The sequence below is a fragment of the Sycon ciliatum genome, chromosome 2, assembly GCF_964019385.1.
Source record: "Sycon ciliatum chromosome 2, ocSycCili1.1, whole genome shotgun sequence".
Lineage (NCBI taxonomy): Eukaryota > Metazoa > Porifera > Calcarea > Leucosolenida > Sycettidae > Sycon > Sycon ciliatum.
In genome coordinates, this window is record NC_088644.1 from 49,460,698 (window position 1) to 49,604,876 (window position 144,179).

General features: G+C 46.1%; 6 protein-coding genes and 1 long non-coding RNA gene across 7 annotated transcripts; 3 read left to right on the forward strand and 4 right to left on the reverse strand.

The window, feature by feature from the left end:
• The first annotated feature begins 3,135 nt into the window (after positions 1-3,135).
• Positions 3,136-4,858, forward strand: LOC135810344 (uncharacterized). Its single transcript, XM_065323834.1, has one exon. It carries the CDS (start codon positions 3,385-3,387, stop codon positions 4,372-4,374), a length of 990 nt encoding a protein of 329 aa, XP_065179906.1. The 5' UTR covers positions 3,136-3,384; the 3' UTR covers positions 4,375-4,858.
• Positions 4,859-5,639: 781 nt separating this feature from the next.
• Positions 5,640-52,462, reverse strand: LOC135810343 (uncharacterized). The gene is made up of 38 exons (XM_065323833.1): positions 51,872-52,462; positions 49,802-50,044; positions 48,911-48,970; positions 47,120-47,185; positions 45,721-45,994; positions 44,818-45,105; positions 44,325-44,501; positions 43,273-43,434; positions 42,705-42,986; positions 41,985-42,287; positions 40,619-40,757; positions 39,782-39,972; positions 37,680-38,909; positions 36,143-36,249; positions 35,230-35,446; positions 31,257-31,407; positions 30,676-30,914; positions 30,238-30,356; positions 29,023-29,074; positions 28,388-28,505; positions 28,110-28,193; positions 27,024-27,196; positions 26,438-26,538; positions 25,386-25,476; positions 24,956-25,032; positions 24,500-24,536; positions 23,999-24,096; positions 23,423-23,542; positions 22,924-23,105; positions 17,096-17,231; positions 16,437-16,583; positions 13,459-13,540; positions 12,729-12,805; positions 11,730-11,858; positions 10,693-10,851; positions 9,844-10,004; positions 7,161-7,296; positions 5,640-6,238 (listed from the first exon to the last, which is right to left on the reverse strand). The coding sequence occupies exons 1-38, from the start codon at positions 52,241-52,243 to the stop codon at positions 6,188-6,190; spliced, it is 6,831 nt and encodes a 2,276-aa protein (XP_065179905.1). The 5' UTR covers positions 52,244-52,462; the 3' UTR covers positions 5,640-6,187.
• Positions 32,111-33,415, forward strand: LOC135810934 (uncharacterized). Its single transcript, XR_010552470.1, has 2 exons — positions 32,111-32,217; positions 32,900-33,415. It is a non-coding gene; the product is annotated as an uncharacterized LOC135810934 (long non-coding RNA).
• Positions 52,463-66,591: 14,129 nt separating the features above from the next.
• On the reverse strand, positions 66,592-80,314 carry LOC135810935 (zinc finger CCCH domain-containing protein 11A-like). The gene is made up of 7 exons (XM_065324314.1): positions 80,085-80,314; positions 78,329-78,502; positions 77,107-77,266; positions 76,440-76,735; positions 71,190-71,490; positions 67,645-67,750; positions 66,592-67,171 (listed from the first exon to the last, which is right to left on the reverse strand). The coding sequence occupies exons 2-7, from the start codon at positions 78,500-78,502 to the stop codon at positions 67,018-67,020; spliced, it is 1,191 nt and encodes a 396-aa protein (XP_065180386.1). The 5' UTR covers positions 80,085-80,314; the 3' UTR covers positions 66,592-67,017.
• Positions 80,315-87,713: 7,399 nt separating this feature from the next.
• On the forward strand, positions 87,714-97,435 carry LOC135810682 (zinc finger CCCH domain-containing protein 11A-like). Its single transcript, XM_065324174.1, has 7 exons — positions 87,714-87,902; positions 92,998-93,157; positions 93,636-93,994; positions 95,137-95,376; positions 95,860-96,196; positions 96,635-96,746; positions 97,220-97,435. Exons 1-7 carry the CDS (start codon positions 87,714-87,716, stop codon positions 97,371-97,373), a joined length of 1,551 nt encoding a protein of 516 aa, XP_065180246.1. The 3' UTR covers positions 97,374-97,435.
• An 8,799-nt stretch (positions 97,436-106,234) lies between these two features.
• Positions 106,235-112,831, reverse strand: LOC135810936 (uncharacterized). The gene is made up of 7 exons (XM_065324315.1): positions 112,602-112,831; positions 110,747-110,920; positions 109,523-109,682; positions 108,802-109,160; positions 108,013-108,313; positions 107,464-107,575; positions 106,235-106,990 (listed from the first exon to the last, which is right to left on the reverse strand). Exons 2-7 carry the CDS (start codon positions 110,918-110,920, stop codon positions 106,837-106,839), a joined length of 1,260 nt encoding a protein of 419 aa, XP_065180387.1. The 5' UTR covers positions 112,602-112,831; the 3' UTR covers positions 106,235-106,836.
• A 15,252-nt stretch (positions 112,832-128,083) lies between these two features.
• On the reverse strand, positions 128,084-135,140 carry LOC135810937 (uncharacterized). Its single transcript, XM_065324316.1, has 7 exons — positions 134,913-135,140; positions 132,528-132,701; positions 131,310-131,469; positions 130,595-130,953; positions 129,713-130,013; positions 129,167-129,278; positions 128,084-128,690 (listed from the first exon to the last, which is right to left on the reverse strand). Exons 4-7 carry the CDS (start codon positions 130,910-130,912, stop codon positions 128,537-128,539), a joined length of 885 nt encoding a protein of 294 aa, XP_065180388.1. The 5' UTR covers positions 130,913-130,953; positions 131,310-131,469; positions 132,528-132,701; positions 134,913-135,140; the 3' UTR covers positions 128,084-128,536.
• Positions 135,141-144,179: the final 9,039 nt, after the last annotated feature.

Sequence of the window (144,179 nt, forward strand, 5' to 3'; positions counted from 1 at the left end):
GTCTCAAACTTGTCCAAACTGAGGCCTTGTGACATATTGGCATTCACTGGCCGGACAGGATTTCATTCAGCACCACTAATAATCGACATGCACTAGTGCCTAAATAGCTTTATTATCTACAGCATTGGGTATGCCCTAATGTAGTACAAATACAAAGGACATAATTATTCATGTCCACGACAGTAGTAATCTTCACTCAGTGCCTGGCTTCTTCATCTGCTGCAGCCGGATTTGCAAGAGACAGGTTGCTGCCAGACGCAGCCAAAGCTCATGCCAAACAACCTAGCCCGCACCCTGGATATGACGTGAGAATTGTACTAATACGGACATGACAGCGGAGATTGCACCGTCAACGTTCTGGTTCAGCATCAAGGCTACCTACAATGTAGCCACCCCGAAGGACAATGCTCTTCCTTCTTCTGCTCTACTGCACTGCACAGGGGCTTGCCAATTATTTTGCATCCACCAGAACGGACGCCGCATCCAGCTGCATATCATTTCCGTGAGTGTGTTGTGTGTATGTCTGCGCGCGTGCGTGTGTGCGTGTGCTTGATGTTATGCAAACAATCTACAACTGACGGCTATGCATGATTTCCATGTACATACCTGCACATTTGTACAATGTAGGTTCTCAATGGAGCCGGGGCGAAAAATAGAACTGCACCTGGAATGAGGTCACGTGATTGTTATCATGCTAAATACATGTAATACTATGTTGGTGAGCGTTATGTTTTTGCTCATCTGGGCTGGTGAACGTAAAATAATTATAATGAATCTATCAAATCGAAAACTTCAAGCACAGCGAACACTGGTTTGTAAGTGCATTTCGTCGTATTTTACTTTTCCCGGCTGTACTTTCAGTGACTCTGCCTGTGGCGTCGAGTACAAAGTACATGACCTATAATAATATTGGCCGCCTGGTATGCCTGGTATGCCTGGTATGCCTGGTATGGTGCAAACAATTATTTCATGGCTACTATAAAGCCTCTTGTGCGGGCAAAAGGAACACAATGGATGAAAATCCAATACAAATGCAGACCCAGAAAACCAGAAAAAGGAACTCCTTCATACTTTTCTTCTCCAGTGTATGATTTATGATTTATTCCATTTTTAAACCATTGTGTTAATTTGCCCGTAAAAGAGGCCGAAACAAATTCATTCATACTTTTCATCATTTACATGTATTATCCCAGTTCTGCGCGCTTACAATATGCTCAAGCGCAGAGCTTTGCCCTAGACTATGTCTTTTTCTCTTTCTTTGCTCATCTATTGCTCATCACTTCTTTTACAGACTTGGTATTATGGAAAGTTGGGAAACCCCCTGGATAGGCGAAAGCCTTTGGGGAATCCTTAAACAATAAAAATACTCTTTGTCTTCACACCCATGGACCCAGCTACATTGCATACTTTGCATTCTATTCTCCATGTCACTAACACATATTCACACTTACAGACACAGCTCTCCACTTGTCTCCTTCGCTCCTTCCCATTCTACCAACACACTTCACCATTGCTGCTGGTAACCACACTTCTCGTGCTTTCCCTTCACGTCGCACTAACACATATTCACACTTACAGACACAGCTCTCCACTGGTCTCTTTCGCTCCTTCCCTTTCTACCAACACACTTCACCATTGCTGCTACCCTCCACACATACAAACATTTCCATCACTCCCGCACCACACAGTATATATACTCGTTTCAGTTTTTGTTGGCTTTAGTTGAATGGTTTTTCACCCTGAAGATGGGCCATGCCCGAAAATTTGGTGCATTCCATTTGTATCTAATATATATATATTTTTTGGAAGTGAAGTGAACTTATGCAGCGAAGAGACCGTAGTTGGAGAGTTTGAAGTGACGTACCCTGTAATAAAAATACACAATAATAAACAATAAAAATTGCATACCATTCATACGAAAAGCCTTCTACCTCAAATGGTCCTTTACAATGGACCTGTAGCAGGGTTTATCGGGTGTTAGCGGCCGTCGTGAGTTCCCTTCGGGAACGGATACGATAATTTACTTCTTTTTTTTTTTTTTTTGTAGCAGAGTTTGTGACGGTTCATCAATAGAGGTCTTGCCTATGGCGTCGAGCGCTACATGCCATGGTGCAGTACTGATATCACTGTCCCTGTCTGGTACTCAAACTCAAGCTTCAGCAGTGGGTGTCTGTAGGTGGCCCCAGTGCTTCGCCAACTTTTGCCATCGCAAACTAGTTGGTTCCAAGAAATCGCGACGATTTAGTGACGCGAATATTGGGCGGTTTACAGTATCCTGTTGCTAGCCCTGTGTTTTAGCCTTGATTCTGAGAAAACGTCACAGTGAACACCTGGACGACTGGTAGGCAGTCGCCATGTGCTATCCGGACTCAGAGCTTCTTGAAAACGGAACCTACATGGAGTCCTCGCGCTGTACAAACCGTGCCGGCCTACAACTCTACGTACAGAGCTCAGAGGAAAATTTCGAGAACTCAAGCCAAGCTAAGCCCAACACTACTTGACAGCAGCGTGAATACTCACTCGCTTCGTTTGCGCAATCAAGCACATGTCTTTGTAGAGGGGCCTTCCGGTTCAATATCCACTTACTATGCAAGTTGGGATAGTCTGGCATTTTCAGCCGCCTTTTTAGTCGCTAAAGAATGAATAGCAACTAATTATAGAGGCTGTCAGTTGACAAACCCCCTTTTATTTACAATGCAGTTGCGTGATGTCCACCACTATTTTTGTTGTTTTATGGTAAAACAATGATCTGCAAGTAGTGACAGCGATTCAGTAATAATTGCCTGTGAGCATGCTTTGATTTTGGATTTTTCCATTCATATTTCCGGATAATCATGGATTTTTGAATCTAGCACGTGACTATGTACTTGTAGGTACATGTAGTTGGTCACGGAAAGCCTGGCCCATCACAGCTGTGCATTGTGCATTTGATGCGCAGCCTACCATGCAGCGTACAGTACAGGATGCCGCTACACAACTCCACAGCCTGGCACCGTACAGTTATCGTAGTACAGTACAAGACTGCACTGTGCGCAGTCACACCCATCGCGGACCTGACTTGCAAGCTTGGAGCCGAGTTGTCCAGCTCCATGCTAACATAGCATGTATGACGCTACGGGCGGGGGAGCCATTCAATCGGAAGAAATTTTTATAGCCGCTCCCCTTGCGCTTCCCACCGAACTGGGCACACTAAGGAACTTGCACTGCTGCTAGTGGTAGGGTGTAGTGCACGAACACCACCGGCCTGTGTTGGTTCTGCTGAAGACCTCCACTCCATGTACCAGATCGCAGGCTGCATCTACCAACATTGTGCACGGAGGTGAATCACCACAGGACAGTTAGTTAGCCGTTAGCCAGCGTGGCAACCTCAGGCCCGCGGTCGCCATGAACTTCAAAGTGCTGCTCGTTACCCTGCTAGTCATTGCCCTACTCGCTGACTCCAGTGACGCCTGGAGTCGGAGACGCAGACGGCGTCGCACTTCGCGACGCAGACGAAGCTTCTTCAGGCGTCTGGGTAGCGCCATCGTGAGAGTATTCCGCCCGTGCCCTGTTGGCAGCAACTCGTACCCGTACGACAGACATCTAGCCAAGAAGATGATATGGTACAGCGCTATTGCCTATCACACGAGGACACCGCTCACGGGATGGCGTTGCCAGGCCTGCCAAAATGTTCTGGTCAAAGGCTTCAAGCTGCTTGAAAGAATCTACTTCAAACCCCTGCATCTGGTCGCATATGTTGGCTTCGACCCCAAGCTAAGCGCTCTTGTGGTTGCGTTCCGCGGCACAGATGGCCCGAATGCCAAAAACTGGTTCAAGGTTAATCTGAAGATCGGGAAACGGACGCCCACTGGCTTGTTTACGAGCGCTGGTAAGGTTCACCGTGGCTTCTACAATGCTTACATGGCGTTGCGCAGCCGTGTCTGGGATCTGGTACGCCGTGGTCGCGCCATGTACCGCACAAGCCGTGTATACGTCACAGGCCACTCCATGGGAGGCGCGCTGGCCGTGTTGGCGGCACTGGATCTAAAAGTCAACAGACGCATGGACGTCCGCATGATCAACTTCGGAGCGCCGCGCGTTGGCTCGCCATGCTTCGCAAGGTATTACAGCCAACGGCTCACAAACAGTCTGCGCATTGCTCACAAATGGGATCCGGTCACGCTGGTGCCGCTCGTACTCCAAGGATACCACCACGTACCCCGGTACCACAACGACCGCTCTTCCCTTGCCAACCACCTCAAGTATGAGAACGTCGTCCTTGCCAAAATCAGCTCGCGCAGGAAGCGCAAACGCCGTGACGTCACCATCACCATCACCGATCTCGCCCCGCACGAGAACCACCACAATAAGTACGCACATCATGACATCGTGTGATGACGTCATTACGAGGTAAAGTTAGTTCTAGCCGCCTCGCAGGCTGGCACTACCAGATCCGCCGAGTGCGTGTTTTTCTTTTACGATAATTATAATAATTATGGTGTATCCCGGGTGTGACAATTCGTGCGTCTGTCATTTCAGCAGTGAGCTGTGAAGTAGGTTTCTGTATCTGTGAATGGAGAACGGTTATATTTTACTGGTTAATTGTAACAAGAAAACTGTTCTGAACGAATCCTCAAGTTCCTTTTTGTTGTGTGCCCTGCAATCACCGTTTACTCAGGCATGTCGACATACTAGGAAAATTTCTTACAACTAGTCTTCCTTGTTGCTACATTCTAGGCTGCTGTCTCGGAAACGTTTAGTTAAATAAGCATCTGAGACTACTAGGCTTTGTCATAATCTTGTTCCAAACCGTTTTTTTTTGTTTCTTTCCGTGGATCTTACTTTTGCCCGTAGTCAACACTATGCTGATCAACCTGTTCGCTCATCGTGCCAAGGTCATTTGGAACGCATGACTGGATGTCTGCAACGCTATACATGTGACATGCCGCTGACTGCATGTACATTGTGTACTTTTATAATGAAGATCTGATGTTACAGTCAACTTCGCTTATAACGACACTCGGCAGGGTATCAAAAAAGTGTCCTTATTCGCAAAGTGTTGTTATACCCGAAGTCTCATTATAATTTGTATTATGTATTACAGTTGTATGGGACTTCGCTCTGGGCATGGACATTCTGTCGTTATTCGCGAATTGTCGTTATATCCGCAGTCGTTATTAGCCAAGTTGACTCTAATCAAACATTGTGCACTGTTGCTGGCATACGTGCTTTGACTTCTCCATTTGGCGCGACCTTGACTGATGAGCATCCATGATGCGCTATTTGAGGTGCCGCTTCTCGTTCCACTACCTTCCTATGGTGATTCTACAATGTATTATAAGTGTTTGGAAATCATTTACGAGTTCATGACGTCATGCACACCCAATCGTGTCTGGCAAATGACTTTGTGTGGAGTGCACGGACACATCTTACATACCGGGTAGCCCACTTTAAAACAGAATCACCAAAAGAAGGTAGTACACACACTGACATCCCCTCCCCAGCATCCCCCATGCAAACAACCCACCCCCAACACACACACACACACACACACACACACACACACACACACACACACACACACACACACACACACACACACACACACACACACACACACACACACACACACATCCTCTTCCACAGCACATAACACATAATTGATCGAACACTTCTGTATTGCTGAAACTGGAAGACCTGTCAACTCAATGGCACAGGTGATACATAACACGTGGCTGGTAAAGTAAAAAAAGTAAATTATCGTGTCCGTACCCGAAGGGAACTCACTGTGGCTGGTGGCCGTCGGCTGGTCGGCTGGTGGTCGTCGAAAATGCCTTGAGCAAAGCGATGGTAAATGTAGGAATTCTTTGAGGGGTTTGAGGTGGCTGGCAAGCCAATTGAATAACTTAACGTGTTTGGGGTTATTATGTGTGCAACGAGAGATGCATTCTCTCAGCAGCATATTAGTAACAGTTCAACTTCAACAACTGGCGAGTCCATGTATTGGGAGATTCCGGGCAGCATCTTATGCGTGGGAGTAAGTTCAGAAAAGGCGGAACGAGTGGGGTGGATTTGCCTCGTAATCATGCGCGTGCAAAGCCGCAAAGTGGAGTCTTCAAAGCTATCTTGAATTGTCTGATCTGCAAATTCTTATCCTCCTTTGAAACTTGGCACATCCTTGCAAGGTTCAGCAGGCAACGGAGCGGAATCAAGGCATAAGCCGTACTCGCAGGCACTCGTAGATATATCTGTAGAGCTCCTGAAATGAACACATAAAGTCGAAAGGACCACAAACATCCAAAGTCAATGCAATATTCAAAGTTGCAAAAGGAATAAGCAGACAAAAACAGTTTTTTTCCTTTTATTTTCATGAATTAAAGCGATCAGCAGTTAACAGCTGTTTTCTGATGATCTGTTTTCTGATAACTATTTTCTGATGATCACTCAGTGCGTGAAACTCGGAGTTAAATCAACTTTTTCATCTGCTTATTCTTGTTGAAATTAGCTCTGCCTTCCGGCGCTCAGTACTTTATTGGAGAGCCTGGAACCTCTCTATTTTACAATATTCAAATCATTAAGTCGTGTGCTCGTCTTTCCCTTGGCCGTGTTCGATTTGTTGAATGCTGGCCAAGATCCATAAGATTTGTCGTATTAGTGCAAGTTCGATGTATCGAGTGAAGATCAGGATTAGTTCGATGTATCGAATGAAGATCAGGATAAGTTCGATGTATCGAATGAAGATCAGGATTAGTGTGATGCATCAAACACAGATCAGGATTCAATGGGTTCGAATCTAAGCACTGGTAAAAATGATTTCAGCTGACCTAGGTCAGTTCACATCATTTTTACCTTTCTTTATTCGGACAATGTGTGTTCAAGAGGTCTCGGAATGCCTCCAGGATTGCGTTTCTAAACCCTCTAAGTTGCATCTAGGTGGAATCCGTCAGGAGAACTACCATCTAAAGGATTGTTTGATAATGGGCACATTTAGGGTGTTAACGTCACAAGAGGGATAGCATCCAGAGGCCGCTTGAGTTCCAAAAAGCGAAGCGTTTGGAATATCTTTGGTGAAATGCAGAACGATTTGTCTTTGCACATTTGGCTTAGACTACTGGTAGAGAATTTTGGACTCAGCTAGTTTAATCCTTTCCATGAAGAATGGAGCCATCAAGTGTACATACCTTGCTTGGTACGGTACCCATGCGCTGGGCTCTCAGGTTGAGGACAGCTTGGAGAACGTCAATCTGCTGAACATCCCGGTAATGCTCCAGGCACACAGCCACACTGACCAGCGTTCCACACAATGAGCTACCATCCCTGTAAGGAACAGTGCACACACGGAACAGGAGCGGTGGAAGCAGTTCTTCACTGGTCCAGCCATACACTAACTTTTCATACTGTATGGCAGGAAATTTTGGGACGGACTTATTTTCGGACAAAGCCAAAACTCGACCTTTCAGACGGATTTTATTCCCGTAGCTATGCAGAAGACGTTACTTCAGTAACGTCTGGCGCTAGCCAGGGTCCACAAAGCTTTAATTTGGTATTTGTGTGTTTGTTTGTGTGTTTGTTTGTGTGTTTGTTTGTTTGTTTGTGTCACGCCTGGCGCTATCCGTATCTGACGGCAAAAAAAGCATAGGATGTTATAAATTTTTCAATTCTCCTTTTTTTCAGGCATATCCTGGGATTCGAACCCGCACTATCGCCCTACATGCATTCCCCCATACACTTCGCATTCATACCCATTCTTCCAAGTTGCTTCACGTTATTATCTTACGTTTGAAAGCCCTATTTGAATATTGCGGGCAGCTGTATGTGGCCAGCTGTGTTGGATGGTACGGTACGGTACGGGAGACGGTGTCGTATTACCCTCAATCGTACCTGTCCCGTACCTATCCCCTACCGTACCGTGCCATCAAAGACGGCTGGCCACAATGCATATTCAAATAGGGCTTTCAAATGCGAGATCACAATGTGAAACAACTTGGAAGAATTAGTATGTATGCGAAGTGTATCGGGGGATGCATGCAGGGCGCGCGATAGTGCGGGTTCGAATCCCAGGTTATGTCTAAAAAAAAGGATTTTTTTAAAGAATTTATAACATCCCTATTAGGGGTGAAACGAGTATCTATTTTGACCAATCGATCACTCGTTCATAATATTCGATTGAGTATCCGATTATTTCGAGTATTTATCAAAATCCAAAAGCGCTAGATGTGTGAGTTCTCGACCAATTCGGGAGAAATTATCTGTGAACATAGAGCAAAAGTTGCTAACGTCTTGTACAGAGTGTAAAGTAAAGATTTTCATAAGTACTTTCATATCTCAGATCCTTACTTGCTGTGGTGATCGAATCGTCCAAGTCATAAAATACTGACTCAAAGGCATGCATAAGGCATGCATACCATGTACAGTGGACGAGCGGTATAACAACAGTTTTTGAAAAATAGAATGCCAATACGAAAAAAACAAAAACAAAAACAAAAAAACGATCGAGTGCAAAATTTCGAATACTCGCTCGTTCGAAATTTTCGAACGAATACTCGAATATTCGAACTAATCGTTTCACCCCTAATCCCTATGCTTTTTTTTGTCTAGGTCATCAAGGCAAAAAGCATAGCGTAGGGCCCTGAGCTTCCAAGCTCTCTCGTTTCCGGACAGTGCTGCGTGCTAACTGCACGTGTTCGCAAGCCGTACGCATGTACAGTGTACATAGTTTCACATGAACAAATTTTAGTATGGAATTAATTTTAGTACAAAAGAGGCCGTGTACGAAATCGTACGAAAATAAATTCTGTCGGAAAATGTCCTGCTATACAGTACTTTGTGCATACCGGTGACCTCCTCACCAGTAAACAAGGGGCGTCGGAAGCAGTTTAACATTGGTGCGGCCAAAGTGTGAGAGGGGGTCCGGGGGTTGTCCTCCGTGATTTTTTTTGAAAATGCCTAAAAGGCCATATTTTGGTGCTACTTCAAAAATTGAAATGTATCATTGTGTTAGTTCTGCCCATGCAAGAGGCCGGTTCCCGTCGAAAAAAGAAGAAAAAAAACTTCGAAAATTATTGGTGCGTGTTTGGCCACACCTGGCGCACCGGTTCCGACGCCCCTGTAAACACACGTTGGTGGCCAAAACGTTGGTTTGGCCATGGGCTGACCACCCGGATCGGTTTCGGCGGACCTGATGAATAACCTTCAATACTGGTCAGGGTGAGAGAGAGAGAGAGAGAGAGAGAGAGCTCCTGAAACATCTAAGTTTTGAACCTGCTTCTCGATATATTATTTTGCTGTGGTCTGCATGTCCTAATTTTATAAAACCATCCTGAATTTCAAATTCCCAATCCTTGGATCTTTCTCGGCGGCTCGAATGCGGCAAAGAAATGATAGCGCAGGTCACACAATGTAGGATTTAGTACTGATGTTTTCGCCGTATCTACAACTATACATGGGTGACACCAGAATTTTGAGACGCCAGTTTTCTATGACTGTACTGTAGGTACAATCATACCTCGGTTTTCAGGACCTGAAGTTACGGGCACTTCGGTCTACCGGACACCCTTTGGGAGAGTTTCAATGGAAACATTACGTGAAATATTACTTTTTGTCACTTTTTGTGTGTCACATGCCATATCTATAGCCTTTCCCCGACAAAATGTATTTGCTTTGGAGTTACGTGCATATCAAAGTTACGGGGCAGGGCCCGGTGCCGGACCGCCCGGATAAACGAGGCATTAATTTAGTTAATTTGACTTAGCAGGGCTAATCGGAACAAGAAAGCGGAACTGGAGAGCTCGAGCAGTTGTGTGGCAGTCCACTGCAAGCGTAAGAGGTAAGATTATCCCCAGATGTTCTAGCACACCAGCTTACCGACAGTGGAGAAGCACGGGAGCAGCCGACTCCGCCTCGGCCACATCACTCTGCACAGCACTGAGCATCATCAGCACATCTGCCGGGTTCGGGTAGGTCTGGACGTCAGTAGCTGTCCAGTGTGGCACGTGATAGATGATCAGGTTACGTTCTTCTTCAAACTGTCAAAAGTATTATGACCAAGACACGCAAACATCACAGAATACAAAAAGAGCGAGAATTCCCAGATTGGCTAGAGTGCTCCACACCAAAAGAATGCAGCAATACCACAAAAGCAGAAGAGAACAGAGAGTCTCTGTTCTCTTCTGCCTTTGTTCAAATATCACAGAATATGTTGCTGAACTCGACTCTTCCTTGATCGACATAAAATATCACACCAGCAGGCAGGCATGGGCCCGATTCCGAAGCTTATTGTCCATTGCTGCATAAGGTGCTAAACTATTTGGGTAATGTTGCGGTGATTTACTGCTTCACCCTGGCTGCTTGGCTCTGCTACTGTATGTGCCACTGCGCTATCTTGGTAAATTGATGGTCTGACACAAAACCCGCTTCCTAAGGGCTGGTTGTGTGCCTCAACACAATTGTATAGGCGGCTGGGTGTGGCTGAGTTCAGTAAAGAAAGCAATTCACCAATGTAACGGAGGGCATCCCAATAACTTTATGTACTCGTATGGAATATTGTCATATTTCCTGCAAACATTCATAAAAGAGATGAGAGTGAAGCCAGAGCAGTTCTCTTGCAATGTATAGAAGAATGGTACCATGACAACCATTGCCTTCCACTTAACAACTTGTATGGAGTGCAATGATGTCACACGGAACCAAAACTGCATTGACACTTACTCATACCTGCTCATGAGACAACTGGAGTGTGAGCCGTTGTACTGCTGCAGTTTTCGATGTATCACTGCCACACAGGACAGCTTCAGAGGACACCAGGTTCACAGAGTACGTCTCCAGTAGCAATGACTTCTGCACCACCTTGGGCCAGTACACTGCGCAGTCATCCTACACCGGATTGAAAGAGAGACACATGGAAGATACAGTGGGGAAACACATGGAAGATACAGTTGGGAACGTGCCGGAATGTGAAAGCCATTGTACGCTTTGTACAGCTATTTACTTTTTTTAATTTGAAGTATTTATACATTTTCTGCAAAACAAAAGAACACTGGTAAAGCTTTGGTGTCATAACTTTCAGCTCGTTAGATTTTATTCAGCATTCTATGGCATGACAGAGCCATTTTAAATAGGAAGGTAGATGAAAACAGTGCCATGACCTCTGGTCGAGAGTTTCCCACTGAAATGATTCTTCCATGCACTTATTCATCTGATTGCTATTACAGTCAACTTCGCTAATAACAACTGCGGATTTAACGACAATTCGCGAATAGCGACAGCATTTCCATGCCCAGAGCAAAGCCCCTTCCAACTGTAATGCAAATAATGAGACTTCGGGTATAATGACACTTCGCGAATAAGGACACTTTTTGATGCCCTGCCGAGTGTCGTTATAAGCGATGTTGACTGGACAGTGAACCCTCTCTAAGATGACCACTCAAAGCACCTACAAAACATGGTCTTTGTTACCAGGTGGTCTCCTTATCCAGGGTGATTTGGTTTTGAAATAGCGTCACTTGATCCTAATTGGAGTGGTCTTCCGGCACAGGTGGTTGCTTCGTCCGATATACCAACTGCGGTCGCCTTGACAGGTTTTAGTGTACATTCTGATCATACAATATCATCCTTGATTTTAGCTGTTTTTTATTTGCACTGTTCTAGCTCCTCTCTGCTTTAGGTAAACTAATTTCTCTTGCTCCTTCTCTCGATCTCCATATATCATAGAGATTTGAAAAGAACCCAACCACCAAAGGCACAAAACATACCTTCTTGTCTCCCGTCTCCATAGCAACAATGATGCATACACGCTCGCGCCAGATCATGTTCCAGAAAATAGCACTGGTCTTCTTGGTCGGTGTTTCAGCAGTGATGAAACCCTGTCTGGTGTTCCAAGACTGACAAAGTACAGACCAATACACACATACATGTAGAGTCAGTCATGACATCTGGAAACTGTCCGTGTACAATCATGGCCAGAGACTTCCGGCCTACGAGCTGAACACAGTGACAAGACTCATGCAGCCACTGCGGCCCTCTAATGGTTTCTTGGGATCTTAAATGGAAGGCTGCGCTACTTTTGACTCGTGGGTCTTTCATTTGGCCAACACAGTACAATTGAATTCCCTATATGGGTGTTGGAAGAGTATGTAGGCATCATCATTAAGGACAATGTTGGCTGTGTTGCTTGCACTGGTTCAACTGTGAGTGCATCAACATACAGCACATTGACATCTCTATGCGTTATAGTGTGACCCTCTAGCCCAGACTGGACGCCAATGGTTCTAACGGTCTTTTCGGCACAGTTCGCGACATACTGAATAGCAGGAAATGTTCGGATGGAATCAATTTTCGTACGATTTCGTACACGGCCTCTTTTGTACTAAAATGAATTCCGTACTAAAATTTGTTCATGTGAAATTATGTACCCTACACGTGATGTACATCATGAACCGGCTCCCGTTCAGGACTAGTGGGTACGCGTAGTGTATGTGGCGCAGTGCAGTTCATAGTACAGCTTGCTAGCCATAACATGCATGCACTATGCGCCTTGGCATGCGCGTACTGCATGCGAAGCACGTGCATTAAACACGCAGCACTGTACGAAAATAGAATCCGTACGAAAGGTTGAAATTCGGCTTTGTCCGGAAATAGTCCCGTCCGAAAATGTCCTGCTATACAGTAATGGTTGTCTAGTAAATGATGTTGTTATTCATCATCAACTGTACTTATATGGAAACAGATGAGGTCATACTGTTTGCACTTACATCAATATAGGATGCATTGATGTAGTCGGAACCGTCGACTCCCGGTATTGGTTGCAGCCGCACTCTGTTATGGTTGTCTGCAGTAGGAACAGTGCGGGGAAAGCCAATTCACTGTAAGCAATGAACGCTGAAGAGCAAGAACGTTCGCCTAGCAATCACAGCCAGGCTCACTCCACATACCGGTATCCTTATCCTAGCACCTGCATGTAATGACTGATGAGTGTTGGATAACAAGTTTCCAGATTTTTTGTATTGTATTGTATTTTATTATTTTACTTGGGCATTCCCAACAGACCCTAAGATCTTCTTACAGGGTGGCCAAGATGAATGATGTGTTTCCTCTTCTGCCAAATCTTGGATGGTGAGATTGTTCCATAGATACATAACTTCTTTCAGAAAACTCAATGTGCATATAGTGAGTGGTATAGTGTTATGTCAACAGGGACCACCTTGCTTTATCTTGGAATACCGCCATCGCAGCATGTTTGCAAGGATCTTATTATCATTGAACATGTTTCTCTACATCCTGTGCGTCACCAAGCTTGTATCTGGCAATATGTTATGCACTTTGACACCAGCATCGTCCATTGGTGAAATATCTTGGGCCCCGAATGAAAATTGAGACAAGAAAATTAACATTCTCCAAACAATGCGATCCAGGCACAATCAAATTGATATCCGCGAATGCTCTTCTTTTTCTTTCTTTTTTACTAATAAACACAGCCCTTACATGGAATGTTGCTGGTTCTTGTGCGGTCCTTGATCAACGTACCCTGCTTCAGTGGTAGCTTGAAATCAGATGATTGCAGTAGCTGGAGAAAACGCACACACCATTAAACAGTACGAGTACGTTCTGAAGAGTAAAACTGATAGAACAGTTTCGTCTGTCAGTTATACTGTTGACAGAGTTTTAACCCATTCACCGCTAAGGACGTATATTTGCGTCCTTGAGAATGACGCCCAGCCACTAAGAACGTATATTAGAGAGATTGTGCACAACGAAAATTCATAGCGCCGTAACGAATATTTAACGAAAGAAGCTAACGAATATTCGTAAACCGTGAGGTTGTGCACAACTCGTGAAGTTTTTCGTAGTGGGTCGACGCGGCGGCCGCGAGGGTGTGAAGAGTCAAGACAGGGAGTTGTAAAACATCAGTATTTTAGTACTCCAGGTGAAGAAAAATATTTTCGTAGATCTGCTCTGTTTCGGTCGTGTTTGGACGGATCTTCGTAGCAACTTTCGTTTGGCCGCGGTCACACAAAACAAGCTCAATTCAGCTTGTGCTGAAAGTGGCTTGTGCTGAATAAAGCGGTTGGTCACATCGGCCCATGAGATCCGCTGAATTGTAGAGGTTTTTTCTTCGCGTTCGTTTTTGAATTTGAAATGGGCAGAAGCTTAGGATACTGTGTGATTTGTTCTTAGTGTTTTGTATTTGTTGAGGTATCTGGGCTAAAATGGACAACATCCCAACAGTTTCTCCATTCAGTGCAAATGCTGGCATACAACAGGATATGCCTGAAAATCCTACACCATATGACTATGCCAAGCTATTTCTTACCGAAGAGTTCTTCCAGCTGCTTGTCATAGAAACAAATCGGTTCGCAAATCAGTACCTGACCAAAGCATCGTGATAATCTCCCAGAGCACACACGCCAGAAGATGGATTCCAGTCACCGCTCCGGAAATGAGGGTATTTCTCGCACTCTACTTGAACTTGGGATTGATAGTGAAGCCAGAGATCGACTTGTATTGGACAGAAGATCCTTTGCTCTCAACTCGTATTTACAGTCAGTCCCTGGCACGAGACAGATAGCTTATGATTCTACAATGTCTTCATTTTGCTGGCAATGAACATCTAGATGTGCAAGACAAGCTCGCTAAGCTTCGTCCGCTGATTGACCCAATGGTGTCCAGATTCGTAGATGCATATAGTCCCCATGAACATATTTCCATTGATGAGGAGCTGTTAGCCTGGCTCGGGAGACTTCAATTCCGTCAGTATGTTCCTTCCAAGCGTGCGCGCTTTGGCGTAAAAGTAATCGCTCTGTGTGAGTCTACTGGCTACATGGTCTGCTTCATCATTTACGTTGGACATGACGACACCTTTCCAGCTGATATAGTTCGCAAACTAAGGAAGTCTGGGGCGGTTGTCGCCAAACTTATGGAATCAATGGAGAATACGGGCTACTAGCTATTTATTGATATCTGCTATTCAAGTATTGAACTTCCCCAATATCGGGCTGAGCTTGGCACATCTGCGTGTGGAACCGTTCGCAAAAACCGGCGGAGCTTGCTGAAGAGAGCAATTACAAGCTGGCCAAGGGTGAGTTTATTCACAGCAGCAGCAGCAATCGTCTGATGTTCGTTAAGCTTAAGGATACGAAATCAGTTCATTTCCTCACCACCATTCATGGACCGATCATCACCGACACCAGGAAACGCGACCGAGGTGGCAAGTCTATCAAAAAGCTAACAGGTGTTCACGACTACAACCTGAACATGGGCGGAGTGGACAGAAACGGTGGTATGATATCATTTTACACCGCCACCAGGAAAACCCAGAAGCGATATAAAAAGTTGCAACCCATATTATGGAAGAAGGCCCAACGTACCGTCGCGAAAAGCACACTGACTTTCTCTGGTCTGTCTACAACTCACTACTTGGTGAAGGCAAACGTCAGCTAGCAGCACAGGCCCATCAGAACCCTGCCACACCTGTACCAGCTCACTATGCATTAGCCCAGCACCAGCCAGAGAAAATTCCTGGGACACCGTGCAGGTCGAATTCGCAGAAAGAATGCTGCGCGTGCGCCAAGTCTGGCCCCGGTCCCGATGCGCGGTTTCAGTGTCCGGCCTGTCCCGGGAAACCAGTGCTTCGCATAGTGCGATGCTTTGTCAAGCACCACAGGCTGTGAACATATACAGCAAACCTCAATGGGTAGCCATTTCCATATTGCAAGCAAACCCTTGATCCAACGGAAAATCCTCACGGACATGGAAGATTTTATATGTTGTTGTCACATGGATGGTTTTAACTCTATCTATTATACATGTTGGTGCGCAGGCACTAATATGACATAACCTGTGGCATAATTATCTTTGCTAAGCCCATGCGAAACTGTTTGCTTAGCCTCGCTTACAACTGTGGAAGGCAATGTAAGTGTCAAAGGGAATTATACTAAATTCCGCAAAACATTGATAAACAAACAAACCCTGTCGACAACTGTCTAGTGTGTTTGGGGGTGAATTTTTTTTCCGACAGCTTAGTGGCACTCTGAGTTGAAAACAGAGCAATATCTGTCAAATTCAGAATTTTCGTTTTTGGCCAAAATGCCCTAGTGGACGGGCGTCGAGGTCTGGCAGTGGTAAAAGGACTAAAAGAGCGGACAGGGCGAATTTTCAAGTGCAAGACAGACGAGACATCAATCTCTTGCTGTATTCATTTCATCTACATCTCGCAGGACACATAACCCAAATCTCCGACCTAAAATAATAAAGGTTTCAGCTTGACAATGAGCTCAAAGATATCAAGATTGAAAAAGTCACGTAACTCGCACCCATGTGTTTTTTTTATATTTTTTGCATTTTTAGCTTCACCAGCAAAGGTCCCTGGTTCGAGTCCTGTTGGTGATAGTCAATTTTTTGTTCAGACTTTCACTCAGACTAATGAATATTTTAGCTTGTGGCTGCGCTGTCAAGTGACTTACCTCGAACTCGGAAAATGCATTGCACGATGTGCCGCTATCCATCGTAAGGCAATCTTCAATATCCATCGCAATGCCGTCGCCGCCAACCGCAGTACTGCCGTAGTGTACTGCATCTTGTATAGCACAGTGCAGGAAGAAATATTGCTCCTGGATAGGGTAGAAACACAAATAGACCGATTATTGTAACATGGAAATTGTGGGCACAAGTTATACGATCGAGTCCACCAACTAAACCAGATTTTGAACAGTCAGACGTGCACAATCTAGCACAAAACTGACAAGGAGTACCGAGACATTCTACGGCATGAAAGTCAACTTGATATACTGATTATTGTGTCTTACAATACTGTAGTGCTGGTCAATAAAGTCCGATCGTGTGAGGCAAGTACGTCCCAAGCACTGTGCAGCTCTAGCCGTGCAACCATTGGGATTTTCACCACAACAGGGTGCAGAGCTGACTACCTTGATCAGGTTTCATTGAGCAGTAATGTTAGAGAAAGATGTTGGACTTGGAAAACATTACTGGTGAAATGGCAGTAAAACATGCACATGCAAACACAACGCTTTCATCATGGCAATACATGCGGAAGTGATGAAGAGAAGAGCCCAACACGTATGTGTAAACGCTGTGTCTCAATGATTGAGTCTGCATCACTAACCTTGGTCTGCACCATGGTAGATCTCTGTCCTCTCATTCCCAGTACATAGGTATAGGGATCCAGTGCACCCGTAGCATGTGCTTGTCGTAGCTGTGAGTCTATGGCAATCAGTGTGCCTGTTCGTCCAATACCAGCACTAAATAAAAAGTACACACACACACGTCCACACAAGCATACAAGCATGCATGTATGCATGTACACGCATAGGCCACAAACACACATACAGATATTGACACACATGGACATACACACACACACACACACACACACACACACACACACACACACACACACACAAACACACACACACACACACACACACAAACACACACACACACAAACACACACACACACACACACACACACACACACACACACACACACACACACACATATATACACCAACCTTAACCCTTTCAGTGCCAAGCACGAGATAACTCGTCCTACAGACCCCCACGCGAGTGGCCAAGGACGAGTTATCTCGTCCTCGTAGTGCGCACTACTATATCTCACCGGCCATGCGCTACGATCTAGCTAGACCGAGTGTGGCTCTTCGAGGGGAAACTAGGGAGTTTCCCCGACTGAATGAGACCTCACTCGCCGTGTCTGAGTAAGTATGGGCGCGGGAGCATACATTCAGAGCGCGTGCTAAAAACATATTTCGATTCAGAAACAATAGACCGATCCCCTTATTGTACTGGGTTCGAGCACGGGGGCAACCTCACTCGCGATCGAGCTAGTTTTTGAACGTGACAGCATCTTTGACAGTGTGTTTCAGGTTTGTTTTGGAATGTCTTCTGCTTAGTTCAAGTGGTTTGCGATGGCTTCGAGCGGTGCTGAACCTCCTGCTGGTAGGAGCAGAGTCTTCGAGAGAGACATGGACTGTGATGCAGCTGCAGGATTTTTTCAAGGCGCGGGAGAGAACGATCTCGGGCCACAAACAGGAGTTACTCCAGAGGTGAGTTTTTTTGTTGTTGGTATTTATATTCGAATCGCGAATCGTGTTGTGAGATTTATTTTGTGCCTAGGCTACAGCAGACCGTATTTCTTTCTCCTTGAGATCGGTGCTGAAGATAATAGTAACCTTTTTCTGGTCTGCCTTTTCCTCTCCAGAGCTTCTATGAAGGTAACCGTGGTGCTGCGAAGTCACCAAGTCGCGATCGCGATCAGCAGCCCTGAAGTGGAAAAATCGATTTTCCAACGATCTGGTTGGAAATCAGCCACTAAAGTACTTCTGATTTGCCTGTAGTGACAACAGCAGCCATCCTTGGACACCTTGCAAAGACAGGAAAAGCCACTGGTGGAAGCGACTGCTATGAGGTGACGATAGCAGTGGTGATCGCTGTTTTGTCAAGTCGAAGGGCTAGCCAACCCAGAGGAAGCATAAAAAAAAAACGATGAGCAGTGCGTGGTATTTGTTGAGCGTGAAGAGCTAGATTATAGAGGAGGACAGTGCAAACACATGGAAGGAGTGGATGGTGTTTGAAGTGCTGTGTGCCGGCTGGTGGTGATGGTGGTCTTTGTAAGCATGTATTCGTGCTGCTTCTTGTGCTGGAACACTTCTCGCCCAGGAAGGCAGATTGCGTGCTCCCTGGCCCGCAGTCGGCAATGGGGCATTTGTTCCAGGAACATTACCCCAGAGCCAGTGATGAGTCGTACCTTTGAAAGATCGAAGCTTGCTGTTAATCGCAAGCGTAGCGCAGTGGATTGCTCCCTCTTCGAAGTACGATGGCCAAAGCTTGCCGCTGTCTGCAACAAAGTGTGTGTTCGGTTCTTTCGAACAAGTATGAGTATGAATATACCCCCCCCCCCCTCTCTCTCTCTCTTAGGAAGACTGCATGTTCAGAGTGAACTATTTTCTAGTATATTTAATGTGAGACGGGCTGTTTACGCCCAAGATCAAGATACAGTTTTTTTCTGTTTCTATACCTTCCTAATAAAATACATTGTGACAGAGCTTTCAGTCATACTCCGCTGTACTACATCCTCAACCCGCCACCACCATGCGCTCTTGGCCGAACTAATGCACGAAGCATAAACACACCAGCACAGCAAGGACACTTCCGTTGACAGATATTGTTTACGCCTCAAGACAGCTGTTTCGTTTCTTCGAGCTCATCGTTAGAGGAGGATAGTAGCAGGATATTAATGATGATATAATATAAGATGATAGACGGTTTATGGTCCGATATTGATGATTGGAGATCTAAGAAAGCAATGACAGTGATTGCGAAATGGATAATATTATCATGATTATATGCCAGTCTGGTAATGCGTTGTACTGGTGGACAGTATTGAAATCATCACTGCATTCAATGCAAATATTGGTATACCTTGGTTTCAGTATTGGAAAAAAAGAGTAAGAGAACCTGGTTGATTTGGTTGCATCTGCGACTGGCTACTGGGTGTTGTGATCAGCAATGTTACCATGGGAGAAAATACGAGCGCAAGGATCTGTTGGGTCTTGTTGTGCCGTGCCGGTGCGAGAACCCTAAGTGCATGGCAAAATAGAACTGTTTCATCCACAATGCAGAATGTCTTGCGGTGCATGGCATCGATGACTGAACATCTCGCCAGCTCGCCCAAATGGGGATCATGCCCAAACGGAGGAACAAGACATCTTTCCAGCTCAGCTAGCTATATACCGTGAAACGGATGATTAACTTGTGCCACGCATGCCAGCTTCTGTTCCATTCGGCCCAGGCTTCGACAGATCAATGCCAATAGCAGCTGATCCTCCATTACATGCTCATTGGCGATTTACGGCCACCTCCAACTGTATCCGCCGTCCCTCAGTTTCCGTCTTCGCAGATCTGGCGCGGCGCAGTACATTTTCTCGGCTAGGCTCAAAGAAGTCCCACAGAGCAGTCCAAACACCTGAAGGCAAACCAGTCAGAAACTGGAGCGGCTCAGAGTCTTTCTTTATGTTACTGTACGTAAGCTGTTTTTCGGCTTTCTTCACCCCAGTCCTCACATCGTCCAACTGCTCCACGAGACTCTGTACACGAGCTCTACTTGCTGCCAGCTCCTGATGCAGATGCTGCACTTCCATTACAGGACCAAACTGCACTAAGCCAGCTTCCTTTCCAACTCAAAGTACCGTTGCCTCTCAGCAAAATACTGGTTTGGGAGCATGGGGAGCTCGTGATGCAGACGCTGCACTTCCATGACCGAACTGCACTAGGCTCAGCAAATACTGTTTTGCGAGCATGGGGAGCAGGGCGTCCAGACTCCACTCTCTTGCGAAAAGCAAACCTGGTACCGTAGGACAGCTGTTCGGGTTCCTGGACTCATCCTGCCCTTGTAGAGCTGGGCAAAACGATTTCGATTTCGGGATCGAAATGATCGCTGCAACTATTCAGAGTGACCCTAAAACTACGCCCTTCCTCACGGGGCATAGCCTGGATCCGCTGCTCCAGGCCGCTGTGGCTCCACACGAGGAAAGGAGTGAAATGACTTGTTTGCATCGTCCTCCTGTTCTGACAGTGAGGAACGCAGCAATGATCCTGAGAAGGCATCCTGAAGTCGTAAAAAGGAAGACGTCTGAACAAAAACAAAACAGCTCAAAGTCCTTGTGACATTTTTGTAGACAGGCTTGCACTGCATGTAGATTTCACGTGCTCTGCACTTCGCATGCGAGAAGTCGCGCACGGCCGAGGTGAGGTTGGTCGCGTGTGTGCAGCAGGATCCCACGCGACTGCGGAGTTGCCCCCTTGCTCGAACCCAGACAATAATAAGGGGATCGGTCTATTTGATTGACGGAACGTACTTCAGGTCTTTCTAGCTGTCAGTCAGACATGGCGAGTCGCCGCATGTCGGCTGAGGAGGTGCTCCAGTCCATCATGGACTCTGACAGTGATGACTGGAGCTGCAATAGTGAAGGCGATGACTCGGATGCGGACATAGCCGTTCGCGATCGTGACGGAACTAATTCTGCGGATGAGTCCGCCGTGGTCGATGTCGCACCCGCTGCCGTTGTCGCCTTGGACGGCCCTGAGGATGTCGGAGATGTCAATGTCGAGCTTCAGCAGGGCGCAGCGACACAAGCTACGCCAGCGCAGGTCGCAGACACGAACGCTGGTCATGAAGATATATTTGTCGATGCACAAACTTGTGTACACGGACCAGACAATTCTCCTGCAGCACGTGACGATGCAGCTTGGAGGAAAAGAAATGACAAACCGACTATTCCTGAATTCTCTGCACGGCCTGGCATCACAGTACAGCCACCAGAAGATGCCACACCATACTGGTTTGTGAACCTTTATTTTGTACTGGAATTCTGGCAACTGCTCGTCACCGAAACGAACCGGTATGCGGCGCAGTGCATAGCCCGTTCCATTGCCGGGCCATTTTCCAGGCTGCGCTCCTGGGTGCCAGTGACAGTGCCAGAGATGAAGATATTTATTGCCCTGTACTTACTGAGTGGTCTGGTGTACAAGTCCCAAATGAACCTATTATTGGAGCTCTGATGCTACGATCGGCACACCTGGATTTCCGGCCCTCATGACGCGCAACCGTTTCCAACTCATAATGCAATGCCTGCACTTCTGGAACAATGAAGCCGATAACCAGGATGGCCGTCTGAGAAAGGTAAAGCCATTATTCGATTTACTTGTGGGCCGCTTCAAGCACGTGTACATACCAAAACGCCAGATATGTGTTGATGAAGAACTGATTTTGTTCAAAGGGCGATTGGGTATCAAACAATATAATACCGAACAAGCGGTCCCATTTCGGTATCAAGATTTTTGCCCTGTGCTGCACATCAGGTTATTGCTGGAATGCATCCATCTATGATGGGAAGCTGACTGTGCCACTACCTATGACAGACGATTGTCAATGAGGCACTGTTTATATTATGGTATGGACACTATCAGACAGCTATATACAATATGCGATGAGATGCAATAAAATTATATGTAACACATTTTAGCGCAATTAGCTAAAAAGTGCTGTTTTAGTTTTGCTCAGAAACACACCTTTTATATGCTGTAGAGCCTTCAAAATTTGTGGAATCTCTCAAAACATGTCCCTTTCCATGAAACAAGTCGGTTTGAGTTGCTACGACTAATTTGAAAAAAATCAGATTTTTCATGAAAATGGCCCGGCCAACCACGTGCATCTGGCCTGCTGGCACTGAAAGGGTTAAAAACCTATGACAACAAGACTTGTCATCCGGTTTTTTCTCATCACCCTCCTCTCCTGTCCTGCCCATTGCGAACCCCAAAGTCCAATCCCACAAAACCCACACAGGTGATGATTATACTGGTCTCATTGAATCCTCGCCTGACATAAGATCTGGTGGACTTTAAACTATGGTATTCCTGACATAAATGAGCAATCCCTTCTCTTATCGATTATTGCAGTTCAACAAATATTCGCCGCATATATATTTTCAGCTATTTTCGGCCTGATCATATTAGGCCGAAAATTTGTTGCAGCCGAAATTTGGTTTTGCAAGATTTAGTGTGACAGTGTATACAGGCCGCAGCAGTACAGGCCGAAAATTCGATCTGGCTGAAATGGGTTTTAGCCCTGAGAGGCCGAAGTTTGAATGGGCCGAACATTAGTAGTCTTACAGTACAGCCATGCCCATGCTGTAAGAACGGCAATGCCGTTTATGCATAAAACATGGCCGCCACCTTCCTGAGGGCGACTTGTCCTATATTTGGCAGGTACAGCAAGTTGTAGTACATTTGTGGGTATGAACGTACACAGTTTATGACCTTTGATGCAGTATTGGTATCACAGTGTGTACCGTTATAGTGGACTTGCCCCTGAAGACCACATGGCGGGCAGTATTCTGCATAAGCACCATTGCTCACCTGCAGTGCATCACAATCGGACAACCAGGGCAGGAGTTGTGAGGCTGGTGATGACGCACACGCCGCAGGAATGACAGCAGTGGCGCCGTCAGCAGTGGCACACCGTAGTCGGGCCACGACGTGAAGTGGAACTGGGTGACTATGCGCTCAGTGCCGACCAATTCCGATTCCGGTAGATCACTCTAGGAATAGAACAGAATACACCAGATCAAGGCATTTTCGCGGATAACCCTACTAAGAAAGTGAAGATTGTTTTTGCTCAGTTTGTCAGCACAATCTGTAAAAACCAGAGCGCTTCCGAAAATCAAGTGGCAGCCCTGATGTTGGCCGTTCAGACATCCAGCTCAGGAGATTGCCCAATTAAAAGTGACAAGCTAGAATCAGAATGATCATTAGAGATTTCCTGTTCTGCATTACAGGAAAGGATCACACGGTCACTATTTTCGTTCCCATAACATATGTTATTTATGAACGTTCCACATGTTTGCATGTCACTTACCTTCACAAGCTTGAATGTTCGGATTGTGTAATCACTCGTCTCCTTCACGCCGGAGGCTGTCACGGAGATATCGCCGTAGCAACGCGTACCAGTATTGGGCCAATACTGGTTGCACTTCACCTGCGGCGAATTCCAACGCAAGACAGAAAGCAATCCCTTACATTAGAGTTACCTACACAGGATTACAATAACTTGCCTTAGAGAAAGTCCAACCCTTTCTTACACCAGATTCTATATTTTGCAATCATGTAACCGAGTTCAAGTATGCCTAGCCGTGGCAAGAAAGAGGTGTGTTATTACAGAGTCTAGAAAAAATGTAATAATGCGCCGTTCACTTTAGACTGGGAAAGAGGTCGCTCTTTCCACATCTCCTACCACCCTCAGTGATCAAGATGCAGAAGCAGCTCCTAAGGCGATACGGGGGTAGGGGGCAGAGTCTAGAATATGCAGTATAATTGAAACGTAGCATGTACTTCACAATGAACCATTTTGCCTTCCCACACACCCCTCCCCTCCGGCCCGCAACTGCACTCAACATGGAATCAAGATATTCTGAGTTGTGCGGAGTCAATGTACCTTTGCCCTCTCCTCTAGCCTGGTCAGCATTGTGATGGTTTTCACGTTGTCTTTCCAGACCATGCACCAGAAATCATCACACGTGTTGCCTTGAGGGCCTAGAAAATGCGGCAGAAGAAACCCAGGGAGAGACATGTACATGCATGTTCATGAATTCCAATGAAAATTAAATAGAGTGGAATGCGATCGAGTACAAGCATGCTGTGGAGGGTTAGGGGCGGGGGGAGGCCTCTTTCCCTGTTGTGTATGGGAAGTGACTTGGTGTCTGCTGTGCCATCAAAACACAATCAAAACCATCGTCTGAGTTCTGAAAAAACATCATCAGGTAGATTATTTGTACGCTGGCCCAACGCTGGCCCGCAAACAAAAGGCGTACTGGAAACCTTTACAATCTACACCAGATTGGCATCAGACGTTGGGAAAATACACTGGTGAAGAATCCAGGCTATATATACGTATTTGGAATGCCAAGCAGAACATGTATTATTGGTCAGCTCTCACCTTGGGTGGCAATGTACTCGCGCTTGCATTCAAATCCCTGGAAGGACAGAGGAGCATGGTATCAGTTAGATACACGGAGGTCATGAAATTGTCAAGAGTAGTATCATCGTTCGGAATGAAGACAGAAGTACATTATGTTAAGAGGTCCATATTACAGCTCTGTGTTGGTCATGAGTTCTTATAAAGCCAGAACTGTGAGAGAATGATTTGGCCACCAGGACAGCAAAAAATGGTAGTGCATGCAGAGTCTGTTCCTCTTATAAATAAATTCTTCAGTAGAGAATCATATATTGGGTCAGCACATATCCCAAACCAACACACTTGGCGAACATCATAATTACATGCTTTGCAACCCAGGTACTTTGAAGTATAACAACAGTGCAGCGAGTAAATCAGGTAAGGATGGTACACTGTGGCGATGCAGGGCAAGGACATGTATCGGCACGTCCAGCTTACATCAATGTAGTTGGCATTGATGTAGTCCGAGCCTGGTTTGTCATCAACCCTGGGCAGGACTACGCGAGTGTCGTCAGCTATGCACCCAGTAAAAACACAGCACAGCACAGCATGATGCGGGCAAATCTTGGCACAAAGAGTTGCCCCAGTCATGCACAGTGCTAACACTAAAAGTAGCTTGGCACTGATGGCTTGGGGACATATAAAGGCCATACACGTATCTCATAATCAACTATCGCTCGCCGTTCCCCCTTTTTAAACTTTTGCATTCTATGCTATCTATTGTGTATTGACTTGGATCGACAAGCATGGCATGAAACACCCTAAATGCCCTGCTATCTGTGGAAGTATCAGTATATGCATCGAAGAACGGTTTTGACCAGCTAAATAGAACAAATAAAATTCTTTACTCCTCAGGTTTAGCACTTACCAGCGAACACATTGGCGTAGCGGTTCTTATCCTCCACTTCTGGCCGTTGCGAATAGACAGCATCCAGCAGTGGGGATCTCTTTGTGAGGATCTTGAAAGAAAATAGAGAAGCACGAAGCAAGCCATTCATGAGTTAAGTTTAAATCGAAAGGAGGAAAGATTGACTGCTACCATCTGCAATCCAACCAGGGATCCCTGCAACCGGCCAGTAATGCTTTACCACTAGATTTTGGTGTGGTGGTCTTCCCAGCAGTGACCAATCGAAATTCTCTTCAGACTTTATAGCTCATGGATCCTGTGAATCCAGACCGGTCATCCGTCATGGTCATACAGTCATTTCAACTTTGCGTATAACGACGCTCCGCGGGGCGTCAGAAAAGTGTCCTCGTTCACAAAGTGTCCTTTGACCCGAAGTATATGATGAGTGTTTTTTGAAACACGAATTGTCGTTATATCCGCAGTCGTTATTAGCGAAGTTGACTGTATACAGAAAAGATAGGAGGGTAGGCACACCCGGTTGGCCTTCCGAGTGTACTGAGCATAAATATTACAAGCCACAGCACCCACTCCTATGTCAAGCATGCCAATGTTACGAATCCCTCACACTGGAAGGAAGAGAAAGACTTGACATGTTCACAGCATTGCAGCATTGCTCATGCATGATGTTCACATCCACATTACTAGCGGATAGAGTCGTGTACTATTGCAGTTACCACGATGAACGCCATTTTGTCTGTTCAACGGTGATTTGTGAAGGCGCAATGATGCATTTCACATCGGCACCGCCATGCTGATCATTAGCAAAGAGACACTGGAAACCGCCTAATATTCGCGTCACCAAATCATTGCGATCTCTCAGAACCAGCGAGTTTACGATGGCAAATGTTTGCGGATCACTGTGGCCACACACATACACAAACTGTTCAATTGCACGATGGTTGATATTCGCGTTACACTCTGCTCGCAACATTAGCAAACATTAAATAATACGCCGCAAACATTAGGCTGTTTAAAGTATACTAGGCTCTGTGCTGGACTTCCATCATCCATACCTCATACTCCCGCTCGAATCGGAAACACTCATTCTTCCGCTGTCTTTCCACGTAACGAGAAAAGTGCTCTACTGCGATCGGCTTCCTTCTCTTGTATTCACCTGCTCATATTCACATGCAATCACGCACCCACACACCGACAGAAGAACATGCACACAGACAGGTGCACAAACACACATGCACACGCACACACACACACACACCACACACACACCACCCACCACACACACACCACCCAGCACACACACCACACACACACAGCACCCACCACACACAGCACCCAGCACACACACACACACCACCCAGCACACACAGCACCCAGCACACACACACACACACCACCCAGCACACACACCACCCAGCACACACACACACCACACACACACACACACCCCCCAGCACACACACACGCACGCACGCACACCTACTAGTACCAGCTGATGATTAATATATTGTCACATATGCTTAACTCTGGTTGAACATTTGTAAGATAGAGGATACTTTGATATGATGTGTATAATTCGTCCCTTCCCCGCCCTCTAAACTGCCCCTCTCCCCCCCCCCCCCGCGGCAAATTCAAGCTTACTTTCGAAATCCGTGGACGAAAAGCGCTTCATTCGATCGAGCTCGGATTCCTGGTGGCTAGCTGATGATTGGCTGGTGGTAACCGTGGAGGTATCCATGGAGTCCTCCATGAACTTCTGATTGAGAGGGTTTACCATTACTAAGGCTGCGGGGGTGCTAGGTGTACGGGCTTTGCTCTGCAAAACAAAAAAACAAATGTGGAGTGATGAAAAGGTATGCAAGAATGGAGAGCCAAGGATAAATTTATAGTAAAGGAAAAAGGACCAAGAAACAGCAAGTTACGCTCTAATGTCCACTAACACCACCAGTTACTAGAGGATCATGATGTGCTAGAGCTGTTAGCCAGTTAGTTGTAGAATTCAGTACCGTCGGTCAGTGTCATGCAGTGTTATCGCATGACTTGATTGTTTAGTAACTGGTGGTGTTAGTGGACATTAGAACGTACCTTGCAGTTTCTTGGTCCTTTTTTCTTTACTATGAAATTGAAAAAAAATGCTGCAATGACTTAGTTGGGGATATGAATACGAGGCTTGTCCAATTTTATGCTTTGCTTATAATAAAAACAACTAATCAAAGTCAAGCAGATTGACTTCTGCAGGAATGCCACCGTCTCATGAATCGATTGCAAAAGTTGTAGCATCCTTGAGTGCTTCTGTAGAATGTTGTTCTCCATGCAAGTAGCCTGTTAGGCCAGCAGTGCTATAAAAATGCACAGGACAGCGGTAACACTTAGTCACCCCACTACCCAGACACATCTACTGCCTGTCTGAATATCATATCTCTGCTCAAGAGAATATAAGGGAAATATTGCTCCACATAGTGCGCAGACAGGGGCAAAACCAAACATGTATAACAAATTTACTGTAAAACCGGAATATTTCGGTGGAGATATATTTTCGGTAACTTCGGTACCTACCATAAAACGTGACCTAAATTCAACCATGCCATGTCACACAGTGTGCAAAAATGCATGTTTGGATCTAGAAAACTGGTTTCCCTAAATTTTCGCGCTACTGAACCGATGATTTTTGGAAACTGAAAAATTTTACACCACAGAAAATTCCCGGTTTTACAGTAACTCATTTACCCCTTTGTAGGACTGGCAAGGTCATGTGATGACGCACGGCGCTTGATGCTGATCTGGTAACGCAGCTTTTGTCCGCGCTCAAAGCTGGAGAAGAGAGCGTAAAACAGACATCACAGACACTACGCATTACAGCAACCATGAGACAGCGGCATTCACAGACGTGTTACTTTTCGCGCATTTTCCTATGGGCACGTCAAAGAACATGATGCATGCACGTGGCTTTGTACGGTGCGTGAATGCAGCCTTACTGACACCATCTACATGTATCTTCTGCTTACTTTTTCAAGAAAATAACACCAATGACCACGATGATGATTGCTAGGATGGCAAACACACCGCCAATAATCGCTCCAACCGTGCTCGACTCGGACGATGAGGATGGAGCGGAATATGGCTCTGCACAGCCCAAGCACACAAGGTAATGGATTGGGTCCGCCAACAAGCATTACACTCACACGTATGCCACTGATAGTCAACATCGAAATTCAATTTCGTCGAACATCCAGAGAATTTCAAAATCAGTTATGTGTGTTTCGTGGTACACCCAAAGCTTCTAAAGGTATTTTCACTCATTGCAGAAGAACCAGCAAGAAATGCTATTCATCCCTAGGCCACCTTCACTGCTACCCAGGAATGAATATGCAAACTAGTTGTCTCAACATGTTATACTTGATGTCTCAGTTACTGGGGCTATTACACATCTTCATCAATAATGAGTAGACGCTATTTCAGATACTTCAAACTCGGATGGGGAGCAAAGGATTTTTTGATAGTAAACAAAATGAGCAAGGAACTAAACTTTCAGCTTGTGCCTGTCTTGTTTGCGTTCACTTAGGACCTTCCAAGATGGTGTAACTTTCACCCCAGTATTGCTCCGACCCCCGGCCATTCTACAGTGTGCGATAGTGTTTACCTTCGCTAGTCTGCTGCTCGAACAGAAATGGTCCAGTGACGACATCGAAGTCCTGAAACACAGCAATGCCACAGAGAACACACTGGCTGCGTTCGATTATGCACTTGAATCGATTCATGCATCCATTCGCATTCATTCAAGTCGTTCGATTTTCATGTCATGAGCCCTGGAATCGATTCGGAATCCATTCACTCTATTCACATGGGGTGATGTGAATAGTGCGAATCGATGTGTGAATCGATTCATGAATCGGTTCGCAAATCGATTCATGAATCGATTCGCGTGCATAATCGATCGCTCTCACTGATACAGAAAGGAGTGCACTGTGCTTCACTTCACTCATTATGGACTTTATGAGATTATACCATCACTACTGCAACGATTCATGTTGTGCGTACTTCCCTAGCTGCAGCTCATGCTTGGCATTTAACCCTTTGGAGTCCATGGTTCGATTTCGAACCATGGACGTTTTGTATGCATGTGGGCGCAGTCAAACTTTCGGTTCTCGGCCAAATCTATTCAACAATCGAAGGGTCTAGGTGGTAGTGAAAACTCTCAGCTATCGCCTCGAACAGGTCCGAAGTCTCTCTGATGAAGTTCGAGTGAGCGGCGAGCGATCGAACATTTTGAATTTTCTGCGCTGCGTGCTGCGAGTCAGTAGTGCGTGAAAAAAAGGGATTTTCCCAGCTTCAGGACAGGCGGCACGTGCCAGGACCGGCACGGCGCGAAGTCACGGCAAAGTAAGCTGCTACTCGAAAAAATGTGAACAGTTCCGAGCTAGATTCAGTGAAATGGCCGCAAGAGACCGATTTCGTCTCAGATCTGGAGCTGGACTCACGTTTGGAGCGCGTTGTGGCGGACAATGAGTAGTACTCTTGGCGACTTTGGGCTCATTGTATGTCTCTCATCAAGAGCTTTCCAACGAGCCCAAGATCTTCAAAATCGGTGAAGTAGAATCAAAGTTATGTTGAAAATTGAGTGCGCATTTTCGTGACGGCCACAAATACTGAGGAAGCAAAAAAGTTATGGACTCCAAAGGGTCAAGTGGTCTTTGTAAAAAAAATGTTGATTTCATCACTGGTGCTGGTTATGATGGTTGCCTTGGAGGCGGGTGTCTAGTAAAATATACGCAATCCAAGAGCACACATAGAACTCAAACACAGAGTTAGACTGTGAAGCTGCTGTTGCGGCCAAACCCAGCTGGAAAGGACGTACCTCAAGTCGAGACAGCTGCTGGCGTTTGCCGCGAGTACTCTGCGATCGCCGTACGAAGGCCCGTACAAATGCATTGTAAGTGGTCCCAGCTTCCAAAGGTCCGTTGTGCACGAATGAGCCTGTAGCAAAAAAATGGAGAGCAATAAAAATGCTTTACGAGACAAAAAATTGAGAGACAATAATCGTGTTGCGAATTTACCTCGTACAAGTGAGTTGACATCTACAGTACATTCTGGTTCCGAAGAACAGGGGGAGGGGGGGGGGGGGGGAGGGGTGAAGAGGACGGAGCGGAGCGCGAGAGGGGATCAAAGCACTCTTATTTTTTTTTAATGAAAATGTACTGTCTACACATATTTGAGCCATGTCCGTTCACTGACACAAAGCAACTCACAACGTGTGCGCATTTATCCAATCTCTCAAACTATACACAAATCCCACCTTCTAGAAATAGGGAGCTTGTCCGATTTGCCACTCCACCGCTGAAATACGCAATGCCGCCCAGAAAGTCATCAGTCTGCAGCTCACCAGCAATGTACGCTAGTAACTCTCCAGGCTGGGAGTTCTGTACCTCATCGTAATTACGAATGTTTGCACTGCCGATAGGGAAACTACTCTCTGCGGTCTCACTGAATATGGCTATGTTGTTTGGTTTCTTCACCACCAGGATCTGATAAAAGCTGACAAAAACACAACAAAACAGAGCACTCTTTCTTGAGGAGCGTACCCTCAGGCACCAGCCAAGTAAAGCACCATCAATGGCAAATTTATGCTGATTCAATCCTGCTACTACGGCACCGCAACAGACTAGATATCGCTTCAAAATCAAGCTTTGACTCGCTTAGAAAAAGAGCAGGGGATACCAGTTGCTCATTATAATCCATGCTATGACGATTAAGGTGTTGCAATTTGTGACAATCTCTGTCTCACTACTGACAGGAAGTATCAAACGACAATTTACATGTGTGGTTAGACGTTTGGAGATTCAGCGTAGATCAAGTTGGTGACATTCATTGACTTACTGAACAGTGCGATCAGTCTGCTGAAACTCGTCCACATGCCAAGTCAGCATAGACTGGCCAAACAGTCTGAAACGCTCCGGTATCAAGCTTCGATATTGCTCTGGATCCAAAGATCTCACGTTGGTTGGTATTGTGGGTGGTAAAACAGCACCTACAAGGACAAATACAACAGGACCCAAACAGAAACTAATCAGAAACCGAAACTTTGAGGACGGGTTGACAAAAGCTTTCAGCGGTGATAGTACGAGGCGATGTGCCGTATTTTTGCAAGCATAAGCCGCACTTGAGTGTAAGCCATACTGGGATTTCTTTGCCATGAAATACCGACATCTCCCCTGTTTATCACTATTAAAGGGGCACTCCGGCTTCATTTTCGACGCCGAGTTTTCGATGCCAAGACGAAGGTCGGTGAAAGAGAAGACCCCTCGAACAAGAACGAGTCTCCAGAAGCGATCGAGTCGAGCAGGAGGACGACTTTTGAATTTCGGCCGAGCGAGCGCTGATGACGTAATGAGGGATTAGCTTGCCAGTGGAAATGCATCTGCGCACATACATTTCACACACTTTTTGGCCAATTTTCAATCGAAGAAGAGGTTGTTTGCTATGTTCTCCCAACGCCGTGAGCGATCCCGTCTTCTATACCCTTCCAGGTACCCTGAAGGTCCTCCAGAGGAGAATTTATCTCCATCAAAGCGTTGTTGATCCGCTAAATTCGTCTCGAGACATATTCACCCAGTGCAGTGCTGATAAATGTAGAATGTTGAATCTGTGATAATTGTCGACGATGGAGAGAGAGGCTGATAGCTGCTGTTGCAGGGAGAGTGAAGCTGCTGGAAGTAACAACAGGGAGCCCGTGTGTATCACCTGAACAACCAGACTTCAAAGCAGCTTGACCAAATCGGAGGGTGCCTCGTTGCTTATCGTGAATATTACACCGACATGAATTACTACAAGTATACTGGTGAGTTTTTATCTTGTTTTGTTCGTATGCTAGTACCCTGGCCTGGAGTTCTCGTTAGCAAATTCCTATTCCCTGGCGTTTTCTAAACATTCCGTGTAGGACTGAATACATGATCAAGTATTCCGATTTGGGTAGATGTGGAATTTGGACATGTATTTTATTAAAAAAATTATTTTCCAAATAGAGCGTTTGTAGAGAAATGGTTGCCCAAATACAACAAAATTTATTCTGCAGTTCTACAACTAACTTGTACTGAAATCCAGTCGAAGTAAAAATGATTCTTCATGACAGTTGGGGTCAATGAAATCTGATCCAGGCATAACGAATGGTGACGTCTGCCATCCCGGGAACGAATGCCCATTTGGTGGGGGATACCAAAGTACTCGAAAGTAGTGCGTGTTTCAATGTGGCATGGAAGTTTTATATGATCTCTGGTCAATGCAACATACGATAGCCAGCATGAATTGCAGGCCTCGAACGCAACTCCGACCAGAATTGGCAGTTCCCTAAGTTAGATGCTTTATAATTCCATGGCCCCAGCTGTAGTTATAGAGGGTTTTTTGCACATTATTCTTATAGTCGATAGGTTTATACTGATGGCCACAAACAACGGCAGTTCAAACTTCACTGATGTGTTCATGAGCTGAGAGATTTCTCTCCACTATTTCTGTTGTGCACACAGGTTTGTCCAATATGCATTGACCGTATTGGGTATGGTACCTGCTCTGAGAAGGGAATCGCTGGAGCCACAGTCCAACTATACAGGCTTTCAAGAAACAGAGAGGAGCCATCTTTGCAAGCTGATACCTGATGTGTACCGACAGAATTCTCACGAGATAGCTTACAGACTACGCCTGGTGTATACTTCATAGTACTCCTTCGACTACTGTCTAGAATCAAGTCGACTGAAGCAAGTTCAAACAACTCTGGCTTCAAACGAGCCGTCGATTAGACAAACAAAACATTCTCTCATATACTAGAGCACTCTGACAACTCACGACCTATTCCTAACGATTGCCACCGCTTATAAATATGTAGAGTACTGATTGGAATGTGCTCACAATCTCAACAATCCAGTGCTATAATTATTTGAACTATGTGTTCCTTCCATAAATGTTGTATCCACATATAATCCACAGTGCTGCAAAGTTTCAGAGTTCTCAGGGTATCAAACAAAATTACTTCAAATACAGTGAAATAGTTCGTGGACATTATAGCGTAACTTGTAGTTCCCTGGTCCTTTTCTTTGCTATATATTAATCCTTTGCTCTCTAGCCACCGGCGAGTCCGACAGTCAAATTGTTAGTTCATATTTATGTGGGTATGTGGGGGGGGGGGGGGGTGAACATATTTCTATATAAGGGACCTGCAACTGTAATACCACAGTACAGTAGATAGCAAATATGTAGAACACAGAAATGCATGTTCCCATCATTGTACATGGACGGGCGCAGCAGGCCGAAGCTATCAGCCAGAACAGGATTTACAATCGCCTAGAGATACTCGAGCTATTCCAGTATTCTCCGTGAGCTGTCCCATTCCACAATGGTTCATGCCACCATTATTTCTGGTAGTATCCATGTGCATAATTCCAAGAACATCTCGGATTCTTCAGCAATTTGTGCCACGGCAAAAGACAACGCTTGACTCGGTCACTGGGGCTGTCAAACTTCGCATCACAAATGAACTTCAATTTATCATCTGGTTCAAGTATATGTACTGCCATGACTTGACCGTGCTTCATCCACAGCTGGGCGAAGATTGTGGCGTTGAATTCCATAGCGCACCTTCTTGCTGTCATGCAGGAATATGTTGAGAGAAGTGAACATATTTTTACTAAAAAAACAACAGCCACTGAAGAGGATAGCATTAGCAATAGCCTTGGGTGAATTTCCTGCAGGTACACGTTGTTGGTAGGTCTACTGGTCGGTCTCCATATCGTCAAGTTCAGAAATCACCTGTACTACGCATCTTGTAGAAGGGATCCTGATCGAAAATTTTTCTGATCATAAAATTCACTAAACTGAGGGCGAGACAAATAGTCAGTACTCCTCGATTCCGTCTAGCTGCTTTGATCAAGTGATGCTAACAAGCTCCCCGTTGTTACTTCCAGCAGCTTCACTTTCCCTGCGACAGCGGCTATCAACCTTTCTGTCCATCGTCGACAATTATCACAGATTCAACATTCTACATTTGTCAGCACTGCACTGGGTGAATATGTCTCGAGACGAATTTAGCGGATCAGCAACGCTTTGCTGGAGATAAATTCTCCTCTGGAGGACCTTCAGGGTATCTGGAAGGGTATAGAAGACGGGATCGCTCACGACGTTGGGAGAACATAGAAAACAACCTCTTCTTCGATTGAAAATTGGCCAAAAAGTATGTGAAATGTATGTGCGCAGATGCATTTCCACTGGCAAGCTAATCCCTCATTACGTCATCAGCGCTCGCTCGGCCGAAATTCAAAAGTCGTCTTCCTGCTCGACTCGATCGCTTCTGGAGACTCGTTCTTGTTCGAGGGGTCTTCTCTTTCACCTACCTTCGTCTTGGCATCGAAAACTCGGCGTCGAAAATGAAGCCGGAGTGCCCCTTTAATTTGGCCATCTTAGTATAAGCTGGACGGACCTCTTTTTTGGGTGAATTACGGTTTAAATTGCGGTTTATACCTCGGAAAATACGGTCATAATCCCTATGCAAAGGCTGGGTAGCAGCGCCATATTGTTATGGAAAAACCCAACAGTAACATGTATAATGCTGCAGATACGTATTATGCGCTGGCGAGTTTGTTATCGGTTCTTTGTAGATGAGCAGTTCATTCAGTTTTCTAGTCGTGCATAGTTCATGACCTGCATCTTGGGATACTCTCTTGCAGAACTGCTATAGCCCGATGAGCGAGGAGGTAGATATGAGAAAATGGGGCGTGGAGGAAAGTGCACTCATAGCGTTTAGGATAGCATGATGCAGATCGCCCTGCAGTTGGTACGGATATTCAATACAGCACACACTACCCACCTGGTGTATTTGCAGATACCTTGGCACTATCACCAGGCCCGGCCGCAGTGCTAGGTGTTACGGTGATTGTCAGCCGCAGAGACGGGAACAGACCGGTGTAGTTCAGGTACACAGGTTCACGTTGCTGTGCTGGTGGTACGGATGCGTTGAACGGCGGTGCTTGGACTGTACGAGATAGCTGCGTTGGCAGCACACGGAACACTCCAGACAAGCTGACCTGTAGATTAAACCGCACGAAATCACGAGATCACAGAAAAACCCTTTTGCACCAAACTAGTCATTGAATAGAGAGTATGTCATTTCATCATCACCAGAGTACTTGCCCATGGAAGTATTATTGCAAGATCCTATATGCCGCGATTATATGGAACTGGTTCTAAAGGCCACCTGCTTAAACGATCACTTTGGCTTGCACAGCAGGGTGGTCGCTTAAACCAGGTTGCACTGTAGGTTGTGATCGCGGACACTTGCATACCTGCCCACCATACCGATTTGGCCGGGACCGTCCCGATATCGAGGGTGGTAATAGGCACTGAAAAGTGCATTAGTTGCAAGATTCTCAAGGTTTGGAGACGCCACTGTAGCCAATACTTGAATCCATACATCCTGTACACACACCTTGTACACACTCTCTCTAACGGTCTCTAGGCTACACTGCAATTGATATACATTAGATCAAATTTTCGGGCAAGGCCCATCATCAGGAATAAGTCAACTGTAGACAAAACAAGATGCAAGATTGACAGCTAAATTTGTATACATGTTCATACCTAGGTATGTCATTGTCCCGATATCATGGTTGCAACTTAGTGGCAGGTATGTACTTGGTACATGTTGCTTGACCCTTTGAGAGTACACCTCATCAGAATTCCCCTCTAGTGTTGGGTGCAATGGAGCAATGTAGAAGCCTTACCGTATAGTTTAGGATAGGGCCGACAAACCTAGTCGGTGGCAGCCAGCGAAGGTATACGTGAAAAGCCCCCACTTCAACAACAGTCAGATCTTCCGGCGGATATGGCCCTGCAGCACATGTTTGAGTTATGCAAGAATAAGATGATTGCATATCTTTCTTTGTGAAAAGTCGGCATGCATCTGACAAGAAAGAGTCAAGAAAGAGTCAAGAAAGAGTCAAGAAAGAGTCGCATACTCTTGCAGTAAGGTCTGTATGTCTATTGCGATACACAGATGTGCTTTCATGCTATGCATCAAGTGCAATTCAGTTCTCCACGGAGAAGAACTGAAGCTGAATGACATAATCTTGCGAAGAAACAACTTTTTAAAGATTTTGAATGGGCCTCTCAGGGTGTTTTAGGTGCACATTCGAAAGAAACTGAGCACAAGAACGCAGTAACAGGGCCATACTGTAAAAAAATGAGCACAAGAACGCAGTAACTGGGCTATACTGTAAAAAAATGAGCACAAGAACGCAGTAACTGGGCTATACTATAAGTCAACGAATATCAGGCGCAATTTGTTTTCGGCTATTTTCGGCCTGATCATATTTGGCTGAAATTTGGTTGCAGCCGGAATTTTGTTTTGCAAGGTTCAGTGTGACAGTGTATACAGGCCGAACGTTTGTCCGCAGCCGAAATGTGTTTAGCCCTGGCAGGCGGAAATTTGAATGGGCTGAAAATTTGCCAACTTACAGTACTGCATAATATTGATTTGCTACCGTATGACTGAGTTTCCCCGTGGCTTGCTTCTATTTACATTGTACAGTCAGTGGATCAACGGCATACTACTACTAGTTCCTGCATGCAGGCCACAAGGGATTTCAAGTAAATGCTAGTTATAATTCTTATCAACTTGAAGGAAATCGCATCCATAAACATAGCGTCTACGTCTCGAGAGGAACCTTGGCTATCACGTCGAAGTTATCCGAAGTCTCTACGAGGTACGATGCCGCCGTGGTGAGAGTTGAGATCGGAGGAAAACTGAAAAGTTTACTCCGATCGAAAAATTCAAATTTTCACACTGCGCTTGGCAGGGGTTTCCCCGGAGTGCTACGGCATACTCAAGCATGCTGCACACCACAATTTTGCGCTTGAAACGAGCTTTCCACTGTAGTTTATTTGAAGTCGATGTGATGAAGGAGAATGGAATGGCGGCTGTTTGAACTTTGCTGGAGCTGTTCGCGCACGGCTGCTGTTTTGAGCTGCATTCTAGGCCACGCAGAGCAGAGGCCGTGCAGGTAGCTGGCTTGAGTGTGGTATTGGTCGCTTCGTCTTGGAAATACCTTTCCAGCGGTGGCAAGTTTGTAAAAATCGTCGAATGTTTGGCAGTGTTACAAGCGAAAGCGCATGTTATTTGGAGGTGAGTAAATTGTCGTACTTTCAGTGGGGTCTCAAAGGGGTTAACAGTGGTTTCCAACATTCGTGTTTGGAGAATAGCAGTTAGGAAAAGAACACAAACGTATGCAATTGGAATACCTATGCATTGTTTTCACTCACTTGAAGGTGGTGTAGTAATGTAGTAGGTTTCAGACAGCGGTCCGTATGAAGGTTCGGCTATGGCTAGGGCGGCAAATGCGTACGTTGAATAGCCCACCAGGCCTCGTAGAAGTGCACCGAACAACATGTTCTCGTTATTGACCGTCAGCAATGTGGGCTGGTGTATAAATACACACTGCTGTTCGTCCTCTGGCCCATCGCTAGAGGGAAGCGAGAACATAGGACCGAGTCGGTCAACGTTGGTGTTGGGCGAAGGTGATGGAGTTGATGGCTGCGTCGTCTGAATGGGCAAAAAGGCACCTCCGGGCAGCGGGTCGGCTGTTTGGCGATCCGGCTGCGTGTGACTCGGAGCCACAGTACGAAATACCAGTGAATGATCAGTCACTTCCTGCGTTGACTGCTGACCGGGCTCGGTTTCGATGTTCATTGACGCATCCGGTATGTGAGTGTGAACATCTTCTTCCTCTTCTTCTTCATCTTCGGAGTGGCGTTTCCCTCTGGTGGGTGGTGGTCGGGTCAATGGCTGCTTTGTAGCAGGGCTTTCCTCCTCTCCTTCCCCCTCTTCTTCAGCAGGCGTTTGAATTGGCAAACTCTCAGGTCTGCTAACTGGCAAAGTAGGAATGATTTCTTCACCCTTTTCCTCACCATCACCTGGGCCTGGACTTGGGCGGACCGGAACGAGAGTTTCCAGACCCTCTTCTTCAGCAGGCGTTTGAATGGGCAAACTCTCAGAAACTCTGGTTACTGGCAAAGTAGGAATGATTTCCTCACCCTCTTCCTCGCCATCATCTGGGCCTGGCCTGGGCATAGTTGGCTGCACTGGAACAGGAGGAGGGTTGCTGACAGAAAGGGTCAAAGGATGTGAGGTGCTGCCCTCTTCTTCGCCATCACCTGGGCCTGGCCTTGCCGTGGGTAGCTGTATCGGAACCGGAGTAGGGGTTCTACCGGACAGCGTGGAAGGCTGCGCGGTACTGCCGGTGAGCAGAGTCAACTGTCTCTCGGTGGTTACTAATCCACTAATGCCAGGCCTCCCGGGGTTTGCCGCTGGCTCCGTAATGCGCACAGTCGGGTTGGCCGCGACGCCCGTTGAGATCCGTCGGTAGCACAGCTGATGCGTTACGTTCGCGAAGGTCGTCTCGGCGGCGCGCCAGTTCAACGCCATTGTAAACCGGTGACGCTCGGCCTGTGGTAGAATCAGCGCGGATTGAATGTCCCCTGGTGCACCGAGAACTGCAGAGAAGGATAAACAAAACGATATTGTACATTATGCGTGAGTGAACATGACTATGCATTATTGGACCTGCTGAATGACTTGTCTACACGCTCATTCATAGAGGAAAAGCCACGTTTTGGATAAACAGCATAAAAACTCAAACTACATCAGAGAGACTTCGGACCTGTTCGAGGCGATAGCTGAGAGTGTTCTCCACCACCTAGAGCCTTCGATTGTTGAATTTGGTCAAGATTCAGCCGAGAACTGAAAGTTTGACTGCGCCCACATGCATACAAAATGCCCATGGTTCGAAATCGAACCATGGACGCCAAAGAGATAAAGCAAAATTCAATCAGACTACCCTACATGGTACTCCACATGTTATTCACAACAGATATATTTGTGTGCCATAATAGCTGGCTATAAAGTACAGATTTTCATGGAGATTCAGTGCAACATCAAGATGCACGTGGTCCATTTGCGTGTTCACCGTGGACAGCAATGTTTTGTTGAAAACTTTGCTTCCTTATTGTGTGTCAGGGGTGTAGCATGTGTAGAGTCAGCGTAGTGCGGTCATCACACCAGCAAATGTCTGTCGTCGGTAGTACATAGTCAAAATAGGTAAAATGAAGGCCATGAGGTTGCGGGGAGGGGGGGGGGGGGGGGCTGGTCACCACATCACAGACGTGCTCTGACACACTGTCACAACACCACAGACGTGCTCTGATACATTGTCACCATACCACAGACGTGCTCTGTTACATTGTCACCACACCACAGAAGTGCTCTGAAGCCTGGGCACCACACCACAGACGTGCGCTGATACCACAGATGTGCGACCTATGCCCCTGCCTGTACAGTAAGCAATGCAACATCAGGAGACAATTACCTCTCAGCGGTGAGACTATAGTCGCCCTCGCCGACCCAGCCTCAGACTGTGCCAGACAGAACAGCCGCTCCTGGTCCAACGCCATTGCATCGGGATTGTAGTAAGTCAGACGAACACCAAATTCCCCAGTCACGAGCTGCGCAGTCATTCGGGATATGATGATTCCATTCCGATTCAGACCCAACTGAAAACTGCATGGAGCAAGGAGGGCAAACGCAATAATTCTTTACGATTCATCAAGCACCCCACACATCTTCTAGTGAAAATGCAGGCGTGCAAGCACTTTGATGCCGGGCATAGACTGCCTCCATTAATATTCACGAAGTATGGCTTTGCGGCATGTGTGAACCGGATCCATGTTGTTACATGTATCATGATAAAGAATAATTAAGTATTCGACTGGAGACCAAGAATAGTACCACATGCGGAGTCATCATAGGCACACAACATGTGTGTGTGTGTGTGTGTGTGTGTGTGTGTGTGTGTGTGTGTGTGTGTGTGTGTGAGTGTGTGTGAGTGTGCGTGTGTGTGTGTGTGTGGGGGGGGGGGGGTGGGGGGTGGTAGTGCATACATATTAATATATAACCCGATACTAGTTCAAAACTAGTTTTAGATAAACCTTGTAATAATTATCATGCCGTCTATCTAACAATAGTGCATACATGCGTGCTGGCGTGCGTGTGTATGTGCATGGATTACAAGGGGAGAAGAGACAACGACACATATAAATAATAGCGTGAAAATGAAGAACACAGGCAACACAGATGTCTGTCACAGAGTACTCAGCGTGAATTACAACATCACCACTGAACGGTGGGATTCCAGCTCAACCCTTACATCTGATCCGTGGTTCTGATGATGAGATCCGGGAGGGGAATTCCCATTGCTTCGCAGGTGATGTTCAGAGGGACAGACTCTGTTAGGGTCGGCAGTACTGTGCCACCTAGCTGCTGAAATCCTAGAAACGTTGGTGGAACTGAGGGAGAAGAACACAACGAAAAGCAATTGTTAGTTCATTGCTACTCCACTCTATAATGTATACCATGAACAGTGATCATTCATTGCTCAATATGCTCAACCTCCACTGTCATGCAGTTTCTCGCAAACCTGACATTTTTGGCCACAGTGCTCGGATTTTGCCACACAAATACTATCTGTTTGGTTTTGATTGATTGATTGATTTTTATTTCACGGATCCTCCAGAGGCAAATAGATGCCTATCGAAGGGAGTCTCCTATATAAGTATGGAAAATGAGAAAGTATGTTCGTAAGGGAGAAGAGGTAGAAGATACATTAGAATATAGAGTACAGAAGAAGTAAATTCAGTACTTCGGGTAGTACATTGCATGCTAATCATAATGAGAATTAGAAAAGCAGCATTGCGGACTACTATAACTGACATATACACAAACTATTGAAACTATCATAGATATGGTTAGCCTAGACACAAAAGTCAGGAATACCTTTCAAAGAAAACATAGATTGCGAATGATACCGACGAACAGCAATACTAAATTTCGCTGTTGTAGAGAGTGAACGAATATCTTCAGGAAGTTTATTCCAGGCAACACTCAAAGAAAAAAGGGTTGATTTACGAAAGAAGGTGCCAGCTTTAGGAAGAATTATGGATGAAGGGTGACGACTGCTTTGGGAAGAGGGTAGCTGGAAGTGAGACAACAAGGAGGGGTATTGGTAGAATACATGGTGGAAATAGACAAGGCCAAGAATCTGCCGTCGCCATGCTAACGATTCCCAAGAGGACAGAACATTGAGGTCTTCTTTGGAAGTCGTCCAGTGGTCTCACACAGTGACTTCATCTCTGAAGAGCCCTTGCTCCATACAAGAAAACTCTCCTTATCCCCGATGCCGGAAATGTTTGTGCGACCTTTCTTTCGTAGAATATTAAGTTCCACAATGTTTGGGGAGAGAACCGCGGTGCTGCTCAACGGAATCCGATCACAAGAGTTAATGTAACGACGGGCGCTATGCAGCTCAGACCTGTGAATACTGGGTTTTGCATTGTGTCTCTAGCATACCCTTGAGTTGCACAATTGGATTTCTCTGAGCAACGCCGTTCATGCGTGGACAAAAAATGGGATAATTTGCTGTGTCCGTTCCCGAGAGAACTCACCATGAACTCAAGATGGTCACTAACACCAGTCAAAGCCCAACGAAAAAAACACACGAGTAGACAGTCGCTTACTATAGACATCCAGAGTGTAGGAGAGTGAATCCTCTCCAAGACGGTTACCCACGGTGACAGTGTAGATACCGGCGTGCAGCAGCAGTGGCTTGATGATCAGCAGAGTGCCCGATGCAAACTCTTCGTAGTTGGACCCGCCGTTCATCAAGCTGCCGCCGTTGTGCGTCCATATGGCCGAGTAGTACTGCTCCAATGGAGTGAGAGCTGGCTCAACGATTGCGAATGCAAGCGTGATCAACCCAGGTCTACCTCCCGTTATGGCTGTAATTCGCTCTCGACCAATGCGTCTCAATACTGGTGAACCTGCAAAGAGAGAGAGAAACAGGGGGGGGGGGGGGGGGCGAACACGAGAGAGAGATAGATAGATAGATAGATAGATAGATAGATAGATAGATAGAGAGAGAGATAGATAGATAGATAGATAGAGAGAGAGAGAGAGAGAGAGAGAGAGAGAGAGAGAGAGAGAGAGATAGGCATAGCGAAAGAAACAACAAAAAACATGAATGCAGCCGGAGAGGCCGATTAACTGTGCTGTTCACAATTTACGCCATTTATGCAGCACTGACCCCGAATATGAACACACAGTTAGCCAACGTATGCCTACTGTAAACAATAGAAATCACGAGCCTCCAGATCCGAAAAGGGGGCTTATGTAGTTTTGGGCAATGTTAGGAAAACACTGTAAGTTGCAATATCACATGTAGCTCAAGCTTGCCTTACCAGCTACTGTGATTGTCATATTGATATGCTGCACCACAGTGTCATCAGCGGACAGCAGTTTGAACGTGGCATTGTACACGCCAATCGGCAGGTCAGGAAGGCGAGCGCTGAAATTGCTGCCAGCCGTGCTAAACGACACGTTAGAAGGATCTAGGAGAGTGGTGGAGAAACTCCACTGAACCGAGGTACCAACAGGCGGTTTCGGGCAGCCGATGAGTGCCACCCACAGTATAATGGGTTGCGACTTGAAGAAATTCCATCTAGTGATGGGGTCAGACATCCCTACAAAGGAGGAAAGAATTCAAGCCACAAATGATCCAAAATAGAAGTAAGTAGTGCATGAAGGTGATAGTAGTTTCTAGCGACGTATGACAGTTTTACGAGTATCACACCTGCTGGCATTTCTTGATTGTGGAAGAGATTTGAAGGTTGTCCGAGGTGCCCCCGGCAGAGTTGGCATGGTATTGCCAGGAGTGTCCGCATGCTGTAGTGTATTTAGAAACCCATGACTGCAGTCATAACTAAGAGCATAGCAACACCAGGCAAGCACACCAAACTTCAATCTTACTGCAGATGAAGACGTCGATGCCCACGGACGTTTCAAAAACGCTTTCCATGCACTCCGTGAGAAGTATGGATGCCCTGCACAGATACACTCCGGAATCCTCTATACGCACTCCGCTTCTTGTCAGCGTTGAGTGATATACACGTTGCTGGCCATTGTCAATCACTGCAGCACAATACACATACCGCAGTGCCTTGCATTAAAGCCCATTTCAATTCGAACCCTGTTCTGAATACAAGCCTGATTTGCAAGATACACTGTCGGCACATAAGCGTGGTTTTAGCGTTGACACACATAGAAATGCCTGGTTTGAATAGAAGCCTGGTGTGAACAGAAGCCTAGTCCTTACATCGGCTTCTACAGGAATACGCCCGGATTTAATACGCGACATTGCAGTTGGCAGAATTCTGCGCTCCAAGATGTCGTTCGATTTCTTTGACACTATGTATTACAACATTATGCCACATGGACAAGACTCTGTGCTCTGACAAGACTCTGTGCTCTGACAAGACTCTGTGCTCTGACAAGACTCTGTGCTCTGACAAGACTCTGTGCTCTGACAAGACTCTGTGCTCTGACAAGACTCTGTGCTCTGACAAGACTCTGTGCTCTGACAAGACTCTGTGCTCTGACAAAGCATTCAATCTGCAAAAAACTGTACATAACAACATCATCACTGGAGGCTTTCAGAACTGCTCATGTTCGGAAGACCACCACTCATCCATTGTATTGATCGAATGTATACAGATCATTAAGGTACTATATTTCCCGGACATCACACACACACACCGTTAGACAGTATGGTTATTGAGTACGAAAAGAAGGAATGATACTTGGCCAGTATTGAGGCACATGTCATAGGGATCAACTAAATGGGAGATTGGCGGAAAATAATAATATCCCTCTCGCAGGGAATGTGCAAAATGCAAGACATGCACTGTTATTGCAAACAGTGTGGACATCACTGGTTCACATTTATATGAAGCTATGAATTTGTAACACTGTGTCTTTCAGTGTAAATACAAAGTTTCGTGGCAACAAAGAACGCAACTTACACTGATCCGTTTGGTTGATGGTTACTCCCGGCATTTCAGACGTTATCGGTCCTAGAAAGGTGGTGCTCCAGGTCACATCTGTGTCCGGTGACGATACGACACGGCATTGCAATGTCACAGTGCCTCCGACGTACACCACTCTCATGTTACCCCGTGGCAGGGTGATCTCGGGCAATCCTGTAGAAAGCAGGCCGAGTTACACATGACATGTTCCAGGGGATCGGATGTACTGTAAAAATGATGGCAAACACATGGGGACTGCAGAAGAATGCATGTTCCCGAAAAGCAATATAAAATTGATAACATACACCTGTTCTGCCCTATCGAGAGACGCATACACACAAATATACAGACATACATGGACACACGCACACACGCACGCATGCACCCCCCCCTCCACACACACACATATGCACACACATATGCACAAACATTCACACACATTCACACACACGCACACACAATTACATGTATAATCCTGCTAAGAACTCACGCTGAGACTGAATACAGACCACTGCTCCGAACACTTCCGTGACTCCGCCATCATTCACCAATCTACCTTCATAGTAGCCGGCATCCACTGGAACTACATCTATCACCCTGAGAGCGCCGGGGAGAATTTGAAAACGGTCACTGGCAGTGATGGGAACAGCATCTTTGTACCAGGATATCTCGGGAGGAATGCCGGTGCTGAGGGCTGGCCGGATCTCGAACTCCCGCCCGAGCTGAGTGACTATTGAGATATTGCTTAGACCTCCCGTTAACAATATTGTCGATATACCTGAATGGAGAAAAACAAGAAAAAAGACATCAGGCAACAACAAGAGTTCAAGCCCAAGAGTGTTCAAATGCTATCTTGCGTTGTAATTGACACGCCACTGTGGGATTTTGGACTGCATCATGATTCGGAGAAAGTATGTTCAAGCACAGAGAGGCCTACCCTGTCCTTGCAATACCAGTTGATCCGACCCATGATGCCAAGATATCTGCTGTCTGTTTTCCCGCTCTGACACCCGTGATTGTGGTGTACAACCTCTTTGCACAATTTGTGCCGGGCAATATTGTATTCATTTGTGTGTGTGTGTGTGTGGGGGGGGGGGGTGTTTATGTGTGTGTGTGTGTGCGCGTGCGTGCGTGTGTGTGTGTGAGGGGGGGGGGTGGGGGGGGGGGGGGGAGGGTGGGGGTGTTTATGTGTGTGTGGGGGGAGAGGGGGGGTTGTGGTGTTTATAAGTGTGTGTGTGTGTGTGTGTGTGTGTGTGTGTGTGTGTGTGTGTGTGTGTGTGTGTGTGTGTGTGTGTGTGTGTGTGTGTGTGTGTGTGTGTGTGTGTGCATAAGTATCTGTGTGTGTACGTGTTTACATGTGTTTCTTTAGCAATGCGATTGTACGTATCCTTACAGAGCTGGGCTCTGCTGAAGTTGCGTGCTGTGAACCCAGTGGAGCAGCGGTCACACTGCACACCCGTAGTTTGGTGAAGGCATGGCTCACACACGTAGTAGTCGGTCGAGTTCCCAAGCGTAGTGACGGTGGATCGGCGACCACGCCGGGGTCCCGGTTCTTCTTCCGGCTCGAACGGCAATGGTGGTGTTAGAGTTGTCGGCGAGCATTCGGCTGCGTGTCCGCTGCATTGGCATCTGCCACGCAGTTGCAAGTCAGACACTGCCAGAAATGTCTACAAAGCAGAGAAGCATAGCAAACTAAGGTTGTATGCAGACAGTAAGTAGCAATAACATAACCTCATATTATCTCATCAATAGAAGAAACTTGTCGACGATGATTGTTCAGTATATGGACGCGGTGTAGCGTCTCGTAGCCAATCACATCAATTTTAAAACAAAGCGTACCCGAATAGAGCAACAGTCAGTAGCACTAGAATAGATCTCATCGAAGGAACAGGCTTGAAAATTGCTGTGTTGTGTCTTGCATCCCAATCACACAATAGGTGTGTTTATACTACGACCGTATAATACTCACTATTCGTATTTCCCGCTCCTTCACCATAGCAATGAGAGCCAATCAAGTATAGAAGAGCGCATTCTCCAGTGGTTCTCTATCCGTCGAACTCTTGTCTACTCTCTTATCTAATTACTTATTCCATATTCCATATTCAATACTATGAAACCCCTGTGTTCTGGAAGTGTGAGGGCACTGCGTTTAGCCGGGAGCTAACATTATGAAAAATGTACCCGAATCCACGAGACATGAGCCCAGGGCTGCCTCTTGCTCCGATTTTTGATCGCCTGTCGGACAAACCGACCGGTTTTGTTCCCAAAGAGGGACAACCGATTATTTTAATTTTTAGCACTTTTTAGTCCAGTTGGCCATTCAGCACTTCCAGGTCGCATTTGGCCAGTCATTGTACATGTACATGTACATGTGGCTGTAAAATGCATGCGTGCTTGCATGTGTGTGGACAGTTAAAAATGTGTTCTGGGGCCCCAACAGCAAGCTATTTTCCTAAAAATTTCCCCGGGGGACACCCCGACCTCCGTCAGATTTTTCTCCCTCCAACTGTATACTATTATTGTAATGCAACACTCTAAACACTGGGACTATATAAGACTGCATGTATTTCTATGCTGTTTGTTGCTTTCTTCATTTTGAATGCGACAACCAAACAGACAGAATTGTCCAATGATAAAGAAGCGACTGTTGAGCGAATTAAACGACCAAGGATCCGTCCGGACATTGTACCAGACGACCAATAGTAAACTTTCGTCAACTTGTGGTGCCATAATGTAAGCTGTCATGATCCACACAAGTTAAGATTCCTAGGATTTTCAGTTGTGTTGCATACCGAGTTAGTGGTATTTCCGGGTATGCCTAGTATGTCGATGACAACTTCTTGGAACGTCAAGGATTCCTGCAAACAAAGCGGTATGTGTCCAAGAACACAATGATTAGAGAGCAGTTATTTTGCATTTTGAACAACAGGATAGTGGGTGCGTGTGCGTGTACGTGTGTCTTTGTGTACATGTGGGTTTATGTGTGTACATGTGTGTGCGTGCGGGTGCATGTATGTGCGTATGTATGTATGTGTACGTCTGTGGTTGTGGTTGTGTGTGTGGGGGGGGGGGGCACATACAAGGTTGTGTGTGAGCCTGTGTATGTGTGTGTGTGTGTGTGTGTGTGTGTGTGTGTGTGTGTGTGTGTGTGTGTGTGTGTGTGTGTGTGTGTGTGCGTTCATGCGTGCGTGCATGTCTGTGTGTGTGTGGTAGTGGATATGTGGGTGTTTGTCCCGGCCCCCCTGTGCAAAGCGTATAGACGGTATAAAGCAATCACAGTGCCATATACAATAAGAAAACAACGAACGCAAAGAGATGCAACTTGTGACCTTGAGAACCACGGTGCACGAGAGTGATAATACACTAACTGGTCAGAGACAAAAAAAGTATTCAAATGCTTATGGTATTGGAGACCGTACAGGCTAATGTGTTGAATCTCTGTACCAGGCGCGTACGCAGGCGGGTTTCCCGTTGCCCGGAAACCCCCCAAATGTTCCAAACGAGCAACGGTTTTGGGCATTTTTGGTAGGGCGCATGATCGATCTGGCCAGAATGCAAAACTTCAAAAGATCGTAACTCAGTCCAATCTCGCTCAAATCCAACGATTCAAATATCCAGGTCGAATAGAAAACTCTCAGCTGTCGGTTGAAACAATTTGCAAAGCGCTGCGAGCAATGTATCGTGAGATAAATCATTCGTAAGTTGAGCTGCGATCTCGGCAATTAAAAAAGCGCTCAGTGCGACTTGAGTATCGAGAATTTGAGATTTTCGTCGCGCTGATTTGCTCAAATTTGCACGGGCTTTACTTGTGATATTTTCACGAGTACACAGCAAAAAATCGAAACTCTGCGATCAAGAAAAACGAAATCGATGGAGCAGGATGCGTTTGGGCTTGTTTGGGGCATTTTTCGCACCGTCGCTGCACTCTACCGCGCTGGATATGTACATGACTGTACTGTGTCCTAGCTATCGGGGTCAACCTCATTCTCTCCCTGGTACCTTTCCACTTCCAGGCAGCCCAAGATAATGAAGATTGAGTGAGTAAAACTGAAGTTATGATCCAAACAACACGAAAAATGCATAATTTTGAAATTTTCCTAGGGCTCTTTAGAAAGGGTTAATTAAAACTCATTGTTTGGGAATCGGTTGGAAACCCCCCTAGAGGTGACCCTGCGTACGCGCCTGTGTACATACCGTAGAATCCCGCGGATAAGCCCACCCACGTATACGCCCATGCCCGCGCATAAGCCCAGGGCTTGTTCGAACATCACACAGCTTCATCGTACAAGCCCATGGGCCTAGGTCACACCGAGAGTCCATAAATTATGGACTCTTGTCATGCACATTATAGTTTTTTCGTACATTTCAGCACAATCATTGGTTGTTTTTTGTTTGCGCAGTGGTTTTCAGCAATATACTTCACACTTCCTGGATACTTTTCAATACCAAAACTCGGTGTCGGCGTAAAAGCCCATGCCCGCGTATAAGCCCATGTTCTCGTATAAGCCCACCGAAATGTCCTTGTGAAACAGATAAGCCCATGGGCTTATCCGCGGCATTCTACGGTATGCAATCCTACTCACAAGGTAAGATGCATTGACAGCATCTGCTCTGTTGGGCATGATCACCACTGGCAGGTCAATCTAGACACAGGAAACAATGAAAAGAGAGAGATAGAGAGAGAGATTGAGAGAGAGAGAAAGAGAGAGAGAGAGAGAGAGAGAGAGAGAGAGAGAGAGAGAGAGAGAGAGAGAGAGAGAGAGAGAGAGAGAGAGAGAGAGATAGAGAGATAGAGAGATAGAGAGATAGATAGATAGATAGATAGATAGAGAGAGAGAGAGAGAGAGAGAGAGAGAGAGAGTGATGTATGGATGCTGTTATGTGCTGATAAAATAAACTGTCCAGCACAGTCAACATACATGTAAATTTTGTTGTCAGAGCATGAACCCGATATAAATACTGTGCAAGCACAGTAGCATTTCAGATGATTTGCATGGCGTGGTCCAGCAGATGGCCATTTACTCACACATCGTATATTCCTGGCTTGCAGCTCAAAACTAGCATAGCAAAGTCTGCATGACATGCCACTCAACTCCAATTTGCAATTTAAATTTGCTATTCAAATTTGATTAACGCTGTTTGCCAGTCAATTATTCAAAACTAGCACTGGTTTCTACCCAATGCACTCCATGCCAAGCATACGCGATGACCTCATGTGCTCCATACAAGATAAATTCAATGACCTCAAGCACTCCATAAAGGACTATGTCACTATGTGCGGTCCATTCAAATCATATGCGATGACCTCATGCACACCATACAAAACATATGCGATGGCATCATTGACTCAGTACAGAGCAGACACATATGTGTTGACCTAATGCACTCAGTACAAAGCCCTACATGATATGCTGGGGGGGGGGGGGGGGGGGGGCTTCATGCACTCCTCTCCCAGTATCTGATGAAAGTCTTACGTGGATCGGGTAGATGGTATCCTCGTTCTCATCTAGTAACCCACTCAGCCAGTAGCACTGCGGATACGCATTCGACGTCACGTCATCGCGCGGCACGTTGAAGACTCGCTCGCAGTCGTCCCTGTCCCGTACGGCCACGAGCAGGACCTGCGATTGTTCGGCGTCCTCTCTGATGCCTCGCATCACAATGGCCTCTGGTACTGGCGTATGAAGAGCGAAATGAACTGCCACAACTGACAGGCTCTGTAGAACAAGCAAACAGTTGGAGCATGCAGCGGCGGGGGGCTACAGGCATTAGCAAACACAATCCCTACAGTCTATTCATTGGAAACTGGCACCTTAACTGTTGGTGTCTCCCACACATAGTCCTAGATATCGTGAAAACGACAGTACATCCTGCATTGTGTGACCCATGCAATTACTCCTTGCCACATTTGAGGCCAGAAAAGTCCAAGAACAGGGAAATAGAAATTCAGCCCTACACCAGTGCTGAAACTACAGCTCACATAGTACATATTTTGAGCAGATATACTCTTGCTTAGTACGGACATTGTCCGTATCGCCCATACCGTAAGTCCACAAATATTCAGCGCATGTCTATTTTCCCCTACTTTCATGTTTGGCCGAAAATTTGTTGCGGCCAAATTTTGTTTCGCAAGGTTAAGTAGGACAGTGTATACAGGCGGCAGCAGTATACGCCGAAAATTTGAGGCGGCTGAACTGTGTTTTAGCCTTAGGAGGTCGAAATTAGAATGGTTCGAAAATCCGTTGACTAAAGTATATAAACCTCTTTAGAGCGAGGGTCGTACTAATACGACGCACACAAGTTGCGTGTCCCCCGCCCGTCGTAATAGTACGACACGCGCTGTACACTGTACACTGAACCTGCATGCCACAGTCGTGGGGTCCGTGTTGAGCACATACTGACTTGTTCCAACTATCGTAACTCACTCAATACTTGGTCAATTCTCACAATCGAAACATCTATCTGCAAGAGAACACTCTCAGCTGGCGACAGAAACAATCACCGAAGCGATACGACTACCGGTTGTTGAGATATGCGACTCGACAAGGCAAATTTCAACTTGATTTTTTGCGCAGTCTGCAGAACGCGTGTATTCCATTTTGGATCATTCAAGTTGCGCTACCTGCTGCCATGGAAACGAGATTCAAATAATGGTAGTGGATCCCGTGAGTCGTCAAAAAACATTTGAGCTCGATATGAGCAAGGAGACCCAAATGACAGCTGAATATTTGAGCTATTTTAGTCTTGGCCGTGTTTTAGTCTGTTGAGCCCGTGGATGAAGTTTGCCAGACTGTAGGACGGGGTTTAGGTTTCACTCTGAGCTCGGTTTGACATCAGTTTGTCCCTCGTCTCAAGACCTTTCTGGGAAGCTCAAGATCGTGGAATTCGTCCAAGGGAAGGTAAAGTTATCTATCCTTGAACAGCTAGTACTTTCATGGGAAAATGCGACTTTTACAGGTGTTGACGTGGGGCGCGTTCAGGTAGCGTCGTTTCGAAGAAGTTAAACCATACTGAAGTTTGTAAGGATAAGAATTACCCCTGATTCCAAGACTAAGATTTTTAGTAAGAACACTTTTTCGGTCCTTTGGGGTATGGCTGATCTGGAATCACACTCTAATGTACTCTCTCTCTCTCTCTCTCTCTCTCTCTCTCTCTCTCTCTCTCTCTCTCTCTCTCTCTCTCTCTCTCTCTCTCTCTCTCTCTCTCTCTCTCTCTCTCTCTCTCTCTCTCTCTCTCTCTCTCTCTCTTTCTCTCTCTCTCTCTCTCTTAGTAGGTGGTGTGCATTTATTCCCTGGCCTCTCAAGTGATGGAGGCCCCTGTGAAAATCACTGTTGGACATGACATCTCTACAACAGCATAGACTCTTGACAGATTCACCACTGGGGCGATGACCCCCTAGGCCAGTGGCAAGCCAAGAAACATGCACATACTGTAAATCAGAGAACGCCATAATTACTGCACCTGCGGGTGCCATGCAGGCGTCGTCACGTACAAGGAGAATAATTCAATGATGAATTATGGTCCCACATCTGCACTGCCCTCACCTGGGACAAAGCCAGACTCAAACTGGCATTTTGGTCACCGCTTACGGTCTTCCACGCACGCTCCGGATTGGTGGAATACATACTCTCCCATAGCGCATTCCCTGCATTGTAGAACTCTGAACCTGGGATGCACCGGCGCGGGATCCCCGAGGTTTCCGGAAACGAAAACATTTCCGTCACACCACTCCCATTGTGCGTTGCGGAGCAGTCGGACGATGCGGAAACGGCAATTGCACGCTCGGGCACAGATAGCACGAGTAAGGGCCCTGACACAGGCGGAGCTTCCACAACATCCGCCCCAGCTCTAGACAAACCCGTCAAAATGCTGAGTAAAGCCAAGGCAGTTGGCCACCCTTGCCTTGCCCACGCCATAGTAGCACCACCTAGTACCTGCAACGCAAGCGGCAATCTAGTCGAGCCTTCCACAATGGTCGCTGTTCTCCTTGTTCAAGAAGACTACTCGTGTTCTGGCCTGCAGAGAACATCGCCGAAAAGGGCCGCTGCTTCCAGCACGGTGTTCAGTTGGGGCCCGATGCATCACAAAGAAACTATTCGGTTTGTGGCTACTCTCCTTCTCCAGAACGTCATGTAGCGGCATGCCGTACATGTGCGCTCTGTTCGAAGCGCAGGTATTTCTCGAGTGGCTTTTTTGTAATATCTTCCGAGATGAGAGGTCTACATGAAACTCTCAACGAACTCGTGTCGCATCACTCCAGATAAAGTGGTGCTTGAGCGCGTACCAGGCCACGAACTGAACACAAAATAATTTGCAAGCGAAACTGCTGCAAGAATTTGATCCGAAGCGTCGCGCACATCACGAAGACGAGTCAGAAATCTCGAGCACTTGTCGTTTCGTCGAGTCCTTGTTCTCAGCGATATCGCTATCGCTGGTATCCATGGTATCAGTGGTGCTACGATGTCGACAGACTGGGTAGATTTACAGTGGAGATCTACGTGGTGTAGCCGAGACGAACAGCGCAATCTCACTAGTGAGTGTGATTCGTGCTGCAGACTCGTTGTGCCAACTGCCTGAACTGGTCTCTTTCTGTGTGCACATCATGCACACACACACACGTACACTGTACAATCCATGTACATCTACAGACTCAGTCATAAAAATAATAATCCTGTGTCAGTGATGGAACTCTGCTACAGCCTTTCAGTGGTAGTCTTTGGCGGACTATGCTCGGCCGTCAAATTATTTATTTATTTATTTATTTATTTATTCAACATCTCCTGGCCCGTCCGAAGACTGCCAATAAACATGAGAGGTCAGGTGATAGCCAACCACGGCAAGCTAAAAGGGAAAAAAAGAAAGATGCTGTCAGAGAGGGAAAGGAGATAGGGAGAGAAAAAGAAAGGGAGGCACATTAATAATACATGGGATCACTTCGGATGAGACAGTGTGGAAAGCTGGACTGTGAATTTCCTGATATCCTGGCATGTCTTAATGCTAGTAGGCAGGTTAGACCAAAGGGAGTATGCTGAGAAGAAAGGGGATTTCAAAAACAGAGAGGAACTAGCTCGGGGCAGTGATAAGGCATTGCGTGTTGGTCTAGTGGTAACAAACCAGTTGTACTTGGCAATATGTTTCGGGACTTGGGCTAGGAAGATTTTTTGCACAAGGATACAAAGATGCTGCTGATGTCGGGCAAGAAGAGGGTGCGTGGAAGCAAGTTTATAAAGACAAAGGGAGGCAAATGTTTGGTCTTTTCGAAACAGAATTTTCAGAAGCAAGCGTTGATGTACCTCCAGTCTGTGGAGTAAAGTCTGAGACAACCCGCACCAAGCTATATCGCAATAGTCAAATATAGGCAAAATGTACGACTTAAAGAACAATTCTCTGCAGTTATCATTCAAGTGTTGGCAGTGGGGTTGTAGCATACCTAAGGACGCACTCGCACGCTTGCACACAAACTGGACTTGTGGAGACCAGGAGAGTTGGCGGTCGAGAATAACGCCCAGGTGCTTGTGCTCGTTAACAACTTTAATAGGTGTACTATTTAGACCAGGAAAATACAGAAGTTGAGTGGGGGGGCGAGGGAGAGAAGAACATGGCCTCGGTTTTGGCGAGGTTAGGCTTCAGTTTCCAGGTTTCCATCCATGTTACTGTAGCGTTGACCCCGGACTGCATGGAGGCCGTGAGGTTGTCTGCCGAGCTGTCGGAGCACATCAGAGCAGTGTCGTCAGCAAAAAGACTTACATTTGGTACAAGGGCTGGCAAGTCATTAACGTACAGTAGAAATAGGAGCGGCCCAAGTATGGACCCCTGGGGTACCCCAGACACGACTAGTAATGGGTCTGATAGGGAGGTAGATACTCTGACAGTCTGGTGGCGGCAGGAAAGATAGGATGAGAGCCATTGCAGGGCTGGACCGTGTACCAAGAAGACGGACTCTAGCTTTGCAAGCAGACCACGATGCCAGACGGTGTCGAAAGCTTTCGCTAGGTCAAAGAACACGATGCCAACATGCCGCCTGAGGTTCCGCTGGGTGTAGATGTCTTGTACTAGACGTGTTAGTTGGAAAGTTGTGGAGTCTCCACGGCAGAAACCGGATTGAGATGGTGAAAGCGCTGGGGTGACGTGGCAGTACAGAGACTCAAAGAAAATACGTTCACAGACCTTGGACACAGCGGGAAGGAGAGAGATTGGTCTGTAGTTGCCAGCCTGAGAGCGTTGGCCTTTCTTATAGATCGGGACGATAACAGCAGATTTCCAGACGGACGGAAATACTCCTGTACGATATGACATGTTAAAGAGCAGGCACAAGGGATAGGACAGAGATGGCGCAAGCCATTTGAGAACCTCATTGGGTATGCCATCTTCGCCAGGGGACTTACAATTCTTCAGGAGTTTGAGGTGCTTACAGACGGTAGCAGTCGTGGTAACGACGCGTGTGAGTGGTGCGCTAAGTTCAGGGGCTGGGGACAGCGATGGAATGACCCAATTCGGATCTTCCGGAATGCCGGATGAAACAAACTGCTTGTTCAGTGTGTCTGCAATCGCCTTCACATCGTGCTGGCGGTTGCCATTGGAGTCCGTCAGGTACTGGATTGGCGCGCGGGAGGTCCCGCGGCACTGGTTGCGAATGAATTGGTGGAGTGATGGGCGATCGGGGGAGGAGAGTGTTGCAGAAAGAGAGTTTAGAAAGGAGCGGTGTGAGGTACGAGAAAGGTGCTTGACGAAGTTGCGTTGAACTCGGTAAGCCTCCCGGTTAACCGGCGTTGGGAATTTCTTGTAGATGCTGAAAAGATCACGCTTGCGCTTCACTTCAGATACGAGGGACCGTGTCACCCATGGGGGACTAGATGTCGAGGATGTTGGGTTGGAATGTTTCCGGTTGTTGTAGCCGATAGCAAAGTTAGAGAGGTGCTGTTGGAACCCTCGTTCAAGGACGGCTGCAAAGTGATCTACCGCGGCGTCAACAGTTGGAGAGCCTTCTGGTTGCAGAAACGACCAGTCGTGGCAGGAGAAATCAGCGTTCATAGAGTCCCAGCACTGAGAGGGAACTCGACGGAAGCGATATGGGAACGGTTTGCGAGAAGGAAGTGGCAGGTCTGGATCCGAGGGCAATGAGACGGCGAACTGGCATGAAACCATGAGATGGTCCGAGGACGGGAATTATGCTTTTGATTGTGCCACAATTATGCCAACAATATGTATCAAATTTTGACTGAGTACGCCAATCAATAAAGCAATAGGGCTTGAAAGTGATGACGTCAAAAACGGCCAGGGAGTAGAAAATTGACATCAGATTTCTATTTTGGATCCACTAAGGTGTGACTTTGCTATTGCCTCAGTATGTGGGTGCATAGCAACCCACTCATGTCGTATGCAGGGGTGACTTTTACTTCGCCACCAGTTGTAACCCCGCCCCCAGTAGCCAAATCAGTCAGTTTCACTGGTTACATCACCTTGCTGTGAGTAAGACGGCTTGAAATGTGCTTGGATCCATACAAAAACTGGATCCAAGTGGACCCAGTTTTTGAATTTTTGAAATTGTTGCGATGCTGTGACGTAGCATTTTCAAGCCCTATAGGAAAAAAAGCCGAGGTCTTTTACGAGGTTTTATTTCCTATACTGACCAAGGACGAAGTCAATATTAGATTTATCACGACAAACAGTCCGTATTTCAAATTCCAGAACGATAACCTCATGAATCCCGGTTTTATGATTGCACAACCGTTGCACCACCACCTACTCGTGCAGTGACAATGCTGCACTAGGCACCGTTCAACTGCGCAAACCCTAAAAATAGTAAGCAGTCAAATAATAATAAGCAGTCAATATAGCCCTAATAAGGAGTGAAATATGCAGGAATATTTGACTGCTTAGGTATAGCGAAAATCAATGGGAGTCAATACTAAGGGAGTGATAAGCTGAAATATTCTGAATTATGCTCGGTTCCACTATGTATTCACGCTGTACATACATGTAGAGGATTGAGAAACCACGCATACACACGGCCATGCCCTCAGCATAATGTTTGTCTTAACCGAAAGATTATGCCGACCTTAAACGTTGGAATCCGTATATTGTGCCTGAGCATAATTTTTTGACGAAATCCCAAGATTATGCTAAATATTATGCCGGCATAATCCGCCAAGGCAAGGGCTATGACAAGGAGTCGTAACTGGAGTATCTAATAAAACATCTGCAGGCTTTCTGACAAAGAATAGCAGAAGTTGGATGCAACAAATTTTCGTGCTCCGAGAATTACTCTCTGCAGCACTTTCCTGCCTTTTACCCAACCCACTTAAAGTGACTTTGTATTCTAGGCTAACACAATGTCCCTCGATGAGAATGCAGACCTAGCTCTGTTTGGATATCAGGATCTGATCAACCTGGGTGAGCTGAAATCCGTCGACCAAGCATCGAGTCTCTCTCGGCCTGAACTCGTCAAGCAACTCCGGGAAAAAGGCGTGGGAGTGCTGCCTCAGCCAGCCACTACACACGGTATGTCTGTTGTAGAAGACCAGCTTAATAGCCTTGCGGTATTCTTCGCATCCATGTCCGCGGAGTTTGTGTCCATGAAAGCGGATAGAGATGACACAATATTGTCCTTGAAACTAGAGGTTCAGGAACTCAAGCGAGAAATCAAAGAGCTTCGACAACAACACATTGCACACATATCCGTACCCCAGCCCAATATGGGAAGGAAGTCGTACAGTACTGTAACATCAGGAACCGTTCCCACAACCAGAACACGTGTACAGTCTGCAAATTCAGGTCCGAATATAGATCAACCTATTGCATCAATGCAGAGAAGTCCAATAAACACAAGCCCATCCGCACATCAAGGGAACGCGGGTACAGAAGAGGCATCCGAGACCGTCTCAGCCACCAGACACTCTGAACCCAGAATAGAAACAGGCACCGGTAGTACACACCTGCACCATAGAGAGTGGCAAGAGTACAGCCGCCGCTCACGTAGACCTTCCCCACGGTCCGAAAACGGCGATGATAATATCTCAGAAGCCCTGCGTAGCACCGTCACTTCTCGGTATGTAAAGAAGTCAGCAGATACTGAGCCGGCAGACGATCCTTGCGTTCTGATAGGTGTTATGCCCATCAAGAAAGTCGTTATCTATCTCGGTAGTATCAAGGTCGGCTGCAATGCGGAGTCTATCAGAGACTGGTGTGCTACAAGAGACGTCGAGGTGCTCAACTGCTCCGTCATGGAGTCGAAGTACCTGGGCACCGCCTACGCTCGCGTAACTGTGCATGAAGAACACCAGGAGCGAGTCCTCAACAGAACATTCTGGCCCGAGGCTATCCAGTACACTATCCGAAAGTGGCGATTTAGAGACAGCAGCTCCACGACGCCCCCTACCACAAACTTATGTCGGTCTTCACCCCGTTGAGCGCTCATGCTTTCCCGTTTTTCCCGGACCACGCACATTCTATTAACATTGTAACTATCAACTGTCGCTCTGTAACAAAGAAACTTCCGGAATTGTACGCAATATGTCATGCCAACAAGCCCACCATAGTATGTTTAACAGAAACCTGGCTAAGCCCGTCACTTTTATTCAGTGTTCCAGGCTACACATGCTTCCGTAAAGACAGATCTACACAGTCATAAGAACCTGAGATCAAACCTACGTGGCTATGGTGGCGTGGCCATTCTCATACGTGATGGGACATTTCCACATTGCACCCGTCGCCATGACCTTGATTTTCTCCCCAAAGCGAGGCCTTATGGATTGAGCTTGGTGCACCGGCAGGTCTCCGGGCCAATCCGCTACTCATTTGCTGTCATTACCGCCCCCCCTTCACAATCCCTTCTTGATATCACCTCCTTTTGCGACATACTTACCGACACGCTGTGTTCCTTGGACCTCTCTTTATTTGATGTTTTTCTTACCGGTGACTACAATGCCCACAATTCTGACTGGTGGAGTGGTGACACCACATCGCGTGCTGGTACGGAGCTATCACACGTATTCTCTAGCTTTGGCCTCCAGCAGCTTGTCAATTTCCCCACCCGTGTCGCTCCGAATGGAAGACTGTCCTGTCTGGACTTGCTTGCTACGAACTGCCCCCTCTCTGTACGCTCTGTTGACGATGCTGCCCCGCTTGCTGCATCGGATCATTTGCAACTCCCAGACCACGCCACCACTCCCCTTATTCATGGCTCACACATGACGGGTTTACGTGGCTCTAGTAAAAAAAAAAAAAAAAGTCATTACAACGCTAGCCTACAACATTGCCACTGCTAACACCTCTTACAACTGCTCTCAGACTCCTACCCCTCCGCGACATGCCTTCCGCAAGGTTACACCCTCCACTTGGTCAATCATCAACTCTGCACTTTTTGCCTGTGACTGGCATCTTTTATTCACCTCCACTACTGTTGATGAAGCTGTGGAGAAGTTCACCACAGTTCTTGATGACGTGCTCTCCTTCTATGTGCCACAATACGGAGCAAGACCCGCTACACCCAAACATGGCAGCCACCACCGGCTGCACCCTCGTCAGTCCAGCCGTAACCCCAAGATCCCTAGGCTTGACAAAGATCTCCAAGGTGCAATTAAACTCAAATACGACTACTACAGCTTAAGTAAGAAGTACTCCACCTATGCTTATATTTCTTTATACAAAAAACAGCGCAATCTGGTGAAGTCATTGTCACGTTCTAAGTATCGAGCATATTTACGTTCGCTCACTACCACCCTATCTCACCCCTCTTCCAGGCCTAACCTGTATACCTTTGTTCGCACTCAAAGAACAACTAGTACACGTCAAGACATACCGCCGTTATTAGCTTCCAATGGTTCGATGGTGACTGACCCCAAGTCTGTAGCTAATACTCTCAATACGCAATTTACATCAGCTGGTATTCCAGACGACCATTCCTCTCCAATACCACCTCTGCAACGTTCTGCGACTGTGTCTTCTGATCTGCGCTCTATACATACCACCACATCATCTGTTCGCAGCTACCTAAAAAGACTAAAAAGCAACAAAAGCCCTGGTCCTGATGCCCTACCAAATGAAGTTCTCAAAGTTCTGGCTCCATCTCTGGCGTACCCACTGTGCCTTATATTCAACCTTTCCTACTCCTCCGGCGTATTTCCTGATCGTTGGAAGATCGCTAAGGTCACGCCCATCTACAAGTGTAAAGGCTCCCGATCACAAGCCTCAAACTATCGTCCAATATCTCTTCTCTGCTCCCTTTCAAAAGTGTGTGAAAAGGTATTTTACGACCAGTTGTATTGCCACATTTCACCATGCCTTAGCCCTTCCCAATCTGGCTTTCGGCGCAACGACTCAACCTCTGACCAACTAGCTCGTCTAGTACAAGACATTGCCACCCTTCGTGATGCTCGACACCATATTGCTCTCTGTTTCTTTGACTTGGCAAAGGCCTTTGATACTGTCTGGCATCGTGGCCTCCTTGCCAATCTACATATTGTCTTTGGTGTGTCTGGCCCTGCTCTGTCCTGGCTGGAGTCCTATCTGAGTAGCCGATCACAGTTTGTTTCTGCCCTCTCCATCAACTCTGATCCTCTACCAGTGTCTTCTGGAGTTCCCCAAGGCTCCATACTTGGACCTCTTTTGTTCGTAGCATACGTAAATGATTTACCCTCTATAGGCCCAGGCGTCTCGTTATTAGCTGATGATACAACCCTACTGTCAGCATCCTCGTCCTCAGCGGCTCTTGTACCTCGAGTGTCGGCTCAGATATGCAGTGTCCTACGCTGGATGCAAACATGGCGACTTAGACCCAACCTGACTAAAACCGAAATAATGTTCCTTCCCCCAATCTCATCCATGTCACTTTTACACCATCCTGATTTCCCAGAACCCATAAAGGTTGTTTCCAACCATAAACACCTGGGAATAATGCTTGATGATCGTCTCTCTTGGTCTTTCCATATTGATGCTCTTTGCAGCCGTTCAAGCTCTGCCCTAGGTGTTATACGTCCCCATTGTTTCCATCTTCCTTTCAAATGTAAAATTTTGTTTTACAAACTGTACATCCTGCCTCTTTTCATGTACGCTGCTGTTAGCTGGTGTGGCTTGTCCTCGGTTCTCGCTGAGCGTCTCGAAATCCACCATAGAAAACTTCTTCGTATCCTGTTTAGTCTACCCCTCTCTACTCTTCTGCTTCCCTGTATGTCCTTGCAAATGCTTGCCCACTGTCGACCCACCGTCAAAAAATAATTTGCACTTTTGCTCACAAATTTAAACTAGCTCTACATCCTCCTCATCTTAACGTGTATAACTGGTTCCGAATCACAGATGGCTCCCAGACAAGATGCTCTGTTGCCCTCCCCTTGGCTAAAACGTCCTCCCTTGCACGCTCTCCACTCTTTGTTGCTAACTCATGCTTGGCTCGCGCTGCCCGCTACTACGCGCAATGCCAGTACCCTGGACGCATTTAAATCTGCTCACTAGATTCACCATCACCTGTCCCTCCCATGCTTCTCCGTCTTGACCATTACTTTTCTTCTTTTCTTCTTTTATTCACCATGGTTGGTTAACACCCACATCTCCCGTACTGGCTGATTTTCTTCTCATGCCATGAGGTGTTGTCTATAATAATAATAATAATAATGTATTATGCCCCTAAGCATAATTTTAGTCTAAACCGAAAGATTATGCCGACTTTACACGTTGGAATCCGTATAAAATGCCGGAGCTGCATAGGGACCGGCGGTAGGCCTTGGCGGATAATGCCGGCAGAAAAATTGGCAGAATTCGACACTTTTTCTGGTAAGTTTCATGCCTGTTTGGTATGTGGATAAAGAAATGGAGCAGAATTCGAGGAATTGCCCGCCATAAGGTTTGTAATGTTCTGGCGATTTCACTTCTTTTTGAGCAGAATCTGCCCACCTTTTCGAGCATTATCCGCCAAGGCCTAACCGGCGGATTCTGCTCGAAAAATGGCAGATTCTGCTCGAAAAGCAGCAAAATTGGCAGAACCATACAAACCTTGTGGCGGGCAATTCCTCGAATTCTGCTCCATTTCTTTATCCACATACCAAACATGCATGAAACTTACCAGAAAAAGTACCGAACTCTGCCAATTTTTCTGCCGGCAGAATCCGCTGGACCCTACCGGAGCATAATTTTTTGACGAAATCCCAAGCTAGATTATGCCAAATATTATGCCGGCATAATCCGCCACGGGCTAGTGGTAGAATCTACGTTTCCAGCCCTTTTTAATTATTTTAGTGAGCACTGTAGGCCTTGACGGATTATGCTAGCATAATATTTCGCATAATTCCTACAAAAATGGAATAATCGCATAATTCGAGGCAAATTGCATACGAATCGCATAAAATTGGAATAATCCGCCTGTTCGCATGAAATTGCATACAGTTGTACATGTTCTACAAGTACAAGTAGATGCACCAGGAAGTCGTAGGTTTACGACTCCCTTGATACCATGTCCAGTCCACTACAATCAGTGACGGTCGTAGCTAGGTCGTAGCCAGGTCGGACGGTGCGTGGACCCCGTTGAACTTTTGGTACTACAGTACAACATGGTACAACGCCCTCTACAAAAAAATTCCCCTGATATTTTGCACAAAACCATTATACATTAGCAGCATATGTGACCATAATGCGGCATAATATGATAACTTTTAGCATAAAATAGCATAATTCTGCAATTTTTTCTGCAATGCGAAAAGCATAATTTCACGAAAATATTAGCATAATCTGTCAAGGCCTAATCGGCGGCTAATGCCCGTTTATTTTACATAATCTTTTCGGCACTGCTCGTTATTTCAGCAAATAATGCTAGTTTGAATGCTCGTTGTGCACTTTAATGCTCATAACCGAAGTGGGAATTGTGGGTAAAAAGGATCATAAAGAACGTCATAAATTCGAAATCGGCTGCAGCATATGACAGTCTGGAATGCACATGTGTCGGGGTAAACAAAATCAAGATACCCACATTATGTTCTGCCTCTCGCTGTGCAGGATGGACCGCAGTTGTAAGCTCGCAGGTCCCTACTCAGTTTCCCTTTACTGTAGCATTAGCTTAACTTTGATGTGACCTTTCAATGCGACATTGCTGCTGGTATTACATTGCCGACTCGAGGAGAACAATACTCATCCAGGAGCTGCAGATGATGGTGGGATGGTGAGCGCAATCTTAACAGCCTTCTGGCAATTCGGGTCATCTTGATCTTTCCGCTATGCCAGATGATCAACACTATTAGAAACCTCAGATATTAAAGCAAACTTGTAAGTGGCTTGGTGAGGCTTCTTCCGTCTTTATGTTCAGTATCCCTTTACTGCTTCTATGACACTGATCAAGTCGATTAATGGATCTTAGCTTTCACCTTCAGCTGCTTACTGCGGCAATGTCGCTCCGAAGCATTTCAAAAGGCGTTTTGCCTTTTTGGCATCACGTTGGCATCATTACAAGGTGATAAACTCAAGTTTCACAAAACAACTTTCCAGTGGAGATGGTCAGAAACTCTTGAGGGAACCCCGTAACTCTAGCGGCAGGGCTGATACGCACCACCTTCGTAGATTATCCTTGACTCACTCTTGTCCTAGTTTGCGTTGAATTTCAGATCCGCTCAAATGATCTTCAGCGCGATATTCCCGCTCCTTTCGATTTTTGAATTTTTCTGGTTCAAAAAAGAGGAGAACAATACTCATCCAGGAGCTGCAGATGATGGTGGGATGGTGAGCGCAATCTTAACAGCCTTCTGGCAATTCGGGTCATCTTGATCTTTCCGCTATGCCAGATGATCAACACTATTAGAAACCTCAGATATTAAAGCAAACTTGTAAGTGGCTTGGTGAGGCTTCTTCCGTCTTTATGTTCAGTATCCCTTTACTGCTTCTATGACACTGATCAAGTCGATTAATGGATCTTAGCTTTCACCTTCAGCTGCTTACTGCGGCAATGTCGCTCCGAAGCATTTCAAAAGGCGTTTTGCCTTTTTGGCATCACGTTGGCATCATTACAAGGTGATAAACTCAAGTTTCACAAAACAACTTTCCAGTGGAGATGGTCAGAAACTCTTGAGGGAACCCCGTAACTCTAGCGGCAGGGCTGATACGCACCACCTTCGTAGATTATCCTTGACTCACTCTTGTCCTAGTTTGCGTTGAATTTCAGATCCGCTCAAATGATCTTCAGCGCGATATTCCCGCTCCGTTCGATTTTTGAATTTTTCTGGTTCAATTTCATTCCACTGTTCCGACTCTGACACATTTTCAGCCATTTTGGCCCATTTCATATGACTTGTTGCCATCCCAACTACCTCCGTCATCATCCATACCTGGCCGCTCCAGCTAAATCACGTGACTAGAACTAAAGTGGAAGGAAGATCGACTAAGGTGACTAATATCACTTTTTTCCCTCAAAATAGCCAAAATTGTGTGCGGTGATGTTTACCGTTTTACAGTGGGAGTCAAACCTAGAAGGTATTGTAATACACTGTAGTAGCTACTGCAGTGGTAGCTGACTAGCTTGCAAGAATACTGTACTCTGTAGCATTTTGACCAGCGCAACAACACAATCACAGTCATCATTGTTGCCAGATTTTCGCCTAGTATTGGATAAGCATGCCATGTTGAACCATGTTGAACCATGTTGAACCATGTTGAACCATGTTGAACCATGTTGAACCATGTTGAACCATGTTGAACCATGTTGAACCATGTTGAACCATGTTGACCTACAGGTACATACATGTTTTTCGATTTTGACAGCATGTTACAAATACAAGGCGAGGACGCGTAGTGCTCCTGACTACAACCATAACCCGGTTGGCAGAGTCCCGGTCTTGCGACCATCTGAACCGTAACATGCTGTCAAAATCGAAAAACATGTTAAACTACCAAGCAAGGCTTCTGTATATAGGTACATACATGTACATCAAGCATGTAGATTGTAGGAGTGCTGGATATAGCTAGATTTTTTTTTTGATATACATTAGAAATTTATTACTCAAATTTTGAAGATCAAAAGGAAAGCTTTGCAATAATAACAACAATAAAACGTAGCCTGTAGAATGTAAAAAGTCACTGAGTACAGTTTAATTCAATATCCATGTCCAGTATTTATAATAAAAATAATCTGCTGCAATTTATAGATTCTCACATGCGAGCAACCTGGGCCTCAGCAACAACCAGCTCAGCAGACTCCGGATGCCGAACCGATCGCTCACGGAAAAGACCCCGTGAACCCCGCAAACACATGATGCATGATCGCAACAGGGCAAATGAGAGACGGCATCTGATGTAAGATATTACGTGGGAGTATTGCTCCTTCCTCCTTTCCGCTCTCAATAACGCGATTCGGCGATAGAGTGATGTCGCCGCTCTTCCCATGCCACCACTTGCCGACAGCACAACAGGCATGAACGTCGCATGCTCCACCTCTCTCACTCTCTCTTCATAACATCGTCGCTTTTCTTTTTCATGGCGCCGATAGACAGTGGTGTGTGGTGCAGATCAATTTGAGCGTGCATGAGGATTAAAAACCCGTATATCAAGTAAAGTACGCTCAAAACGACTGCCCCACAAACCACTGACCGCTACATCAAGCCGCGCATGCTCCTCCACAATAGCAGACCTGTGTCTCATTCTCTCTCCAGTGAGTGGCTGGAGCTGTGGCTCAATGGAGACATTGTGACAGGTCTCTTGAAGGAGAGAGGCTGTCACATCCCGGATCTCATAATGGCGGATAATGGTCCACCAAGGGGACATGACAAGGCATGGTCAATACCATTGTCCCGTCCACAAGAGCAATGAGTTGGTAACCTCGGCGGCATCCAACCATAACGGAGGCACAAGCCGTCCATGAACTCAGCTTTGCTCAGTGAAAAACCATACTTTTTCAATGGACGGCAAGTCAGCCAACTCGAGGCGCCAGGTTCACGGGCGAGGACAATGGTGTGTCGCAAGGCGTCCAACGCATCATTGCTAATAGATGGGAACAGATGGAGACCATGATTCATAATGTTGCTGGAGACACCACGCCTCAGAGGGCTGCGGACTACACCACCAGTTTTGGCTAGTCTGTTAGTTCAGTAGTCGGCATCAAAAGCACCCATAATGCCAGTTTGCTGCAATTGTTTTGTTTTTTCACGGCTGAGCGTAGCGAAAGAGTGCAAAAAACGTATTTTTCACTCACAAATATTTTCGTGCATTTGCTCTTGTTCTGCGCAACTCCGTTGAACCTGCCATCGTGGTCTTTGTTTTTCCTCGTGGTAGTTGAAGTTGCCCGCCCACCCACCCTGGTTTCATGGGAGTCGTCCGCTGTTCTTCTTGACAATCTATGCCTATGTGTGTGGCTTATGATTATGACATACACCGGTTATTACATACCATTTCTTGCTATCTCTATTCTTGGGTCTGACTGGCAGCGGGGCAGGAATTAATGAAAATAGAAAGGTTTTTTGGCCGAAAGGCGTGTTTTTCCTCTAGCCCGGTTGAGCGGTCGCGGCTAGGAATGTAGGGAGTCATTGTTTTTCAGGCGCTCCCCTGCTGCCCAGTCCCCCATGCTCACCACTGGCCATGCTGTTCACTTGATTTCACGGCCTTTTCTCCCGCTTGCTGGCGGTTCTTTGATGGATTTAGATGTTTTTCGGCTATTTATCTATTATGTGGCTGCGAGTGTGGTTTTTTGCTTCTACTCATTTCTGGAAAACCACCACGGTGGTGAGTGTGATTGCTCTGGTAGACCACTACCCCATGTACTGAACAGTCGCTTTGTGAGTGAAAAATTCCACTTTTATGCTCGGCAGTGCTAGTTTACTAAAACCAGCATATAATTCTACTGATAATGGTAGCATTAGCCGCCAGGTGGTCGCCTTGTCCAGGGTCAATTGACTGGAAATAGCACCCATTGGTCCTGGTTGCAGTGGTCTTCTAGAACAGGTGGTCGCCTTGACAGGTTTTACTGCATTCCGTTCTCATTAGACCTACGCATGCAGCCCACGAATCTCGTTAAGAAAGTAGCTATCGAGGGTAATATTGGTAAGCATGACTCTCTCATATTGATCTAGCATTACTGATTACTCTCTACCCTCAGTTCTTTGTCTGAGTTATACTCATTCCAATTTGGTACAAGTATTCTGCTGTCTAGGAGCCTGGAAAGCACCTTTCCTTAGCATCCTTCAAAGCAACATCAACTTCTGGGCTGTGCCAGAACCTATTGCAGACTGGCAGAATGTGGCTTCAGAGTAGGTGAGTTGATTCATATCAAGTTTGAGCAGCGTTGTCAAAAATATGACCATAATAATATATGTTTGCATTGTACTGAATGAAATGACAATGCAATGTACATGTAGTAAAGGTTGGCACATGATTCTGCACAACACAGCCAGCGAGAAAGTGAAAAGCGAGCATTCAAATTAGCATTATATGCTGATATATCAAGCAGCGCTCAAAGCATTATTAGTAATAATAATCAAGCATTAGGCGAAGATGCCCAAATAAGTGAGCCAGCAGATAGCTGAAATAGGGCATGACGCAAAACCACTTGGGGCCGTCAGGTTAATTTTCCTGGACCGAGCCAGCCGGGAAAAAACCCTCGCGCCGACGGACGCAGTAGAGAGGGAAAAAACCGGGTGTATATCCCCAATGGCGATTAGGCATGATGTAGGCATGGCAAATGGTGAGCACACTGCGTAATGTGGAAATACACAACAGTTCTCTTAGTCTAAATCATCAGCTCCGCTTCCAGGAGTAGATCGTCGCTTTTGACTGTTTCGTCAAGGTCTGGCTTATTCAAGTCGACGTAGGTTACGTCACCAACAAATTCTCTCATCGCTTTCTCAAATGCATCGTCATCAAGCAGGTCGATGTCATCGAGCCTAGAACAGTCAAAAGAATAAGAAGTTATCTACAGCCGGTAAGACAATACGAAGGGACATTCAGATACAGCTATGGGAATGTCTTGGATGTGATCTACTCAAACTACAATGTTGTAACTGCAGTAGTAATAACTGCACCACTCATGTTTATAATTAAATCCCAAAAATGACGGAATAAAAAAAGAAAAATTACGTCTAGCATGAGACTCGGGTAGACTGAAATTTTCACACCCATAGGAACTCAATCACCCTGGAGGATCAAAGTGCAGATGCAGCTTCTAAAGCGGTCGGAGATGAGTAGTTCAGACCTACCATACAGTTGCCTATAAAATACGGAAAATTCAATCCGCTGCATCCATGCAAATTCGATTCGCGCCATGAATCCAGAAATGTGCAGTTTGAAAACTCGGACACATTAACGCATGGCATGTAAGGCACAGTGTGATGAGAATTAGCCCGTAACAAGCACTTACCAATCAGACTTGGCATCGGACTTCATAGTAGTAGTATCAGCAGTGGAAGTAACTTCACTTCCTTCACTTTGGGACACCTTCTTAGTGGCTGGGCTTTCCTTCTTAGCTGAAAAGTACAGATGAAGAAGCAAGCGCCTTTTCTTAATATATTTACAACGGATCAAGCCAGATTATAGCATCCCATTAGCCATAGAATGCTGGAACATACATATCACACACGCAAGATCACCTACTACCAACCCCTAAATCAGGAATGGCGTTAACTATTTGCAAAGCCCTTAACCCTAGGACGGCCACCACTTTCAGTACTCCTAGAACGGCCAAACGGTGTCATTTGACACCTGCATACATTTCCATGTCTAAGACCTATGATATAGGTTATTATAGTTTTTGTTTTCAGTGCTGGCTATCACTATCGGCATCTATGATGTACACAACAATTTAGGATTCACCCAGACACTATTGTTGGCTATTATTATTATTATTATACGCATTCCCGCGTTGAAGTGTAGCAGCAGTATGCTGCGTCCACAGCTTCGCTTATGCAGAATGGCTTGGGTGAGAGGAGAGGGGAGAGAAAGCAACAAGGCAACCAACATCTATGAAATTGGTCACAATAACATGAAGAGAACCAACCTACATAATGCATGATTGCACAAGAATGGAGACGACCAAATATAATGGCTATAATCATTGTGCCACAAAACCGGTACACAGGAGATCTGACGAAAATGTAACGAAACATAAAACTCAGTTACTCAATACAGGTTCCACTAAATTACAAGAGAACAACGCTACAACGTTAGAATTGCCGCTAAATTATCGCAAGTGTAGAGAACGAGTCCAATACAAATGAAAACCATGAACAGACTATCCCGAAGTTATTTTGAGAACAAATTGTACTGCATGACTGTACTTGCTGATACTGACGCTGACGGAACACGAATTTGAGTTGAATACTCACGAAGTCTTGTACATGCACATCATTATGCGCCGGTGTTGTGGAGTAAGCAGGTACGTCAGTCACCAATCCAGCTTCAGCTCCACGCTCGCTTCAGCAGAATGTTGCCCGCGTTTGCTTTGCCTCCACACGGATAGACGACCAGCGCAGAGTCCCGCAGCTCCGTGGCCGTAAGGTCTTGATATTCGCCGTTAGCGCCGTCACGGCAAGTCTCAGTCCACCTCTCACACCAAGCCGCCCTATAAAAATCTTTCTCTCTCCATTGGAGTGCTCCCCAGTTGCGCGAGGAGACTAGAGAAATTCCTCCGGTGAGCGAGGAAGAAGAGCGGAGTTACCCAACTCAACCTATAACTATACGCAACTAAAATACAATGTACGCGTAACGGCAATTGCGAAGAATGAACTCAATTACTGGCAAAACTTCAATTACTTGCATAGGAATTTCTTTCGGCAATTGCGAAGAATGAACTCAATTACTGGCAAAACTTCAATTACTTGCATAGGAATTTCTTTTAATCACAGAGTTACAATAACAAGCAATGTGTCAACGTCACTGGGCACATGAGGAACAGTTTTTCGGGAATATGTGCTTTGGCATAATCGGATTACTCGACCCTCACGATGAATGACACACAGTAACAAGTACAAACATGAACTGACTATGAGCATCATTAATTTTTTTCACCAAGCTGACATAATATATGCTGCTAGAGATGGTTTAGGCTAGTAACGATTGCATTTTAGACTCTTTCAAAGAGGCATAGCCTTCTCTTCTCCTTGGCTGGCACTTAGCAACCAGATGCCATAACTATCTACAAGCTTATTGACCAGTGCAGGAATGAGCGTTTTCTGGATGTGCATGAAGTAGCAAAGGTCTGGGATATTGTGAAGGCGTTGATTCCTGTCACATCTATTCATTTATGTAACCGCCTTGCAGGGGGACATCTTCTAGAATAGTCTTTGTTGAGTAGATCCACCACATTCCATCGAAATGGTCAAGGACATATCTCGTCTTTTACTAGAATTGGACGATGTGGGGCTTCCTACTCTCACCATGTAAAACATATGGCTCTAGGTGGTCTACACTAGGCGGACCATTGATAATTCTTGCTACTTCTACCTTCTCTGTCTACCATCTTCGCATCCTACAATGTAAACTTGAAAAACAAAATGCAATCCGCGATTATTGGCAATGAAGTTAGATGGTAGTTCACTTCAATTTCCCAAAGTGGTTCATAATGCAACTCCTTATTCTCCAACAGTTTCTTGACCAGTAATGCACTGATGATGAAGTTATCAGTTATGACTTAGCAATCACCTTCTGCAGCATCCGGGGCCAATAATAAGAGAGGAGGCATCCCAGCGGCTGTCTACCCGTTAAGCCTGAAGCGGAGGAGGAGGAAGAGGTTTGGTTCAAGAGCCTTATTAGCTCGTCAAGTAGTTAGAAAGGATTATCTACACAGCACCATCCTTGCGATAATGCGGTGTACCATCTCCAGGTTGCAGAGTTGCGATTCCTCTTCCTCAACACTATCCATTTCGGGGTCTCCACCACTCCTGCAACTTTCTCTGACAATTCCTTGTCTGGACTATCTCGCAATCCTCGTCTGCTCTCTGGAGGCTCGTAAACCTAAACACATTCTGAATCCACAGGTGGTATTCAGGTGTTGTGACCGTACGATTCGCCTTCATATGACAGAACAGATCCACCACTGCCATTTGAACACCCATCAAATGAAGATAAAATGGGCAATTTCGCTTTCATGGTCATCAGATTCATGCATGGTAATAGGCTACATCCGTTCCAGTATTTCCTTGGTCGTCAGACCGCGATGGCTCCTCTGGGGCAATTTACAGGAAAATGAAAGGGAATGAGCAGTATCAAGGACATTAGCTGAAGAGTGTTTGTGTAATCCGTGCACTAATGGTAACCCGCCCCAAATTCGCGATTCTCGCCCTACGGTTGTATGGTGATCATATATTTCGTCCTGTATTCAGCTGCCCATGCACCCTTCTTTTGTCTGGTTGGCATACGAGCAACTCGATATGGCCGACACCTTCGAAATGTGTTCATATTGTTTCCATCTAGCTGCAATAATTGCTTTTTATAGTGCAGGTGTCAAATGACACTGGTTGGCCGTTCTAGGTATACGTACTCGCCATTATGGTACCTCATCAATTACAAATCAAAGGTTTATGGCAGACGAAAGAGGAAGAAAAATTAGGAATAGTCACAAGATTTGAGCTTATTCTGATTAGCCATATTTCGGCAATTCCAAAAGTTTGACTCGCGCGGTGTCAAATGACACCGTTGGCTGTTCTAGGGTTAAACTGTATTGTAGCACACTGCAGCCGTGTTGAAGCAAATGGTCTTTCCACACGAGAAGGAAGCAGAACTCACTATCCACATGTAACGAGAGGTTAAGCAGATATCCCAAAGACCATACAGTAAATGCCAAGCCGTGCCACACAAATAAACAACAAGAGAAAGGTATCGCTTAAGAAAAGGCACAGGAAAGGACAACAGATCGAAAGTAATGTCTTCAAGAACATTTCTAATACCAGCATCAGCAATGCAACTTACCAGAAGAATGACTGCTGAGTCTTGTTATCTTAGCAGGTGGTGTCGCTGGAGTGGAACTCTTGGTAGGTGCAGTACTCAGTACTGGACTGCATACATTCTTGCTTGCTGAACTGGAAACTACTGATGGTGATTCCTTGATGGTTGAATCAGCCGGTCTTCTTTGACAGGTGTCTTCTGCAGATACAGTGCTGTCACTAATGGTCTCGTGATGCTTGCGTTTCTCAGCAAGGATTTCATCTAAAGACTTGATGCGAAGACCAGCAGCGGTGGACGGTTGTGGGGACACTGGAACAGCAACAGGCTATGGAGCAGTCAGAAGAATGGAGACAGAAAGAGAGAGAGAGAAAGAGATAGAGAGAGAGAAAAAGAGAAACTTAAAACATCTGAGAGGCCTTGCATCGGCTGATGATTTAAGACCGTGCAACATGTAAACCAGCTGCAGGACATAATTATTACGAAGCACTTTAAAGCAGTGAATAAAGTTGTAATAGCTATGAAAAGTATGAATGCCGCAGACATCACCAGGCAACATGACATTTTGTTCAAGATTTGGTTTTGTGTGTTTCCAAAATCGATTTTCACGCTCCCCTCCACCTTGAACAAATTGTCATGTTGCCTGGTGATGTCTGCGGCATTCATACTTTTCATAGCTATTATTAAACTTTTATCTCCACGTAGATTATTAATAAAGTTGTAAGTTATTTATACACATAACTGGCGCAAAGAGCGGATGGCACCTTTGCGGAACAGCTCGACAACAAAAAAATGAAGAAAGCAAGCCATGCACAAATAGTGGTGCACATTTAAGCTTCACTTTCAAATTCGGTGCAAATTTTGGTCTTCTAATGTTGTGCACTGCAGTTGTCAGTAGCATTGGTGGTACTGCAATAGTTACAGTGCTACAAACCACCGGCGAGAAGGAAAACAACTTGACATCATTTTGAGGTCCAATAAGCCCCCAAATCAGCCACACATCGAGATGAAGAGATGCACACACGTTTACCCAGGAACTCAAGAACGCAAAATAAAATATTGCAAAGTAACCGCCAGTGAGGTTGAAGTTCTGCAACTAAAGGATAACGGGTGAAACGGTGGGGATCCTCAAAGGACACCGCCAAAGTCGTCAACAAATAGAATGGCATATGAATCTGTCAACTGTCAGCACCAGGACAGCACCAGGACACACATATCCTTGCATGTGTCCTTCAGAAAGAAAGGATTAGAAAGTTGTGCTCTAGATTCACGTCTGCAAAAATGAAAAATTTCCTTTTCCTAAATGAAAGCAATGCCACTATAACTTTGAAGAAGCAAGCATATTGGTGCATGCATGCGCTGACAGTTACAGACAGCCAGACAGACTCAGACAGACACACATGACACACAGTTACACACAGTCACACACACACACACACACACATACACACACATACACATACACACACACACATACACACACATACACATACACACACACACACACACATACACACATACACACACTACTACTACTATGTACAACTGCCACAAAATGGCCACGTCGCTCCCAGAAGCGGGAGACAACAGCGAGAAAAAAGAAACAAGGAGAATAATTGAGGTGAAAGGGGACCGTTCTACACATAGCTAGTGTTTCTGTCTTCGGTGGCGGGTGAGGTCCTGCGGGCGGGAGAATCGTTCGTTACATAGGCTGCATTGAATGGGCAGATTAGTCCTCTGGTCCTTTCGCAGTCGTTTGCCTCGAGTACAATTATGGCGGTTAAAACCAGCCTGACTCTTCATGCAGCGATCACAGATCGAGCAATGGTGCTGGCAGCAGTCCAAATTCAGGCTGCATCTCGTTGAAACAGCTGGTATTTCGTCCGATGTCTGACGCTCCACACAACGATGAACTGCAAAACCGCCAGCGCTTTGAAACCAGCGGTCACAAACTCCACAGTGACGGGCCCCAGGCTGCTGGGCAACAGGTAAGGACCGTACAGCTGAGCACTTGTGACGGTGAATCCCACGAGCAGTGAATGATCGGTTGCAAACCTTGCAGGTGACTTTGTTGTTGTTACACTCCACGAGATCATCCGGAGTCTTTGCAATTGCCTCGCGCCATGCTGGGCGATCCTGAGCCAAAGTGAGCCAATTCACTATGCCACCGAAACGAAGATCACGTGCGACGAGGTCTTTCCATCGCAGTCGTGGCCCACAGGCTGGGCGTGGATCTGAGAAGAAGCTAAACAGTATCAGCTTCGGAAGCCGGTTATCTGGCATTCTGGCGACATGCCCAAGCCACTGCAGACGGCGGTGTCTGACGGTATCAGATGGCAGTGCCATATCACCCCAGCGTCTTCGCAGCTCCTGGTTGTTGACATGCTGCAGCTGTTGATCGAGCCGGGATACACCCAGAATGAACCTGAGGGAGCGGTGGTGGAAGTTGTTGATGGCAACCATGTCTCTCTTCAGCGGAGTCCAGCACTCACAGGCATAGAGCAATGTGGACAGAACGCAAACATCGTAAAGATAGCGCTTGGTGGCGATGGAAAGGTTTCGGTCAAGAAAGACACGGCGCATAAGGTCGAAAGCTGCCGCTGCCTTACCGAGTCTTCTGGCCACATCTGCAGATGAGCGGGTGTCAGCAGTTATCACAGAGCCAAGATACACAAAGGATTTGACACTTTCGATCTCCTCCGGACCAACAAAGAGCGGAAGGCGGTCAGCACATGATAAATTTGCACCAACGGCCATGAACTTGGTCTTCGCTGTACTCAGAGTCAAGCCGAAGGAAGAAGCAACGTTGCTGAACAGCTCCAAAGCCAGTTGAGCTGACTCACGGGATGGTGCAAGTAGTGCTGCATCATCTGCAAACTCCAGGTCGTTGACCGATGTCGTGCCAGTTTGACGGGTTCGCTTGGGAAATAGATTGCCACTTCCATGGATTGAAGATATCAGGGACACACCGTTAACACCAGCTGCTGCTATAGCTGAACGCCATGCTTCCAGCACAAGACCAAAGTACAGGTTAAACAACAGTGGGGCCATAACGCACCCTTGCCGTAAACCATTCTCAACCGAGATGTTCCCAGACACATCACCATCAACCCGAACAGCAGCCTGCATGCCTGAATGGAAGCCGTCAATCAGCTGGATGAGTGACCCAGGCACACCATACACCTCAAGGGCCAGCAACAGTGCAGCGCGCGGTACCGAGTCGTACGCCTTGCGGAGATCGATGAAAACGAGAAAGGCCTTACAGCGGTGCTCGAATGCCTTCTCGACTACCTGTCGCACGCAAAAGATGGCATCTGTGCAGGATCGCCCGCGCCGAAAACCACATTGGCTTTCAGGGAGATGTGCCTCAGCAAGAGGTTGCAGCCGGTCCTGAATAACACGTGCGAGAAGCTTCCCGACGACGTCCAATAAGGCTATTCCCCTCCAGTTGTCACACTTGCTCAAGTCACCTTTTTTTGGAATAGGGACGAGCACAGCATCTTTCCACTCCTGAGGCACAGATGACGCTGACCAGCATGTGGAGAAGAGTGCATCCAGGTGTGGCCGAAGAACAGTAAAGCCGTGCTTCAACAGCTCCGCAACGATGAGAGACGAACCAGCCGACTTGCCGTTGGCCAGATGATGGAGAGCGCACTCAATATCCACAGCCGTTGGAGGGCATGCCAGGCTGTCGTCAACTTCCCGGCAGGACAACTGCTGGAAGACAGAGACATCGAACACACTAATGACATTGAGAACACGGGTGAAATGTTGCTGCCAGCAAACACGCTCTTCCTCCGCTGACACACACAGGGTTCCATCAGATTTGCGAATGGAATGAGAGGCCACAGGTTTCATACCATTGTAGCAGCGCTGGATGTCCCGGATGGCTGACCAGACGCGCTCCCCACTGAACTTGCCAGACTGTGCCATATCCGCCTTTCTTTGCAACCAGACACGCTTTGCCGTTCGAACTGCAGTACGTGCTGCACTACGGGCCTTGCGGAAAGCTGAAAGGTCAGCGGGATCAGCAGACTGAAGCCACTGGGCATAGGCACGGTTTCGATGTTGCAGCTTGGGTTCGAGGATTGTTGCGCTGTCTGCAAACCAGTCAGGCTGACGTCGAGATTTCCGTGCAGGGATGGAAGCTTCGGCAGCATCCACAATCGCAGACTTGATAGGCTGCCAGGTGTCTTCATGGGTGACGTGACACGATTGCAGCCGATCACCAAGAGCACTTCGGTACACTGCCCTGTTGCACTCAACAACTTCCCGCTCCTCCTCACTCATACCCGTACACGTCTTCAATTGGCTTACATCGAACACGCTACGTTTCCCAGGGTTTCGCGGTGGCAGGCGCTGGCGGTGGACTGGTGCCGGAAGGCGATAGGTCAGACACACCAATCTGTGATCAGTGCTACACTCTGCACGGCGAACAACATGACAGTCCATGCAGTTGGTACGATCCGCTCGCCTAGTGAAGACAAAGTCGATACAGTGCCATGCCTGCGAGCGTGGGTGTTGCCATGTGTGCAGTTCTGCGTCCCGCTTCTTGAACCAGGTGTTACAGATTTGCAGACCATGCAGAGCCAAGAACAAGAGTAAACGTTCACCAGACTCATTCATAGCTCCAGTACCAAAAGGACCGCGAACTCTGTGCCACTCGTCATCACGCTGCCCTGAACCAACTCGAGCATTGAAGTCTCCGAGTACGATGAGTTTATCAGAGACCGGAATTGACAGAAGCACGTGTTCAAGCGAATTGAAAAATTTGAATTTTTCATCACGACTACTGCGGAAAGTGGGAGCGTAGCAAACAAGAACATGAACCCACTGCGACTTGCCAGACTCCAGAGCAAACTGCAACTTTACGACCATCACACGAGAAGACACAGCTGTCCACTGTCGGCCGCCTGCTGCAAACGCCAGCGCTGAGCGGCCCCGCATCACGAGCGCGACTCCCTCGCCACGAGCGAAATTTTCCACGGTTGAGACGCACACACACACACATACACACACACATACACACACACACATACACATACACATACACACACACACACATACACACATACACACACACACATACACACACACACACACACATACACACACAATCACACACACATACATACACACACACGCACACACATACACATACACACACATACACACACAATCACACACACACACACATACACACACACACACGCATACACACGAACGCACACACAACTCATTCATTGATATACCAATGGATGTACATGGATACAGTACCTCAGGCCTGCGTCGTTTGGCTAACGGCTTTGTTTGGTCTTCTTGCTGAACAGATGCTGTCCTTTTCATGGGTAACAAAGGACCTGGACCACGCCTTGCAGTCTCAGATCTATGCTGTTGATTTAGCTGATCACGAGCATGAACCCAATGGTATCGGCTCATTGCTCGAGTTGCTCTTCTCATATCCATTCTGGAGTCAGCGGCAGTTGAGTCGGTGGCAACCCCTTGTGTTCGGGCGTGTCGCAGTCTTTTTTGAGATTTGCCAATAGTCCGGATAGTAGCGCTGCGCTGTCCACCTGAAGAGTAGATAGGACAGTAAGGGTTAGCATCAATGATGCCTTTGATGGATTGTCTTGATTCTTGGCAAGCAGTGTGGATACGCCACATCCAGCAACTTGCGTACTCTTGCTCACCACGAGCAAGAGTACGCAAGTAACCGGTAATACGCAACTCCCGCAGCCCTTTCCGTAGCAGGGACGTGTAACATGTTTGTTTGATTATCCTAATTTTTCAGGTGAAATGGGCCTTCTTGCTTCATACAACTAAAAGCAGTGTTGCAGCCATTTTGCGGTGCAGATTTCTATAGACTCAAAAAAAGCACCTCATACACACGCTATCATTGGCAAAAGGGCTAGGTACAGTCTTACAGCAAACAGCAAATTCTTACCTTTGACTGGATTTCCTAGGGATGCGGTCGTAGTGGGTTGAACTTGGCCAGTTTGCAGAGGCGCATCAGGACGGGGCTTCAAATGCTTGAATGGGCAGAACGGCTTGGTACACCCCACTCGCTGAGCCTCCCAGTAGCATGGCATGCGGCCACCGTCTTTCTGCAGCACAGTCACCAAGACCACATCGAAAACAAAAAAACTCAGCATGCATCACCGTGCACTAGGTTTTCCTCAAATCAGCGCGTTTTTACCGCCTGGTCAGCTTTTCTCTCGGCTCGAAAATACATCAGATTCGGCTGAAAAATCAGCTTATTGTTTGAATATTGGAACGTCGTGTGAAACAACTTGTTTTGTAGTCAACTAGTCCATCACAATGTCATGCAGGAGGAGTACAGTAGGAGTTTGGCTTTCGACTTGTACAATTCGTTTTCGCAAAGCTTCCCGTTTCTTTACGTATCTTCAATATTTATGACCCACCCAAGTTGGGTGGTGTGCTGCTTTGCTGCTTCAAATTGTAGTTAGACGTCTTTGTCAAATATCGTACTGGTCTCGTCATGGTCGAGTAACAATTGACATTCTTTGTTCCGTTGGGACTGTGGCTTTTGCTCGTTTTCATTGCGCTTGCCTTCCCCTCTTTGGTCTTTTCATAAACTTGAACCTTGCAAGTTGGAAGGCTGTCGGTTAGCGCTACTGAGATGTGTTGAAGCTAGGTGTCAGGACGTCGAATGTCTCAGTACTCTTGTCAGTTTTGTGCCTAGATATTGTACTTTCTGACTGTATTATAGTATCCAATTACAGTGATGAAGAGTTACTCTTAACTCGTATCCATAATGTCCTTTTCCTTTCTACATTTTATTTATGGCTCAACACCCGAGTTTCAAATAATAATAATAATAATAATTCAAAGGATCAGTTGGGGAAGTTAACTGCCTGAAAAGAGAAACAAATCGCGAGACCCACCAGGACTCCCACCCGGGACCTTGTTTGTCATTAGCCATGCTCTAACCACTGAGCTATGGGACCGGGCTGAACCTAGAAAGCCCTGGCAAGTTTTTCACTCCAAAGGCAGCTCACACCACGTGCCACACATACTGATCGCACTTGGATCTTTCTCCCTCCCCATGGCCCAGGGGACCAACCACGGTTAGTTTCTGGACCCTACCAGAAAAAAAGGCAAGAGAGTGTGCAGGCAAAGCAACCACACAGGCTCGCTTTACTTACATGTATTCCCATGTGGAGACGTGCACAATTCGGAACAATACAGCTTCCTCTGGCCCAATCTTGACAGACGTCTGCCTTGCCAAGTGCAGGGGCACTGTGTCGGAATGGACAAGCGGGTCCCTTCTTGCAGCTCGAGTAGTAGAAGAAGTAGCAATCATTACCGACTTGAGCCATCTGTTAATCAAACATTATTTGTTGAGAAGAAACACAACAGATTCAACGCTAACATTATTAAAAAATGTGGCGCAAGATGTAACTGTCGATGTAAGTTTTGTAGCCTCATGACTCCGGTTTGGGCCAAGATATTCCTTTCAATTTTTCACGTAAGATGTGCAGAGGTACCTGTATCCAGTCGTGTTATTTGTTCCTTATATTTCCAATTTCATGGCTCACCACGACCATACAAAATTCAATAAGCATCGACCTTCACTTTGAAAATATGGCGATGCCCCCGAAACCAGAGTTTGTGCAGTCATAGCGGCTACGCACCCTAGTTCATGCTGATCGATGTACACGATGTTCAGTCGAGTCCTTAATTACTGGTATTGTACGAGTCCCTGGTCAAGTCTGCACAGCGAAAGGCTAGAGCCAAAGCAAATCTTATTGTTTGATGCCGGCAAAGACACGCCGAGAAGACGTCCTTTCTCCAAGCCACCTTGGTCATTTTTCTCAACCCGCTGGTGCATGTCGACCAAGATATGTCCTTGAGGTACTGGTGGACTGGGGTCCTGGCATCAACAAGAATTCGCCGCGCCTAGCGAACCAATGTTGTCGGTAGAACTCAGCGTTTCTTGATCACGGCTCGACACACTCATTTCTGTTTGGCCTCGCAGCTTTCACCCTGCAAGTGTGCAATATCCTGGCCACAACTGAATTCCTTAGTCATGACCATGATGACAAGTGACTGGTATGATCTCTGATGGACCTAAGTCATTAGCTTGAGTCAACACGAAGGTCAACTGTTCACTTGGAACGCTAGCTGCTTCCTCAGTCCTTTCTTGTTGCACTAGCAGATATGCGTGCGAGAGGGCCCAAGCAGACACTACTAGATATTGGAATAAGGGATAGGTGGTCTCCGGTCCGTGATGGACAATGAGAGCTCTGATACAGAGGGGAAAAGAGAGAGCAAGAGAGTGAAAGAGAGAGAGCTACAGAGACAGAGAGACAGAGACAAAGCGACATAAGCAGAGACACAGAGAGTGACAGGGAGACCAAGAGCGAGACAGAGAGAGGGAAATACAAAGGGAGAGAGAGAGAGGGAAAGAAAGAAAGAGATAGTGAGAGAGAGAGAGTTAGAAAGAGATAGAGAGAGAAAGAAAGAGAAAAAGTCAGAGAGAAAGGCGGAGAGGGAAATAGAGATAGAGAGAGATGCGGTAGGAAGGGGGAGAGAGAGTATCGAAAAAGAGGAGAGAGAGAATGAGGGAGAGAGAGAGTGTTAGAGAGAGAGATAGAGAGAGAGAGAGAGAGAGAGAAGCACAGAGAGAGAAAGACAGAGAGAGAGAGAGAGAGAGAGAGAGAGAGAGAGAGAGAAAGAGAGAGAGAGAGAGAGAGAGAGAGAGAGAGAGAGGGGAGAGAGAGAGAGAGAAAGAGGCTTAGAGAGAGAGAAACTCAAAGGGAGAATAATAGTGAGAGAGGGAATGTATAATAAAGATTGAAAGGCTAAGGGGAACAGAGAGGGAGAAAGAGGACAAGGGGTACAGATAGAGATATAGGACAAACAGCTTGAAAGAAGGAAGACAGACAAACAGATACTTACAGTAAATTTCACAATTCGCGGCCGACCTCACACCTAGAATCGAATAAATCCCAACTCTTCGGCAAGGACGATACTTAGCAAGGCGCTAGAGGGATCTATACAGAGAGAGCCTGATTCTGATATCTGTTGGAAGACGGCAACTTACTCAGGCACGCAAATAATCAATCTCTGGTGGGAAGCAAGGTGTTTGAGGGAAGACGCTAGAAAACCAACCGGTGACAGACACTGATCCTGGAGAACAAGTTGGAGACTGTAGCAAAGCTAGGGTTTATATACATGTATCTACGCTACGTGACGTCACATTGCGGCTGGTGGTTGGCAGCACAGTCGTCGGCGTGTGGTATAACTGTAAGGGCGCTCCGCTATGACACTAGACTGGGGCTTCAATGTGAAGGACCCCACGATAGGTGGTCTGCCTTTGGGTCATTAGTTACGTGTAGAAGAGGTCGTAGGCGTATAATACTAAAAAAAAGAGGAACATGTAAGCATTAGGTCTGCACTCAGATGTACAGCCAAGGATAATTTAAAAATAAATAAAAAGGACCAAGGAACTACAAGTACCTCAGTTGACTGGATGTGTGTATTGGCGTGGGTACTTGCGACCTAAAACTTACCTTCGTTAATTTTATTATTGTTATTATTATTATAACCCCTTGAGCGCGGATTACGTGTACTTGTACAAGTACTTGTGGATCATTCGTTGTAATGCGTGGTGCTCTGTGCCGTGTATACTATAAGATAGCTCTATTCGAATCATTATTGAGCACTCTGATAATTTACAGAGCCGGTGCACTCTAATGATTAATTGATGTGGAAAGCCAACGTGATTTTTTGGCTTGCGCGGCTTGAGGAAGCCCTATAGGTAATCAGGGGTTATAGTTGTGTGGAAAAGCGTCGATTACATGTAGATGGGGGCGTCGCACGTGCTCCAAAATGCCAGCTTGAACAATCAGCAGTCAGCATTTCGTCGCATTTTTGCTCGAAGTAGGCCAAGGGGCTAGGGGGTGTTTGAAGGCGTTATAGCAGCACTACCGTTAGGTTCTACGAGGCTGGGACTTGGCCCAGGCACAGATGACAGGTGTTTCAAAAGATTTACCGAAACAATTTTTCATTACTCACACGGGTATATGCGTAAACTTCGACATGTAGCTAAGCCATGCACCAATACAAGCTACAGTACTGGCAACTGAAATCCGACCCACTAGCGTCTCGTACGAATCGCTAACGCGGCTAGCGTACCGATAGGGGGTCGTATCAGTTGCCAGCAGTACAAGCAATACAAGAGGTTATGGACTTTTTCATACACGTATTTGTAGCATGTACTCATGAGTCATGGAGTCATGGTACTGCTGTAGTATACTAGTAGTAGTATACTGGTATAGGGCTTCGTAGACTGTCACCCACGTGACGTGTAAGCAGTTACCTATGATTTCGTAGACTGGTAGCATCGTGTAGGGCTTCCTCTAGCCACGCAAGCCAAAAAATCACGTTGGCTTTCCACACCAATTAATTATTTGAGTCCACGGGCACTGTAGATAATATTATCAGAGTGCTGGATCATGATTCGAATAGAGCTACCCTATACACGGCACAGAGCACCACGCATTTAATACAACGAATGATGCGTGGTGCGCTTTGCGCATCATTACATTAATTTTTGTTTCGGGCCAAAAAAATGCTGAAGCGCCAATAATTATTTACTTATTGAGAACTTATGCAGGCCAGGATCGACAAAAGCGTCGAGCGAGCGAGGGCGAGCGCAGCGGGCGCACCGATACACTGACAGCTTGGCCTCCCGGCTTTTCATGCAGAGCCTCACCGGTGGCCTGGCCTTGTCCTGTGACCATGGCAGCAGTGCAAGGCTGTAGTGTAGGCTGTAGTGTAGGCTGTACGGCTTTGCTTGCGAAACCAATGCGCTCTGCAGAGAGTGTTTGGTCAGCACTAATCGCGAGGAGCTGCTCACAGTCATCTGGATGACAGTGCTATGCTGTCATCATTGTCCGCTCCAGTCCACGTAGTGCATTACCATGATTACTAATCGGTAGGAGCTGCTCAGTGCTAAGGGTGGCCACATCATGCGAATTATTTTGTCCAAAATTGAAATTCAAAAAGCGAAAAAACGGTCAAAATGTTTAAGGAAAATTCAAAAAAATCCCCCTAAATGCAGAAAAAATTCGATCCGTTGCCATGGTTTTTACAGTACTCGTACCCAATAGTTCCAAAAAAGCAAAAAAATCCACAAACTGCTTATCATGTGTGTCTGTGTGCTTCCAAATTCGGGGATGGGTGTCAAAAGGGCAAAGGTCAAAGCTGTGTGTATTTGAAAGTACTGTTTTCACATGTCAAACTAAACTTGGTAATAAATATATTGAGCAGCACATGTACTCTCGAGTAGATCTCCTGATGTGACATCACTGCAAGAGTACATAACCATGATAAGTTGATAACCCCCCTCTTGATCACTGTCGTTCTCCAAAAACGGCCAAAATTCAATCTGATGGGGCCAAAATTCCAAAATAAATCGAAGTGCGAAAATCCAACCAAAATTCAAAAATAATTGAACACATTTTGTGGACAAGCCTACTCAGTGCTCACATCTGGATGACAGTGCTATGCATGCTGTCGTCATTGTCCGCTCCAGTCCACGTAGTGCATTACTGTGCACCGCACTGCAATTTGCTGAGCTGCTGACTACTGTATGTGGGACTCCGTTTATTCAGGTGCCTTGAAATTTATTCTCCTTGTCTTATTAATATTTTCTTTTCTATAATTTCCCCATTATGAGTTCCTAGCAGTGGAACCTCTCGTGCACTAGGCATAGACTTCACCACTTGGCTAAGAGACCTGAAGACTGATTGTGCGAGCCATTAGTTTGAATACACACACACATTAGCAATCCGTTCACATGCTACGAGATTGAGTCTAATAATAATAATAAGATTAATAATAATAAGAAAGGGTTTGCTCCCCACACCGGAGCTCGCGCTATTCCGCCGACGTTACTTGACACTTGACTGACTCACGACTGCCATCCAGATCACACGAGAAGTCCATCGAACCTTCGACTCGGCAAACCTGCAAGAAAGCACCACTCCCTGCTCAATACACAGTGTTTCGGGGAATTCACCCCTCATCAGTTGAGCTTGAGTAGGCTGAGGAAGATTGTGCCTGAAGAGCACCACTTATATAGTGCTCTCCAGGCACAAACATCACCAGGGATACAAACGTACAGAGACGCTCCGTTTCCAGCGCGACAAACACCTCGTGAACACCAGATAGCAGCGTGAGTCAGTGTCGCTCCTGGACGGTGAGACAGACGTCGAGGACCCTCGGTCATTCCCAACGCTGTCACCTCCAAACAACTAGTCGCAAGCCCGCGCTGGGCACAATAGTACGAAGTAAAGGTTGCGACTTCGGCGATGATTTGTAAGAAAGGGTTTGCTCCCCACACCGGAGCTCGCGCTATTCCGCCGACGTTACTTGACACTTGACACTTGACTGACTCACTGCTTTCTTGCAGGTTTGCCGAGTCGAAGGTTCGATGGACTTCTCGTGTGATCTGGATGGCAGTCGTGAGTCAGTCAAGTGTCAAGTAACGTCCGCGGAATAGCGCGAGCTCCGGTGTGGGGAGCAAACCCTTTCTTACAAATCATCGCCGAAGTCGCAACCTTTACTTCGTATTAATAATAATACAGTAATAATAATAATAAAAGCACATCCGTGAGGCACTACTGGGTGGGTCTTATGACGTACTAGTACAAGTCATCCGCGCTCAAGTCAAAGGGTTAAAAATAATAGTAACAACAATAATATTTAAAATTCTAAGCACTCGCAGACTCCATTGCAGCCACTCACACATTACAGGGTACCTCACTTCAGACTCTCCAACTACGGTCTCTTCGCTGCATAAGTTCACTTCACTTCCAAAATAAATAAATAATACTAGATATAAATGGAATGCACCAAATTTTCGGGCATGGCCCATCTTCAGGGTGAAAACCCCATTCAACTTAAAAGCCAACAAAAACTGAACCGAGTATATAATGCTGTGTGGTGCGGTAGTGCTGGAAATGTTTGTATGTGTGGAGGGTAGCAGCAATGGTGAAGTGTGTTGGTAGAAAGGGAAGGAGCGAAGGAGACCAGTGAAGAGCTGTGTCTGTAAGTGTGAATATGTGTTAGTGCGGCGTGAAGGGAAAGCACGAGAAATGTGTTTACCAGCAGCAATGGTGAAGTGTGTTGTTGTGTGTCTTGAGCAGCAGACACCCAGACAAACGCTTCACAGTGGAACACACCCAGGAGAATGCCTCGCACACATTCAGCTACCTCGACTTGTCTATCTCTGTGGCGAGTGGTGTTGTGCAATGGGAGTTGTTCGGGTGGTAGCAAACCACGGCGAACTGAATAATAAGGAGAGAAACAAAGAGAGAACTCATGCAGCGAAAAAATCGTAGTTGGAGAGTCTGAAGTGAGGTACCCTGTTATGAATAATAAAAATAACGTTTGAGGTAGGTTTGAGGTCACAAGTACCCACGCAAACACACACATCCAGTCAAATGAGGCACTTGTAGTTCCTTGGTCCTTTTTACTTTTTTATATATTATCGTTGGCTGTCCATCTGAGTGTAGACCTAATAATTACATGTTCCTTCGATTTTAAAGTGATACGCCGGTGACCTCTTCTACACGTAACAACTAGGATGACCCAAAAGCAGACCGCCTATCGTGGGGTCCTTCACATTGAAGCCCAAGTCTAGTGTCATCGTGGAGTGCCCTATACCACACGGTGACGAATCAGCAGGCAATCACCAGCCGCAATGCGACGTCACGTAGCGTAGGTACATGTATAAAAACCCTAGGTTTGCTACCGTCTCCAGCCAGTTCTGCACGATAAGTTTCTGTCACCGGTTGGTTTTCTAGCATCTTCCTTCAAACACATTGCTTCCCACCAGAGATTGATTATTTGGTTGCCTGAGTGAGTCGCCGTCTCCCAACAGATAACGGAATCAGGTTCTCTCTGTGTAGATCCTTCTAGCGCCTTGCTAAGTATCGTCCTTGCAGAAGAGTTGGGATTATACGATTCTCGGTCTGAAGTCGGACGGGAATTGTGAATTTTACTGTAAGTATCTGTTTGTCTGTCTTCCTTCTTTCAAGGTGTTTGTCCTATATCTTTATCTTTCCCCATTGTCCTCTTTCTCCCTCTCTGTCTTCCGCTCTGTGTTTCTCTCTGTTCCTCTCATCCTTTCACTCTTCTATTTTATTTTAATTTTTAATTTTATTTAATAATTTAGCCAGCGCAAGCGAAAAGGGACGTTATCCCGCGGCACTTGATTTTGAGAAAATCGCACTTGAAGTAAATCAGCTGATTTCCGGCTGTCACGTTCGGATGACTTGCAACTGTGCGTTTTTCGGTGATACGTGATTTCTTTGGAGCTAATTCACTCTGTGGATAGCAGAGCCAGGATCCCACAGCTCCTGTAGAAGAAAACACTGTCTTAATCGACCCACGTACCACACATTGGCGATCAAATATCGATCGATCGACCGCGCGACCTCCGCTGCACGCGCAGCATGCCCGAGCGTAAAAGACAAAGGAGCTTGCTTTCAGCGCAGCTGCCTTGCTCCCTTCGCTTTTCCCGGAGTCCTTGGGTTGGCGTGACTACTCACCATGAGCTACCGTAAACGTTTCACCGTCAATCCATCCGTGGATGGATTTCCAATTGGTTTTTTCCATGTGATTTGTATATCTTCTGGCTACTAGAATCTGTTGATAACTCAAAAAATGCCCAAAGTTCGGGATAATGTCCCTTTTCGCTTGTTCTGGCATTATATTAATACACTCCCTCTCTCACTGCTGTATTATTCCCTATCTGAGTTTCTCTCTCACTGAGCCTCTCTCTCTCTCTCTCTCTCTCTCTCTCTTTCTCTCTCTCTCTCTCTCTCTCTCTCTTTCTCTCTCTCTCTCTCTCTCTCTCTCTCTCTCTCTCTCTCTCTCTCTCTCTTTCTCTTTATCTCTCTCTACTTCCCGCTCTGCTTTTCTCTGACTCATTCAATTTCTCTCTCTCTCTGTCTCTCACTCTACCTCTCACTCTCTCTCTCTCTCTCACTCTCTCTCTCACCCCTCTTTCTTTCTTTCTTTCTTTCTTTCTTTCTTTCTTTCTTTCTTTCCTTCTCTGTCTCTGTCTTTCTCTCTCTCTCTCTCTGTCTCTCTCTCGCTCTTTCTTGCTCTCTCTCGCTCTCTCCCCCCTCCCTATCTCTCTCTCTCTCTTTATTTCTCTCTCTCTCCCGCTCCCTCTCTCTCTCTCTCTCTCTCTCTCTCTCTCTCTCTCTCTCTCTCTCTCTCTCTCTCTCTCTCTCTCTCTCTCTCTCTCTCTCTCTCTCTCTCTCTCTCTCTCGCTCTTTCTTGCTCTCTCTCGCTCTCTCTCTCTCTCCCTCTCTCCCCTCTCTCTCTCTCTCTCTCTCTCTCTCTCTCTCTCTCGCTCTCTCTCTTTCTCTCTCTCTCTACCGCTCCCTCCCTCCCTCTCTCTCTCTCTCTCTCTCTCTCTCTCTCTCTCTCTCTCTCTCTCTCTCTCTCTCTCTCTCTCTCTCTCTCTCTCTCTCTCTCTCTCTCTCTCTCTCTCTCTTTCTCTCTCTCTCTCTTTCTCTCTTTGCCCCTCTGTATCTGTATCTCTGTTTGTGTCTGTGTGTGTGTCTGTCTCTCTCTCTCTATCTATCTCTCTCTTTCTTTCTCTCTCTCACTCTCTTTCTCTCTTTGCCCCTCTGTATCAGAGTCTCACTGTCCATCCCGGACCGGAGACCACCTATCCCATATCTCAGTATCTAATAGTGTCTGTTTGGGTCCTCTCGTACGCATATCTGCTAGTGCAACAAGAATGGACTGAGGAAGCAGCAAGCGTTCCAAGTGAACAGTTTACGTTCGTGTTGACTCAAGCTGATGACTCAGGTCCATCAGGGATCATACCAGTCACTTGTCATCATGGTCATGACTAAGGAATTCATTTGTGGCCAGGAAACTGCACACTCGCAGGGTGAAAGCTGCGAGGCCAAACAGAAAAGAGTGTGTCGAGCCGTGATCAGGAAACGCTGAGTTCTACCGTGTAGAGGCCAGGAACCCAGTTCACCAATACCTCAAGGACATAATATTATCTAGGTTTACATTCACCAGCGGATTGAGAAAAATGACCAAAGTTGTCTTGGAGAAAGGACGTCTTCTCCGCGTGTTTTACCGGCATTGAACAACAAGATTTGCTTTGGCTCTGGCGCTTTGCTGTGCAGACTTGACCAGGGAGTCGTAAAGTAACTGTAATTTAGGACTCGACTGTACATCGCGTACATCGATCAGCATTAACTCGGGTGCATAGCCGCTATGACTGCACAAGCTCTGGTTTCGGGGCCATCGCCATTTTTCAAAACTGTGGTCGACGCTTTTTGAATTTTGTATGGTAGTGGTGAGCCCTGAAATTGGAAACATTACCAACAAACAACACGACTGGACAGAGGATCATAATCTAAAATTTGAAAGGAATATCTTGCCCCAAACCAGAGTCATGAGGCTACAAAACCTACATCGCCAGTTCAATCTTTTTTATAGTTAATTGGCGTTGAATCTGTTGTGTTTCTTTTCAACAAAATAATGTTTGAACAACAGATGGCTCAAGTTGGTTATGATTGCTACTTCTTCTACTACTCGAGCTGCAACAAGGGACCCGCTTGTCCATTCCGACACAGTGCACCTGCACTTGGCAAGGAAGACGTCTGTCAAGATTGGGCCAGAGGAAGCTGTATTGTTCCGAATTGTGCACGTCGCCACATGGGAATACATGTAAGTAAAGCCAGCCAGTGTGGTTGCTTTGCCTGCACACTCTCTTGCCTTTTTTTCTGGTAGGGTCCAGAAACTGACCGTGGTTGGTCCCCTGGGGAGGGAAAAAGACCCAAGTGCCATCAGTGTGTGTGGCACGTGGTGTGAGCTGCCTTTGGAGTGAAAAACTTGTCAGAGCCTACTAGGTCCAGCCCGGTTCCATAGCTTAGTGGTTAGAGCATTGCTTACGACAAGCAAGTTCGCGGGTTCGAGTCTTGGTGGGTCTGGCGATTTTTTCTCTTATCAGGCAGTTCACTTCCCCAACTGAACCTTTGGATTATTATTATTAATATTATTAAATGTCTCGGATACTGAGCCAATACTTAAAGTACATATAATTAAAATAGAAGAATTTACATGGGAACGGTTTACATGTACGACGCAAAGATCCACGACTGTAACAAGTTTTAAATAAGCAGTCAGAAAGTGCTGTAACAGGACACAAAACTGATATGTTAATAGAGAGGTCAAAATCGCTAAGCTTTTCGCCGATTTTGGAGAGTTCCATAGAGAATCGCCGAGAATCTACCAAATCTTCCAATATCTCACCCATTTTGAAGCCAATATGCCAACACTTCATATAGCCTACATTGTATTTTCAACTAGAGCTGAAACAAGTATAGCAATTCCGGCTGAAACAATTATATCCATTACTCATTACGCGATCGATAACTCCAATCAACAAATCGTTACGTTATAGGTTTTTTCGTTAGGGACTTTGAAAAGCCACGTTTTCGTGATTTTGAATAACGTGCCGCTGTGAGTACGCACTACGCAGTTGCCAGGGGCATAGTCCATATCCTGAAGGTCAATTGCCTTCAAAACTGCCATGTTTTGGAGTTATCCTTTCACCCCTGGAAATTTGTTCGTATTGTGGAGTAATAGCTTGTGGAAACAAGAGTTTTTTTGTACAAACTTCTGACTCTTATTGCTAACGACTATAATCGATTAAGGTGGCAGACTGTGGCAGACTACCGAAAAATTCGCGAATTTTTTGGTAGTCTGCCACCATGCAGCAGGCGCCGTGCAGCAGGACTTTTGCCAGCACCCTCGTGACGTTGCAGATATGTGGCTTGATTATTGTAGTTGACGTTGATTTAGTGACTTTGGCAAGTTTGAGTCGTGTCAAGAAGTCAGGTAGGATTCAGTACTAGGCAGTAGTGGAACGTGAGTGGTAGTCTTTGCCGGTTTCTGAGGGTATCCAGGATTTGGTGTGCAGCGCCACTGGAAAACAGGTGGAGAACAAAAAGAAACGAGGAAAAGGACAAAACATAGGGGATGTAGGGACGACGTGCTGATGTGCTGGGAGCAACTCAACCGACCAGAGGTCTCGGCATCAGCGTTGCAACTAGGCATCGAAAAATGGGTGGGGGTTGCACAAGAACAACTGCAAAACAAACAGAAGCTAGAGAATACCACAAAAATAATAACTTGGTGCGAAATAATGAGAAGAAAATAATGACGCCCCAAAGCGCTAAATACGAAATTAAGAAAAAGAAAATCATAAACCACAGTCATTGTGCTAAAGCTGCACCAAATAATAATTTAAATTATAACTAAACCGGGTGGAAAACCAAGAAATTATAACAAGCAAAACAAGCTAAATAAAAAATTAATAATAAAAAGTTAACTAATAAAAGGTAAATGAAGCCCAATATCACCAGCATAGCCAAACCAAGGAACACGACCCGTGCCATAATCAAGAGTTCATCCGTAGAAGTCGGTAGCCATCAGCCAGTGTTGGTGCGTGAGGTACTTATGGACATCTTTTTTGAACGTATGGAGCCGCTTCAAGCTGAGTGGAGCCCTTACAATTTCGCTTGGCAAGCTGTCATACTGAGATGACAGAAAACGGGAAATAGCTTGCTGTGGACGTCCCAGCACTGGATGTTGTATGAAAGGTACGACCTCGTAGCACGTGCTAAACCTAAAAATATTAATTAACTTAGGTCTGTGGGAGTCTGTGAGAGAACGCCCACTCGTTCCGTTGTGACAGATTCCAGGGCCACGTTGAGGGGCCCTATCCCACCCCCCATGGCTGCTTCTGGACTTGTTTTAGGTTTGGGACTCGCGCACGGACAGAATGGGCACGAAAATGTGAAAAAATTGTAAATGCATTTGTTTGGCTCCTGGGTGGCTCGCACACCGTGGCACTATGGCGGAAATTTGAGTTTTTCCGGCCTGGAAAGCCTGTCAGTGAGGCGCAAGAACTTGTAAATCATGGCCTGAGGGCCAGCATAGTGGCAGTAGTGTGTGGTCAAAATTTCCATTGAGAAACAAAAGTTACGGTCAATTGAATGCCATATGAAATTTATGGGTAGGCTGCCCCCTTAATCCATCATTAATCGGTGGCGCTACACCTTTCCAGCACCGTCCCACGCAAGCACACATATCTGAGCAATGGGTAAACAGATTCTTATAAAAATTTCAGCATTTACTCCTTGGATATACCCGTTGCAGAAACAGCAAACATAAAGCCAAAGATGCCATCTATCTACTGTTGGCATACATGTGACGGATCTGTTCGCAAAATCCGCCGAAAGGTTCGCCTGTAACCACAATATAGAAGACCATGCGTCCTATGCATAAAATGAGTGCCACTGCAGTGTCTCACGCACACACACATGGCAAGACATTGAACCAAAGAAAGGGGACATCAGCAAAACAAGCCAGCAAGTGCAGGAGATTTAAAAAAAAGAGCGATAAGCGCAAAAAATAACAAAAAGGTTTGACCTCTGCTATCATAATCATATGAAGAGCAGCCCTCTGAAACTTCGGTTCATGTCTAGCTAATGCTTCACAGATTTCAAAAATGTATACTTTGCTGGGTCTGCAGGCCACGATTATCTCAATAGCCTGGTTAAGAGTTTTGGGAATAGCCAAAAAAGGGGAAAAATTGCAGTATAATGCATGTATTTACAATCTGTGTCCACCACGCCAGCTATTTTTTATAAGGCCCCAGTCTCATAGGTGAGACCTTTGTCATCAACAGTCTGCTCCTCCACACCCTACCTCACTCTCCTTTGCCTCTGCCTTGCACTCTTCACTTCATCTGAGGATTTCCTGGCTGCATTCTTGGCTTGCTCACGGTCCAACTTCTCAAGCACTGTGCGCGTGTAGTGACCAGCTGTCAGGCCCATCGCTTCAAGAATCTCCTCCAAGGCCTTGTTCTTCTCGTTGAAGCAAGCAGTGGCTATGGCAACAGCTGTCTGGACAGTCCTTCACCAGCAAAAGCCAGTCTTTGGACAAATCTGCCAAATGAGGCCATTGATGCACTCGTTCCGATTCTGAGTAGCGCCACGCAAGCATTTCTCGAGAAGTTGCCTCTCAGTCAGCCGCAAGTACACAGGCTGGTCCAGGGGGCAGAACTGATGCTGCGGCTTGTCATCTGTTGAACACACAATGCATAACCAATGCCCATATCGCGCGTGCCATGCCTTTCAGGTCATTGCTATGTCCACGTACGTTGGCAGTATACTGCTCCTTGCTGATCTCATGTTTGCTCAGCTTCCTCTGGAATATTGTGCACTGCTGGCAGTGCCGGGAGATGACTTCATAGTCGATGACTTTGCCAGTATCCCACGAGATGGCAAAAAACGCTCCATGTAGGGAGGTAAAGCCGCTTCGCATCCACGTTCCGTCGTAAGTGACGGCAATATCCGGGGAAGACGCCAACTCCTTGGCATTCGCAGCTGCACACTCATGCTGCTGGTGGCAACAAATCTACCGGCCTTTGCTAGTACCTTGGTGTGCTTCTGGTATGCAGAGACATTCATGGGTGCAGGCGTATTCATGACAGTGCAGAATTTCACAAGGGATGCCCACGTCCTATCCATGTCATTGCAGTAGCCAGCTTTCTGTTCACATCCCAGCAGTGCCCACTCTTCTTGGACATAGCTTCACGGCTGAAAGCTGTCACAGGCCAGCGATAGAGTTGAAGGCAATCCTTCACGACGTACTTCACATAGTGTAAGGGTGCCATGGCACGCTGAGCAACAGGCACTATCAGCAAGTAAATTTGGTAAACATTCTAAATAAATAATTCGGCTCCCGGTCGTCAGGTAATCATCACGCTCATCCCCAGAGCTGTCGCTGTCACTGTCACTAGATGTCTCATTCTCACCAGAATTAGACTGTTGGACTTTGGCATCATCCCTATCTTCTGGCAACACAGAAGAGTCCTCTGCCACGACAATTTTCGTAATTTCACTCGACAATTAAAATATTTAGCACATTGATTTCCGTGGAATTTGCGCTTCTTTGGACGACCAGGACGGCCTACGTATTGCCTCTTGCCCATAGTGATCAAGGAAGGTTCCACAAAACCGATGAAAGCCAACAAAGCAGCTAAACTGATAAAGAGCTACAGTTTGGAGATTGCTGAGATTGGAGATTGTTGGTATAAAAATATTTACCAAAAATTTGAAGTACGACATGCGCACTGTGTGTGGTGACATGCGCACTGCCACTGCTCTGCGTGGGGCGCAGCAAGGTAAAACCAGGGAGATTTTCAGTCTTTCCGCGAAGTTTCATGGCTAAAATGCCAGCGAAATTAAAGTTACATGCAAAACATGTGTAATGTAAATTCTACTGCGTTAAAATTTGAATTTTTTGAATTTACAATTACTATTTTTGACAATAGCGGCCTTTGAAAGTCCATATCTCAAACACTGCTGAAGCAATTCACTTCAAAGTTTCGGGATGTGCGGTTGGGACCTACCCGGAGGATCTGGAAGCGAAAATGGGGTCAAAATTCGATTTTTGACCCTCTGAAAGGTGCCAGAAAGGTGTAGCGCCACCTTTAAATAAGCTAAACAGTAATCGAAAGGTGAGAATCCACAATCGTTCCAACCCTACCTGAGCCCAGTATATTCCAATTTTGCAGCCGATAATCAAACAATCAGCTGATTTTTCAGCCCAATCTGATGAATTTTGGTCATTTTTCGGGCCGAGCGAAAAGCCCATCAGGCGATAAAATCGCGGTTTGGGGAAACCTAGTGCATGGTGATGCATTCTGAGTTTCTTTGTTTTCGATGTGCTCTTGGTGACTGTCTTGCAGAAAGACCGTGGCAGCATGCCATGCTACTGGGAGTCTCAGCAAATGCGGTGCATCAAGCCGTTCTGCCCATTCAAGCTTTTGAAGCCCCGTCCTGATGCGCCTCTGCAAACTGGCCAAGTACAACCCACTACGACTGCACCTCAAGGAAATCCAGTCAAAGGTAAGCATTTCCTGTTTGCTGTAAGACTGTACTTAGCCCTAGTGCACAATAATAGCGTGTGTACGAGGTACTTATTTATGTATATAGAAATCTGCACGGCAAAATGGCTGCTACACTGCTGTTAGTTGTATGAAGCAAGAAGGCCCATTTCACCTGAAATATTAGGAAAATCAAACAAACATGTTATACGTCCGTGGTACGGAAAGGGCTGCGGGAGGTCCGTTTTACCGGTTACTTGCGTACTCTTGCTCACGGTGAACGCAAGGCCCATTTCACCTGAAATATTAGGAAAATCAAACAAACATGTTATACGTCCTTGGTACGGAAACGGCTGCGGGAGTTGCGTTTTACCGGTTATTTGCGTACTCTTGCTCATGGTGAATGCAATGTTGCTGGATGCGGCGTATCTATACTGCTTGCCATGCATCAAGACAATCTATCATTGATGCTAACCCTTACTGTCCTATCTACTCTGCAGCTGGACCAGCGCAGGTGCTTCCACCTGATTTCAAGTTGCTGATAACCATACCTGGTGACAGCAATGCACAGCGCAGCCCTACCATCCGGACTATTGGCAATTCTCAAGAAAGACTGCGACACGCCCGAACACAAGGGGTTGCCACCGACTCAACTGCCGCTGACTCCAGAATGGATATGAGAAGAGCAACTCGAGCCAAAAGCCGATACCATTTGGTTCATGCTCGCGATCATCCAAATCAACAGCATAGATTTGGACCTGCAAGGCATGGTCCAATTCGTTTGTTACCAACGAAAAGGGCAGCATTTGTTCAGCAAAAAGACCAAACGAAGCCGTTAGCCAAACGACGCAGGCCTGAGGTACTACAACCGTGAAATTTCATTGGTATATCAATGAATGAGTTGTGTGTGGGTGTATGTGTATGTGTATGTGTGTGTCCCATATGGTGCAGTGGTATGTGCAGCGATTTCCAATCGATAGGTTGCGGGTTCGATTCCCGACGAATATGGTCACACGCGTCTTTCTTCTCTTTCTCAGACTCTTCCTGACTTTTCTTTCATTCTCCTGGGTGGTTACCAAGAGCCAGTGCATGCCGGAGGGTGTGGTGTGATGTGTGTGCAGGAAAAACATGAAAAAGACCAAAAATAGGGATTCACTGGCCCGAAAAAATCACTTCAAATAGCTGTATGGTGTCGGCCAGGCTGAATAGTGACGGGCAATTCTTCAGCCTTGCAAGCTGTTGAATGGTGCAATCCCAGCACAAGTTGCTGTGGCTTCTGCCGTAGCATTGCTATCATCTCCTTCGTCGATGGGCGTCTAAGGTCAAAGTTGTGTGTGTGTGTGTGTGTGTGTGTGTATGTGTGTGTGTGTGTGTATGTGTGTGTGACTGGGTGTAACTGTGTGTGATGTGTGTCGGTCTGTCTGGCTGTCTGTAACTGTCAGCGCATGCATGCACCAATATGCTTGCTTCTTATAGTGGCATTGCCTTCATTTATGAAAAGGAAATATTTCATTTTTGCAGACATAAATCTAGAGCACAACTTGCTAATCCTTTTTTTCTGACGGACACATGCAAGGATATGTATGTCCTGGTGCTGAAAGTTAACAGAGTCATATGCCATCCTTTTTGTTGACGACTTTGGCGGTGTCCTTTGAGGATCCCGGTCGTTTCACCCTTTATCTTTTAGTTGCAGAACTTCAACCTCACTGGCGGTTACTTTGCAATATTAATTTTGCGTTCTTGAGTTCCTGTGTAAACGTGTATGGATCTCTTCCTCTCTGTGTGTGGCTGATTTGGGTGCTTATTGAACCTTTAAATGACGTCAGGTGTTCTTTTTCTTCTTGCCGGTGGTACGTGGCTCTGTGCCTGTCCTGTTTATGTTGCTTTTCATTGGAGGTGGAAGTTAAGGCGGAAACATTCAAAGTTCAGTCGCTGAATAAAATTGGTCATACAAATTGTTTCAACAAGAAGCCTCTGTCAATGCCATCTTCATTTGCTCAGAGGCAGACATCATCATCTGCTCAAAGGCAGACATCATCATCTGCTCAAAGGCAGACACTACCATCGTGCCCTCTTCAGTCCAGTGGGCTGTCCGTCAAGGAGCTAAGAGCCAAACGCTTTTCCAAGCAACAGCAGCTCCAGCAGCAGCGTCAGCAGGACACAGAACAAGAACAGAGAAGAGAACCCTGGGCTAAGGTGCATGCCAACACCAAGCCACTGCCTTTAAAAGCCACCCAAAAGGTACTACTTCCTTACATGTACAATAAGTAACTGTTGCAGTACCACCAATGCTGCTGACAATACCAGTGCTCAACACTACAAGACCAAACTTTGCACCAAACCTGAAAGTGAAGCTTGCACGTGCACCACTATTAATTTTGTGCATGGCTTGCTTTCTTCATTTTTTTTCCGGAAAGGTGCCATTAGTTCTTTGCGCCAGTTATGTGTCAAATAAAGCTCACAACTTCATTCATTGCTTTAAGGTGCGTCGTCATAATGTCCTGCGGATTATGGTTTACGTGTTGCATTGTCTTTTTAATTCGTCAGCCAATGCCAGGCCTCTCAGCTGTTTTAGCTGTCTTTTTCTCTCTGTCTCTATCTCTCTCTCTCTTTCTCTCTCTCTCTGTCCCTATTTCTCTCTCTCTCTTTCTCTCGCTCTCTCACTATCTCCTTCTCTCTCTCTCTCTCGCTCTCTCTGTTGTCATTCTTCTGACTGCTCCATAGCCTGGTGATGTTCCAGCGACCCCACCAGCGTCCACCGCTGCTGGTATTCACATCAAGTCTTTAGATGAAATCCGTGCTGAGAAACGCAAGCACCATGAGACCACTAGTGACAGCACTATATCTGCAGCAGGCACCTGTCAAAGGAGACCGGCCGATAGTCAGACTTCCACTATTCAAAGGAGACCGGCCGATTCAACCAGCAAGGAATCCACATCAGTAGTTGTCAGTTCAGCAAGCAAGAGTGTATGTAGTTCAGTACTGAGTACTGCACCTACCAAGAGTTCCACTCAAGCGGTAACACCTGCTAAGATAACAAGACTCAGCAGTCATTCTTCTGGTAAGTTGTATTGCTAATGCATGCTGGTATTAGAAACGTGCGTGAAGACGTTAATTTCGATCTGTTGTCCTTTCCTGTGCCTTTTCTTAAGCGATACCTTTCTCTGGTTGTTTATTTGTGTGGCCTGGCTTGGTATTTACTGTATGGTCTTTGGGATATGTGCTACACCTCTCGTTACATTCGGATAGTGAGTCCTGCTTCATTCTCGTGTGGCAAGACCATTTGCTTCAACACGGCTGCAGTGTGCTACAATACAGTTTAAGGGCTTTGCAAATAGTTAACGCTATTCCTGACATAGGGGTTGGTAGTAGGTGATCTTGCGTGTATGATATGTTTGTTCCAGCATTCTATAGCTAATGGGATGCTATAATCTGGCTTGATCCATTGTAAATATATTAAATAATTATAAATGCTTGCTTCTTCATCTGCACTATTCAGCTAAGAAGGAAAGCCCAGCCACTACGAAGGTGTCCCAAAGTGAAGGAAGTGAAGTTCCTTCCACTGCTGATACTACTACTATGAAGTCTGATGCCAAGTCTGAATTTGATTGGTAAGTGCTTGTTACGGGCTAATTCTCATCACACTGTGCCTTACATGCCATTCCTTAATGTGTCCGAGTTTTCACCCTGCACATTTTTGGATTCATGGCGCGAATTAAATTTGCATGGATTCAGCGGATTGAATTTTCCGTATTTTATAGGCAACTGTATGGTGGGTCTGACTTACTCATCTCCGACCGCTTTAGAAGCTGCATCTGCACCTTGATCCTTGAGGGTGATTCGGTTCCTATGGTTGTGAACATTTCAGTCTACCTGAGTCCCATGCTAGACGTAATTTTTCTTTTAATATTCCGTCATTTTTGGGATTTAATTATAAACATGAGTGGTTCAGTTATTACTACTGCAGTCACAACATGGTAGTTTGAGTATATCACATCCACGACATTCCCATAGCAGTATCTGAATGTCCCTTCGTATTGTCTTACCGGCTGTAGATAACTTCTTATTCTTTTGACTGTTCTAGGCTCGATGACATCAACCTGCTGGATGACGATGTATTTGAGAAAGCGATGAAGGAATTTGTTGGTGACGTAACCTACGTCGACTTGAATAAGCCAGACCTTGACGAAACAGTCAACAGCGAAGATCTACTCCTGGAAGCGGAGCTGATGATTTAGACTAAGAGAAATTTTGTGTATTGTCAGAGTGCACAGTGTGCTCCTCATTTGCCATGCCTACATCATGCTCAATCGCCTTTGGGGATATACACCCGGTTTTTTCCTACTGCGTCCGTCGGCGCGAGGGTTTTTTCCCGGCTGGCTCGGTCCAGGAAAATTAACCTGACGGCCCCAAGTGGTTTTGCATCATGCCCTATTTCAGCTATCCGCTGGCACACGTATTTGGGCATCTTCGACTAATGCTTGATTATATTACTCATAATGCTTTGAGCGCTGCTCGTTATATCAGCCTAATGTTATATCAGCATAATGCTAATTTGAATGCTCGCTTTTCACTTTCTCGCTGGCTGTGTTGCGCAGAATCATGTGCCAACCTTCACTACATGTATATTGCATTGTCATTTCATTCAGTACAATGCGCCCATATAATTATGGTCATATTTTCGACAACGCTGCTCAAACTTGATATGAATCAACTCACCTACTCCGAAGCCACATTCTGCCAGTCTGCAATGGGTTCTGAGACAGCCCGGAAGTTGAAGTTGCTTTGAAGGATGCTAAGGAACGTTGATTTCCCAGCTCCTAGACAGCAGAATACCAAATTGGAATGAGTATAGCTCAGACAAAGAACTGAGGGTAGAGAGTAATCAGTAATGCTAGATCAATAAGACACAGTCATGCTTACCAATATTACCCTCGATCGCTATTGACTCGTGGGCTGCATGCGTAGGCCTAATGAGAACGGAATACAGTAAAACCTGTCAAGGCGACCACCTGTTCTAGAAGACCACTGCAACCAGAACCCAGGGGTGATATTTCCAGTTATTTTACCCTGGATAAGGCTACCATCTGGTGACAGAGACCACATATTGAAGGTCCTTTGACCGGTCGTGATAGACAGGTTTATGCCTCATTTCTCGTTGGCTGACGTAGGAAAGAAACGAGAATGTAGTTCTTTTTGTCTTTCTTTTGCATGACGTAACATTTGCTGTCGCAAATGCGAGATATTAGGAGCATGCGCCCCGGCTGCGGCATTCTTTTTCTTCTTGCTTTGCAAGTGTAGTGTATTTCTGATCCCGTTTTTTCAACGTACTTTCAGGATCCTTTTAGGAACATGCCTCCCCGTAAAAGGACCCGTCGTGTTGCAAGCGCAGAACCCGCACGACTGCAGGCTGACGCGCAGCGGAACTTGATCGAAGTCCATGCGGCGGCGGCACGCCTGGAGGAGCAGGCAACTAGCATCAGGCTGCTCGAGGCCCAAATCGAGGTCGAAAGGGCCAGGGCCCCGGAATCCCCACGCGGCAGAGGTCGCAGACGGAGACGTTATCCGTCATCGTCGCCATCGTCGTCGTCATCATCTAGATCATCGTCGAGTGCCAGCAGTGCATCGCGGTCACCCAGCCCAAGGAGCCGGAGATCCAGGTCCAAAAAATTCAAAAAATCAAAAAGTTCCAACAAGAAGGCTCGCCGTCATCGCCATCGCTCCAGTGCTACGTCAACGGGCCCCAGTAAATGGAGGAACGTGGCGTATGAGCACCAGCACGCAGTAAACGCCCGGCTCCAGGAGCGCCTGGAGAAAATGCGGAGGGCACTGAAGTCCGACCGGCTGAGGAGCGCAACGGAAAACCTAAAGAAAGGAGAGGACATTCTAGAGGACAGGCAAGAGTGGCTCGCCGTCGCCGATACCCATGGGTTAGAGGTGGCGAACAAATTTGTGGAGGGAGGGGAAATCCTCAGCATTGTGACCTCCGCCGAAAAGAGCAAGAGACTGAATGCGGCCGTGCAGTGGCCCTTTCGGAGGAGGGGGAGGGGGGGGGTGGGCATCCCATCCAGGTTCGGCAGGGGCGGGGTGGTCACCCGTAAAGCAGCCGCACGAGGGGCTGAGCAGCCACCACAACAGCAGTCACCTTCTAGGCCCAGCGAGGCACCAAGGACGCAACCGGGGAGAAACCCCATCCAGCCTGGCCCCAAAGTCTGCTTCCGTTGCGGCGAGCCAGGCCACTTCATCAATTTCTGCCAGAAGCTAGCCGCTCAGAAATAGCTCTGAGGGCTGTGCGGACGGACTCCCCCCTGATGTAATAGATGATGAAGTGTATTCGGTGCTGAGTGTCGTTGACAAGGGGTGCGTGGCGGGCATGTGTGAATCTGACGATCAAGGGGAACTAGAGGGGCAAGGGGTGGTGGTGAGCAGTTTAGCTAGGTGCAAGCCATTTTGGGAAACTATGGGGGCATCCGAATTTGTGCTAAGGATCATTTGTGAAGGGTATCTACTCCCGTTCGTGCAGCTACCAAGGCCGAAAACTGTAAAAAATCACAGTAGCACTCAGTGCCAATTTGATTTTGTCACAGATTCAATTAGAGACTTGATGGAAAGAGGGTGCATAAAGGAGGTCAAGAGTGAGGAGGCAGTGATTTGCAGCCCTTAAGGCGTGGTAAATAATGGAACAAAGTTAAGACTCATTTTGGATTTGAGGTACGTCACTACTTATCTGGCGAAATTTAAATTCAAAATGGAAGACCTGAAAACAGTCGCAAGAGTCTACGAAAAGGGTGACTACGTGATTACTTTTGACCTGAAAAGCGGGTACCACCACATTGAAATTGCACAGGAGCATCAAAAGTACTTGGGGTTTAAGTGGTTTAATGCGGAGGGAACTATCACAACCTATTTATTTTGCGTGTTACCGTTTTGCCTCTCCACGGCTCCTTATGTTTTCACAAAAGTGACACGTGTTTTACTGCGGCGTTGGAGGGAGTTGGGCATAAGATGTCAGCTCTACATGGACGACGGGTCTGGTAGGCACTCTACTGTCGATAGGCCTTGACGGATTATGCTAATATTTTCGTGAAAATAATTATGCTTTTCGCATTGCTGAAAAAAATGCAGAATTATGCTATTTTTATGCTAAAAGTTATTATTATGCCGCATTATGCTCACATATGCTGCTAATGCATAATGGTTCTGTGCAAAGTAACAGGGGAATTTTTTTGTAGAGGGCGTTGTACTGTAGTAGCAAAAGTTCAACGGGATCAACGCACCGTCCGACCTAGCTACGACCATCACTGATTGTAGTGGGCTGGACATGTTATCAAGGGAGTCGTAAACCTAAAAATTCCTAGTGCATCTACTTGTACTTGTAGAACATGAACGATGTATGGAATTTGATGCGAACAGGCGGATTATTACAATTTTATGCGATTCGTATGCAATTTGCCTCGAATTATGCGATTATTCGATTTTGGTAGGAATTATGCGAAAAATTATGCTAGCATAATCCGTCAAGGCCTAACTGTCGAAGGGGCAAAGGTGGTGGCAAAACAGATGAAAGCTGATCTCTTGAGAGCTGGGTTTGTGCCCAATGAACTAAAATCCCAGTGGGAGCCATCACAAACGGTCGAAATGCTAGGCATGTGCATTGACCTCAAAGAGGGTCGAATTTTTGCGACAGAGCGCAGAGTGGCGAGGCTTAAAGAGTGCCTAGCACGGTTGAGCGGTCTAGCAGCGCCACCCGCGAGGGAAGTGGCGAGGCTAGCCGGCTTCCTGTTGTCTATGTCGCTTGCGCTCGGGCCAATTTGCCGTCTGCGTACCAGGGCATTCTACAGCATGATATTGTCTAGGAGTTCTTGGTACGCCCCAGTGAAATGGCCGGATGCGGCAAGGTGCGACTTGGAATTTTGGAGCACGGTTTTTGAAGACTGGCACGGCCAACCATTTTGGAAAAACTGCCCAAAGGCAACGGTCCTGACCTGGTCCGATGCGAGCGACTCTGGCTGGGGCGGATTTTTAGTAGGAGGCAGTGCAGTCGAGGTAGCCAGAGGAGAGTGGTCCAATGAGATTTTGAATGACCGAAGAAGCTCCACGTGGAGAGAATTGAGAGCAATCGCGTTGGTGCTTGAATCATTAGCACACAAACTAGAAGGAGGTATCTGCATTCACAGAAGCGATAACCAGGCAGCTGTGCACATTATCCAGGTGGGCAGCAGAAGGGAGCATTTGCAAAGGGAGGCCATGCGAATCCTCCAGGTGTGCATGAAGCACGGAATCCGCCTGATTGCCGAATGGGCTCCCAAAGAACAAAATGAACTGGCGGACTACTATTCGAAAATAGTTGACACAGATGATTGGTGGCTAAACCCGGCTGTTTTTGAACAAATCGAGCGTCCCCATACGCTAGATTGCTTTGCGAGTCTGAGGACGAAACAGTTAAAGCGTTTCTGTTCAAGGTGGTGGAATCCGGGATGTTATGCGATCGATGCCTTTACGGTTGATTGGTCAATGGAAACGGTGTGGCTTACACCTCCGTTCCACCTAATACCCAGGGTTTTGAGTATGTTAAAAATGTGCTGCGGCCATGGCACACTGGTCGTGCCTAAGTGGGTGTCAGTGGATAGGTGGCCAAAATTACATGGGAGGCAAAGCTGGAAATTTGTAAAAGGAGTTTTGGTGCTACCCCATGATGAAAACACATTTCTGGAAGGTACCTGCCCTTACAACTTGCTGGGGGGGGGGGCAAGCAATATTATACAGAAATGCTGGCTTTAAGAGTGTGCATGAAGAATAACTGTTGCTGATTTGCGTACTGACACGATTGCTGTGGTTTTGTGGCGCGAGCATATGTGAGTGCACGGTGCAAGAGGCATTGTCCTATGTTGGTGTTCAGGGAACACCATTGCCTGCAGGGCAGGAGGCAGATGCTGCTGACAATGTCATAATCCGCAGGGTGGACGGATGCTGCTGCTGGTGATGTCGATGACGATGTTGTAGCCCTCAGGGCTCGGCAGACGCTGCTGCTGATGCCGTTGTATAATGCTCTTCAAGTGATGCTGATAGCTGCTGCAGATGCGGAAGCCGACGCTAATGCTGATGACTCTGTTGACAGGCGCCTCACGTTATGATCTTGTGTTCATGCCTAGAGCTGAGGGCGGTTCAAGTGGAGCCAACCCAGGAGCTCGTGAACCTATCCAGGAAGATTCCAGAAGTCATGTTGGCGAGTAGGGCACCGGGAACAGTGACCAAGTATTTGTCGACATTTCAGCGCTGGCAAGAGTGGGCTAGCAGTCAAGAGATTCCGAGCGTACCAGCCGAGTCTTGGCACATATGTTTGTATGTCGTGAAGCTGCTCCAGGAGGCACGGACAGCGTCACCAATAACATCCGCTATTTGCGCGTTGGCCTGGTCGCACAAGGTGCGAGGCCTACCGGACCCCACAGACAACGCACAGGTTCGGAACCTAGTCCAGGCCTCCAAACGACTGCTGGCGGCGCCGAAGAACCGCAAGAAGCCGATGACGAAGCAGATGCTAAACCTTTTTTCGATATTTTGGCTATGTCTGCCACCTTCTGCTGCTTACTGCGGCAATGTCGCTCCGAAGCATTTCAAAAGGCGTTTTGCCTTTTTTGCATCACGTTGGCATCATTACAAGGTGATAAACTCAGGCTTAACAAAACAACTTTCCCGTAGAGATCGTCAGAAACTCTTGAGGAAACTCCGTAACTCTAGCGGCAGGGCTGATACGCACCATCGTAGATTATCCTTGACTCACTCTTGTCCTAGTTTGCATTGACTTTCAGATCTGCTCAAATGATCTTCAGCGCGATATTCCCGCTCCTTTCGATTTTTGATTTTTTTCTGGTTCAATTTCAGCCCACTGTTCCGACTCTGCCACATTTTCAGGCATTTTGGCCCATTTCATAAGACTTGTCGCCATCCCAACTACGTCCGTCATCATCCATACCTGATCGCTCCCGCTAAATCACGTCACTAGAACTAAAGTGGAAGGAAGATCTACTGCCTCCAAGATATTGGAGAAGGTTGTCCACCGGCAGATTACTGAATTCTTCCGTGACCACCCAGAGCTGTCCGCCTTGCCGCTGGAGCAGTTTGCGTACCGTCCAAAGCACAGTTGCGAAGATGCCCTCGCTGTTTCCATAGACAGGTGGACAAGAGCACTGGACAATGGCCAGCGATGCGCGATACTGTTCGCAGATATGAGCAAGGCTTTCGACCGTGTACAGCATCAACAACTGGTCAACGAGCTGGCTGACGTAGGGCTAGGCGGCTCGGTGCTGAAGTGGTTCGCGGACTATCTGTCCTCCAGAAGTCAACAAGTCGTGGTCAATGGGGAGCGTGGTGGGACTGTGCCCTGCACCAGGGGAGTTCCGCAAGGGTCCGTCCTTGGCCCCCTCCTCTTTTGCGTCTACATCCGCAAGGTTCCACAGATTGTTCGGAACAGTATTTCTCAGCTCTATGCCGACGACATCGCCTTTTTCGTCATTGGAACGGACCTCTCTGTCATGCTGCGAAAGCTTCAGGATGACCTTAGCGCTCTGGAGCTCTACCTTGATGACAAAGGACTTCTCATGAACCCTGACAAGACGCAGTTCCTGGTCCTTCGGCGCCCACGCCAACCTGTGCCGCATCTACCAATCCCCCTAGTTTGTAAAGGCAAGCCCCTCACCCCTGCAGCCACCGTGAAGTATCTCGGACTACTCATCGACGAGCATCTCACCTTCCAGCCGCAAGTCGAGAAGGTCTGCGGTGCGGTGTTCGGCAAGATTGCCGCCTTCAGACATGGCCGAAAAAACCTAACACCTGAAGCGAAGAGGACGTTCTATTTATCCATTGTGCAATCGACTCTCGACTATGCCAGTAACGCTTATCTGCACTGTCTCAGCGCCACCCTGTTCAATAAAATCGTGACGGTCAGTCACATAGCAATGAAGAAAGTTTTTGGGTTTGATCGTATGATGTCTACTGAAATTGTTCTCCGCAAATATCATCTCTATTCTTTTGAACAGCGCACAAATATTAAACTCTATGTTTTCGTGTACCGCTGCTTGACCCCACATCTTGCTAGTCCCCTTCTCCAATCCTTGTTCCAGCTTAGGGCTGCTGTGCCTGGACACCAGGCTCGCACGCGCGGCCAGGCACAGCGCGCATTAGTTCTTCCGCCTGTTTCTACGCAATATGGCATGCGTTCTATTTCTTTCCTGGCGGCAGACAGATGGAATGCTCTTCCCACTGACTGCCGTCAGGCCCCGTCTCTTACTCTGTATGTAAACATGGTAAAAATTCACCTCGGGTTCCCAGTAAAAAGGCAACGCCTGTTGGGACTCCCCTAGTAAAATAATAAAATCTACTACTACTACTACTACTACTACTACTACTACTACTACTACTACTACTACTACTACTACTACTACTACTACTACTACTAAGGTGGCTAATATCACTTTTTTTCACTCAAAATAGCCATCATTTTGTGCGGTGAAGTTTACCGTTTTACAGTGGGAGTCAAACCTAGAAGGTATTGTAATACACTGTAGTAGCTACTGCAGTGGTAGCTGACTAGCTTGCAAGAATACTGTACTCTGTAGCATTTTGACCAGCGCAACAACACAATCACAGTCATCATTGTTGCCAGATTTTCGCCTAGTATTGGACAAGCATACCATGTTGAACCATGTTGAACCATGTTGAACCATGTTGAACCATGTTGAACCTTGTTGAACCATGTTGAACCATGTTGAACCATGTTGAACCATGTTGAACCATGTTGAACCATGTTGAACCATGTTGAACCATGTTGAACCATGTTGAACCATGTTGAACCATGTTGAACCATGTTGAACCATGTTGAACCATGTTGAACCATGTTGAACCATGTTGAACCATGTTGAACCATGTTGAACCATGTTGAACCATGTTGAACCTTGTTGAACCATGTTGAACCATGTTGAACCATGTTCACCTACAGGTACATACATGTACTTCAAGCATGTTGATTGTAGTAGTGCTGGATATAGCTAGATAGATGGGAACAGATGGAGTCCATGATTCATATGTTGCTGGAGACACCACGCCTCAGAGCGCTGCGGACTGCACCTGTGACCAGTTTTGGCTAGTCTGTTAGTTCAGTAGTCGGCATCAAAAGCACCCATAATGCCAGTTTGCTGCAATTATGCCACTTTTGTGCTCGGCGGTGCTAGTTTACTAAAACCAGTATATAATTCTACTGATAATGGTAGCATTAGCCGCCTATGCGTAGTAATGAAACCTGTCTAACACGACCGCATAAGGGAACTTCAAAATGTGGTCTCTGTCACCAGGTGGTCGCCTTGTCCAGGGTCAATTGACTGGAAATAGCACCCATTGGTCCTGGTTGCAGTGGTCTTCTAGAACAGGTGGTCGCCTTGACAGGTTTTACTGCATTCCGTTCTCATTAGACCTACGCATGCAGCCCACGAATCTCGTTAAGAAAGTAGCTATCGAGGTTAATATTGGTAAGCATGACTCTCTCATATATATATATATATATATATATACAGTCGTCCCTCTCTAATCCGGCACCTTTTGCAACGGCATTTTCTGCTGATAAACAAGGGTGCTGGATTATGAAATCCTGCCCTCCAACCCGGCCCAGATGTTATCATACATGTTTGTGTCGTACGTCAAAACGTAGGGATTTTCTGTGTCAAACCAAGTACTTTGTGGAATGCAGGTCTATAAGTTATACACTTAGGAATTTCCTATGTACTAGCATGGTATATTCCTAAGTGTATGTTGTGTTTGTTACAATGGTCCCTGACAGTCTGCGATGTACAACTGCTGGATTAGAAAATCGAATTATGTAGAGTTTGAGTGATTTGTTGCAAAAAATCGCTGCTGGAGGCGGAATTCAAGTGCCGGATTAAAGCGTAGAAAATGAACTGAAAAAATCCGTTTGCCAGAAAGTGTGCTGGTTTGCAAGGGTGCTGGATAAACAAGTGCCGGATTAGAGAGGGACGACTGTATATCGATCTAGCATTACTGATTACTCTCTACCCTCAGTTCTTTGTCTGAGTTATACTCATTCCAATTTGGTACAAGTATTCTGCTGTCTAGGAGCCGGGAAAGCACCTTTCCTTAGCATCCTTCAAAGCAACGTCAACTTCTGGGCTGTGCCAGAACCTATTGCAGACCGGCAGAATGTGGCTTCGGAGTAAGTGAGTTGATTCATATCAAGTTTGAGCAGCGTTGTCGAAAATATGACCATAATAATAATATATGTTTGCATTGTACTGAATGAAATGACAATGCAATGTACATGTAGTAAAGGTTGGCACATGATTCTGCACAACACAGACAGCGAGAAAGTGAAAAGCGAGCATTCAAATTAGCATTATATGCTGATATATCAAGCAGCGCTCAAAGCATTATTAGTAATAAGAATCAAGCATTAGGCGAAGATGCCCAAATAAGTGAGCCAGCGGATAGCTGAAATAGGGCATGACGCAAAACCACTTGGGGCCGTCAGGTTAATTTTCCTGGACCGAGCCAGCCGGGAAAAAACCCTCGCGCCGACGGACGCAGTAGAGAGGGAAAAAACCGGGTGTATATCCCCAATGGCGATTAGGCATGATGTAGGCATAGCAAATGGTGAGCACACTGCGTAATGTGGAAATACACAACAGTTCTCTTAGTCTAAATCATCAGCTCCGCTTCCAGGAGTAGATCGGCGCTGTTGACTGTTTCGTCAAGGTCTGGCTTATTCAAGTCGACGTAGGTTACGTCACCAACAAATTCTCTCATTGCTTTCTCAAATGCATCGTCATCAAGCAGGTTGATGTCATCGAGCCTAGAACAGTCAAAAGAATAAGAAGTTATCTACAGCCGGTAAGACAATACGAAGGGACATTCAGATACTGCTATGGGAATGTCTTGGATGTGATATACTCAAACTACAATGTTGTAACTGCAGTAGTAATAACTGCACCACTCATGTTTATAATTAAATCCCAAAAATGACGGAATATTAAAAGAAAAATTACGTCTAGCATGGGACTCGGGTAGACTGAAATTTTCACACCCATAGGACCTCAATCACCCTGGAGGATCAAAGTGCACATGCACCTTCTAAAGCGGTCGGCGATGAGTAGTTCAGACCTACCATACAGTTGCCTATGAAATACGGAAAATTCAATCCGCTGCATCCATGCAAATTTGATTCGCTGCATGAATCCAGAAATGTGCAGTGTGAAAACTCGGACACATTAACGCATGGCATGTAAGGCACAGTGTGATGAGAATTAGCCCGTAACAAGCACTTACCAATCAAATTCAGACTTGGCATCGGACTTCATAGTAGTAGTATCAGCAGTGGAAGTAACTTCACTTCCTTCACTTTGGGACACCTTCGTAGTGGCTGGGCTTTCCTTCTTTGCTGAATAGTACAGATGAAGAAGCAAGAATATCATATTATTAATTAATATATTTACAATGGATCAAGCCAGACTATAGCATCTCATTAGCCATAGAATGCTGGAACATACATATCATACACGCAAGATCACCTACTACCAACCCCTACGTCAGGAATAACGCTAACTATTTTCAAAGCCCTTAAACTGTATTGTAGCACACTACAGCCGTGTTGAAGCAAATAGTCTTGCTACACGAGAAGGCAGCAGAATTCACTATCCACATGTAACGAGAGGTTTAGCAGATATCCCAAAGACCATACAGTAAATGCCAAGCCGGGCCACACATATAAACAACAAGAAAAAGATATCGCTTATGAAAAGGCACAGGAAAGGACAACAGATCTAAATTAATGTCTTCAAGCACATTTCTAATATCAGGATCAGCAATGCAACTTACCAGAAGAATGACTGCTGAGTCTTGTTATCTTAGCAGGTGGTGTCGCTGGAGTGGAACTCTTGGTAGGTCCAGTAATCAGTACTGGACTACATACATTCTTGCTTGCTGAACTGGAAACTACTGATGGTGATTCCTTTCGGGTTGAATCGGCCGGTCTTCTTTGACAGGTGTCTTCTTCAGATACAGTGCTGTCACTTATGGTCTCGTGATGCTTGCGTTTCTCAGCCAGGATTTCATCTAAAGACTTGATGCGAAGACCAGCAGCGGTGGACGGTTGTGGGGACGCTGGAACAGCAACAGGCTATGAAGCCGTCAGAAGAATGGAGACAGAAAGAGAGAGAGAGAGAGAAAGAGAGAAAAAGAGGGAGAAAAAGAGAAATGTAAAACATCTGAGAGGCCTTGCATCGGCTGATGATTTAAGGCAGTGCAACATGTAAACCAGCTGCAGGACATTACACATATTACGAAGCACTATAAAGCAGTGAATATAGTTGTTAGTTATGCATGCGCTGACAGTTACAGACAGCCAGACAGACACAGACAGACACACACACATCACACACAGTTACACACAGTCACACACACATACACACACACACACACACACATACACACACACACATACACACACACACCTACACACACATACACACACACACATACACACATACACACACATACACACACACAATCAAACACACACACTCACACGCACACACACGAACGCACACACGAACGCACACACAACTCATTCATTGATATACCAATGGATGTACATGGATACAGTACCTCAGGCCTGCGTCGTTTGGCTAACGGTTTTGTTTGGACTTCTTGCTGAACAGATGCTTTCCTTTTCGTGGGTAACAAAGCACCTGGACCACGCCTTGCAGTTTCAGATCTATGCTGTTGATTTAGCTGATCGCGAGCATGAACCCAATGGTATCGGCTCCTTGCTCGAGTTGCTCTTCTCATATCCATTCTGGAGTCAGCGGCAGTTGAGTCGGTGGAAACCCCTTGTGTTCGGGCGTGTCGCAGTCTTTCTTTAGAATTGCCAATAGTCCGGATGGTAGCGCTGCGCTGTGCACTGCTGTCATCCGGTATGGCTATCAGCAACTTGAAATCAGGTGGAAGCACCTGCGCTGGTCCACCTAAAGAGTAGATAGGACAGTAAGGGTTAGCATCAATGATGCCTTTGATGGATTGTCTTGATGCTTGGCAAGCAGTGTGGATACGCCACATCCAGCAACATTGCGCTCACCACGAGCAAGAGTACGCAAGTAACCGGTAAAACGCAACTCCCGCAGCCTTTTCCGTACCAAGGACGTGTAACATGTTTGTTTTATTATATTAATTATTCAGGTGAAATGGGCCTTCTTGCTTCATACAACTTAAAGAAGTGTAGCAGCCATTTTGCGGTGCAGATTTCTATGTACTCAAAAAGCACCTCATACACACGCTATCATTGGCAAAAGGGCTAAGTACAGTCTTACAGCAAACAGCAAATTCTTACCTTTGACTGTATCTCCTTGGGGTGCAGTCGTAGTAAGTTGTACTTGGCCAGTTTGAAGAGGCGCATCAGGACGGGGCTTCAAATGCTTGAATGGGCAGAACGGCTTGGTACACCCCACTCGCTGAGACTCCCAGTAGCATGGCATGCGGCCACGGTCTTTCTGCAACACAGTCACCAAGACCACATCGAAAACAAAGAAACTCAGCATGCATCACCACGCACTAGACTTTCCCCAAATCAGCTCGTTTTTGCGGCCTGGTAAGCTTTTCCCTCGGCTCCAAAATACATCAGAGTTGGCGTAAACATCAGCTGATTGTTTGAATATTCGAACGTCGTGTGAAACAACTTGTTTTGTAGTCAACTAGTCCATCACAATGTCATGCAGGAGGTTTACGGTAGGAGTTTGGCTTTCGGCTTGTACAATTCGTTTTCGCAAAGCTTTCCCTTTCTTTACTTATCTTCGTTATTTATGACCCACCCAAGTTGGGTGGTGTGCTGCTTTGCTGCTTCGAACTGTAGTAAGACCACTTTGTCAAATATCGTACTGGTCTCGTAATCGTCCAGTAACAATCGACATTCTTTGTTCCGTAGGGACTGTGGCTTTTGCTCGTTTTCGTTCCGCTTGCCTTCCCCTCTTTGGTCTTTTCATAACCTTGAACCTTCCAAGTTGGAAGGCGCTCGGTTAGCGCTACGGAAATGTGTTGAAGCTAGGTGTCAGGACGTCGAATGTCTCGGTACTCTTGTCAGTTTTGTGCCTAGCTATTGCACTTTCTGACTGTATTATAACGTTAGTATCCAGTTACAGAGATGGAGAGTTACTCTAAACTCGTATCCATAATGTCCTTTACCTTTCTACATTTATTTATGGCTCAACATCCGAGTTTTAAATAATAATAATAATAATTGAAGGAATCAGTTGGGGAAGTTAACTGCCTGAAAAGAGAAACAAATCGCGAGACCCACCAGGACTCCAACCCGGGACCTTGTTTGTCATGAGCCATGCTCTAACTACTGAGCTATGGGACCTGGGTAAACCTAGAAGGCGCTGGCAAGTTTTCCACTCCAAAGGCAGCTCACACCACGTGCCACACATACTGATCGCACTTGGATCTTTCTCCCTCCCCATGGCCCAGGGGACCAACCACGGTCAGTTTCTGGACCCTACCAGAAAAAAAGGCAAGAGAGTGTGCAGGCAAAGCAACCAACCAGGCTGGCTATACTTACATGTATTGCCATGTGGCGACGTGGACAATTCGGAACAATACAGCTTCCTTTGGCCCAATCTTGACAGACGTCTTCCTTGCCAAGTGCAGGTGCACTGTGTCGGAATGGACAAGTGCGTCCCTTCTTGCAGCTCGAGTAGTAGAAGAAGTAGCAATCATTACCGACTTGAGCCATCTGTTGTTCAAACATTATTTGTGGAAAAGAAACACAAATGATTCAACGCCAACATTATAAAAAAATGTGGCGCAAGATGGAACTGTCGATGTAAGTTTTGTAGCCTCATGACTCCGGTTTGGGCAAAGATATTCCTTTCAATTTTTCACGTAAGATGTGCAGAGGTACCTGTATCCAGTCATGTTATTTGTTCCTTATATTTCCAATTTCATGGCTCACCACGACCATACAAAATTCAATAAGCGTCAACCTTCATTTTGAAAATATGACGATGCCCCCGAAACCAGAGTTTGTGCAGTCATAGCGGCTACGCACCCTAGTTCATGCTGATCGATGTACACGATGTTCAGTCGAGTCCTAAATTACTGGTATTGTACGACTCCCTGGTCAAGTCTGCACAGCGAAAGGCTAGAGCCAAAGCAAATCTTATTGTTTGATGCCGGCAAAGACATGCGGAGAAGACGTCCTTTCTCCAAGCCACCTTGGTCATTTTTCTCAACCCGCTGGTGCATGTCGACCAAGATATGTCCTTGAGGTACTGGTGAACTGGGGTCCTGGCATCAACAAGAATTCGCCGCGCCTAGCTAACCAATGTTGTCGGTAGAACTCAGCGTTTCTTGATCACGGCTCTACACACTCTTTTCTGTTTGGCCTCGCAGCTTTCACCCTGCGAGTGTGCAATTTCCTGGCCACAACTGAATTCCTTAGTCATGACCATGATGACAAGTGACTGGTATGATCTCTGAAGGACCTAAGTCATTAGCTTGAGTCAACACGAAGGTAAACTCTTCACTTGGAACGCTAGCTGCTTCCTCAGTCCTTTCTTGTTGCACTAGCAGATATGCGTACGAGAGGACCCAAGCAGACACTACTAGATATTGGAATAAGGGATAGGTGGTCTCCGGTCCGTGATGGACAATGAGAGCTCTGATACAGAGGGGAAAAGAGAGAGAAAGAGAGTGAAAGAGATAAGGCTACAGAGACAGAGAAACAGAGACATAGCGACATAAGCAGAGACACAGAGAGTGACAGGGAGACCAAGAGCGAGACAGAGAGAGGGAAATACAAAGGGAGAGAGAGAGAGAGGGAAAGAAAGAATGAGATAGTGAGAGAGAGTTAGAAAGAGATAGAGAGAGAAATAAAGAGAAAAAGTCTGAGAGAAAGGCGGAGAGGGAAATAGAGAGAGAGAGAGAGAGAGAGAGAGAGAGAGAGAGAGAGAGAGAGAGAGAGAGCGATTCGGTAGGAAGGGGGAGAGAGAGTATCGAAAAAGAGGAGAGAGAGTATCGAAAAAGAGGAGAGAGAGTAACGAAAAAGAGGAGAGAGAGTATCGAAAAAGAGGAGAGAGAGAAAGAGGGAGAGAGAGAGTGTGAGAGAGAGATAGAGAGAGAGAGAGAAGCACAGAGAGAAAGACAGAGAGAGAGAGAGAGAGAGAGAGAGAGAGAGAGAGAGAGAGAGAGAGAGAGAGAGAGAGAGGGGGATAGAGAGAGAGAGGCTTAGAGTGAGAGAAACTCAAAGGGAGAATAATAGTGAGAGAGGGAGTGTATAATAAAGAGTGAAAGGCTAAGGGGAACAGAGAGAAAGACAGAGCGGAAGGCAGAGAGGGAGAAAGAGGACAAGGGGTACAGATAGAGATATAGGACAAACAGCTTGAAAGAAGGAAGACAGACAAACAGATACTTACAGTAAATTTCACAATTCGCGGCCGACTTCACACCTAGAATCGAATAAATCCCAACTCTTCGGCAAGGACGATACTTAGCAAGGCGCTAGAGGGATCTATACAGAGAGAACCTGATTCTGATATCTGTTGGAAGACGGCAACTTACTCAGGCACGCAAATAATCAATCTCTGGTGGGAAGCAAGGTGTTTGAGGGAAGACGCTAGAAAACCAACCGGTGACAGACACTGATCCTGGAGAACTAGTTGGAGACTGTAGCAAACCTAGGGTTTATATACATGTACCTTCGCTACGTGACGTCACATTGCGGCCGGTGGTTGGCAGCACAGTCGTCGGCGTGTGGTATAATTGTAAAGGCGCTCTGCTATGACAATAGACTCGGGCTTAAATGTGAAGGACCCCACAATAGGTGGTCTGCCTTTGGGTCATTAGTTACGTGTAGAAGAGGTCGTAGGCGTATAATATTAAAAAAAGAGGAACATGTAAGTATTAGGTCTGCACTCAGATGTACAGCCAAGGATAATTTAAAAATAAATAAAAAGGACCAAGGAACTACAAGTGCCTCAGTTGACTGGATGTGTGTATTTGCGTGGGTACTTTCGACCTAAAACTTACCTTCGTTAATTTATTATTGTTATTATTATTATATCCCCTTGAGCGCGGATTACTTGTACTTATACAAGTACTTGTGGATCATTCGTTGTAATGCGTGGTGCTCTGTGCCGTGTAAAAGATAGCTCTATTCGAATCATTATTGAGCACTCTGATAATTTACAGAGCCGGTGCACTCTAATGATTAATTGATGTGGAAAGCCAACGTGATTTTTTGGCTTGCGCGGCTTGAGCAAGCCCTATAGGTAATCAGGGGTTATAGTTGTGTGGAAAAGCGTCGATTACATGTAGATGGGGGCGTCGCACGTGCTCCAAAATGCCAGCTTGAACAATCAGCAGTCAGCATTTCGTCTCATTTTTGCTCGAAGTAGGGGGTGTTTGAAGGCGTTATAGCAGCACTTCAGTTAGGTTCTACGAGGCTGGGACTTGGCCCAGGCACAGATGACAGGTGTTCCAAAAGATTTACCGAAAAAAATTCTTCATTACTCACACGGGTATGCCAGAGCATATGCGTAAACTTCGACATGTAGCTAAGCCATGCACCAATACAAGGTACAGTACTGGCAACTTAAATCCGACCATCTAGCGTCTCGTACGAATCGCTAACGCGGCTAGCGTACCGATAGGGGGGTCGTATATCAGTTGCCAGCACTGTACAACTACAACTTACAAGCAATACAAGAGGTTATGGACTTTGGCATACACGTATTTGTAGCATGTACTCATGAGTCATGGAGTCATGGTACTGCTGCAGTATACTAGTATAGGGCTTCGTAGACTGTCACCCACGTGACGTGCAAGCAGTTACCTGTAGGATTTCGTAGACTAGTAGCATCGTGTAGGGCTTCCTCTAGCCGCGCATGCCAAAAAATCACGTTGGCTTTCCACATCAATTAATTATTTGAGTCCACCGGCACTGTAGATAACACTATCAGAGTGCTCAATCATGATTCGAATAGAGCTACCTTATATACTGCACAGAGCACCACGCATTTAATACAACGAATGATGCGTGGTGCGCTTTGCGCATCATAACATTAATTTTTGTTTCGGGCCAAACAAATGCTGAAGTTCCAACTAATTACTTACTGAGAACTTATGCAGGCCAGGATCGACAAAAGCGTCGAGCGAGCGCACCGATATGCGCACCGCACCGATATGCTTTTCATGCGTAGCCTCACCAGCTCACTGGCCCGGTGGCCTGGCCTTGTCCTGTAACCATGGTAACTGTGTAAGGCTGTAGGCTGTAGTGTAGGCTGTAGTGTAGGCTGTAGTGTAGGCTGTAGTGTAGGCTGTAGTGTAAGGCTGTAGTGTAGGCTGTAGTGTAAGGCTGTAGTGTAGGCTGTAGTGTAGGCTGTAGTGTAGGCTGTAGTGTAGGCTGTAGTGTAGGCTCTAGTGTAGGCTGTAGTGTAAGGCTGTAGTGTAGGCTGTAGTATAGTGTAGGCTGTAGTGTAGGCTGTAGTGTATTTAATATTATTATTATTATTATTGTAGGCTGTAGTGTAGGCTGTAGTGTAGGCTGTAGTGTAGGCTGTAGTGTAGGCTGTAGTGTAGGCTGTACGGCTTTGCTTGCGAAACCAATGCGCTCTGCAGAGAGTGTTTGGTCAGCACTAATCGCGAGGAGCTGCTCACAGTCATCTGGATGACAGTGCTATGCTGTCATCATTGTCCGCTCCAGTCCACGTAGTGCATTACCATGATTACTAATCGGTAGGAGCTGCTCACATCTGGATTACAGTTCTATGCTGTCGTCATTGTCCGCTCCAGTCCACGTAAAGCAGTACTTTGCACCGCACTGCAATTTGCTGAGCTGCTGACTGCTGTATGTGGGACTCCGTTTATTCAGGTGCCTTGAAACTTATTCTCTTTGTCCTATTATTATTTTCTTTTCTATCATTTCCCCATTATGAGTTCCTAGCAGTGGAACCTCTCGTGCACTAGGCATAGACTTCACCGCTTGGCTAAGACTAGACCTGAAGACTGATTGTGCGAGCCATTAGTTTGAATACACACAGACCTTAGCAATCCGTGCACATGCTACGAGATTGAGTCTAATAATAATAATAATAATAAAAATACAGTAATAATAATATAAGCATATCCGTGAGGCACTACTGGGTGGGTCTTATGACGTACTAGTAAAAGTCATCCGCGCTCAAGGGGTTAAAAATAATAGTAACAACAATAATTTTAATATGGCAATAAGTAGGACGAGCTGAAGCGACATGTGGACTACTTTATTAACAATGTAAGCGATGGAGACGATGCAAGAAACAATCTAAAGGGTAAGGAAAATACATGTCACCTGGACAAACACCATTGTCCAGACAACGTCTAAGGAACACTACGTTCAATGCAACACTACGATAATGAAATCGTGACTTCAGCGCATGGTTCAGAATATCTATCTGAGTCTGGCTATATCTCGACCTGAAGTATTTAAAAATTCGACGAGGAGACAATAATTTTAATATGGCAATAAGTAGGACGAGCTGAAGCGACATGTGGACTACTTTATTAACAATGTAAGCGATGGAGACGATGCAAGAAACAATCTAAAGGGTAAGGAAAAAACATGTCACCTGGACAAACACCATTGTCCAGACAACGTCTAAGGAACACTACGTTCAATGTAACACTACGATAAGTAGTCCACATGTCGCTTCAGCTCGTCCTACTTATTGCCATATTAAAATTATTGTCTCCTCGTCGAATTTTTAAATACTTCAGGTCGAGATATAGCCAGACTCAGATAGATATTCTGAACCATGCGCTGAAGTCACGATTTCATTATCGTAGTGTTGCATTGAACGTAGTGTTCCTTAGGCGTTGTCTGGACAATGGTGTTTGTCCAGGTGACATGTATTTTCCTTACCCTTTAGATTGTTTCTTGCATCGTCTCCATCGCTTACATTGTTAATAAAGTAGTCCACATGTCGCGTCAGCTCGTCCTACTTATTGCCATATTAAAATTATTGTCTCCTCGTCGAATTTTTTAAATACTTCAGGTCGAGATATAGCCAGACTCAGATAGATATTCTGAACCATGCGCTGAAGTCACGATTTCATTATCGTAGTGTTGCATTGAACGTAGTGTTCCTTAGACGTTGTCTGGACAATGGTGTTTGTCCAGGTGACATGTATTTTCCTTACCCTTTAGATTGTTTCTTGCATCGTCTCCATCGCTTACATTGTTCATAAAGTAGTCCACATGTCGCTTCAGCTCGTCCTAATAATAATAATACAGCACGCATATAGCTCATATGAAAAATCAAATGAGGGTCATGCATCTGTCGACAACGCCGAGCCAGTGCGTTCTGTCTGAGGCAAGTTGCTCCGCTTCCAAAAGAGACATATTGAGAAGTAAAAGGTCATTCCTAATGTTGTCTACCCATCTGGTCACTGGGCGACCTCTGGGCTTCTTTATATCTGTTATATTCATTGCCATGTGAAGGGCTTTGTACGACACAGCGTCCTTCCCTTCACGAATGACATGTCCAAACCATAATAAGCGCCGGCGTCTACAGACTGCACTTATTGGGCATTGAGCAGTTTTAGCATAAAGAGCATTATTCGAAATTTTATTGGGAAAGATGATTCCAAGTATGTATCTGAGTTAACGGCGGTGCCATACATCAATTTTGCTTTCTAAGGCTTTTGTTAGAGTCCATAGCGCGCAGTTATATAGAAGAACTGGCAAAATGAGACAGTTGAACATGCTTAAGCGGGACTGCTGGGTATGGCGTTTCCATGATACACTGGAAAATGCCCGGTTCGCTGCTATGATACGTGCATCAATGTCCTCCGCTGACCCCAGACGAGAACCCAACAGTTTGACCGACCTCCAGGAGGCATCTGACTTTGTAGCTGTTACAAATTGTGTTTTGCTGATGTTTAGTTTTAAGTTGTCTTCTGCGAAGATGGGTTCGCATTTCTCTACGGTTGCTTCAACTGCTGTTCGGCTGTGGTCATGCACTGTTGTATCATCTGCATACAGGGTGAACTTAGTAGGTTGATTGACTTGTTCTGGGCAGGCTTCTCTGATCCTCTGCATTGCACCTTCTGCGTAGACAATATACATAAGGGGTGACAGGGGTCCCCCTGTACCACTCCAACATTAGTTGGAAATGACTGACTGAGCTGCTTTCCCAGCTTCACGCAAGCAGAGGTTTCGGAGACTAGTTGCTGAATAGTGCTAACATGTGCACCTGCCGAAGCCAGACGGTCAACAGCAGTCTGCCTGATTATTGTATCAAATGCGCCACTGAAATCTAAAAGCGCCGCTGAGTAACTCCAGTCTCCTAGCAAGGCCCTCTCGCACATCATTCTTGTGAAGAATACTCCGTCCGCAGTCGACCGCCCAGGGCGGAAGCCAGCCTGGCTTTCAGGCACAAAGGAGTCCACGAATGCAGTGCAGCGCTGTGTGAGAATACGGGTCAGGACCTTTCTGATCACCGACAGAAGCATAACTGGTCGGTAACTTTTGGGGAAGCCGGCACGCTTATTTGGCTTATATGTGGGCACGATCAAACCGCGTCTGAGGTCTTCCCTGACAATACTTTGCCAGTTGAACAGCGTTGAAGAATGTTGTTAACCAAGTGGTGATTGCATCTTTACCGGCCTGCAGCAAAACAGCGGAAACTCCATCCTGTCCAACAGCACCACCCGGTTTTTGCCGTGAGATTGCTGCTCGAACTTCTTCCTGAGTAAATGGCTCCTCATCAGGTGTTCCCTCTCCATCTGCTGGGTGGTCGACTGCAGCAGGGACGTCATCGCGATGGAATACGGACAAGTAATACTTGCGGAATTCATCGAGATTCCACTGGACGTCCGCCATGATTTCACCATCTTTGTTTGCAAGTCTGACAGGTGGCTGGCTGACTGAGGAACGAAGTTGGCGGATGTTACGAATTGCATTGTAGTATGACCGTGCGTCGGGCCGTAATGCATCTGCCTCTGTTGCTTTCTCCTGCCAAAATTGGTCACCCTACTTTCGTAATATTGATCGTATTTTATGCAGTACTTGATTGCGTTCTCTTGCTAGCTGTTGCCGTCTTTCAGGATTACGTTCCGCATCCTTCTGGATGTGAAGCTCTTTCTGCCGTTGCGACAGCGTAGACACTTCAGTACTCATGCTGCGGACCGACTTGTGTCCAACCTTTGCCCTCCCAAATGCACCTAGAGCTGCACCATGCACAACCGTCACAAAGCCATCCCACAGGTTATCAATAACTTGAGACGATACTTGGGAGAGCTGGATCTCCGGAAGATTTTCAAGTAGTGCTGACTGATAGAGTTTCCTGGTTATCTCTGTAGGTTGGTTGTATTTCGAGAAGCATCGCTCCATACACTTTGGCGCAGGCTTCGCTGGTCCAAATGAGAGACGAAAGTCGGCAATTACCGGATGATGATCCGATCTGGTGCGGAATCCTCCATATGATCTTGCATTGGTGACTGATGTTAGTCCACCAGTCTTCACTGCGATGAAATCAATCATATTCCGCACCGCATGGCCGTCAGAGTATGTCAATCCATCTGCAAACCATGTGGAGCGATGCTCTAATTTGTGCTTGAACAGCGTGTTGCAAAGCACCAGCCCATGATCACCACACAGGTCTAATAGTCTATCACCATTGGCTTTGTTAGATGTATGTTTGGAGTAAGAACCTACTGGGCCACTTCTCCCTCCGACCGAGGTTCATACTTTGGCGTTAAAATCTCCAAGTATCCACAGTTCATCTCTCCTTTTCACTTGGCCTGCAATGGAACTCAGGACGGAGTAGAAGCTGTCAGCTTCAGCAGGATATTTTGTAGAGCGCTGCAGGGTTGGAGCATAGCAGCACACGACGGTAACTGTTCTGCTGTCCCTGCGCGGATTTATAGCGAGTCGGATCGAGATGATTCGTTCCGAGTAAAATTTGTACGCGACAATATTATTTATTAGCCGTTTGTGGATAAGTATTCCAACACCGGCACGACCAGATGACCCTCCAGAGCGATACATGACACGTCCGTTGTCCATTGTGTCAACTCCATTTCCGTCAATCCAGGTCTCAGTCACTCCGAGCACGACTAGGTCGTATTGTTCAAAAGTCCTGAATAATAAGTTGTTTCTTTATTTTACTTCTCAACGAGCGAGCATTGAACGTTCCCGCTCGGCACCGGGTTTTGCCCGAGCCATGTCTCCTAAAAACAGAACAACATCCCTCATCTCTAGCGTCGCCGCCGCTCATAAGGGCTCAGCACATTGCTGGAAGAACGAGTACTCTCACAAGAGTGAGAGCTGACGGTAGTTCACTCCGCCATCAAACTAATTATTGCCATATTAAAATTATTGTCTCCTCGTCGAATTTTTAAAAACAACAATAACAATAAAAATTCTAAGCACTCGCAGACTCCATTGCAGCCACTCACACATTACAGGGTACGTCACTTCAGACTCTCCAACTACGGTCTCTTCGCTGCATAAGTTCACTTCACTTCCGAAATAAATAAATAATACTAGATATAAATGGAATGCACCATATTATCGGGCAAGGCCCATCTTCACGGTGAAAAACCATTCAACTTAAAAGCCAACAAAAACTGAACCGAGTATATATGCTGTGTGGTGCGGTAGTGCTGGAAATGTTTGTATGTGTGGAGGGTAGCAGCAATGGTGAAGTGTGTTGATAGAAAGGGAAGGAGCGAAGGAGACCAGTGAAGAGCTGAGTCTGTAAGTGTGAATATGTGTTAGTGCGGCGTGAAGGGAAAGCACGAGAAGTGTGGTTACCAGCAGCAATGGTGAAGTGTGTTGTTGTGTGTCTTGAGCAGCAGACACCCAGACATACGCTTCACAGTGGAACACACCCAGGAGAATGCCTCGCACACATTCAGCTACCTCGACTTGTCTATCTCTGTGGCGAGTGGTGTTGTGCAATGGGAGTTGTTCGGGTGGTAGCTAACCACGGCGAACTGAATAATAAGGAGAGAAACAAAGAGAGAACTCATGCAGCGAATTTGGAGAGTCTGAAGTGAGGTACCCTGTTATGAGTAATAAATAACGTTTGAGGTAGGTTTAAGGTCGCAAGTACCCACGCAAACACACACATCCAGTCAAATGAGGCACTTGTAGTTCCTTCGTCCTTTTTACTTTTTATATATTATCGTTGGCTGTCCATCTGAGTGTAGACCTAATAATTACATGTCCTTCGATTTTAAAGTGATACGCCGGCGACCTCTTCTACACGTCACAACTAGGATGACCCAAAGGCAGACCGCCTATCGTGGGGTCCTTCACATTGAAGCCTAAGTCTAGTGTCATCGCGGAGTGCCCTATACCACACGCTGACGAATCAGCAGCCAATCACCAGCCGCAATGCGACATCACGTAGCGTAGGTACATGTATAAAAACCCTAGGTTTGCTACATTCTCCAGCCAGTTCTGCACGATAAGTTTCTGTCACCGGTTGGTTTTCTAGCATCTTCCTTCAAACACCTTGCTTCCCACCAGAGATTGATTATTTGCGTGAGTGAGTGAGTCGCCGTCTCCCAACAGATATCAGAATCAGGTTCTCTCTGTGTAGATCCTTCTAGCGCCTTGCTAAGTGTCGTCCTTGCAGAAGAGTTGGGATTATACGATTCTCGGTCTGAAGTCGGACGGGAATTTTGAAATTTTACTGTAAGTATCTGTTTGTCTGTCTTCCTTCTTTCAAGTTGTTTGTCCTATATCTTTATCTTTCCCCATTGTCCTCTTTCTCCCTCTCTGTCTTCCGCTCTGTGTTTCTCTCTGTTCCCCTCATCCTTTCACTCTTTTATTTTATTTAATTTTTTAATTTTTATTTTATTTAATAATTTAGCCAGCGAAAGCGAAAAGGGACGTTATCCCGCGGGACGTGATTGTCAGAAAATCGCACTTGACGTGAATCAGCTGATTTCCGGCTGTTACGTTCGGGAGACTTGCAAATGTGCGTTTTTCGGTGATACGTGATTTCTTTGGAGCTAATTCACTCTGTGGATAGCAGAGCCAGCATCACACAGCTCCTGTAGAAGAAAACTCTGTCTAAATCGACCCACGTACCACGCATTTGCGATCAAAATTAATATCGATCGATCGCCCGCGCGACCTCCACTGCACGCGCAGCATGCGCGAGCGTAAAAGACAAAGGAGCTTGCTTTCAGCGCAGCTGCCTTGCTCCCTTCGCTTTCCCCTGAGTCCTTGGGTTGGCGTAACTACTCACCATGAGCTACCGTAAACGTTTCACCGTCAACGAATTGCTAAAATCTCTCCTGGCCCGGGAGAAGATGAGGCTGAATTGTTTTGGCGAGGAAGTGAACGCCAGTGAAATTCAAATCAATCTGACGACGGGAACGGTGACTCCCAATGACCAAAGTGAACATTATCTTGAACAGCGAGTGAATGTGGACGCAGCAGCAGAACTGTAGGCCGTAACGACTGCACCTAAACATTCCAGGCTACCTTGTACCTCCGAAGCTGCGTATCATGAAGATTTCACATGAAAATGTGCGATGATTTTGGGAAATTTAGTGTGGAACAAATGCCCATAACTTTGCTATCCGTGGATGGATTTCCAAACGGTTTTTTCCATGTGATTTGTACATCTTCTGCCTACAAGAATCTGTTGATAACTAAAAAAATGCACAAAATTCGGGATAACGTCCCTTTTCGCTTGTTCTGGCATTATATTTATACACTCCCTCTCTCACTACTGTATTATTCCCTATCTGAGTTTCTCTCTCACTGAGCCTCTCTCTCTCTCTCTCGCGGTCTCTCTACTTCCCGCTCTGCTTTTCTCTGACTCAATTTCTTTCTCTCTCTCTATCTCTCACTCTAGCTCTCCCTCTCTCTCTCTCTCACTCTCTCTCTCTTTCTTTCTTTCTTTCTTTCTGTCTTTCCTTCTCTGTCCCTGTCTCTCTGTCTCTCTGTCTCTCTGTCTCTCTCTCTCTCTCTCTCTCTCTCTCTCTCTCTCCATCTCTCTTTCTCACTCTCTTTCTCTCTCTCTCTCTCTCTCTCTCTCTCTCTCTTTCTCTCTCTCTCTTTCCGTCTCTCTCTTTCTCTCTCTTTCTCTCTCTCTTTCTCTATTTTTCTGTCTCCCTCTTTCTCTCTCTCTTTCTCTCTCTCATTCTTTCTCTCTCTCTCTATCTCTCTCTCTCTCTCTCTCTCTCTCTCTCTCTCTCTCTCTCTCTCTCTCTCTCTGTCTGTGTGTGTGTCTGTCTCTCTCTCTATCTATCTCTCTCTCTTTCTCTTTCTCTCACCCTCATTCTCTCTCTTTGCCCCTCTTTATCAGAGTCTCACTGTCCATCCCTCACTGTCCATCCCTCACTGTCCATCCCTCACTGTCCATCCCTCACTGTCCATCCTTCACTGTCCGACCCTCACTGTCCATCCCTCACTCTTCATCCCTCACTGTCCATTCCTCACTGTCCATCCCTCACTGTCCATCCCTCACTGTCCATCCCTGTTGTGTTTCTTTTCAACAAATAATGTTTGAACAACAGATGGCTCAAGTTGGTAATGATTGCTACTTCTTCTACTACTTGAGCTGCAAGAAGGGTCCCGCTTGTTCATTCCGACACAGTGCCCCTGCACTTGGCAAGGAAGACGTCTGTCAAGATTGGGCCAGAGGAAGCTGTATTGTTCCGAATTGTGCACGTCGCCACATGGGAATACATGTAAGTAAAGCCAGCATGTGTGGTTGCTTTGCCTGCACACTCTCTTGCCTTTTTTTTTGGTAGGGTCCAGAAACTGACCGTGGTTGGTCTCCTGGGGAGGGAGAAAGACCCAAGTGCCATCAGTGTGTGTGGCACGTGGTGTGAGCTGCCTTTGGAGTGAAAAACTTGTCAGCGCCTTCTAGATTCAGCCCAGTCCCATAGCTCAGTGGTTAGAGCATTGCTCACGACAAACAAATTCACGGGTTCGAGTCTTGGTGGGTCTGGCGGTTTTTTCTCTTTTCAGGCAGTTCACTTTCCCAACTGAGCCTTTGGATTATTATTATTAATATTATTAAATGTCTCGGATACTGAGCCAATACTTAAAGTACATATAATTAAAATAGAAGAATTTACATGGGAACGGTTTACATGTACGACGCAACGATCCACGACCGTAACAAGTTTTAAATGAGCAGTCAGAAAGTGCTGTAACAGGACACAAAACTGATATGTAAATTGAGCGGTCAAAATCGCTAAGCTTTTCGCCGATTTTGCAGGGTTCCATTGAGAATCGCCGAAAATCTACCAAATCTTCCAATATCTCACCAAATTTGAAGCCAATATGCCAACAATTCATATAGCCTACATTGTATTTTCAACTAGAGCTGAAACAAGTATAGCAATTCGGGCTGAAACAATTATACCCATTACTCATTACGCGATCATTAATTCCAATCAACAAATCGTTACGTTATAGGATACTCGTTAGGGACTTTGAAAACACACGTTTTTGTGATTTTGATTAACGTGCCGCTGTGAGTACGCACTACGCAGTTGCCAGGGGCATAGTCCATGTCCTGAAGGTCAATTGCCTTCAAAACTGCCATGTTTTGGAGCTACCCTTTCACCCCTGGAAATTTGTTCGTATTTGTTCGTATTGTGAAGACATAGCTTGTGTCGTACACAATAGCTTCTGCCCGGCAATCTCCCGGCAATCTCCTCGCAGCGGGCACACAATATTTAACCGAAACTCGGTCAAGGTGAGCTACTGTTGCTTACCAAACATGGCGTCTTTGATAAGCTCGCACAACCGCAAGCAGATGACAAAGCCCGTAGAACAAAAGCCGTGCAATTGCAGATCGCCGCCAAGTTGCCCGCTGCGAGGAGATTGCCGGGCAGAAGCTATTGTGTACGAGGCGGTGGTGACCACGCAGCACGATACGAGAGGCTACTTCGGATCGACTGCACCCCCGTTCAAGCTTCGCCTTGCAAACCATAAAACATCTATGCGCCTCGCCACTTACAGGAATAGCACAGAGCTATCAAAGCATGTCTGGGGGTTAAAGTCCACAAATGAAGCGTGTGAAATCAGGTGGAGGATCTGCGAGAGGTCCAGGGCTTACAGCAACTTAACCAAGAGATGCCCGCTATGTACAGCAGAGAAGACCTGGATAGCGCTGAGCAACCGAGACTATGCTCTGAACAAGAGGAGCGAGATGGTCTCAAAGTGCCGACACGCCAGCAGATACTGCCTGAAGGACTACGCAGGGGCAGCTATCACCTGAAGCCCCCATATCCACCTAGGGAAATCAGCGCTGTCTACACATCCCGTAACTATTATCCCTCATGGCGCTGATTTCCCTAGTGTGTGCTTACACGTGCACCAACTGGCTTTGCACTAGCCCAAATTGCTCTTTCCTTTGACTGGCACTAATTTTCTCTGACCCTGATCTTGGCTCCTATCATTCTCACCTCACCTCGCCAGGCCCTGTTATAAGACCCCTTGTTCTGGCTAGCCCACTATTGTTGCTTTTTGCCTGCCTGATGATTGCACCCGCTTGTGCATGAAACTCTTGAGTAGCAAAAGTGAAGTGATGTTTTCCTGGTAACCATTGTTTTCCCTTCGGGTATTATTGCTCTGCCGCAAGGTATTGAGCTCTCTCGTGCAGTGGTTGCTCCAAAGCTTCGTATATATATATATATATATATATCGAAACAGCTTGCTGTCCGCAGATTGAGTATTTCGCTCCTGCTCTTGTAGCAGTTGAGCACTCTTGCGTGGGGTAGTGCCTTTGCTGTTTGCGTTATGCAGAGCTCACTGACTTGTCAGTTTGAGCACTCTGGCAAGGTACGTTCGGGCCTGATTGGAAATTTTTATTTCCATTGCTATCAGGTTCGGCCTCATTTCCTCTGTGCTGCGCTGATGAGTTCAAAAAGAACGAAACAGCTTGCTGTCCGCAGATTGAGTATTTCGCTCCTGCTCTTGTAGCAGTTGAGCACTCTTGCGTGGGGTAGTGCCTTTGCTGTTTGCGTTATGCAGAGCTCACTGACTTGTCAGTTTGAGCACTCTGGCAAGGTACGTTCGGGCCTGATTGGAAATTTTTATTTCCATTGCTATCAGGTTCGGCCTCATTTCCTCTGTGCTGCGCTGATGAGTTCAAAAAGAACGAAACAGCTTGCTGTCCGCAGATTGAGTATATATATATATATATATACACATGTCAACAAACAATGGATCACTCGTAATATTTCGCTACTCCGAGTTTCATGCACTGTGTGCAATCATCAGGCAAACAATATTCAATGCAGACTGGTCAAAGCATAATGGGAATTTAAGGTGGATGCAGGCGGAAGCAAGTGTAAGGCTTAGCGGGACCCCTGATACGTAATCAATGGGCTAACTTGCCGGCTGAGAAGTGTGTGAAGCTGAGTGCTAGATGACTATAGCATAGTGGGGCAGTGCAATTTGCCAAGGCGCTAGCTGTTGGATGCCTGTACTACAGCAGAGCCAATTTGCAGTGGGGGGGGGCATGTCCTGGTGTGGCACTGGCTCTGCTGTAGTACAGGCATCCAGCACGCACCTGAATCTTCACACCTGAAAGACTAGTGCAACCATCGCACCCAGCTGTAACTCCTCAGACTTCACTGGCTCTGCTGTAGTACAGGCATCCAGCACCCAACACCTGAATCCTAACACCACCAAAGAGGCAAGTGCCGCCATTGCACCTGACTGTAACTCGTCGGACTTAATTGGCTCTGCTGTAGTACAGGCATCCAACAGATAGCGCCTTGGCAAATTGGCTCTGCTGTAGTACAGGCATCCAACAGCTAGCACCCCCCCCCCCACTGCAAATTGGCTCTGCTGTAGTACAGGCATCCAACAGCTAGCGCCTTGGCAAATACGGAGCCTCCATTCAAGCTTCGATACGGGAACCACAAGACATCCATCAAGCTTCCTGGATACCGCAAATCCACGGGCCTCTCAAAGCATGTGTGGGAATTAAAAGATAATGGCAAGACGCACGACATCAAGTGGCGAGTGGTCCAGAAGGCCAAGGCCTACAGCAACATAACAAAAAGATGCAGCCTGTGCCTCGAGGAGAAGGCGAGAATAATCACTGCCGACAGGAGATCGAGCCTCAACAAGCGGTCGGAGTTGATATCCAAATGTCGACATCAAAATAAATTCATGCTGTCAACACCGATAACATGATCTTCTCGGCACCCTGCCTCCAGGCAGTAGGGCCAGTTGATAGCTCTCTGCCGCCTTGTCACCATCATCATATTTGCACCGCGGAACTCACTAGCTAGGCCAGCTCAGTTTTATCACCTTTATCCTTTATCACCTTAGTACCGCGATCCTTACTGGCTATGACACTGAATCGGATATGAGTTGATAGCGCCCCTAGCGCTTTCTGTTATCCTTGTCCCGCCATACTGGGCTTTAAATAGTGGGTTATTTTTCTTGATGTTCATATCACCTGATGAGTGCCTGAGATGGCATGAAACTTTAAGTTGTGACTGATCAAGCCATCTGTTGTTCTGTTCTGCGCTGATGAGTTCAAAAAGAACGAAACAGCATGCTGTCCGCAGATTGAGTATATATATATAGATATACACTCAGACACAAAGGATCTCCAAGTGTCTCAGTGTTGCTACTCTGAGTTTCGTGCAAAAGCACTCTTCAGGCAACTTACTCTTCTCTCACATCAGTATCCCTTTACATACCAGAAAAGACGAAAAGAAGCACCCTAGGTGGGAATCACAGGTGAAGATTGATGTGGCACCTGTGATTCCCACCTAGGGTGCTTCTTTTCGTCTTTTCTGGTATGTAAAGGGATACTGATGTGAGAGAAGAGTAAGTTTCCTGAAGAGTGCTTTTGCACGAAACTCAGAGTAGCAACACTTAGAAACTTGGAGATCCTTTGTGTCTGAGTGTATAACCCCGCTGTCTTAGGACATTGAGCACTTTTTGCCGACGCAAGAAATACTTCTATTGTTCTATATATATATAGATAGCTCTTGTAGCAGTTGAGCACTCTTGCGTGGGGTAGTGCCTTTGCTGTTTGCGTTATGCAGAGCTCACTGACTTGTCAGTTTGAGCACTCTGGCAAGGTACGTTCGGGCCTGATTGGAAATTTTTATTTTCATTGCTATCAGGTTCGGCCTCATTTTCTCTGTGCTGCGCTGATGAGTTCAAAAAGAACGAAACAGCATGCTGTCCGCAGATTGAGTATATATTATATACAGTCGCCCCTCTCTAATCCGGCACCTTTTGCAACTGCATTTTCTGCTGGATAAACAAGAGTGCTGGATTATGAAATCCTGCCCTCCAGCCCAACCCAGATGTTATCATACATGTTTGTGTCGTACGTCAAAACGTAGGGATTTTCTGTGTCAAACCAAGTACTTTGTGAAATGCATGTCTATAAGTTATACACTTAGGAATATCCTATATACTGGCATGGGATATTCCCAAGTGTATGTTGCATGTGTTGTGTATGTTACAATGGTCCCTGACAGTCTGCGATGTACAACTGCTGGATTAGAAAATCGAATTATGTAGAGTTTGAGTGATTTGTTGCAGAAAATCGCTGCTGGAGGCGGAATTCAAGTGCCGGATTAAAGCGTAGAAAATGAACTGAAAAAATCCGTTTTGCCAGAAAATGTGCTGGTTTGCAAGGGTGCTGGATAAACAAGTGCCGGATTAGAGAGGGACGACTGTATATTGATCTAGCATTACTGATTACTCTCTACCCTCAGTTCTTTGTCTGAGTTATACTCATTCCAATTTGGTACAAGTATTCTGCTGTCTAGGAGCCGGGAAAGCACGTTTCCTTAGCATCCTTCAAAGCAACATCAACTTCTGGTCTGTGCCAGAACCTATTGCAGACTGGCAGAATGTGGCTTCGGAGTAGGTGAGTTGATTCATATCAACTTTGAGCAGCGTTGTCGAAAATATGGCCATAATAATAATATGTTTGCATTGTACTGAATGAAATGACAATGCAATGTACATGTAGTAAAGGTTGGCACATGATTCTGCACAACACAGCCAGCGAGAAAGTGAAAAGCGAGCATTCAAATTAGCATTATATGCTGATATATCAAGCAGCACTCAAAGCATTATTAGTAATAATAATCAAGCATTAGGCGAAGATGCCCAAATAAGTGAGCCAGCGGATAGCTGAAATAGGGCATGACGCAAAACCACTTGGGGCCGTCAGGTTAATTTTCCTGGACCGAGCCAGCCGGGAAAAAACCCTCGCGCCGACGGACGCAGTAGAGAGGGAAAAAACCGGGTGTATATCCCCAATGGCGATTAGGCATGATGTAGGCATGGCAAATGGTGAGCACACTGCTTAATGTGGAAATACACAACAGTTCTCTTAGTCTAAATCATCAGCTCCGCTTCCTGGAGTAGATCGTCGCTGTTGACTGTTTCGTCAAGGTCTGGCTTATTCAAGTCGACGTAGGTTACGTCACCAACAAATTCTCTCATCGCTTTCTCAAATGCATCGTCATCAAGCAGGTCGATGTCATCGAGCCTAGAACAGTCAAAAGAATAAGAAGTTATCTACAGCCGGTAAGACAATTCGAAGGGACATTCAGATACTGCTATGGGAATGTCTTGGATGTGATATACTCAAACTACAATGTTGTAACTGCAGTAGTAATAACTGCACCACTCATGTTTATAATTAAAATCAAAAAAATGACGGAATAAAAAAAAAGAAAAATTACGTCTAGCATGGGACTCGGGTAGACTGAAATTTTCACACCCATAGGAACTCAATCACCCTGGAGGATCAAAGTGCAGATGCAGCTTCTAATGCGGTCGGAGATGAGTAGTTCAGACCTACCATACAGTTGCCTATAAAACACGGAAAATTCAATCCGCTGCATCCATGCAAATTCGATTCGCGCCATGAATAAAAAAATGTGCAGTGTGAAAACTCGGACACATTAACGCATGGCATGTAAGGCACAGTGTGATGAGAACTAGCCCGTAACAAGCACTTACCAATCAAATTCAGACTTGGCATCGGACTTCATAGTCGAAGTATCAGCAGTGGAAGTAACTTCACTTCCTTCACTTTGGGACACCTTCGTAGTGGCTGGGCTTTCCTTCTTAGCTGAATAGTACAGATGAAGAAGCAAGCATTTATTATTAATTAATATATTTACAACGGATCAAGCCAGATTATAGCATCCCATTAGCCATAGAATGCTGGAACATACATATCATACACGCAAGATCACCTACTACCAACCCCTACGTCAGGAACAGCGTTAACTATTTGCAAAGCTCTTAAACTGTATTATAGCACACTACAGCCGTGTTGAAGCAAATGGTCTTTCCACACAAGAAGGAAGCAAAACTAACTATCCACATGTAACGAGAGGTTTAGCAGATATCCCAAAGACCATACAGTAAATGCCAAGCCAGGCCACACAGATAAACAACAAGAGAAAGGTATCGCTTAAGAAAAGGCACAGGAAAGGACAACAGATCGAAAGTAATGTCTTCAAAAACATTTATAATACCAGCATCAGCAATGCAACTTACCGGAAGAATGACTGCTGAGTCTTGTTATCTTAGCAGGTGGTGTCGCTGGAGTGGAACTCTTGGTAGGTGCAGTACTCAATACTGGACTACATACATTCTTGCTTGCTGAACTGGAAACTACTGATGGTGATTCCTTGATGGTTGAATCGGCCGGTCTTCTTTGACAGGTGTCTTCTGCAGATACAGTGCTGTCACTAATGGTCTCGTGATGCTTGCGTTTCTCAGCAAGGATTTCATCTAAAGACTTGATGCGAAGACCAGCAGCGGTGGACGGTTGTGGGGACGCTGGAACAGCAACAGGCTATGAAGCCGTCAGAAGAATGGAGACAGAAAGAGAGAGAGAGAAAGAGATAGAGAGAGAGAGAAAAAGAGTAACGTAAAACATCTGAGAGGCCTTGCATCGGCTGATGATTTAAGACAGTGCAACATGTAAACCAGCTGCAGGACATTACACATATTACGATGCACTTTAAAGCAGTGAATAGAGTTGTTAGTTATTTTGACACATAACTGGCGCAAAGAGCGGATGGCACCTTCGCGGAACAGCTCGACAACAAAAAAATGAAGACAGCAAGCCAAAAGAAGCAAGCATATTGGTGATGCATGCGCTGACAGTTACAGACAGCCAGACAGACACAGACAGACACACACCACACACAGTTACACTCTGTCACACACACATACACGCACACACACACACACACATACACACACACACACACACATACACACACACACACATACACACACATACATACATACACACCTACACACATACACACACATACACACACACACACACATACACACACACACGCACACACACGAACGCACACACAACTCATTCATTGATATACCAATGGATGTACATGGATACAGTACCTCAGGCCTGCGTCGTTTGGCTAACGGCTTTGTTTGGACTTCTTGCTGAACAGATGCTTTCCTTTTCGTGGGTAACAAAGGACCTGGACCACGCCTTGCAGTTTCAGATCTATGCTGTTGATTTAGCTGATCGCGAGCATGAACCCAATGGTATCGGCTCCTTGCTCGAGTTGCTCTTCTCATATCCATTCTGGAGTCAGCGGCAGTTGAGTCGGTGGCAACCCCTTGTGTTCGGGCGTGTCGCAGTCTTTCTTTAGAATTGCCAATAGTCCGGATGGTAGCGCTGCGCTGTGCACTGCTGTCATCCGGTATGGTCATCAGCAACTTGAAATCAGGTTGAAGCACCTACGCTGGTCCACCTGAAGATTAGATAGGACAGTAAGGGTTAGCATCAATGATGACTTTGATGGATTGTCTTGATGCTTGGCAAGCAGTGTGGATACGCCACATCCAGCAACATTGCGCTCACCACGAGCAAGAGTACGCAAGTAACCGGTGAAACGCAACTCCCGCAGCCTTTTCCGTACCAAGGACGTGTAACATGTTTGTTTGATTATCCAAATTTTTCAGGTGGAATGGGCCTTCTTGCTTCATACAACTAAAAGCAGTGTAGCAGCCATTTTGCCGTGCAGATTTTAAAAAAAGTACCTCGTACACACGCTATTATTGTGCACGAGGGCTAAGTACAGTCTTACAGCAAACAGCAAATTCTTACCTTTGACTGGATCTCCTTGGGGTGCAGTCCTAGTGGGTTGTACTTGGCCAGTTTGCAGAGGCGCATCAGGACGGGGCTTCAAATGCTTGAATGGGCAGAACGGCTTGGTACACCCCACTCGCTGAGACTCCCAGTAGCATGGCATGCTGCCACGGTATTTCTGCAACACAGTCACCAAGACCACATCGAAAACAAAGAAACTCAGCATGCATCACCACGCACTAGACTTTCCCCAAATCAGCTCGTTTTTGCCGCCTGGTCAGCTTTTCCCTAGGCTCCAAATACATCAGATTTGGCTTAAAAATCTGCTGATTGTTTGAATATTCGAACGTCGTGTGAAACAACTTGTTTTGTAGTCAACTAGTCCATCACAACGTCATGCAGGAGGTTGACGGTAGGAGTTTGGCTTTCGGCTTGTACAATTCGTTTCCGCAAAGCTTCCCCTTTCTTTACTTATCTTCGATATTTATGACCCACCCAAGTTGGGTGGTGTGCTGCTTTGCTGCTTCGAACTGTAGTTAGACCACTTTGTCAAATATCGTACTGGTCTCGTCATCGTCCAGTAACAATCGACATTCTTTGTTCCGTTGGGACTGTGGCTTTTGCTCGTATTCGTTCCGCTTGCCTTCCCCTTTTTTGGTCTTTTCATAACCTTGAACCTTCCAAGTTGGAAGGCGCTCGGTTAGCGCTACGGAGATGTGTTGAAGCTAGGTGTCAGGACGTCGAATGTTTCGGTACTCTTGTCAGTTTTGTGCCTAGCTATTGCACTTTCTGACTGTATTAAAGTATCCAGTTACAGAGATGGAGAGTTACTCTTAACTCGTATCCATAATGTCCTTTTCCTTTCTACATTTATTTATGGCTCAACATCCGAGTTTCAAATAATAATAATAATATTTGAAAGGATCAGTTGGGAAAGTTAACTGCCTGAAAAGAGAAACAATTCGCGAGACCCACCAGGACTCCAACCCGGGACCTTGTTTGTCATGAGCCATGCTCTAACCACTGAGCTATGGGACCGGCCTGAACCTAGAAGGCGCTGGCAATTTTTTCACTCCAAAGGCAGCTCACACCACGTGCCACACATACTGATCGCACTTGGATCTTTCTCCCTCCCCATGGCCCAGGGGACCAACCACGGTCAGTTTCTGGACCCTACCAGAAAAAAAGGCAAGAGAGTGTGCAGGCAAAGCAACCACACATGCTGGCTTTACTTACATGTATTCCCATGTGGCGACGTGCACAATTCGGAACAATACAGCTTCCTTTGGCCCAATCTTGACAGACGTCTTCCTTGCCAAGTGCAGGGGCACTGTGTCGGAATGGACAAGCGCGTCCCTTCTTGCAGCTCGAGTAGTAGAAGAAGTAGCAATCATTACCGACTTGAGCCATCTGTTAATCAAACATTATTTGTTGAGAAGAAACACAACAGATTCAACGCCAACATTATAAAACATGTGGCGCAAGATGGAACTGTCGATGTAAGTTTTGTAGCCTCATGACTCCGGTATGGGCCAAGATATTCCTTTCCATTTTTCATGTATGATGTGCAGAGGTACCTGTATCCAGTCGTGTTATTTGTTCGTTATATTTCCAATTTCATGGCTCACCACGACCATACAAAATTCAATAAGCGTCGCCCTCCATTTTGAAAATATGGCGATGCGCCCGAAACCGGAGTTTGTGCAGTCATAGCGGCTACGCACCCTAGTTCATGCTGATCGATGTACACGATGTACAGTCGAGTCCTAAATTACTGGTATTGTACGGCTCCCTGGTCAAGTCTGCACAGCGAAAGGCTAGAGCCAAAGCAAATATTATTGTTTGATGCCGGCAAAGACACGCGGAGAAGACGTCCTTTCTCCAAGCCACCTTGGTCATTTTCTCAACCCGCTGGTGCATGTCGACCAAGATATGTCCTTGAGGTACTGGTGAACTGGGGTCCTGGCATCAACAAGAATTCGCCGTGCCTAGCTAACCAATGTTGTCAGTAGAATTCAGCGTTTCCTGATCATGGCTCGACACACTCTTTTCTGTTTGGCCTCGCAGCTTTCACCCTGCGAGTGTGCAGTTTCCTGGCCACAACTGAATTCCTTAGTCATGACCATGATGACAAGTGACTGGTATGATCTCTGATGGACCTAAGTCATTAGCTTGAGTCAACACGAAGGTAAACTCTTCACTTGGAACGCTAGCTACTTCCTCAGTCCTTTCTTGTTGCACTAGCAGATATGCGTACGAGAGGACCCAAACAGACACTACTAGATATTGGGATAAGGGATAGGTGGTCTCCGGTCCGTGATGGACAATGAGAGCTCTGATACAGAGGGGCAAAGAGAGAGAAAGAGAGTGAAAGAGAGAGAGAGACTTGTGTTTCGTCAGGTTTTGACATGTTCCTTTCTTCTCAGTATTCTCGATCGCATAGTACTCCACTTGATTTGATTGATTTTATTTGGATTCGCGAGACCAAACGAGCAGGAGTGCTCAATAACAGGGTAGCGAATGGTTGAGTTGTGCTATGTGACAATGTAGTGTGTGCGTGGGGTGGTGGTGGTGGTGGTGGGGGGGGGGAAGCTGCGGAGGCCCAATACAATGTAAAGGAATGGGAGGAGAGAAGGCCAGCGGAGAGTCAAATTCAGAAGAGGGAGGAGAGAATAGCTGAAGTGCACGGTTACTGTGCGAATTCACCACTTCTATGATAATCTTGCCTATGCTGTTGCTCATTAGGATTTTGGAAAATTCTATCCTTCGCTTTCATGTAACTGGGCAAGGAACCCGTTTGAACTTGCGAAGTTAAAAAAATCGATCAATCAATCAGTACCATGGCCTTTTCAGATTTTCATTGTACAGTACCTACATGTATTTGTAGTACCTCCCGGGATCAGTATTTCCACTTGAAATAATATTCACCAACATGCCTCATTCTTAGCATTCTTTTACTCGCTTCCATGTAATTGGGCTTATTGCCTGTTTGGTTTTGCGAATTCAAATAAAAACCCACAACAAGACAGAGAGAGAGAGACAGAGACATAGAGACATAAGCAGAAACACAGAGAGTGACAGGCAGACCGAGAGCCAGACAAAGAGAGGGAGATACAAAAGGAGAGAGAGAGAGAGAGAGGAAAAGAAAGAAAGAGATAGTGAGAGAGAGAGTTAGAAAGAGATAGAGAGAGAAAGAAAGAGAAAGAGTCGGAGAGAAAGACGGAGAGGGAAATAGAGAGAGAGAGAGATTCGGTAGGAAGGGGGAGAGAGAGTATCGAAAAAGAGGAGAGAGAGAAAGAGGGAGAGAGAGAGTGTGACAGAGAGAGAGAGATGGAGAGAGAGAGAGAGAGAGAAGCAGAGAGAGAGAAAGACAGAGAGAGAGAGAGAGAGGGGGGAAAGAGAGAGAGAGAGAGAGAGAGAGAGAGAGAGAGGCTTAGAGAGAGAGAAACTCATAGGGAGAATAATAGTGAGAGATGAACTGTATAATAAAGAGTGAAAGGCTAAGGGGAACAGAGAGAAGGACAAAGCGGAAGGCAGAGAGAGAGAAAGAGGCAAAGTGGTACAGATAGAGATATAGGGCAAACAGCTTGACAGAAGGAAGACAGACAAACAGATACTTACAGTAAATTTCACAACTCGCGGCCGACTTCAGACCGAGAATCGAATAATCCCAAGTCTCCTGCAAGGACGATACTTAGCAAGGTGCTAGAGGGATCTACACAGAGAGAACCTGATTCTGATATCTGTTGGAAGACGGCAACTTACTCAGGCACGCAAATAATCAATCTCTGGTGGGAAGCAAGGTGTTTGAGGGAAGACACTAGAAAACCAACCGGTCACAGACACTGATCCTGGAGAACTAGTTGGAGACTGTAGCAAACCTAGGGTTTATATACATGTACCTACGCTACGTGACGTCACATTGCGGCTGGTGGTTGGCAGCACAGTCGTCGGCGTGTGGTATAAGTATCCGTGACGTCACATTGCGGCTGGTGGTTGGCAGCACAGTCTCGCGTCGGCGTGTGGTATAACTATAACTAAGGGTGCTCCGCTATGACACTAGACTTGGGCTTCAATATGAAGGACCCCACGATAGGTGGTCTGCCTTGGGGTCATCCTAGTTACGTGTAGACGAGGTCGTAGGCGTATACTACTAAAAAGGAGGAACATGTAAGTATTAGGTCTGCACTCAGATGTACAGCCAAGGATAATTTAAAAATAAATAAAAAGGACCAAGGAACTACAAGTGCCTCAGTTGACTGGATGTGTGTATTGGCGTGGGTACTTGCGACCTAAAACTTACCTTCGTTAATTTTATTATTGTTATTATTATTATAACCCCTTGAGCGCGAATTACGTCTACTTGTACAAGTACTTGTAGATCATTCGTTGTAATGCGTGGTGCTCTGTGCCGTGTAAAAGATAGCCCTATTCGAATAATTATTGAGCACTCTGATAATTTACAGAGCCGGTGCACTCTATTATTAATAATGTGGAAAGCCAACGTGACTTTTTGGCTTGCGCGGCTAGAGGAAGCTCTACAGGTAATCAGCGTTCATAGTTGTGTGGAAAAGCGTCGATTACATGTACATGTAGATGGGGGCGTCGCACGTGCTCCAAAATGCCAGCTTGAACAATGAGCAGTCAGCATTTCGTCGCATTTTTGCTCGAAGTAGGGGGTGTTTGAAGGCGTTATAGCAGCACTTCAGTTAGGTTCTACGAGGCTGGGACTTGGCCCAGGCACAGATTACAGGTGTTCCAAAAGATTTACCGAAACAAATTTTCATTACTCACACGGGTATGCCAGAGCATATGCGTAAACTTCGACATGTAGCTAAGCCATGCACCAATACAAGCTACAGTACTGGCAAATGAAATCCGACCGCCTAGCGTCTCGTACGAATCGCTAACGCGGCTAGCGTACCGATAGGGGGGTCGTATATCAGTTGCCAGCACCGTACAACTACAACTTACAAGCAATACAAGAGGTTATGGACTTTTGCATACACGTATTTGTAGCATGTACTCATGAGTCATGGAGTCATGGTACTGCTGTAGTATACTAGTATAGGGCTTCGTAGACTGTCCCCCACGTGACGTGTAAGCAGTTACCTGTAGGATTTCGTAGACTAGTAGCATCGTGTAGGGCTTCCTCTAGCCGCGCATGCCAAAAAATCACGTTGGCTTTCCACACCAATTAATTATTTGAGTCCACGGGCACTGTAGATAATATTATCAGAGTGCTCGATCATGATTCGAATAGAGCTACCCTATACACGGCACAGAGCACCACGCATTTAATACAACGAATGATGCGTGGTGCGCTTTGCGCGTCATAACATTAATTTTTGTTTCGGGCCAAAAAAATGCTGAAGTGCCAATAATTATTTAATTACTGAGAACTTATGCAGGCCAGGATCGACAAAAGCGTCGAGCGAGCGAGGGCGAGCGCAGCGAGCGCACCGATACACTGACAGCTTGGCCTCGCGGCTTTTCATGCAGAGCCTGACCGGTGCCGGCCTGGCCTTGTCCTGTGACCATGGTAGCAGTGCAAGGCTGTAGTGTAGGCTGTAGTGTAGGCTGTGGTGTAGGCTGTAGTGTAGGCTGTAGTGTAGGCTGTACGGCTTTGCTTGCGAAACCAATGCGCTCTGCAGAGAGTGTTTGGTCAGCACTAATCGCGAGGAGCTGCTCACAGTCATCTGGATGACAGTGCTATGGTGTCGTCATTGTCTGCTCCAGTCCACGTAGTGCATTACCATGATTACTAATCGGTAGGAGCTGCTCACATCTGGATGACAGTTCTATGCTGTCGTCATTGTCTGCTCCAGTCCACGTAGTGCATTACTGTGCACCGAACTGCAATTTGCTGAGCTGCTGACTACTGTATGTGGGACTTCGTTTATTCAGGTGCCTTGAAACTTATTCACTTTGTCCTATTATTATTTTCTTTTCTATCATTTCCCCATTATGAGTTCCTAGCAGTGGAACCTCTCGTGCACTAGGCATAGACTTCACCACTTGGCTAAGAGACCTGAAGACTGATTGTGCGAGCCATTAGTTTGAATACACACACACACATTAGCAATCCGTGCACATGCTACGAGATTGAGTCTAATAATAATAATAATAATACAGTATTTAAACAATCGACGAGGAGACAATAGTCGTAAAATGGCAATAAATAAGATAAATTGTGCACTCATAACAACAGCAAAAATGAAAAAAGTCAAGTTCCATCACGTTTTCTTGTGACTGTCATCAGTGGAACGCCGTCACATAAAAATGTAATAACTAAAACACACACTTATATACATTTGAAACTCGGATGTTGAGCCATAAATAAATGTAGAAGAGAAAAGGACATATCGATACGAGTTAAGAGTAACTCTCCATCACTGTAACATGATACTATATACAGTCAGAAAGTGCAATACTAGGCACAAAACTGACAGAGTACTGAAACATTCAACGTCCTGACACCTAGCTTCAACACATCTCCGTAGCGCTAACCGACAGCCTTCCAACTTGGAAGGTTCAAGGTTATGGAAAGACCAAAGAGGGGAAGGCAAGCGCAACGAAAATGAGCAAAAGCTACAGTCCCAAAGGAACAAAGAATGTCGATTGTTACTGGACGATGACGAGACCAGTACGATATTTGACAAAGCGGTCTAACTACAATTCGAAGCAGCAAAGCAGCACACCACCCAACTTGGGTGGGTCATAAATATCAAAGATAAATAAAGAAAGGGAAGCTTTGCGAAAACGAATTGTACAAGCCGAACAAGCTGTCAGTTTTGTGCCTAGTATTGCACTTTCTGACTGTATATAGTATCATGTTACAGTGATGGAGAGTTACTCTTAACTCGTATCGATATGTCCTTTTCTCTTCTACACTTATATACATGTAGCTAATATGGTTTCAGGTAGAAATACAGCAGCTAACAAGTACAAAAAGCGAAGTTTGCACCTTTGCAATGTGTGAATATAGTGTATGTGAGAAAGGTAGTGGCAGATGAATGTGATACTGTGTGAATGAATGTAATGGTGCGTGTGTATTACTTGAAGAGTGTGAGTGATACAACGTTTTCTTTCTGTTTACATAGCACAGGGTCACGAGTACGAATAACTTCGCTTTTTGTACTTGTTAGCTGCTGTATTTCTACCTGAAACCATATTAGCTACATGTATATAAGTGTGTGTTTTAGTTATTACATTTTTATGTGACGGCGTTCCACTGATGACAGTCACAAGAAAACGTTATGGAACTTGACTTTTTTCATTTTTGCTGTTGTTATGAGTGCACAATTTATCTTATTTATTGCCAATAATACAGTAATAATAATAATTATAAGCACATCCGTGAGGCACTACTGGGTGGGTCTTATGACGTACTAGTACAAGTCATCCGCGCTCAAGTCAAGGGGTTAAAAATAATAGTAACAACAATAATACTAACTGGTTTGAGGGAAAGAGACAAACGGGAAAAGTCTGAAGAAAAAATTGACTGCCACCACCAGGACTCGAACCAGGGACCCTCGCTTGTAGCCAGCGATGCTCTAACAACTGAGCTATGGTGTAATAATAAAAATTCTAAGCACTCGCAGACTCCATTGCAGCCACTCACACATTACAGGGTACCTCACTTCAGACTCTCCAACTACGGTCTCTTCGCTGCATAAGTTCACTTCACTTCCAAAATAAATAAATAATACTAGATATAAATGGAATGCACCAAATTTTCGGGCATGGCCCATCTTGACGGTGAAAAACCATTACACTTAAAAGCCAACAAAAACTGAACCGAGTATATATGCTGTGTGGTGCGGTAGTGCTGGAAATGTTTGTATGTGTGGAGGGTAGCAGCAATGGTGAAGTGTGTTGGTAGAAAGGGAAGGAGCGAAGGAAACCAGTGAAGAGCTGTGTCTGTAAGTGTGAATATGTGTTAGTGCGGCGTGAAGGGAAAGCACGAGAAGTGTGGTTACCAGCAGCAATGGTGAAGTGTGTTGTTGTGTGTCTTGAGCAGCAGACACCCAGACATACGCTTCACAGTGGAACACACCCAGGAGAATGCCTCGCACACATTCAGCTACCTCGACTTGTCTATCTCTGTGGCGAGTGGTGTTGTGCAATGGGAGTTGTTCGGGTGGTAGCTAACCACGGCGAACTGAATAATAAGGAGAGAAACAAAGAGAGAACTCATGCAGCGAAAAAATCGTAGTTGGAGAGTCTGAAGTGAGGTACCCTGTTATGAATAATAAAAATAACGTTTGAGGTAGGTTTGAGGTCGCAAGTACCCACGCAAACACACACATCCAGTCAAATGAGGCACTTGTAGTTCCTTCGTCCTTTTTACTTTTTTATAGATTATCGTTGTCTGTACATCTGAGTGCAGACCTAATACTTACATGTCCTTCGATTTTAAAGTGATACGCCGGTGACCTCTTCTACACGTAACAACTAGGATGACCCAAAGGCAGACCGCCTATCGTGGGGTCCTTCACATTGAACCCCAAGTTAAGTCCTTCACATTGAACCCCAAGTTAAGTCCTTCACATTGAAGACCAAGTTAAGTCTAGTGTCATCGCGGAGTCCCCTATACCACACGCTGACGAATCAGCAGCCAATCACCAGCCGTAATGTGACGTCACGTAGCGTAGGTACATGTATAAAACCCTAGGTTCGCTACAGTCTCCAATCAGTTCTGCAGGATCAGTGTCTGTCACCGGTTGTTTTCTAGCGTCATCCTTCAAACACCTTGCTTCCCACCAGAGATTGATTATTTGCGTGAGTGAGTGAGTCGCCGTCTCCCAACAGATATCAGAATCAGGTTCTCTCTGTGTAGATCCTTCTAGCGCCTTGCTAAGTATCGTCGTTGCAGAAGAGTTGGGATTATACGATTCTCGATCTGAAGTCGGACGGGAATTTTGAATTTTACTGTAAGTATCTGTTTGTCTATCTTCCTTCTTTCAAGGTGTTTGTCCTATATCTTTATCTTTCTCCCTTTCTGTCTTCCGCTCTGTGTTTCTTTCTGTTCCCCTCATCCTTTCACTCTTTTATTTTATTTAATTTTTAAATTTTTATTTTATTCAATAATTTAGCCAGCGCAAGTGAAAAAGGACGTTATCCCGCGGGACGTGATTGTGAGAAAATCGCACTTGACATGAATCAGCTGATTTCCGGCTGTCACGTTCGGGTGACTTGCAACTGTGCGTTTTTCGGTGATACGTGATTTCTTTGGAGCTAATTCACTCTGTGGATAGCAGAGCCAGCATCACACAGCTCCTGTAGAAGAAAACTCTGTCTAAATCGACCCACGTACCACGCATTTGTGATCAAATATCGATCGATCGACCGCGCGACCTCCACTGCACGCGCAGCATGCGCGAGCGTAAAAGACAAAGGAGCTTGCTTTCAGCGCAGCTGCCTTGCTCCCTTCGCTTTCCCCTGAGTCCTTGGGTTGGCCTGACTACTCACCATGAGCTACCGTAAACGTTTCACCGTCAACGAAGTGCTGAAATCTCTCCTGGCCCGGGAGAAGATGAGGCTGAATTGTTTTGGCGAGGAAGTGAACGCCATTGAAATTCAAATCAATCTGACGACGGGAACGGTGACTCCCAATGACCAAAGTGAACATTATCTTGAACAGCGAGTGAATGTGGACGCAGCAGCAGAACTGTAGGTCGTAACGACTGCACCCAAATATTCCAGGCTACCTTGTACCTCAGAAGCTGCGTAGCATGAAGATTTCACATGAAAATGTGCGATGATTTTGGGAAATTAGTGTGGAACAAATGCCCATAACTTTGCTATCCGTGGATGGATTGCCAAACGGTTTTTTCCATGTGATTTGTCCATCTTCTAGCTACAAGAATCTGTTGATAACTAAAAAAATGCACAAAATTCGGGATAACGTCCCTTTTCGCTTGTTCTGGCATTATATTTATACACTCCCTCTCTCACTACTGTATTATTCCCTATCTGAGTTTCTCTCTCACTGAGCCTCTCTCTCTCTCCCTCTCTCTCTCTCTCTCGCGCGGTCTCTCTACTTCCCGCTCTGCTTTTCTCTGACTCATTCAATTTCTTTCTCTCTCTCTATCTCTCACTCTAGCTCTCACTCTCTCTCTCTCACTCTCTCTCTCACTCTCTCTCTCTCTCTCTTTCTTTCTTTCTTTCTTTCTGTCTTTCCTTCTCTGTCCCTGTCTCTCTGTCTCTCTGTCTCTCTCTCCCTCTCTCTTTCTCACTCTCGTTCTCTCTCTCTCTTTCTCTCTCTTTCTCTATTTTTCTGTCTCCCTCTTTCTCTCTCTCTCTCTCATTCTCTCTCTCTCTCTCCCTCTCTCTCTTTCTCTCTCTCTCTCTCTCTCTCTCTCTCTCTCTCTCTCTCTCTCTCTCTCTCTCTCTCTCTCTCTCTCTCTCTCTCTCTCTCTCTCTCTCTCTCTCTGTGTCTGTGTGTGTCTGTCTCTCTCTCTCTATCTATCTCTGTCTCTCTTTCTCTCTCTCTCACTCTCATTCTCTCTCTTTGCCCCTCTTTATCAGAGTCTCACTGTCCATCCCTCACTGTCCATCCCTCACTGTCCATCCCTCACTGTCCATCCCTCACTGTCCATCCCTCACTGTCCATCCCTCACTTTCCATCCCTCACTGTCCATCCCCGACGGACCGGAGACCACCTATCCCATATCTCAATATCTAATAGTGTCTGTTTGGGTCCTCTCGTACGCATATCTGCTAGTGCAACAAGAATGGACTGAGGAAGCCGCAAGCGTCCCAAGTGGTGAGTTTACCTTCGTGTTGACTCAAGCTGATGACTCAGGTCCGTCAGGGATCATACCAGTCACTTGTCATCATGGTCATGACTAAGGAAATCATTTGTGGCCAAGAAACGGCACACTCGCAGGGTGAAAGCTGCGAGGCCAAACAGAAAAGAGTGTGTCGAGCCGTGATCAGAAAACGCTGAGTTCTACCGACAATATTGGTTAGCTAGGCGCGGCAAATCCTGGTAGATACCAGGAACCCAGTTCACCAATACCTCAAGGGCATTATCTTGGTTGACATTCACCAGCGAATTGAGAAAAATGACCAAAGTTGTCTTGGAGAAAGGACGTCTTCTCCGCGTGTTTTACCGGCATTGAACAACAAGATTTGCTTTGGCTCTGGCGCTTCGCTGTGCAGACTTGACCAGGGAGTCGTAAAATAACTGTAATTTAGGACTCGACTGTACATCGTGTACTTAGATCAGCATGAACTAGGGTGCATAGCCGCTATGACTGCACAAGCTCTGGTTTCGGGGCCATCGCCATTTTTCAAAACTGTGGTCGACGCTTTTTGAATTTTGTAAGGTAGTGGTGAGCCCTGAAATTGGAAATAATACCAACAAATAACACGACTGGACAGAGGATCATAATCTAAAATTTGAAAGGAATATCATGCCCCAAACCGGAGTCATGAGGCTACAAAACCTACATCGCCAGTTTAATCTTTTTTATAGTTAATTGGCGTTGAATCTGTTGTGTTTCTTTTCAACAAATAATGTTTGAACAACAGATGGCTCAAGTTGGTAAGGATTGCTTCTTCTTCTACTACTCGAGCTGCAAGAAGGGTCACGCTTGTTCATTCCGACACAGTGCCCCTGCACTTGGCAAGGAAGACGTCTGTCAAGATCGGGCCAGAGGAAGCTGTATTGTTCCGAATTGTACACGTCGACACATGGCAATACATGTAAGTACAGACAGCCTGTGTGGTTGCTTTGCCTGCACACTCTCTTGCCTTTTTTTCTGGAAAGGTCCAGAAACTGACCGTGGTTGGTCCCCTGGGGAGGGAGAAAGACCCAAGTGCCATCAGTATGTGTGGCACGTGGTGTGAGCTGCCTTTGGAGTGAAAAACTTGTCAGCGCCTTCTAGATTCAGCCCGGTCCCATAGCTCAGTGGTTAGAGCATTGCTCACGACAAACAAGTTCACGGGTTCGAGTCTTGGTGGGTCTGGCGGTTTTTTCTCTTTTCAGGCAGTTCACTTCCCCAAACTGAGCCTTTGGATTATTATTATTAATATTATTAAATGTCTCGGATACTGAGCCAATACTTAAAGTACATATAATTAAAATAGAAGAATTTACATGGGAACGGTTTACATGTACGACGCAACGATCCACGACCGTAACAAGTTTTAAATGAGCAGTCAGAAAGTGCTGTAACAGGACACAAAACTGATATGTAAATTGAGCGGTCAAAATCGCTAAGCTTTTCGCCGATTTTGCAGGGTTCCATTGAGAATCGCCGAAAATCTACCAAATCTTCCAATATCTCACCAAATTTGAAGCCAATATGCCAACATTTCATATAGCCTACATTGTATTTTCAACTAGAGCTGAAACAAGTATAGCAATTCGGGCTGAAACAATTATACCCATTACTCATTACGCGATCATTAATTCCAATCAACAAATCGTTACGTTATAGGATACTCGTTAGGGACTTTGAAAACGCACGTTTTTGTGATTTTGAATAACGTGCCGCTGTGAGTACGCACTACGCAGTTGCCAGGGGCATATTCCATGTCCTGAAGGTCAATTGCCTTCAAAACTGCCATGTTTTGGAGCTACCCTTTCACCCCTGGAAATTTGTTCGTATTGTGAAGACATAGCTTGTGGAAAGAAGAGTTTTTTTGTACAAAGGTCTGACTCTTATTGCTAACGACTATAATTGATTAAGGTGGCAGACTGTGGTAGACTACCCAAAAGTTGGCGAATTTTTGAGTAGTCTGCCACCGTGCAGCAGGCGCCGTGCAGCAGGACTTTTGCCAGCACCCTCGTGACGTTGCAGACTTGTGGCTTGATTATTGTAGTTGACGTTGATTTAGTGACTTTGGCAAGTTTGAGTCGTGTCAAGAAGTCAG

Bases quoted from the DNA above. Each gene is read 5' to 3' on its own strand.
- LOC135810344 (XM_065323834.1), top strand. From the start codon at position 3,385: ATGAACTTCAAAGTGCTGCTCGTTACCCTGCTAGTCATTGCCCTACTC.
- LOC135810343 (XM_065323833.1), bottom strand. From the start codon at position 52,243: ATGGCGTGGGCAAGGCAAGGGTGGCCAACTGCCTTGGCTTTACTCAGC. The intron at 50,045-51,871 runs GTGAGGGCAGTG...CTTGTTCTACAG, and splicing joins TGAGTCTGGCTTTGTCCCAG to AGCCTGTCAGTTGTGGCAGT. The intron at 28,506-29,022 runs GTAAACACTATC...TGGGCTGTGCAG, and splicing joins CGAGCAGCAGACTAGCGAAG to AGCCATATTCCGCTCCATCC.
- LOC135810935 (XM_065324314.1), bottom strand. From the start codon at position 78,502: ATGGCTCAAGTCGGTAATGATTGCTACTTCTTCTACTACTCGAGCTGC. The intron at 77,267-78,328 runs GTAAGTAAAGCG...ACTGTGCTGCAG, and splicing joins GTCTCCACATGGGAATACAT to AAAGACGGTGGCCGCATGCC. The intron at 67,751-71,189 runs GTAAGTTGCATT...TGTACTTTTCAG, and splicing joins ACTCAGCAGTCATTCTTCTG to CTAAGAAGGAAAGCCCAGCC.
- LOC135810682 (XM_065324174.1), top strand. From the start codon at position 87,714: ATGTTTGAACAACAGATGGCTCAAGTTGGTTATGATTGCTACTTCTTC. The intron at 87,903-92,997 runs GTAAGTAAAGCC...ACTGTCTTGCAG, and splicing joins GTCGCCACATGGGAATACAT to AAAGACCGTGGCAGCATGCC. The intron at 96,197-96,634 runs GTAAGTTGTATT...TGCACTATTCAG, and splicing joins ACTCAGCAGTCATTCTTCTG to CTAAGAAGGAAAGCCCAGCC.
- LOC135810936 (XM_065324315.1), bottom strand. From the start codon at position 110,920: ATGGCTCAAGTCGGTAATGATTGCTACTTCTTCTACTACTCGAGCTGC. The intron at 109,683-110,746 runs GTAAGTATAGCC...ACTGTGTTGCAG, and splicing joins GTCGCCACATGGCAATACAT to AAAGACCGTGGCCGCATGCC. The intron at 107,576-108,012 runs GTAAGTTGCATT...TGTACTATTCAG, and splicing joins ACTCAGCAGTCATTCTTCTG to CAAAGAAGGAAAGCCCAGCC.
- LOC135810937 (XM_065324316.1), bottom strand. From the start codon at position 130,912: ATGACCATACCGGATGACAGCAGTGCACAGCGCAGCGCTACCATCCGG. The intron at 130,014-130,594 runs GTACTGTATCCA...ACGGCTTCATAG, and splicing joins CCAAACGACGCAGGCCTGAG to CCTGTTGCTGTTCCAGCGTC. The intron at 128,691-129,166 runs GTAAGTGCTTGT...TGACTGTTCTAG, and splicing joins GCCAAGTCTGAATTTGATTG to GCTCGATGACATCGACCTGC.